The 119,266-nt window shown below is 35.0% G+C and overlaps 7 protein-coding genes across 8 annotated transcripts; 1 reads left to right on the top strand and 6 right to left on the bottom strand.

Moving 5' to 3' along the window:
- Window positions 1-1,102: 1,102 nt before the first annotated feature.
- On the bottom strand, window positions 1,103-6,748 carry LOC135153623 (collagen triple helix repeat-containing protein 1-like). The gene is made up of 4 exons (XM_064097244.1): window positions 6,176-6,748; window positions 4,686-4,835; window positions 3,922-4,126; window positions 1,103-3,319 (listed from the first exon to the last, which is right to left on the bottom strand). The coding sequence occupies exons 1-4, from the start codon at window positions 6,275-6,277 to the stop codon at window positions 3,168-3,170; spliced, it is 609 nt and encodes a 202-aa protein (XP_063953314.1). The 5' UTR covers window positions 6,278-6,748; the 3' UTR covers window positions 1,103-3,167.
- Window positions 6,749-10,444: 3,696 nt separating this feature from the next.
- Window positions 10,445-15,308, bottom strand: LOC129256262 (collagen triple helix repeat-containing protein 1-like). The gene is made up of 4 exons (XM_054894511.2): window positions 14,928-15,308; window positions 14,362-14,511; window positions 13,032-13,236; window positions 10,445-12,163 (listed from the first exon to the last, which is right to left on the bottom strand). The coding sequence occupies exons 1-4, from the start codon at window positions 15,012-15,014 to the stop codon at window positions 12,012-12,014; spliced, it is 594 nt and encodes a 197-aa protein (XP_054750486.1). The 5' UTR covers window positions 15,015-15,308; the 3' UTR covers window positions 10,445-12,011.
- A 2,504-nt stretch (window positions 15,309-17,812) lies between these two features.
- Window positions 17,813-21,027, bottom strand: LOC129257105 (collagen triple helix repeat-containing protein 1-like). The gene is made up of 4 exons (XM_054895359.2): window positions 20,770-21,027; window positions 20,260-20,415; window positions 19,335-19,542; window positions 17,813-18,801 (listed from the first exon to the last, which is right to left on the bottom strand). The coding sequence occupies exons 1-4, from the start codon at window positions 20,950-20,952 to the stop codon at window positions 18,653-18,655; spliced, it is 696 nt and encodes a 231-aa protein (XP_054751334.2). The 5' UTR covers window positions 20,953-21,027; the 3' UTR covers window positions 17,813-18,652.
- A 179-nt stretch (window positions 21,028-21,206) lies between these two features.
- LOC129257104 (collagen triple helix repeat-containing protein 1-like) lies at window positions 21,207-25,832 on the bottom strand. The gene is made up of 4 exons (XM_054895358.2): window positions 25,637-25,832; window positions 24,569-24,724; window positions 23,239-23,446; window positions 21,207-22,790 (listed from the first exon to the last, which is right to left on the bottom strand). The coding sequence occupies exons 1-4, from the start codon at window positions 25,709-25,711 to the stop codon at window positions 22,642-22,644; spliced, it is 588 nt and encodes a 195-aa protein (XP_054751333.1). The 5' UTR covers window positions 25,712-25,832; the 3' UTR covers window positions 21,207-22,641.
- Window positions 25,833-40,181: 14,349 nt separating this feature from the next.
- Window positions 40,182-67,933, top strand: LOC129255534 (uncharacterized). 2 transcript variants are annotated; one of them, XM_064097242.1, is made up of 18 exons: window positions 40,188-40,317; window positions 44,723-44,880; window positions 47,096-47,207; window positions 47,590-47,695; window positions 48,951-49,108; window positions 49,438-49,537; window positions 50,059-50,070; window positions 51,359-51,531; window positions 52,230-52,600; window positions 53,070-53,323; window positions 56,197-56,411; window positions 58,047-58,170; window positions 59,803-60,185; window positions 60,383-60,623; window positions 61,263-61,447; window positions 62,150-62,352; window positions 65,478-65,577; window positions 66,032-67,933. In XM_064097242.1, the coding sequence occupies exons 2-18, from the start codon at window positions 44,744-44,746 to the stop codon at window positions 66,182-66,184; spliced, it is 3,027 nt and encodes a 1,008-aa protein (XP_063953312.1). In that variant the 5' UTR covers window positions 40,188-40,317; window positions 44,723-44,743; the 3' UTR covers window positions 66,185-67,933. The 2 variants fall into 2 exon arrangements, with proteins under 2 accessions (XP_063953313.1, XP_063953312.1); XM_064097243.1 differs by lacking the exon at window positions 50,059-50,070 and having other exon boundaries at window positions 40,182-40,317.
- Window positions 67,934-68,210: 277 nt separating this feature from the next.
- Window positions 68,211-87,507, bottom strand: LOC129255535 (ralA-binding protein 1-like). Its single transcript, XM_054893883.2, has 12 exons — window positions 87,495-87,507; window positions 82,896-83,099; window positions 82,151-82,269; window positions 80,805-80,935; window positions 80,166-80,225; window positions 78,283-78,364; window positions 77,548-77,604; window positions 76,087-76,255; window positions 75,419-75,628; window positions 74,673-74,893; window positions 74,046-74,108; window positions 68,211-73,666 (listed from the first exon to the last, which is right to left on the bottom strand). Exons 1-12 carry the CDS (start codon window positions 87,505-87,507, stop codon window positions 73,268-73,270), a joined length of 1,728 nt encoding a protein of 575 aa, XP_054749858.2. The 3' UTR covers window positions 68,211-73,267.
- Window positions 87,508-93,313: 5,806 nt separating this feature from the next.
- LOC129257107 (ralA-binding protein 1-like) lies at window positions 93,314-108,395 on the bottom strand. Its single transcript, XM_054895361.2, has 4 exons — window positions 108,189-108,395; window positions 98,691-98,823; window positions 97,668-97,975; window positions 93,314-95,107 (listed from the first exon to the last, which is right to left on the bottom strand). The coding sequence occupies exons 1-4, from the start codon at window positions 108,223-108,225 to the stop codon at window positions 94,974-94,976; spliced, it is 612 nt and encodes a 203-aa protein (XP_054751336.1). The 5' UTR covers window positions 108,226-108,395; the 3' UTR covers window positions 93,314-94,973.
- Window positions 108,396-119,266: the final 10,871 nt, after the last annotated feature.

Below are 119,266 nucleotides of genomic sequence, written 5' to 3'. Positions count from 1 at the left end.
GATATGACATTTAAAAGTTTTTCATTATCCCGGTGAAATAGTTATAGGCTTGTCTTTATGAATATTCAATGACCAAATTGATGATGTAACATCCCCACTTGTTCTTTTGTATTTTATTATATGAAATTAGGTTTATTCATTTTTTTCCTTCAAAATTTTAAATATTGGATCGAAAATTGATCAAGTGCATTAGATATTCATTGCTGCAACTTATTTCATTATAAGGGAGACATTTCATTCACATATGTATGAAATAATGAAACAATTTCATGTGATAACATAAGAAAAGGGAAGGTGGGGATGTATGTGACATCATCCGCCTACCTAATGAGTATTCATGACGATGTGCATATCACTGTTTTCACAAAATATTGCTTAATTTTAACATTCAATAACTTCGCTATTTTCTATGCGATTTTGATGAATTTTTCAGTATTTTGCTCTGTGATTTTTACGCTATTTATTCATATATAAATATTTTCAACCCGGACCATACCTTTAAAGAGCTTATATAGTGACTAGCACTTCCAAGTGCTGATTTTCTAGTAAAAATTTGAATCACTATAATTCAGCACTCCAATGTGCAGTCACTTTACTTATAGAGTGTATGTTTTTATTGTCATTTAACATATTCCATATCATATACAGAGATAAAACGTCAAACATAGTATATTACCTTGTAAAAAAATGTATCCTAATTCTCGATACAGAACATACGGCCTATAAGGATTTTTTTGTTTTGTACGGAAGCAGAATTAAACACCAGAATAATTTTGGTAAAATTTTAAACAACTTGTTGTGATTATAAAGGAAAATGTTATCTTTGTGCAAAATTCGTGAAGATTAAAAGAACCTGTGCCTCTAATTCCATGAACATTAACAGAATAGCAACGTTATTCCCTCAATTCGGTGAAATAAGGCGAAGAGTCTTTCAAAATTCATTGAATTTGAACAAGGATGGATCTCAACGCGCGTCAGAAAAAGAAACAAAACAAAACATTTAATTTTCTGTGAATGAAACTCACCGCTCCTTAAGCATTAACATGAACGACCCCAAGAAGGAGATAGGACAGCCAAAAAAAAGACAAGAATATTTTCATCCTTACGATTAATCCCATTTTATTCCATTTAATATTCCAAAATGAACACTGATATTTCATGAAATAGCTCACGATGATCAAGATTATTAAAATATTAGGGATGAAATAAATAAAAAACGAGTATGAATTATATTTTGAAAGAAACACTCATTCCCATCCTTAAAGAAGTGTGAGAAGATGAAAGCATTCCAACATGAGGAGCAAATGTTTTTTCTAGTAAGTTCAAGCAATTGCTAACTGCCTGCTAGCATTTGCTTGATGATTAAGCTATATTGCTTAAAATCGTATGCATAAAGCGAACTTTTTGCTTGTGCGTTTAAGCATTTGCTTGGAGTTTTTTACAAGCTCCGTGTTTGCTTGATCAGGGCTTTTGCGTTTTATAATCATGTTTATGCAACTGAGATAGAACCTAAAGATGTACACATGTACATGCATTCTTCCATAGTTAGTGCAAACATAATGCCAACTATATAAATGTATTTATTATAAAATAAAAACAAGTTAAAGGAAATGTTTGACACCACATCTAAGGAAAAGATGTTACATAAGAGATGCAGTATTTTGCACTACCACACCTTTGCACTCGAGTCCCACCTTTGTTCTGTGAGTCGTGTTTGCACCAGTGTGACGTTGTTATTGTCCAAACCCCTATAGCAACTGCTTTCCTAGTGCAAGAAAAGGGTTTAAGCACAAGCAAAGGGTTATGCATACGAAATAAAGCAATCGCTTAGGCATGATCCTTTGCTTGGCTAGCAATTACTTGTGCTTGAATCAATTGCCACTTTTTATGCATCTGACCCTTTGCTTGGGTTCTTGTTCTTTTCTGAGTGTTTATTTGTCGTCATGCATACATTTTCCGGTTTACAATTGAAGTTTGTATATGATTTTCACAGTAGATCAAAATGATATTCCTTTTCCCACCCTGTATGCATAAGACCATATTTTCTAGTGTCTCTCCCCTCTCTTCCCCAACCCTTCCCCTCTTTCTCCCCCTCTCTTTTTCCTCCCACCCGACCCCCTCGCTCTCTTTCTCTCTCTGTCCCCATTTATTTTGGTCGTTTATACTTTGCAACTACATGTATTAGAATCTTTACATTTAACATGTTAAACCCTGAGTTCAGGCATAAACATCGGTTTTATACGTTATGAACTTACATAAACGGATTATTTCACGCCTTAACAATAACATGAATAATGAAAACAATTTTGTTTATTCTTTAATGAAATGAAGTGATTGAACAAAATCTGTATACTACCAATAACAGACACGCAGACGTAACGAAATACCTAGAAAGAATTACGAACGAGTGAATTACCAACAACGATATATTTACTATAACGATGAAAAGAATGATTGAAACACAATCAATGTAATCTAAAATCTTTTCAGAATAACAAAATAATTTCCTAGAAGTTTTGAAATAAAAGAAATCTAATAATCTGATAATATCAGAATGAGTCATAACTCAACATGTAATTATGAAAAAAAAACACCAACAATGTCAACCTCGGATTTAACCAGAAAATCACCAAACAATTTGTCCGCATCTGAAGTAGATATCAAAACTATTATCTGAATGACAAATTAACAATTTTGTTTGAAAATTAACAATTTGACCATATCATTCATCTGCTTTTTATTTTCGAACCTATTTCCTCAGGTTAATTGTCAAAAATAGTAAGTTTTTCTGTGGATTCAACATTCCAAACACATGAGATGCATCAATATGGGTTCGTACCCCAATCATAGCTATTGTGCTTCGACATATCGAGAAACGAATCATGTTTCCGAATAGCAAAATCAGAAAATTAGAAACAAAAAGTTGTCTTGTTGTCATCAGTCTTGGTAGGTGGAGGTCAGCGATAATGCCAGTTGTTAAATAAAAAAAATATTTTGGGAGCACACGATGTGAATAATCTTTCCAGATTTTATATCCTACAATGGGCTGAAAAGAAACTTGTTGGGAACACACGATCTAATCTAATATGACTTTTGGTAAATTAAAACGCAGCAGTAATGTTGCTCCTCCATTTCTGCGAGTTCATTGTCAAACTTTATTAATCAAGCTAGTATCCATACGATGATTTAGGGACCTCCTTGATGATGATTCGTGATGCGCTGTTCCATCCTGAGTAAGCATCGTAGTTCCCATATCCCGGGCAGTCTCCTACCAAAAATTTCACATTGACAGATCCAGCTCCGACCGTGTGGCAGTATCCTAAGTTTATAAAGACAAAATCGTTACCATAATATATGTCATTATGATATAATCGTCTTTTTCTTGCAATTTGTTGTTGTTGTAAATTCCAAGGGCCTACTTGAAACACATCAGATACGACACTCACATGTCTTCTCCATAATTAATACCATCACCCATAAACAAATATTGTCAGGATTGCATTCACCTATTCAGGGTCGAGTGAGGAAAGTGTAGATTAATATTATGGTGAACGAAATAAGTTTTGCGAAAGGATTCCAATCCTTGACCATGTGACTGACCGTCAGAAGAATATCTTTAATACTATAAATCTATTTATGCTTATCTTCGGTGCCATAATGAGCAAACAAAACAAAAATGGTTGCAGAATATTAGGTACCGTGATTTTTTTTCATAAATAGGCGCGAGGGAGCGAAAATCTAGTTTTGTGACAGGATTCAACATAATATCCAGAAAGAAATCTCATATTTCATCCTTTGCCCTTTTTCATTTTCCTTTCTTTTTTTTTTTCAAATAGTTTTCTCTCGGTCATGAAAGTTTTTCGGGGCGGGACAATGACCCTAAGACAACATCTGTATGCCTCTTACTGACTTTACTCTTACCTGAAATGCTTCGATGTCTGTGAAGATTCATGTTGTTCGTGTTTGTTTGGAAGACCACACCATCAATAGGTGTAGGTGAACATTCATTATCATTGAAAGTAAAATACCATCTTTTACAGCATCCACTACATCCATAAAGACGAAGGTTGCCTCCATAGTAGACCCAGAGAGCAGAGTCACTGTGTCTCTTCGTAAAAGTACAGGTCTGTTAGTGATACCACACCGAAATCAAGAAAGAAAATAATTGTATTTTATCACTTGTCTTTATATGTTTAAATAACCGTATTGGGTATCTTTGAAATATGGCATAATTTTTTTAATTTAGATTGCATAAAATTGTACCTGCATTACTTGAGCGTTATATCGGTAATCTTGTTTTTTTGAGGTGAAAACAAAACATAAATATATAATAACATAACAACAACATCAACAATGATAAAAATAATAATAATCATTATAGTATTATAGGTAGTGATAATATTAATAATAAAAATATTATAGTATCAATAATACATGTATAATGATAATACTAATAATGATAACAATAATAAAATAATGATACTAATCATAATAATAATATTAATAATAATACTAATACTAATAATGATAATAATAATGATAATAATAATACAATGCTGATACTACTGTTTCTACTACCACTACTACCACTACCACCACCATCACCATCACCACCCCTGACTACTACTACTTCTTTAACTTTCCACCTTCAAAATTACCAAGAGCACTCTAACAATTCTACTCACGTAAATAGTGTCATAGTCATTTCCGTTAGCCGAGTACCAGGCACACTGTTTCCAGTTGTTATGTTCTAGGAGTTCTCCATCGCCTGGACTACCTGCAGGTCCTGATGGTCCTGGAGGCCCAGGTGGTCCCGGTGGTCCTTGAGAACATGTCTGGAATACAAATTATAGAGACATCTACTAATATATGGAAAGGTTATGAGCCCACTACTCCCTTTAAAGCTAAATCAGAAATCCTAGCAATATTATTTTTGTTATGAAAAAAGGAAAATACCACTTTTATCTTATACCCATGACCTGTTAAAAAACCTCTTTATTTAGTGACATGAGCATGTACTTTTATAACCTTTTCTTTATTTCTTTTATTAATTGTTGACCCTTCCTCGTTTTTATTTCATATAATAAGCCTGTTCACGGTTGTAAATTGCGCACGAGCAGAAAAAAGGTCATTTGAGATAAACCATGAAGGTGGCTTTCAAATTCACTGACATAGGCATTTGTGATTTGATGATTATTCATGTATTCCTTTCAAAATATTCATTTTATCACATCCAAGCTGAAGAGTAATAAATAGAGCCTTCATAATCACTGGTATTTGACAGTAGCCTAAACAGTAGTCAAATGTGCCAAAGGCAGACAATAAAACAGATTTCCAAACTTTATCCCTGATGAACTATTCTAGTCACCTGGTCTATACAATGCCTTTTGTTCTTAGAATTTGAATACTCTACCGGTAAAGCTTACGCAACATCTACATTTGAAAAATCACAAAGGTCATTTGAGAAAAAGTTGATCATGAGCTAACCGTGAACTGGCTTATTGTTTGCTGTTACCTAATTAAAATTCTTGTGTCAGTATTTACGATGATGATTTTAATGTTTTAATTATCTTATGATTCTTTAATTGTATACACGACCAATTCAGCCGATGAGCTACGACTCATGTTATAATAAACCTTGAATTGTTTTAAATTGAATTATTAGGAGACGAGGAAGGATAGTTTTGATCCCAATATGTTTCTTCAATATGGAATCAACAAAAAATGTTTAACCTTTATACAAAAATAATCTGGATTCGAAGAGGAACGAGTTGTTACAAAATGTTCTAAGTCATAAATTACACGTCTCTTGATCATACGATTTCTTTGAAAACCTATTTAGCTGGTTTTAGCCATCCTTTGCCTACATTCTTACAAGTACAGAAACTTTCTAGAGTTTACATTATTCTGAAATAGGAAGCCAAAAGTGTAGGGCCTATTACGGCAAAATAATCTGACAACCGTTCGAATGCATACTTTAGCCTCTTTTGTCAAATAATTCAGTTTTTGTTTACAGTGAATGTTAGAGTTGAGCAATGAAATGAGATCAAATCAAACGTATTTCGTAGTTTATATTCATATTGTCACTTCAGAATATTTTGGAGCAACAATCGTGTCTGTGATTCTTGAATGATGTGGAATCAGAATCTATACCCTATTACGTCTATAACCTTACCGCTCCCCAGCCGTTCACAGCCATGAAGCCATACGACACTATCATCAAGAAGAACATCATTGAAGATCCAGGCGATTTCTCTAGATAATTACATGGTTCCATTGTGTTTTGCAAACTTTTCTCCTGTACAGTATATCTCAATGAGTTTTATCCACATAAGCTCAAACCCAGGAATTCCGTATTTTCGTTACTAATTTTCCATTCTTCACACGAATAGATATCTACTCACACTATACTCTTGTCTATGAATTCACTATACAGAAGGCTCTATATTATTGTGCAGATATACAAATCAATAAACTTAGCCGTAGATTTCTTAACGATGAAGGATGTATACTGTCATAACATACATGAACGCACCAATTTGGCAAGGATGATCGATGCAATACTTTGTTTACGTTTTTTCGTCATCAAGTAAAGACAGCGTTAATCTGTCGACACCATCAACAGAAACCTTTATAACCACAAGAGTTACCTTTACTTCCAAATATATGTTAGGGGGTATGATTTTTTCAATAATAGAAACGATCGCGCAGTAATAAAGTTTACCATACATTTACTTATTCCTAGATTAAGGCTCCCCGGGGGCGGCACCACACTATAAAAACAATCGATTCAAAGTAACGTAGATAATACATCATGCTTATAAAAGGACCATTTAATGTAATTTTTGTCAAAATTAGAATCAGAATTATGTTAAAATTACTGAAACGATTATAATATTCTTGGTGAAGTTGACAGATTCTATTAAGTTGCCCTCTGTTAAGGTATCTATTAATATTAGAGCAGTTTTTTTTATAGGAGGAAAGGTTACCTAAAGATAATTATATTCAATTCAATACGGGCGCCTCTTTGACTATTAAAGTTTTAAAAAGGAGGGAAAATAGAAGAATAGGGTGGGGGTAAGAGGTATATAAAAAGGTGTTGGTCATTCAACGCTATTTTCACCTTGGTAATCAATTATTAAGAAAACAGGTGACGTCAAATCTAGGTCATCTTTTCCAAAATCAAAATATTTCGATGCCATCCCTGTTCATATTTCACTTGACAACACAATGTGTGAAAAAACCCATGCTGGTATGCATATAATCATCATACATATCTCATTTTAATAACAATAAATGTTTTTAAAAATCCGGATATTTCATAAAGGTTAATAAATATTTATAGAATACAATTAAGGTAATTAATGAACCCACTGCTGAAGACCATCAACACGATAACCATATTCAGAGTATAAGGACATATGAATGATGAATTATTGACAGGAGCATAGTCATGGAAATTTCATTCTTGTGTTCTCACAAACTGTTGCAAGGAAAACGGATGATTGGGAATAATCAACACTTTCGTCATTCCTTATACTTTTAAAACACAACAATAGGCACATGCATAATGTTTGAATGAATTTCATTTGTATTGACATAATAACCACAAGAGTATCTCCTAATTCTGCAATATTGGTTGATCTGATATCCAAAGATCGTGGTGTGGTTTCCAACGTCACCCGGCAACTATTATGGTGGCAGCGGTGGGATGATGCTATCCCTCCAAAATAGATCATGTCACATACATGGTTTCTTAAACTAGGTGATCGTCTAGATCACGGTGTAAGTACATAAATCCCTGGTAAGTGACATAACAATACCGGCAACACTGCTTCTATCAGGCTAGTATCCATATGGTGATTTAAGGACCTCCTTGATGATGATTCGTAATGCGCTGTTTCTTCCTCTGATCCTGTATAAGCATCGTAGTTCCCATATCCCGGACAATCACCAACACTGAATTTCACATTTACTGATCCAGCTCCTACTGTGTGACAATATCCTATTAAAGAAAAAAGTATATCTATGAGTTAGACAGTTACACAAGAAATGTTTTTTCCCCAAAATACAGAGTTTATTCACACTTCCAAGATCTGCTTGCTATTTGCAAAAACTGATGTAATGATCATTTTGTTTTTGTAAATAACAATACCTTCTGTTTTACTCATCATGGTTCTTCGAGTATAAGAAGTTCCACATCCCGAATTTTGGCTTGAATATCATTACTTTCGAAGAACAAATGATACCGTGGTGGAAAGAAAAACAATCGATGTCATAATCAATAGGTCCCAGGGATTATAAAAATTGTATATCAGTGGATATTGGATGCAACATGTAGTATTCAAATGCTATCTGTTTTAATAATTTCTATTTTATCTTTTTTGTAATTTGCTCTAATTTGTGTGAAATATTTTAGGTATAATTTATAACGTAGTGATTTTATATTTGTAAAGCGTATAGGGTGTTTTCAATCATTAATATGCGCTATATGAATTTCAGTATTATTATAATTTTCTTTGAAAAAATGTATGAACATGATGAGACCATAATCAAGTAGAAATTTGCGACACATGTGAAGGCATTGACCATTGTGATTATATTTACCTGAAATACTGCTGTGCCTGTGCAGATTCATGTAGTAAGTATTGGCTTGGTAGACAAACACCATCAATAGGTGTGGGTGAACATTCATTATCATTGAAAGTAAGATACCATCTTTTACAGCATCCACTACATCCATAAAGACGAAGGTTGCCTCCATAGTAGACCCAGAGAGCAGAGTCACTGTGTCTCTTTGTAAAAGTACAGGTCTGTAAGTTTAAATGAAATGTGGAAAATCAAAATAAAATATTTGCCATCAAGGTGGATGGGGGTCACTTATTTAGAGAATGGAGAGATATATCACAATGTATAAATCCATACAATAAACGTGGTAAAAGGTGTCAAAAGGCATTGATTAGCTTTTATGCTACAGTCACTCCAATGAAGCCGACTTCAAACTGACCGATGATCTACTTTGGTATACTTTTGTCAATCTGATTTTATCACAATCAACTCAAATATTCCTTAATATTTTCTAACTACTGAATCACAGAATGATTTTTTTATTTGGTATGTAGATTTGTTACAACAGCATTAATCTATTAGTCATCATTATCATCATCATCATCGTCGTCGTCGCCATCTTTGTTATAGTCGTTATCACAATTAACACTTTAAAGGTCAAGTCCACCCCAGAAGAATGTTGATTTGAATAAATAGATAAAATCAAACTAGCACAACATTGAAAATTTCATCAAAATCGGATGTAAAATAAGAAAGTTATAACATTTTAAAGTTCCGATTATTTTTCACAAAACAGTGATATACACAACTGAGTGACATGCAAATGAGATGGTCGATGATGTCCCTCACTCACTATTTATTTTGTTTTTTATTGTTTGAATTATACAATATTTCATTTTTTACAAATTTGACAATAAGGACCAACTTGACTGAACCATATAGTATTAAACAATGCTAATTCCACATGTTCAGGGAGGAATTAATCGTTGTTTCACTTGGCAATGAGGAGAAAATTAGATAATATTTCATATTTCATGTAATAAAATACAAAAGAAATAGTGAGTGGATGACGTCATCAGTCTCCTCATTTGCATACAGACCAGGATGTGCATATAACTGTTTTGTGAAATTAAGCGAAACTTTAAAATGTCATAACTTTCTTATTTTACACCCGATTTTGATGAAATTTTCAGTGTTATGTTTGTTTGATTTTTCTCTTTTTATTCAAATCAACTTTTTGTTGGAGTGGACTTACATAGATTGTTGCGTAATCATTGCCATTAGCCGAGTACCAGGCGCACTGTTTCCAGTTGTTATATTCTAGGAGTTCCCCATCGCCTGGACTACCTGCAGGTCCTGATGGTCCTGGAGGCCCAGGGGGTCCCGGTGGTCCCTGAGAATAAGACTGTGACGAAAAGTTGATAAGTGTGATTTGTAATCAAACATTTAAGTGAATAATAGTCATGAAATTGGGCGACAAAGCATTACTGAAACTCTGGCCATAATACAGCCTTTATCAATAATGTATCAATGATAATTTTTACCTTGCTTGAGTTTGTCTTTATGTTGCACATGATTTAACAATTTTCAATTCACTCATTATGTTGACAGGAATTTCCGAACATTTTTTTGAATTGTTTAAATTATAGAACATCATGTTTTTATCCGTCGAAGAAGCAAAGAACTTGTGTATCTGAATAAAAGGATATATGTAAGTCTCTCAACATCCATTAAGCATGTTAAGGATGGACTATCAACGAGCGAATTAAGAAAATAATAAAAAAATAACATACAATTTTCTGTGAATGAAACTCACCGCTCCCCAAGCATCAACACGAACAATCCCAAGTAGGAGATAGGGCAGCCAAACAAAAGACAAGAATATCATTTTCCTTACGATTAATCCCATCTTAATCCATTTAATATTCCAAAATGAACACTGACGTTTTCACGAAATAGCTCTCGGTGATCACGATTAATAAATACGAGGATTGAAATATTAGTCAACCAAACCAAAACAATCTGAATTTGATATTTTTATGGAAACGTCACTCATCCCCGTCCTTGAAGATGTGTCAGGAGATGAAAAAGTACCAAAATCTTTTTCTGGGAGAGTCCAAGCATTATCGATTTATTCAATGGTTAGCTTATTACCATCCTTGCGTGGGGTACATCCAAAAAGTTGAGAAATAAACAATATTGATCAAACCTTTTTTTCAAGTTCTAAAATCGTACACACACACAAAAGAAGACCGCTGTAAAATAACTCACTTGGCATGCATTCAACCCCTTTTCATTGCCTTAATATCTGTTTATGTTTTTTCTTCTCTGTGTGCTCATTTACTTTCATACATACATTTTTCAGGAATAGAATTTGAGTTTGTCTATGATTTTCCCAGTAGATCGACTGTAATTCCCTTTTTTTACCCTTCATGCACAAAAGCTTATTTTCCAATGTCTCTTCCATTCTCTTCCCTCACCCATCCCACTTCTTCCCCTCTCTCTTTTCCCGCCTTCCACCCCCTCTTGCTCTCTCTCCCTCTGTCCCCATTTATTTATGAAAACCTTGTTTGTTCTTCAATTCTATAAAGTGATTCATAAAATAAGAATAATTAAACAAAATCGGTATACTACTAATAGTCAACACACAGGCGTAACGAGATAACAGAAAAGAGGTAAGAACTAGTTAATAACCAACAAAAACTAACGATTTATTTGCTATTACGATGAAAAGATTGAAAACTAATCAATGTAATCTAAAATCTATTCGGGAAAACAATTTCCTAGAAGTTTGAAATAAATCTGACAATCTGATAATATCAGAATGAGTCATAACTCAGCATGTAATTCTGAAAAACGTCAATCATATCAACGTTGGATTAACCAGAAAATCACCAATCAATATGTCCACATCTGAAGTAGATATCATTGACGTTAATTGAATATCGCTTTAAAACAATGCCAAATTTACAATTCTGTTTGTAAATTGAAAATTTGACTAAATATGTTGAAATTTCTTTATTCATCCGTTCTACGAACGCGTACTGCCAAAACAGTGGCAGCGGTGGGATGATCAGGAACTTTGATATTTCCTACCTTTGTAGTAAGTTTTCCTGCGGATTCATTATGCTACGGACATTGATAAACGATTCGTGATTTCGAAATGCATTAATCCGGAATTAAGAAACAAAATTGTCATCGGTCATGATATCTAGTGATTCGCGGATCAGCGATATTGTCAGTTTTTATATAATAAAAACCTTCCGGATTTAATATGTAGAATAAGTTGAGAAGTAGCATGTTGGAGCACAAACAATCTTTCCACATTTTACATCCTAGAACAGGCTGAAAAGAAACCATGAATGGGAACATGATCTGACTTTCGGTAGTTGTAACACTGTTGGTCCATTTCTGCGAGTTCATTGTCAAGTTTATTGATCAAGCTAGTATCCATATGATGATTTAGGGACCTCCTTGATGATGATTCGTGATGCGCTGTTCCACCCTGTGTAAGCATCATAGTTCCCATATCCCGGGCAGTCTCCTACCAAAAATTTCACATTGACTGATCCAGCTCCGACCGTGTGGCAGTATCCTAAGTTTGGAGTGAAATTGTTAAATAAATGGATGTCTTACAGTAAAATCATTATGTTGCATTTGTAAATGAAATGAAAACAACAACATATTAGTTGACATTTCTTGGGATATGTTATTCAATATGATCTTAACATTGGTCTACAAATATGTTCAAAATTGTATGAATTAACAATGATAAAAACCAGCGAAATAAGTAGTCGTAACATTGAAGTACCTTTTTTCAATCGTATATAATTTGAACAATAAATGAACTTAAATGAGGGTAAGAAAACAAAAGTAAGTAATTTTTGTAATTATTGATTATTAGCTTGATTCTTTCGTGTTGGCAGTACAGTATATGTCTGTGGGTATTTTTAATATGTATTAGAATATTGAAAAAATGTATTTGTTTATCAAAAAGGTAATTATGGTAACTGGTAATTATGACTATGAAAATAATAGATAAAAGTGGAAATGCTATGTAGAAATATGAAAATTTATATTTAATGGAAATGTAGATTACAAACTGGCAATGTTTCAGTGACGTTTCCTTAAAAAAGTATAAAGATAATGCATCGCATGGACTTATAGTCAACCTATCAAGAGATCGTGTAATTCAACAACTCTCAATATTAATGATGTACGCCCCTTTTCTCTTTAAAATAAGAGTAATCAATAAATCAATTATCACTCTGTTTACAATTATGGTCCCAATAATTTTTTTTCTCTAAAAAAAAGGGACATTGAAAATTGTGTCTTGTGCTTACTCAATCACATTTCATTTTCAATTCAACTCACTTTAAAAATCATTTTATCAACAAAAGATATTGGATACTTTAGTCTACGAACTTATTAGTCATGTTGGGGTTAGTAATAATGGTTTTTACCTGAAATGCTTCTGTGCCTGTGCAGATTCATGTAGTCAGTATTGGTTTGGTATACCACACCATCAATAGGTGTAGGTGAACATTCATTATCATTGAAAGTAAAATACCATCTTTTACAGCATCCACTACATCCATAAAGACGAATGTTTCCACCATAGTAGACCCAGAGAGCAGAGTCACTCTGTCTCTTCGTGAAAGTACAAGTCTGTAAGTTTGAATGACGTGATGAAATGAAATGTTATGGAACGACAGGATTTTATCAGATAATAGATAGTCAGATATGCCAGGAAACTAACTCTACAGAGACTAAACAAAGCATTGATGACGAGATAATTTGGGACAAAAAATATGTGAACGGTCAAAGAATCCTGGGAGACTAGAACCCAGACCTCTTTCACTACACAGGGCCCTGGAAACGATATTTTTACTGGGGGTGCTGATGTTGATTTGACAAGCCAAAAAAAGGTTGGTTTTCACCAATTACAATTATGGTTATTTCAGTCTCAATAAATTTGACACCCTCCCCCCCCCCCAAAATAGCCTTTTACTTCAAAATATAGGTCATTTTGCTTGTAAACATTTCTGCACCCTCAAAGAAAAAGCACCCCGCTACCCATGCAGGGCCACGCCACTACTTATGGTCTTTTGTGTTTTTGTCCTATCACCTTGTTTTTGGAAGGTTGGCTCCTCATCGTCATGTTGTGCCAACGAAGTCAACTTGGTGAGATCGGAGTTTTTGTTTTTCTCGTCTCGACCAAGTCGACTTGACGAGATCTTTGATCTTTTCTCATACTACTTCCTTTTTAACTCATTGTCTCTACTTTTTATCCTGATTATATCGGCATCTATGGTATGTCTACTTTTAAGCTCCCTGACTCTTGACATACAATAATCCGTCTCATTTTGGTCTCCTGAAAGTAGAAAGTTTTTATTTTTCTACATACAAACAACGAAAATACAGAGAAGAAAGGTTATACTACTGGACTGTGGAAAGGCGATTATTATTTTTTATTTCAATACGAATCTAAAAGTAATTCTTCATCGTTTAGTTGCGTTTGTTTATAATCGAAGTCTTTCAAGTTCGTTGTCTATTGTCTTAAAAATAGTGGGAGGAATATGCCATGATTATGAGGAAATTACATGATGATGATGATGATGGTGGTGGTGGTGGTGATGATGCAAATCTCCATAGTTAGCAGTAAGGCAGCTCATTTATGATATACAATGATGCTGCAATATTCAATTTGTTAAAAAACTGTTTGAAAACAAATATTCAGTTTTCATTATATGTAATTGATAGACTTAATCATGAAAGACTAGCTATACTCACATAGATAGTGTCATAGTCATTGCCATTAGCGGAGTACCAGGCACACTGTTTCCAGTTGTTATATTCCAGGAGTTCCCCATCGCCAGGACTACCTGCAGGTCCAGATGGTCCTGGAGGCCCAGGTGGTCCCGGTGGTCCCTGAGAACAAGACTGTCAAAAATATAAGCACAGAAAAAAACATTAATTCCGGTGATTTGTCGAGGGATGCGTAAGGATGATATCTGACGTCTTGTTTTTTATTCATTGATTTTTGTCATACCCGGTTATTCTTAATCAGAATGATGATTTATTTAGAAAACCATGTACTTCGAAGGTGGGGTTATTTTCTTCTTTTTTGGGGTAAAATAATGCAAGTTGTCACTTCAACGACAGCCGATTGCTATTTCCCTTTTTTGTGAAAGGATATTAAAGAAAAAAAAATTATTCAATGAAAACTGAATTAGATTTCATTATTTTTACAGAGAAGTTTTTAATGTCCTTTTTTTTATAGAGAGGATATTAATGTTCATTTTTAGAGAGTAAATCTTATTGTCATCTAGTCAATCAAAAATATCATTGAAACTCACAGCTCCCCAACCATCAGCTTTCCTCGTCAAATGGAGAATGAAAATGAATGAAGAAAAGGTGATCAATATCCTTCCATTTGATGCCATTGTGTTTATTCTATGAATAATAATCCAATTAAGATGAAGATATCCATAAAGTGTTTGATCATGAAGATGAAACAGAACGAAAATAATTCACAAAGTCGGACTCTCAATGTCAAACCCCTGACATCTGAAATGAGGATGGGCTTTGAATAACTTCCATCGCTAAGGAGGCTGGATGACCGTTTAGGAACACCTTCCTGCTCCTTCTTGTTTGAGACTCAAAACTTTCTTTATATGCTACAGTCACATCAATGAAACCGACTCCAAACCGATTGATATTATTTCGTTCTTTCGAATGGTACATCATCGGGTGATTTTGAGCCAGATCCTTGGTGTGTCTCTGTAGCATTATTGATTATCGCCGTGGGGTGGCTCGTCTTTACTGTAGGAAGATGAATGAATATCTATACGCCCATTCTCCAAATCGAAGAATAGAAACATCTCGAGCAAACACCCATGTTGTGTATTAACTTTAACCTTACCCCTCCCCCTCTGACATATTTGATTGTGTTTATGCTGTGTCTCCTTGTTATCTTACCATTCCCTACATTTTCACGCATCCCTCCTCTCTCTCTCTCTCTCTCTCCCTCTCCTCTCTCTCCTCTCTCCCTCCCTCTCCTCCTATTCCTTTATCTCTTGTGTTCTACCTTCCCTATGGTTGCAACTCCTTTTTCCTGCTTATCAATTTCACTGTCACTACTCAATGTGCAAAACAACTACTAAGAAATAAAAATATACATTTTAATATTGCCTTACAGAAACATGGTTGCTTTATGTATTCTTAAAAACACGTTTTATTATTTTAGACTATGCTATGTTATTCTTGATGCATTATTTATTTGTACTTAAGAGATGTGAAAATAAATTACTCGAGTATGAAGTTGAATCATGGATTTATGAGTCACATTATTGTTTATTTTTTGTATTCGTTTTGCGCTTTTGCCCTTTACAGATTTGTTGGGCAAATCATATAAAAATAACCATATTGATTGCATTTGATGTTTTTATTACTTTTTTTTATCGAAAAAAAAACACAAACAATGGAATAATGCAGCATAAATGCTGTGAGAATTTTCAGATACGACAAAGTTGGACAATTTATTCATTTTTATTCATTGATCTTTTTCAACTAACTTTTTTGTTTTTATTGTATACATTTTACCCCTTAATTATTTCCTTTCATATATTTATTTTGATTTACAAAGTAAACTTGCCTTACGAAGTACACTCTTAAAAATGTTAGGCAACATATTGTCCACGCAATTATTGGTTAAAACTTTATCCAATTTTGGGTAGTTTTAAACCAATAATGTGTGCTTTGGGTGTAAACTACACAGTATTAGTTGAAAACTACTTGGATACATTCTTTAACCAATTGTTGCGTGGACAGTATGTTGCCAAAGATTTAAAGAGTGTACATATTACTTATCTCCATATTTACAAATGTTGCTGTTATTTTTAATGTTTGAAATATATAATGAATTGTTAGTATACAATGTCATGACCAATATTTAACCATTTCGTTGCGACTCATGTTAGAATTGAATCGAATTGAATACAAAAGATCAAAATTTAAACATAAAAACTGTTTTAAAAGACTCATTGTTAGTGAGAATTGGAAGGAGGACGTAAGTTGTCAACCGATTATCCTTAATGTGTGCCGTACAGACATCTTTTCATGCAATATGTTTCATACTACAAAGAATCTGATTTTAATTAATTTGTCAATTATTCCGGTAGTACCTTAGAATCCGGGCACATATTAAACGTTAACATTGTAATATATAATTTTCTTAATGAAAAAGTTTTTTTTCTCCAAAATTGAGAATTGCAAGGAGGGATTCAGAACCGCTACACCACAACGACGCTTCCACAATAAAAACATTTCAGTCCTAAATTTGATTTTCGAAACACCCATCTTCATGCATCAGAAACTTGCGTTTTGAACTTTATTTTGAATATTTCTCAGGGGTTAAAAATTCACTATTCTGTATAGGAGTGACACCTCTCAAAAATTGTATTTTCTTCCTCTCCGTACCAGCTTTCCTTTTGTACCAACACACACCTGGTACACCCATCCCTATACCTTCACAGGAACTCCCCCTCGAAGCCAGATAGAAGAAAGCGTTTTGCCCCAATCGATTTCTATTATTCAGTTATTGTAATATTGATTGGTTTATTCGAGAGGAAGGGTATGATTACCAACAGGAGATGTCAAAAGGAATTGATTATTAATACGAGTGTTGAAGGAAATGTGATGCATTTGTGCCTGTATTAATATTAATTTGTTTGTATGTGATTTTTCGTAAAATACAGACGTGTTTCATGAAATTAGAACAATTATATCCTGGTAAAATCACTTTACAATCTTATATTCGTATAAACCTTTTTTTTTCATCAAGGCTTTATAGAAGAATTAGTTTAGTATTAAAGATCTTTGGAAGCCTGATTAAATCGTATATTATGGTCGTCTTCTATCGTTATTCGTTTTTTTTAACTCTCCTGTCATTTTCATTCTCGATTATTTTCCCATGCACTATCCCACCCTCCCCTAATACTCTTTATCTATCTATCTCTCTCTCTTTCACTCCCCCTCTCTCTCTATCTTCTAATCTCTGTTTCTCTCTCTATCTGTCTTTCACCGTTTTTTTTTTGGGGGGGGGCCTCTCTGTCTCTTCCATCCTATTTCTTAATTTCTCTTACTCTGACTCTCCAAAAATTAACTTTCTCTTTTCTCTGATTCCTACTTGTAACAGTTCTACCAGGTAAGGAATGTACATACAATTTACAAATATATATTTCAGTTTTCAGTTTTATAAAATATATAATTACCTTTGTACAAAAGCATTCATTATCTACTGAAACTACTAAGACTTTCATGCATTTTCCATTTTTCAGAATATCGTTACAATCAACTTTACAGAGCAGCTATAGTATTTCAATCATTGAAGATAATGATTCAAATATAAGTAATAACATTGAAAGCACTGGACTTAAAATTTTCCTAACATTAAATAAGTAGGGGATAAGGTTGTCCCTATCGAGAATTAAAATTGATAGTTATGATAACATTATTAATTAAAACTATATATGCCTAGGAATTGAAAACCAGTGATATATAGTGGAGTGTCGTGGCCCAGTGGATTAGTCTCTAGACTTTGAAACAGAGGGTCTTGGGTTCAAATCCCAGCCATGGCGTAGTTTCCTTCAGCAAGGAATTCATCCACATTGTGCAGCACTCGACCCAGGTGAGGTAAATGGGTACCGGCACAAAAAGCTGTGTGCACCTGAATAGGTAGCCTAACTTAGCCGGGGTAATAATAAAAGCAGGGCCCGCTGGGAGAACAGTTTTCGGAACTGAAGTGGCTACCCTGGGTAAATATACCGTTATTATTATTATTATTTATTTATTATTGTTATCATCATTATTTGTATCATTATAATTGAAAATTAATAAAAATTATCAGAAATTAAACTTGATCTGAATTTTGTGATCTCTCGCTTACTCGCAAATATCTCCAAATAGTGGACCTGTCAAAAAGTAATTCCCTCTCAAAATAATTGCTTCATTATTTCCAGCTCAAAATGGTTAAGAGAGAAAATTATCATTATTGTCGTAAAGTTCATCCAGGTTGTTGTATTTAGGAATATGGAGAAGCTGGTAATTCCTCAATGATTATCCTTGAAACAGCATTCCATCCTGTGTAACAGTCGAAGTATCCATACCCACTGCAAGCACCAACATTGAGACCGACCGTTACTGAACCTGCTGCTATGTTTTCACAGATTCCTAAGAGGAAGAAGAAGAGAGCAACATTATCACCCATTCTATGGGCATTTTGTAACTATGATCATAATAATCCTTACTTGAACTGAGATACTGAATACAGAAACTGATTACAATAAACTCTAACCATTATAAATAATCGCTATAAACGATGCCATTATCGTAATTGTCATCCACTTGGGATTAAATATGACCGAGGCGCCTGACTTGACATTTAAAGTCCGGGGTTCGATCCCCGGCCACGGCACATATTCCCGTGAGCAATGCATTTAATCGACAGTGCTCCTTTATTCTGCATTCAAATAAATGCTACATGCACTCTTGGTAAATAGGTGTGAGCATAATTAACAAAAATAGATAAAATTGTTGTTGACTCTTTTTTGTTGATTATCGCAGATCATCGGTCATTCATCGCCTGTCTATTGCAATGCAGAGGTGGATATTTACGAAGCCTTTTTTTCGAGAAATTCATGAAATTAGAAGAACATTTCCTATACAACATTCAGAATAACTAGACTTTTCAAAAATCCTCCTACCCGATATCGTACGATGTCGATGAAGATCAGCACCGCTGTAATGAGCCATGTAAACGGTCCCGTCAATGACTTGAGGTGAACTACATTCAGCTCCGTTAAACGTCAAATACCACCGACAACAGCATCCATGACATCCGTAGAGTCTCGTCGTTCCGCTGAACGCAGCGTATAGAGCAGAGGTGGCCGAATTCTTGGTGAAACCACATGTCTTTAGAAAGAACATATCAAAATAATATATGAAGTGAAATAAAATACTGTTTCTCTGTTCTATTTGCGTTTGACATTAATGAAAGTGAATTAGAACCTAATATTTCCCCGTATATCATACTCAGGGTCGACGCCAAGATATTTTGATAGGGGACAGAGGGTGCAAGGAGACAACGCGACGTCTTTTTTTCTTAATCGAATGGTAGGCGTATCATAGAGTTAGATGACTCAATCTCCCCATACCCCAGTGGCACCCCTCCTCCTCTTCCCTCCTCCTCCGTCTTCTTCTTCTTTTCCCTTTCCATTTTTTTTGGGGGGTGGTTAAGTACGATTTGCCCCAAATTATGTTGACAGGGGCAACCGGTTTTTAGCCCCCTTCGCGTTTTGATTACATCTTTCTCAGGGTCCTTCACAGATAGGCCTAATATGTTTAAGATGCAAACATAAACCCACCATGACCCTTGAAATTTATACCAATATTAAAAACATTATAATGATATAATGGAAAGTCAATGTAGAAACTAATTGTGCCTGGTATGTTGAAATAAGGATGCCTATATACTATAGCGTAGGCCTTTTTTCAACATACAGGTCTGCGTCGCTTTTCCATATAGTACAATCGCCTATTGAGAGACCACCAGCCCATTACATTACTACAGTCAAGTAATTCTGCAAATAAGATAATTGTCTTCCAATACCGGTATATCTGATTACTTACATAGATGGTTCCACTATCACTTCCACTTGCTGAAGTGAATGTGCACTGTCTCCAGTTCCGGTTAGCATTCATGACGTCATACCAGTTATCATTTGTTCCTGATCCCTGCGATCCTTCATCTCCTTCTGGTCCTGGGAGACCCACAGGTCCAACGCACTGTTTGAAGAGAAAGAGCGGTGAACATGAACGAAGAAATGAGATGAACGAGTATGATGGAAAGTCAAGCTTGGACAAAAGCCACAAATTTCAGGTTGACTTAATGGGAAGTAGTGTCTGACATTAATGTTCTCTCTTTTTTCCATCTCCTTTTTGTTCCTTTCTTATTTTTCTTTCCATTTTTTTTTCATTTTCGTACACTAAACACATAAGACTTAATCATTACGATGTGCAGATGAAAAGAGAAACAGGCACAGATAAAATGAGATGGGAAGAGAGAAAGTAAAAGTCAGTACAATGCTGAACATACATAAATTATAATAAATGGATAAATGTAGTATTTGAAATATTTACCTGTTCAGCTGATTTGTCGAACAGGACGAAGAAGAGTATTCCAAGTATACACCACGAAACTGTTGTCGCCATTTTGAAGAAGCATAGATCATATGTGAAAATATCAAAACCACAAACCCAACTCAACGTATCTTCAAATTCAAATGATTGATTTCTTTCCTTGCGCTTTCGATTTATTTGCATTTCGATTTAACTATTGATGCTTTATTCTGACATCTCTTTAAAAAGTATTAATCGATTAGACCTACGGGAGTTACAGTCGGGTTTGACTAGGAAGACCAAATCGCGCAAATGGTAAGTTTTCATGATTTTCCATTTTGTAAGAGTTCAGTAATATATTATTACATTACTGTGAGGCTTATTCGCAATGTATAATATAGCTACATGTATAGTGACAAGACCATGAAAAAGTAGAAATACGGAAACGTTAGCAAAGGTCATATTTTGAAGGATAACTTTATTTGGCAGAATATGACAATTAACAATATTTACATATATGTTTCAATATAAACAACAAAATAGTCCCTCCGTTCAGTTAATTTATCTTTAACATTTGTTATCAAATGGCATTGAACTGTCTGTATTATTTTGAATATGTACTGTTACTTCGATTATTTTTGTTTATTTTGTTGAACGGAAATAAATAAATCTAAATCTAAACATAACCATGATGACAAGTCCTTAACGTAATACTATGATAACGATGTATATTACTGCTGTCTTGACTTTTTTTTTCCAGAAGGTCATTAATGTACTTTTTATGCAATGGTTAACCTTTTTGTATTGTACAAATTATTGTTTTGTACGTGTCGAAATTACGATTTAAAAAAATGAAGTGTTAAATCAACATTTGAAAGGTTGAAGGAGTGACAATCTTTTCTAAATGTTATATCCATACTTGCAGAAAGCTGAATCCAACATTTTAAATGTTGGGTCGAACCATTCAAAGTGGTAAATGCAACATGTAGAAAATGTTTCATTCCGGTAACCTGTCGAATGATGATTTAACATTTCCTTTTTTAACACTAAACTGAATTCAACGAAAAAAAATTAATGCAATTACAAGGATTTTTATAACTTCGTTGTAATTTTGTCAAAAGTTACCTTCACTGGAGGAGCTCATAAAAACACAAATTTCAGAAAGGACGTTTTTATGTTCCGCAGATATCCTTTCATACTTCAAGAACTAATTGAAGAGTTTAGATTCAAATAGTGCTTAATGATAAAATTTTTCGCATACCAGATATTGTAAAGGCGTTAGGGAGAATCATATATTGCTGCACTTTTAATTTCTCTCAAAATCTAGATTAAACCATGATTAATAACATGTAAAAAGGTGGAGAATACTGTACGATCACTTTTTTACATTTTTTTTCATTTGTATATACTTGTTTTATTTTTATGCTTTTAGAGCCCCTTTTAATACCAGCTTTTGCTGAAAGGGCACCCTATTGAAATATTCTTCAAATATTTTTTTTTTTTATAGAAAACACTTTTAGGGATGGATCTGGATCTCGTATATACCTTGGTTGTTTTATTTTTGTTTTTGTTTTTTGGTGGTGGTTATTACTCTGTACTGAAAATCATTATAAGAAAGTTTCAAATTAACCAATAAAAAATGTCAGCAGGGAATCAAATCAATTCCGTGTATATTTCATTCCTAAAAGTGTTTTTAATAAACTTGGAGTCGACTAAATGATAAGGCAAAGTAACTCGAAAAAAGAGTCACATTGACTCGTAACAAAGCCATAAGACGTCATTCCTATCCAAATTCACATCGCAGAAAAAAAAATGCGTGTTCTCGGACCGATAGATGTTTTGTTTGAAAAAAAAAATTGACATGTCAGAGTATAATTTATAATCACTAGCTGTTTAACTGTAAGGAGAGGCAGGTAATTCTTCAATGATGATCCTGGATATTGCATTCCAGCCAGTGTAACAGTCGTGGTACCCATATCCACTGCATGCTCCCACCACCAGGGCGACCGTTACGCTACCGGCTGCGATGTTCGTACATATTCCTGTGGGGGGGGGGGGGGGAGGAAAGAAAAATTAACATTTTGTATCTTGCCCCTTAAATTAGCTGTCCATCTTTCTCACAAAGGAAAGTTTCACATAGAGATATTTTTCCTAAATCACTCTTTGTAAACGATTGATATAAAACTTGAACCGTGCTCTTTAGTATTTAATTAAACTTTAATAATATACTAGATAAATTCATATAACAAAAAGTAATGCCATACGTTGCTTTACAATCCTTCGCTGTCTGCGCTAAAACAACATAATATTTAAAGGCAATATACTTCCAACAATCTGACCTAATTAGAAATACAATGAAATCGAAATCACCAAATGTGATTACTGGAGACACTCTACAAATCTTTCACGCATAGGATATGTTGCATCCACTTGCTTGATTACAACGCAGCTTGCGTCCTGACGCAATGATCATATCACCCCATATCTCACCTGCTATTGTACGATGTCGGTGAAGATCGGCACCACTGTAATGTGCCATATAGACGGTTCCGTCAATGACTTGGGGTGAATTACATTCAGCGCCATTGAACGTCAAGTACCATCGACAACAGCAACCATGGCAACCATGAAGTCGTGTTGTACCACTGAAAGCCGCATACAAGGATGACGTTGAAGATTGCTTAGTAAATGAACACGTCTAAGAAAGGGCACAACAAGAAGAATTCTGTTCAAATATGCTAACTACATTATATTGATATAAAATGTGTTTTAAGAGTTATTTCAAATGATTAAAAAAATAGGAGTAGATTCAATTAAGATAAAAAGGCAAAAGATAGAATGTGATTTTTCCCCAAACATGATGATAAAAACAATATTGAATTAGTCATAACAGGAAACAGTCAATATTCCTGGAGATACTTGTAGTACATGTTGTTTCAAGGAAAGACACATTTGTTTACAATTTCGCATTTTACAATCGTTATCATGTTGCAGGGAGGTATCCTCACAATATGCATCTACACTTAACACTCATGGACCTGGGAAGCGAGGTGCTTGGGGGTGTTGCGTGTATTATTATCCATGGTCAGCACCCCCTAAATAATAGTAGGTGTTAACAAATTGAAAAATGAAACCGAAATGACTTAAGGCCTATTTTGTAGTGAAACCCTTTTTTCTTTGTTTATCAAAAATTTCGGGACCAAAATAACCCGAATCTCGTAGTGAACTTCTTATTTTTGTTTTTTGCTTGTCAAATTGACATCAGCATCTCTAGTAAAAAAAAATTATTTCCAGGGCCTTGTTAACACTTCTGTTCATGTGTAAGCGTTGGGTAATCTCTTATGCTTTAAAATATAAATTTATTTATTTTTACCATACCATGCATACGCAAAACACACGCCTTTTTCTAACGTTCCTCATTTCCATTAATAAGATTTTTTTTCAAAGTTAAAACTAGTTCATTAAAAAAATCTCGGGTGCTAAATCAGTACTTTATTTAATGCAGTCACCATCTGAGCTCTAAAACGGGCCAAAAATGAACTCATCATTCAGCACACGAAATCTTATGTCAGTACTTTGATTATAAATATGCGAAATAAAGTTGGGTCAAAAAGAAAATTTCAACTGTAAGATTTGCTTTTTAGCACCTTTAAAGAGTGCGGACAAAGCACCTCGGGTTTTAAAGTATTTTTTAAAGCAAACTGTTATCGTCTAAATACGACACTTTTTGAGTATGATGAAAATTGACATTTGTGAAATTCTTCATTTTAAAATGCTTAAGGAAAATCAAATTTTATGAATTATCCATCGGTGCACTTACGTAGACGGTACCACTGTCCCGACCATCTGCCCAATTGAATGTACACTGTCTCCAGTTTCTAGTAGATTCCATTACATCATACCAATTATCGTTTGTCCCTGATCCCTGGTTGCCCTCGGAGCCAGGAGGACCTGGTGGTCCTTCTGGACCAACACACTGTATTGAGGGGGAAAAGAGGAAATGTATAGGATTAGGAGGAGAAGGATCGGGGAGGATGAAACATAGGGGATCAAACTGATGTTGAACAGTAAACAAAGAAGCTAATATAAACAATTCGGGACCAAAATCTTCAGTCCTCTGAACTACGTTGGCCCAATCTCGCCTTTGTATACAAATTGGGTCATGTGAAAAATGCCAAAAATTAATGAATGAACCTCCAACAAAGACAATTATTCCTGCCTAAAAACGACCCTGTGTGTATGGGCACCTCTCATGCAAGGCCTCGTGAAATGCCTCATATGCCAATTACCGTACATATAACAAGGCAACTCACCCCCTGCTTACATTCTAATGAATATGATTCCAGGGTAGATATGAATTTTCCCTAGAATAAATTTTTTTCTGAAGCTGTTTGAGGAGAATTCCCCAGTGTACGTGTCTTTCAAAAGATCACTTTACTTAAAAGGAAAATAATTTGAAGACAATTTAGAAATCAACCAAAGGGATTTGTACTCTGAGAGGAATAATTGGTCCCTAGTCTTGAATATGTCCTCATCATGCTCATTATTCAAATTTGTTTGCAGCAGCATAATGATTGTCTGATTCCAGTATCTTAGATTACCCAAACAAATTCTATAACCCCTGCACATTGCATAAGTCTCACACGTAAAAAAACCTTAATTCGTAAAAGATAACTCTCAATAAATAAAAATCTGCTAGCTTGCAAAATTGGTGCTGGCAGTTTTCTTGTGAAAACTAAATCGTGCAAGACTAAGACTCGTAATAGTCATCACGGACTCGCTGAAGAATAGCCAGTAGGCTGAATTGGGTATGCCGTGATCAAATGAAATGAAATGAAACAGAGAATACTGATAATGATCCACGAAAAATGAAGAGTATGAAGATTACCTGTTGATATGATCTATCAAACAGAAGAGCTAACCAAAGTAAACAAACGAAACGATGCCATCTTATCCCCGCCATCTTGGATAAACAGAAGTCTTCAGTATTGATTAGTTTTCTATTATTCGATCATAAAAGAAACCACTTTCCCCGAGACCACTAAACGAGTTCCATCCTTCGAGGGCTGGATATACAAAGTACTATCTATATCGCACTAATCAATAATGAAAGGGTTTGTTTTCCAGCCTTTCCCATGCCTATAATAAGTATATGCCTCTTCCATTTTTGCTCTATGATTAGAATGTTAGTATTTCTTCATTATCATATCATGTCGTAATTAAAACACCGTTAATGGGGTCTGATGAACGATGAAATGAAATACCTTTTATCTCGTCGATGTGTAACATAAAGATAATCAAGCACATCACTCTCCCTTTCTCATCCCCTTTTAAAGATATTTTTTCTTTTCATTATTATAACCATGGGCGTCGCAGGATGTTTTGACAGGGAGCAAGATGAACTAAAAGTAAAGTCATTTTTCTATGTTTTCCCTATTTCCCCCTATATTTCTCACTACTTGAAAACTAAGATAATGGTCGCCCATGCATGTCTCTTGAAAAGCGCAGCACCGTATAATGGCTTTACTTTCTCCATTATCCATATTAATTCGTATTTGCTTTGTTTTGTTGATGTAATTCCATTTCTAATCTTGATCTTCACAATAATGATGCTAATTAAATGAAGAAATTGGTATAATAAGAGCGCGAAGCGCGAGCTGAGGTTGTCGAAAATTTTGCATATTCAAACTTGAAAAAGAGATATTGTAAGCGCTTCTATAATCTAAAAACAGGATGCGTATCTAAAAAAGTAACAGATTTACTGTACATGTTGAACAGTGCTTACTGCCTAACACGCTCTCTCTGGGGTCAGTATATATCAAAAATTTCTCCCCGCGCTTTGCACTCGCAATAATTGTTTGAGATGGTACGTATCTCGTTCTTTATTAAAATCGTGTCCAGTTTTTAACGTCGGAATACATTTTTGGGGGGCTCGTGATTCGCTCTCGCACATTAGACGACCGACCTGTTAAAGATGACAAGTGCTTTAAAATGCACTTTTTTGGTCTCATACGCAGCGGGGCGAGGGGCAGCCTTGGGGGAAACTTATACCCGCTCTCATTATCTGGTTGGTGATAATGAATCCACACACATATTATATATGAGTCACTACAAGCACTCCGAAACAGGTCCCTTCTCAGGTAAGTGTATTGAAATAATTAAAATGCCAGCTCGCGCTTCGCGCTTGCATCAATCTTTTAGTTAGATACTCATCCTGATAATGATTACAAAAAGTGCTATAGAATGTCAAGTTATTCAGGTCGGAATGTCAAAAATTTCCAGCTCGCGCTTCGCGCTCGTATTATTTGGTGGGAATACTCTCCACATATATGAGTCACTACAAATATTCCTAAGCGGGTCCTTTTTTAAAGTCAGTGTATCAAAATTTCAGCTCGTGCACGCATGAATTGTTAACTTAGATTAACTTAGATACCTATCGATGATTACATAAACTTGCTCAGATTATTAAATTTACCACGTCTAAAAACGTCAAATATAATAATAATAATAATATATACTGATTAATATAGCGCAGAAACTATGTGCATATATTCTACTGCGCTGCATTTAAGAGCTAGTGAAATGCTTGAGAACAGATTTAGAAAAGGAGGTGAAGAAATGTATGGGAATTATTTGAACAGATGGGTTTTTAGTTTAAGTTTGAACGTTTCTACTGATGAACATGATCTTATTACATACGGAAAACCATTCCATAATTTTGGGGCTGCACAGGCAAAAGCACGATCTCCCAAATTTATCTTTGTATTATGAGTGGGGATGTGAAGGAGCAAATTATCATGAGAACTATACAGGTTGTGAGAGTGTCTGTGAACTTTTCTTTGTAAAAGCTAAATATAACTGGGGGCTTGGCCACTTAGTACCTTGTATACGATTGACAAAATCTTGAAAGATATTCGTTGGCGAACTGGAAGCCAGTGCAGATCTTTTAAGACAGGGGAGATCCTTGAAAATACACAGATTGACTACAAATCAGCCGTGCACATGCGTTCTGTACTCTCTGAAGACGCTCGATTTGAGACAAGGGAAGCCCATACAGCAAACTGTTACGATAATCTACCTTACTAATAATGCATGCATGGACAATTGTTTTCATGCTTTCATCGTCAAAGTATTTTCGTATACGTCTGAGGTTGTATATCATTATGAAATGAAGATTTACACACATTGGTAACGTGCTTCCATATTCAATTGCGAGTCAAAAAATACTCCAAGATTTCTTACATTAGAATTTGGTTCTATGACTGAACTGCCAACTGTTATCCCCTCAAAATATAGCTTATTCAGTTGTTTAGATGTACCGATAACTAGCAATTCTGTTTTACTGTCATTTAGCATAAGTTTGTTATGCACATGGGCGGAAATCCCAGGGGGGACAGGGGGGGACGTGTCCCCCCTACTCAAAATAGTAGGGGGGACACAATATCAAATGTCCCCCCTACTATTTGTGGTATTTTATGATTGTAAGAAATACATCATTCAAAATCGAAATAAAACATGTATTTTAGGACGAGATGACCTTACTTTTGGGATGATAACCTTTCTTTTTTTTTCTTTTTTTTTTTTTGCTTGTCAAAATTATTTTCGTCGAGATGACCTTAAATTTTAGGTGATAACTTTTTTTTTTTTTTTTCTTGTCAAATTTTCCAGCCCCATGTCCCCCCTACCTTTTTGGAGAGATTTCCGCCCCTGGTTATGCAGCATCCATTCACGTATGTAATCAACACAATTTTCTAGAAGAGAGATGCTCTGGTGCTTAGCAAGCAAGTCTGGTGTAAAAGACAAATAGACTTGTGTGTCATCTGCGTAGCAGTGACAAGATACTTTAGGAAATATACTATGTATATTTGTAATGGATTGACTTGTGTATAAAGTGAACAGTAGAGGGCCGAGACGGGACCCTTGCGGGACTCCGAAAGGTACTGAGAAATTTTCAGAAACAGTTTCATCAATTTGGATCCGCTGACATCTGTCAGTTAAATATGATTCTATCCAGTCAAGTACTATACCCTTAATACCAAAGTATTTGTTTAATGTATGCAATAGGTTAGTATGTTCAATGGTATCAAATGCGCTACTAAGATCTAATAAAAGTAATAAGGTGACTTAAGGTGACTCATCCATAGCCATGAGAATATCACTCTTAATTCTTAACAGTGTCGTTTCAGTACTGTGATACTGTCTGTAGGCTGACTGATTAATTGGAAGAATAGAGTTGCGGTCAAGGTGATTCATTATTTGCGTATATGCAGCACCTTCCACAAGCTTTGATACATACTTCAGATTACTTACAGACCGAAGATTACAGAATTTTGTTTCCAAAAATATTTTAAAAATTGAGCTCGAGCTCCGCGCTCGGATCATTCACTTACCTTTTATGATATATAACATCTTGTTTTTAATAATAAAGTTAGGATGTACTTAATACTTTATTCTTTAATTATGTTCTACCACCTAAAAATTAATTGCTGCACAAATCAGCTTTTATTGGCCGGAAAATGTGGATAAAAATAATTCTCCTCCCCCAACCCCATTAGCAAAAGTTGGATCTACCCCTGATAGACATGGGCCTACTTTTCACGCACCAAAAAATGCTGAGACGTGGGTGCCTATTTACAACATAAGAACCCCAGGGTGTGGGAACGGGTCGGGAGTTCTCAGTCGCACACCCCTGTCCGACTATAAGTTCTTAGATGTTTAATCAGATTGCCAAATTTTTGAGGAAGGAAATTTCCATCATTAATTTTGGACTGATGATATAATGTCATCAGTCCAAAATGATGAAATGATGGACATATCCCTGTAGAAGGTCTATGACCGAAAATTTGGAAGATTATGTCTTCCCGCGGCGTTTTTCTTAAGTCTTGTTTTATTTCTACATTATGACGCCGACGCAGAACTCTTTGATTATATATATAAATATATATATATATATATATATATATATATATATATCAAAGAGCTCTGCGTCAGCGTCATAATGTAGAAATAAAAGGAGACTGTATAAACATATATGTATATATATATATATATATATATATATATATTACTATTAACTGTTAATTCTTCTCCTTTGTCTGGCAGCCTGGCAACCAGTCAAGAAATGACTATTAGCCCCTGCTTTTTTTTTTTTAGCTTTTCAGCTTTGAAAGAAGTAATAGCTTCTTTTCATTTCAGTAAATTCCTTTCCTTTCTCCATATAATATATATGCTATTTTAATTACTCTACAGTGCGTATAAAAAAGTTTACACTTAGGAAAAATCTTGTGAAATTATATATTTGTAATATCCTGAAGATTATTCCACATTTTAACATTGGTACAGATCCCTTTAAGCAAATGACGATATAACTTTCGAAAAACATTTCCGCTTGAGTGAGCACCACTTACTTTTGAAAAGTTAGTGAAAATAATTTGCGCAGAGCTTTGAAATAGTTATGCGAATAAAAGTAAACCTTAATCATGAAGAACACATCGAATTTAGCTAGTAAACTTGATTTAAAGATATCTCGCACCTTTTTAAACTTGTTTCCTTGCCCAAAACACTTCGAAGAGTGACTTGGAGCGGGCTCATTGTAAAAAGGAGGGTCCTCGGAACGGGCTTCGGAACTACAATTGTTTGTGAAAACGGGGGTCCTTGGAACGGGTCGCCTGCGTGCGAGTGCGTATGCATCCCTATGGAACGTACTTGCAGCTAGCCCGGCGGCACGACTGACGGGCGCACTAGCGCAGAGGCGATGGTCGGACAGCGAGCTGCGGCCGCTTTTCACCAAAATTGCGACCGGAACGGCGTAACGGAAAATATGCGAAGCCCTGGAGCGGATTTTTTTCTTCTTTTTTCTCGAGAAGAAGAAAGTGCTATGCTCTGGAGCGGCTTTCTTTGATCTTTTTTCTCAATAAGACAAAAATGCTATGCCTCGGAACGGAAATTTGAGTGTAAAAATGGACTGCTGGCTAGCGACCGACGGGTTTCCATTCTCAGTCGCTCTCTGATTGGTCAGTTAAGACTGTGTGTTCCGTGTGTGTATGTGTGATGCGAAGCGTGCTGTACATGTGTTCACTAGAAGTGTGGGCATAGAATAGATACCCAGTCGTTTTCTTGATTTTAACCTTACAATTAATAATGCATGTGAAGGATAGAAGTTTCTTACAGCTCTTAATTAACTGACTCTCTTTCCAAGCTTAAAATTATAATTATAATTGCTAAATTCCAATTATTTGATTTGTTTGTTTTAGAAAATTCTCCCATTATTAAAGAGTCTTCACTTGTGTTTCATTACATTATAGAATGTCCACTGTAATGAAAATGGAAACATGCCGGTCATTGGACAGTGTATTATAAAAATGGAAACATGCTAGTCAATTGACCAGTATAATATGAAAATGGAAACATGCCGGTCAATTGACCATATATTTCAGTGTATAATGAAAATGGAAACATGCCGGTCAATTGACCATGCATATGTTTCACTGTATAATGAAAATGGAAACATGCCGGTCAATTGACCATATGTTTCACTGTATAATGAAAATGGAAACATGCCGGTCGATTGACCATATATTTCAGTGTATAATGAAAATGGAAACATGCCGGTCAATTGACCATATGTTTCACTGTATAATGAAAATGGAAACATGCCGGTCAATTGACCATATGTTTCACTGTATAATGAAAATGGAAACATGCCGGTCAATTGACCATACGTTTCACTGTATAATGAAAATGGAAACATGCCAGTCAATTGACCGGTTTATATGAAAATGGAAACATGCTGGTCAATTGACCATATGTTTCACTGTATAATGAAAATGGAAACATGCCGGTCAATTGACCATGCATGTGTTTCACTGTATAATGAAAACGGAAACATGCCGGTCAATTGACCAGTATATGAAAATGGAAACATGCCGGTCAATTATATTTCAGTGTATAATGAAAATGGAAACATATGCCTGTCAACAAGTTTCATTGCAAAATGTCAGTGATTTGAATGGACGTTTGGGTTGCCTGTAAAGCATATTAATAGTTGGAAGTTTTTTTATATTGAAAATGAAAGAATGAAGTTCATTTGTCTGTTAAATTGCGATTTTCAATTTGCACATTTCTTCACATGATATGCAATCTTAATGAATAATAAATACATGCATCATGATCTAGCTGATGAAGAACGTTCTTGTCACTTTCTGTTTTTCAAAGAATATGAAATTGTGAAACGGAAATAAATAAATCAAATCAAATTAAAAAGTAAAAAAAAAATCCCCATGCGTCTGATCTTCATTTATTACATACGTCTTTAGTAGATAGACAATGAGAGAAAGAACAAAAGAGAGAGAGGAAATGAACAGAATTGACCGGCATGTTTCCAGTTTCATTATACACTGAAACATAGTCAATTGACCGGCATGTTTCCATTTTCATTATCCACTGAAACATATGGTAAACTGACTGGCATGTTTCCATTTTCATATATACCGGTCAATCGACCGGCATATTTCCACTTTTATTATACACTGAAACATACGGTAAACTGACCGGCATGTTTCCATTTCATTATACACTGGTCAATTGACCGGCATGTTTCCAGTTTTATTATACAGTGAAATATATGGTAAACTGACCGGCATGTTTCCATTTTCATATATATATCAGTCAATTGACCGGCATGTTTCCGTTTTCATTATATACACTGAACTATACGGTCAATTGACCGGCATGTTTCCATTTTCATTATACACTGAAATATATGGTCAATTGACCGGCATGTTTCCATTTTCATATACTGGTCAATTGACCGGCATGTTTCCATTTTCATTACTCTGAAACATATAGTCAATTGAATGGCAGGTTTCCATGTACAGTGGATATTGTTTTGTATAATACTCTCTTTAATTGATGTATAATGGGAGAATTAATAGACTGAGGAAAAAATAAAAGACCCTTTTCAAAACCTTGGAATGTAGCAATTATCATAGAGAGTCAGTTAATTAAGAGCTTTAAGAAACTTCTCTCCTTCACATGCACACACAGCAACAAAATAAACCCATCCCTGATTGTTGTTATTAATTGTAAGGTTAAAATCAAGAAAACGACTGGGTATTTACTCTATACCCACAAATCCAGTGAACACATGTGTACAGCACGCTTCGCATCATATCACACATACACATACGGAACACACAGACACCGCACTGTCTTAACTGACCAATCAGAGAACGGCCGAGAATGGAAACCCGTCGGTCGCTAGCCAGCAGTAAAAATGGGGGTCCCCTCCGCGGCACATACCCACTATGCATTATATACTGGAATCAGGGACAACTCGGACCACGGGACAACTCGGACCGCGGGCCGAGTTGTCCCACCCATTACGATATTTTTTTTAAACAAATCTGCGTCTATTTTTCCGTCATTTCGAAATTTCTTGTAAAGATTTTCTAGAGATATGGTCTGATGGTAATGTTCTTCACTTTTTATCACTTTTTTTTCGCTGAAATAAAAAAAAAAGTGTAATTTTAGGCGTTTTTCGACAGCTCGCGATTCCCATAGGCGCGCGTGTATTAACTGTGTCGGTGCTCGGCTCGGCCCCGCTCAACAACTGACTTGATTTTGTGATCATTTCTCCTCAAGTTACCACTTTTATCGCAGAAGATGGACTTTCTTGTATTCCATTAACTCCATTTCCTCATCACAAGGATAAAATTTGGTGCATTTGCACGATTTTGTTAAAGTTTTTCACCTTTTCTCTCTGGTCGCAAGAAGCGAACAACCGATGAACGGTCCGCTGCTCTTCATCGCAATTCTACGTAGCTCGGCCGCCTAAACTGGCGGGGTGGGATTCAGCCCGAATCCCCAATGGAAGTGGGCGTGCACAGTCAAAGAGCTGAGCTTGACTGAGTGAGAGAGTGAACTAGAGATAGTAGAGCTTGAAGCTTGGCAGTGTCGCATAGGCTCTGCCTTTTTTTTTGTAAATATTTATATATATATTTTTATTTTTTTATTTTCCCTGGTGTAGAGCTTTAAGATTGTAATAATTTAATATGTGTTGGCATGCCGGGCTGAGGGTAGCCATCAATAATAAATGTTTATTTGGGGGCTTAATTTTTAACTTCGAATTGATTATTTTTAGGCCTATTTCTTTTTTTTTCATTTTATTCTATTTTTTTATATTGAGTGTCCCTGGTGTAGAGAGCTGAGTTTTAAGTTGCAATAATCAATATGCTTCAATTTCTTTGATTTTGAGTGTGACTGTGGTGTGGATGTTTGAGTCGCACAAAAATACTGTTACGTTGGTGGGGGCTCGGGGCGATTTCACTCCTGCCCTCGAAATGTGAAAAAATATTCGCAGTGTAGATGTGTTGGCATGCCGGGCTGAGGGTAGCCATCAATAATAAATGTTTATTTGGGGGCTTAATTCTTAACTTCGAATTGATTATTTTTAGGCCTATTTTTTTTATTTTCATTTTTTTTTTATATATTGAGTTTCCCTGGTGTAGAGAGCTGATTTTTAAGTTGGAATAATCAATATGCTTCAATTTCTTTTACTTTGAGTGCGACTGTGGTGTGGATGTTTGAGTCTCTCAAAAAATACTTATACCGTGGATGGGGGCTCGGAGCTTCTTCACTCCTGCCCCCGAAATGTGAAAATGTTCTAGGTGTATCTGTGTGGGCATGCCAATTTCATTTTTATTTTTTATATTGAGTTTCCCTGGTGTAGAGAGCCGAGTTTTGGAGATGGTGAGAGGGGCGAGGATGTGAGGGATGGCGATGATGAGGGGTGGGCCTTGATGATGAGAGGGACGAGGAGGTGAGAGATGGTGATGATGAGAGGGATGATAATTTTTGATGACTCTTAATGAGAGGGGGGGTGATGAGAGGGATGAAGGTAATGAAAGAGATGGAGATGAGGATGATGAAACGGACGAGGATGTGAGGGATGGCGATGATGAGAGATGGGCCTTGATGATGAGAGGGACGAGGAGGTGAGGGATGGCAATGATAAGAGGGATGGGGATGATGACTCTTGATGAGAGGGATGGGGATGATGAGAGGGGTGCATGGAGATGGTGAGAGGGGCAAGGGTGTGAGGGATGGGGATGATTATGGGAGGAAATCCCAGGGGGGACGTGTCCCCCTACCAAAAATAGAAGGGGGACACAATATCAAATGTCCACCCTACTATTTTTCTTCTTGTATGATGGAGAACAAAATAATACATCATTCACAATCGAAATATTACATGTATTTAGGACTAAATTAATGACCTTATATTTTTGAAAACCCCCTTTTTTTTGTCAATTATTTTTGGGTTATAAAATGACCCTATATTTTCGGCGATAACCTTTTTTTCCAGCCCCAGGTCCCCCCTGGGGACAGATTTCCGCCCATGGGGATGATGATAGGGACGAGGATGATGGGGAGGGAAGTTGAAAAGCCGGCAGAGATAGATTTAAGAAGAAAATTCCGTCCGACGAATGCAGTCATGAAGATTCCGTCCCACACGATAACCCCAAAATATGGCTTGATTTTTGTTCTAAATCATGTTATGTGATGAAAATCATACTAGGCCCTACAAGTATTTTGGTTATATTGAAAGAAAATAGGGGTAATATTTTTTCCAATTATCAATAAATTAAATTCTTCATTCAATAAAAATGACGAATTTATGATTTTGAATTTCATTTCTTTTATATAGCATGTGGTTTTTCTTTTTTATTAAATTTATTTTACTTTATTTTTCATCACTGTATCACCTGGATAGCAGAGTGAAACTATAGGCGCCGCTTTTCCGACGGCAGCGTCAACATCAAATCTTAACCGAATAAGTTTCTGAAATGACAGCATAACTTAGAAAGTATTTGGACATAGTTCATGAAACTTGGACATAAGATTAATCAAGTATCACTGAACATCCTGCAGCGAGTTTCAGGTCACATGATCAAGGTCAAAGGTCATTCAATGTCAATGAACTTTGGCCATGTGGGGGTATTTGTTGAATAACTAATTTTGAATAACTATTTTATAGTAGTTTTCAAAGTCAGCACTGCTCCCGGGCACTGCTGCTATAATGAATCGTGTAATGCAGGTGTCAGGTGAGACTGCCAGTGACGTTCCACTTGTTGTATGTACAGGGCTCTCTACTTAACTCAGTTTTTTTTATTAAAGAGACCACTCTTTCTTGAGAAGACAGAAATAATAAATAAATCATTTAAAGGGATGCTCCGGGATGAAAATATTTATATATAAATAGATATAGTAACATTCACATATATCAAAGTGCTTATTTCATAAAAATCTGACATCAAATAGCGGAGTTATTGAGTTTAACGTTTAAAAAATTAATCAATCTAATTTCATATAATAAAAGTGAGGATGTGACATCATAAGCTTGCTTATTGAATATCCATGAAGACACGCCAGACCTGTTTCACCAGAATTATGCAAATCATTATTTAAAATGCAGCGATAATTTTGTTATTCCTTATCCGATTTTGATCAAATTTTTAATGTTTTCTTTGTTCAAATCATATCATTTTCAGCCTGGAGTACCCCATTATCACTGATATATAACTTATTAAATAATATTACCACAATTTGTTCAAGTTGATCAAATTATCTAGTAAATACAATAATTTTATTGTTACAGAAGCTTGTCTTAAGAGTCATTGAGAAGGTGATCATATAGCTAATGCTTGTGTCAACAATTTATCAACTACGTGACCTGCAACTTGCATAATTTATGTAAATATATACCAAAAGTCAAAAATGTTCTAACTGGTACACCTTAAATGATTACATCCATAATCATGATACCAGGAACTAGAAAATGTAGATTGGAAAAAAACACTAGGGCAACTTAGTGTTAGATACAAAGTTCAGTTTTCTAGAATGGGTGATATTCTATTAAAGAAAAACAAAAACAACATCACTCCAAAGGAACTGCAAATATAATTTGATAAAAACAAAACCCACTTCATAGTTTCTATTTGCAATATTGTATTGACCACCCTTCTCCTGTTTTTAAAACCCAGACAAGCATGATTTGTTGTTACCCCCGGCCTGGGCCCTCCATTTACCTGTCATTTCTTTGTATTTTCCCTCTTTTTCTTTGTTTTTTCTATTGATCGATGTATCAGTGTTTAGTATTGTTGGCTTTTTTTATACCAGTAATAGAATATAAATTTAATTGAAGAGTGATGAACATAATGAGAGAGGGAGACAATGATTAGATAAGAATGGAGATAAAATATGATTTGAAAATATTACAATTTACAGAATATAACATATACATGAATATTTCTATTTATTCAAAGTTCACAATTCATTATTATTCAGGCTTACATTTTAAATTTAAACAAGTTAATTAAGATTAGTGATGCATTTTGGAACAATACTAACTTAAATACATTTTACTTTGAATAAGCAATAATTGGTAAAAATACAAAACACAAAACTTCTTACTCCATTCTTTCCTCCTGTAAAAAATTACAAACTAAATGAAATGGACATTAGTTCCAGTGGCGAATCAGGAGGGGGGGTTGCACATTCGGCCCCTCCCCCTTGAGAGGTACTCAAAAAGCAACTGAGAACCTTTTTTTTTTCTTTGCTTGTCAAATTTTTCCTGGGGGAAACAAATTACTATGATTTGGCAGTGAAGACCTTTTGTCAAAAAATTCCTATACAAAATGCCCCCCCCCCCCCTGGCCCTGTAGGGAAATGTTGGATCCGCCCCTGATTATATTTCAAATGGGAATAACACTGAGTGGCCCTAAAACTTGATTGAAAAAAATGTTCACAACTGTATAGGGCAAGGCTTCAGTCTCCAAGCTCACGACTGTGCAGGTACGTCCACTTCCATTGGCAATTCCAGCTGAATTCCACCCCGGCAGCCTGACATCCACCCTTAAGACCAAGAAATGAAATTAAAGAAAGTAAATCAGGGAAAAACGAGGAATGGAAAGGGGCACAATAAATTACATCATTTTGTTTTAAATCCTGTAAAAATAAAAATTAATTTAATTCAAAATTAAGCCCCCAAATACAACATTTTTTATTGATGGCTACCCTCAGCCCGGCATGCCCACACAGCTACACCCCGAATATTTATTTTTTCACATTTCGGGGGCAGGAGTGAAATCGCCCGAGCCCCATGCACCCACGTAAAAGTTTTTTTTTTGCGACTCAAACATCCACACCACAGTCACACTCAAAGTCAAAGAAATTGAAGCATATTAATTATTGCAACTTAAAACTCAGCTCTCTACACCAGGGAAACTCAATCTTAAAAAAAAATGTTAAAAAAAGGCCTAAAAATAATCAATTTGAAGTTAAAAATTAAGCCCCCAAATAAAACATTTATTATTGATGGCTACCCTCAGCCCGGCATGCCCACACATCTACACTGCAAATATTTTTTCACATTTCGAGGGCAGGAGTGAAATCGCCCCGAGTCCCCACCAACGTAACAGTATTTTTTGTGCGACTCAAACATCCACACCACAGTCACACTCAAAGTCAAATAAATTGAAGCATATTGATTATTGCAACTTAAAACTCTGCTCTCTACACCAGGGAAACTCAATCTAAAAAAAAAATGTTAAAAAAAAGGCCTAAAAATAATCAATTTGAAGTTAAAAATTAAGCCCCCAAATAAAACATTTATTATTGATCGCTACCCTCAGCCCGGCATGCCCACACATCTACACTGCAAATATTTTTTCACATTTCGAGGGCAGGAGTGAAATCGCCCCGAGCTCCCACCAACGTAACAGTATTTTTTGTGCGACTCAAACATCCACACCACAGTCACACTCAAAGTCAAATAAATTGAAGCATATTGATTATTGCAACTTAAAACTCAGCTCGATCTCTACACCAGGGAAACTCAATCTAAAAAAAAAATGTAAAAAAAAAGGCCTAAAAATAATCAATTTGAAGTTAAAAATTAAGCCCCCAAATAAAACATTTATTATTGATCGCTACCCTCAGCCCGGCAGCGAATATTTTATCCCATAGCGTTTCCATGTACAGAAAAAATATTCGCAGCCCGGCATGCCCACACATCTACACTGCAAATATTTTTTCACATTTCGGGGGCAGGAGTGAATCGCCCCGAGCCCCCACCCACGTAAAAGTATTTTTTGCGCGACTCAAACATCCACACCACAGTCACACTCAGTCAAAGAAATTGAAGTATATTAAATTATTACAATCTTAAAGCTCTACACCAGGGAAAATAAAAAAATAAAAATATATATATAAATATTTACAAAAAAAAAGGCAGAGCCTATGCGACACTGCCAAGCTTCAAGCTCTACTATCTCTAGTTCACTCTCTCACTCAGTCAAGCTCAGCTCTTTGACTGTGCACGCCCACTTCCATTGGGGATTCGGGCTGAATCCCACCCCGCCAGTTTAGGCGGCCGAGCTACGTAGAATTGCGATGAAGAGCAGCGGACCGTTCATCGGTTGTTCGCTTCTTGCGACCAGAGAGAAAAGGTGAAAAACTTTAACAAAATCGTGCAAATGCACCAAATTTTATCCTTGTGATGAGGAAATGGAGTTAATGGAATACAAGAAAGTCCATCTTCTGCGATAAAAGTGGTAACTTGAGGAGAAATGATCACAAAATCAAGTCAGTTGTTGAGCGGGGCCGAGCCGAGCACCGACACAGTTAATACACGCGCGCCTATGGGAATCGCGAGCTGTCGAAAAACGCCTAAAATTACACTTTTTTTTTTATTTCAGCGAAAAAAAAGTGATAAAAAGTGAAGAACATTACCATCAGACCATATCTCTAGAAAATCTTTACAAGAAATTTCGAAATGACGGAAAAATAGACGCAGATTTGTTTAAAAAAAATATCGTAATGGGTGGGACAACTCGGCCCGCGGTCCGAGTTGTCCCGTGGTCCGAGTTGACCCGACCCCATATACTGAGTGCCCCCCCCCCCCCGCCGCCCCCGGGCCCTCACGTTGAGATCTACGATCTTATCCGAAACATGCGCTCTAGATAACCGACTGAGCTTTTTTTTTCTTTTTCCTTTTCTTTCTTTTTCTCTCATAGAGGTGGATAAAATATCCATCTCCTTGTTTTCTCTTTGTTTCTTTTTTCTCCTCTTTTCTTTTCTCTTCTCTCCACTGCTCTTATCTCCTTTTCTTTCCTTTCCTTTTCTTTTGCTTTCTTATTTTCCTATCTTTAGCTAGTAGTTTTTAGTTACAGTCGTTTTTAATGCATGAGCTAAGCAAAAGGCTTAACAAAATAATAATTTCAAGACTTTTAGGAACAAACAGTAGAATTTATATCTTTTAAAATATTCTATCGGAAATTATAAATATAAGATTAAGAATGATGGTTTTTGGTAAAAGAAAAATGTTTTCCTGCACTAAAAGAAGCTGTGCAAACAGACTAAGTTTCCATAGAGATTGTGCAATCGATCGACGCTATCGCTAGATATCGCAAGGAAGGAATGCTGCAAACTTTTTAGGATGAAACTCTTAATGACTGCAGTTATGGAATATAAATGAATATAAGATTTAAAATTGATTCGGTGTATAAAGTAAGTATGCAAATTATTCTTTATTGATTGATAAGTTTGTTTGATGACTGCTGTTTGCGATTTTTAAAAGCGATAAAGCCGTTGCAGTTTTGTCACAGTCCCGTATGCTCATTTTGGTGTGGTATTGCAGTGAGTGTATCCTATTGCCGGACACCTTTATTTCAGTGCTTTAAAAATGACAACTAGAGGAAATACAATCAAGAAAAATTCGCACTTGCTATTCCAAATATTATGAAAATTATGAATATGGTAGAATTATTTTATATTTACCAACCATTTTCTTTGCATCGCACTTGCCGCATACCCCTCGACGAAAAACAGTTATTTTCGTGCGTGACAAATTACATCATGATTCCGGACGCGCGCCGGACGGGTAAAGATATTCTTGATTATAATGATGTAACTGTAAGAACAAATTTGTGTGATTTTTTGGCATAATTGTACTTGATGCCCCCAGGGGACATCAACGTTTTTACCTTTTGGTACTCCTTGATTTCCCGATGATTCTTCGTTACCAAAATGTAAACATTTCTTTTCTCTCACTATAAAAAAAAATAGAAAGTAGTTCCGGTTTGCGCTAGCGCACCCCATATGAGATGCGAGTACAAATGCGCAAACAGGTGCATCTAGATGAGCGCGCATCCTTGCCTCCTCATCTATCCTCTTATATTACTTGCACTTGATGCCCCCAAAATTGATGAAAGCAGTGATCCGGCAAGTAATCCTAGAAGTGTTGACGAAATTAACCTTGATGATAGCTAGAGAATAAACTCTCTATTATTACTTGTACTTGATGCCCCCAAATTTTCCAGTTATTCAGCACGTTTATTCAGAAGTTTACATTCTACTAACCCCACTTTCCCCTCTTTTTCTATTTTCTAGCCGCGCAAGCCTTCATAACATCGTCGAAACGAATTAACCTTGTTGGCTAAATTAACCTTGATAGCTAGAGAATAATCTCTCTATTATTACTTGTACTTAATGCCCCCAAAAATTTCAACAAAATTAACCTTGTAGCCAAAATTAACCTTGTTGGCAAAATTAACCTTGATAGCTAATGTAACCTTGAGAGCTATATAGCTCGTCTCTCTTATATTACTTGCACTTGATGCCCCCAAAAATTTCAACAAAATTAACCTTGTAGCCAAAACTAACCTTGTTGGCAAAATTAACCTTGATAGCTAATGTAACCTTGAGAGCTAAAGCTCGTCTCTCTTATATTACTTGTACTTGATGCCCCCCAAAAATTTCAACAAAATTAACCTTGTAGCCAAAATTAACCTTGTTGGCAAAATTAACCTTGATAGCTAATGTAACCTTGAGAGCTATAGCTCGTCTCTCTTATATTACTTGCACTTGATGCCCCCAAAAATTTCAACAAAATTAACCTTGTAGCCAAAATTAACCATGTTGGCAAAATTAACCTTGATAGCTAATGTAACCTTGAGAGCTAAAGCTCGTCTCTCTTATATTACTTGCACTTGATGCCCCCCAAAATTTCAACAAAATTAACCTTGTAGCCAAAATTAACCTTGTTGGCAAAATTAACCTTGATAGCTAATGTAACCTTGAGAGCTATAGCTCGTCTCTCTTATATTACTTGCACTTGATGCCCCCAAAAATTTCAACAAAATTAACCTTGTAGCCAAAATTAACCTTGTTGGCAAAATTAACCTTGATAGCTAATGTAACCTTGAGAGCTAAAGCTCGTCTCTCTTATATTACTTGTACTTGATGCCCCCCAAAATTTCAACAAAATTAACCTTGTAGCCAAAATTAACCTTGTTGGCAAAATTAACCTTGATAGCTAATGTAACCTTGAGAGCTAAAGCTCGTCTCTCTTATATTACTTGTACTTGATGCCCCCAAAAATTTCAACAAAATTAACCTTGTAGCCAAAATTAACCTTGTTGGCAAAATTAACCTTGATAGCTAATGTAACCTTGAGAGCTAAAGCTCGTCTCTCTTATATTACTTGCACTTGATGCCCCCAATTACTTTATTTGTTGCGCGATCAACCGAACCACGCGCGGATGGATATCAACTCGCCGATGATAAACAGGGTCGGGTCGAGGATCCACGAATCAAGGTAAAAAGTTGATGTCCCCTGGGGGCATCAAGTACAATTATGCCGATTTTTTCTTCTTATATCATATCATGAGTAAATTCTAAGTTTTTGTTTGCTGTTCTTATATTGATTCTGAGCAGATGTTGGTAATAAATTCGTGTTTGATAACTTATTTTATTTTTTCTTGTTAGCTGCATGTTTCATGGAACTTTCCAATATTATGCTCGTTCGTATCGTGACGCTCATCAAGTTCTATCGATGCGCTGCCGATCGTCTACGGCTCTATACTCACGGTAAACCTCGCGCACGGGTACCTTGAGAACTAGCCGTCGACGATCACCCACAATACACCACACCTCATCATTCGATCAAAGGAGCGGACGAGATTGAAATTCGGCAGATCAGACCCATATTTCCGTTAGAAAATATATCAATTGTTAATGCAAAACTATGTTATTTGATATTTTAAGCATTTTCTGTCATTTTAGAGATAAATAATTTAAAAGTTGGATTTTTTTCGCCTTGTTTTTGCAATCCTGTTCTATGTATTGCTCTGTGAAATTGAATTGCGGAAGTCTTACCGTACGAAATTGTTTTCGAACGCAGTAATATGCGCGTCCGGAATCATAATAGTGTCCGGTAATACAATACGTGACTATACTTCCAGTTACCTCAAGACTCAAGTGATGTTTGTGCTAGCCTTGAGGACTCCATGATGATTTTTTTTTATATTTTGACATATACTTCTTCATCATGGAGCCTTGAACTGCCTGCCATATATGTATAAGAGACTCACCAAAACAAAGATAAACAAAAAGATCTAAAAAAGTAAAAGATCCAGTTTTAAGATAATTAAAAGTCACGTAATAATGGTGGTGATTTATTTTTACACCTTCATACGCCTAATGCATATAGGTTTCCAAAATTGGTTAGTGAAAAGGTGAAAAATTGAAGGTTTCTTACCAGACCGATCTCGTGTAGATCCCTCGATCTGTTTGTCAACAAAGCAAATACAATATAGGTCTGACCCTTGAACCGCTTCGTTATGACGTAGGCAGCTACAATTAGCGATTTTACAAAATGCCGTTTTGAAAAACAATTTATAGATAAAAATCATTATTTAACAAATACTAAAATTTAATACGTGATTATAAATAATTATTTTAATAATAATTATTTATAATCACATACTAAATTTTAGTATACGTGATTATAAGTAATTATTATGACTATATTATTACGACTACTAGTATCTACTCTCCAAGGTATTGGGTATTTATTTTTCTGACTAAATAAACCGATGCCATTGGGAATTACACACACTTGAGATTTTGACGGAATAAAGCAATATTTTGGTATGTATCCAACTTTTCCTTCCTAAATCTTTTAGATATATATTAGATAATCCTTGATAAACCTCCTTTTTTTTTCAATTTTAGTGGAGGGGTCATATGGAAGTCTTGCCGAATAACACATTACATAAAAATTGACATCAAGCTTTACAAATTCCTTCTTTAGAAAAATAACCGAGATGTGGAAGTTCACTTGAAGCCAACTCAAAATCAAATAGGGCATGCAAAATGTTGATTAGCTTTTTAATTAAAACCTAAGGAAGTGTCACTACAAAGTCTTGCCGTATGGATCGTCTGTTCAGCGAGCGCACCTGGTTAGTGCAGCTATCCGAAAGTTTCCTGTGGCATGCAGTGGAGAGTACCATTTGGCTGAGCAGTGCTCTGCTTGCATCGCGCCGCACAGCTTGCGAATCGCGATGTAGGGGGGTCAAAAAAACGTATCTCACTTTTTCCCAAGGGAAAAAATAGACTATGCGTGACGTCAGCAAGGAAAATGAACAATTTCATGGCAAACGTTTTTTGTAGTAAAACTATTCTTTTTCTCCTTGTGTACACTCTCAATAAAACAATCTTAAGTAAGGGATATAATATTGTCTATTTTAATGTCAGTAACAAATAAAAAAATATCAAGGTCAATGAAAAGTTGGATGTAGATCTAGATCTAACTATACCATTACCAAATATGGCTTTATTCCATGAAATCATCAAGTGTGTGCAATTCCCTATGACATCAGTTTGTTAAGTCAGTAAAATAGATCTATATCTAACTTATTTAGAGATTAAGTTAGGCTAGATGCCAAGATCGACTTTTGTTTTCTTGGTCATACCAATAGCCGGTAGCATAGGCCTACTGCAACAGAAGAATCTGCGGCATACATCCGCACTACACACATCAATTGCATTTACAATGCACTCCTGTTCTCATTCCATCTTAGTCTACCACTCTAATTTATTTTTTTCTGTTGTTTTGTATTTACTCATACAGAAATGATCTGGATAATCAAAGATGCCTATCACAAAGATTCCTATAATTCACAAATTTGGCATCATTTCCCAGAGTCAAAGAGATGAACTGCAAGAACGATTGCTACAACAGAGTGTCTACCAAGTCTCTAAAACTTCTCATATTCCACAGACAACAAGGTAAATTGAAGCAAAAACATTGGGTCTGGAAAAGCATAAATTTACAGTTCAGATTGTTTTCTTTGTGAATTTTTATACGAAGGATCCCAATATTTTAAAAAGTTGGGGATAGTCATTTGGTCAAATACGTGTACATAGGGTCAGTGAACTTAGCCAATCTTTGGGGAAACGGCATCAAAATCCTAATCAAGGTTAAGTTTTTGAAATGTCATCATAACTCTAACAATATATGGATCTAGTTCATGAAACTTGTTTAATTCTGTAGTCAGCCTTGACAAGTTTGGGCTAATTCTGTTGTTCAATTCATGAAAAACAGTAACATTATCATTATTCCATTCATTTCTTAGGGACCTACATGTAAGAAATACAAGATTTGCTTTTATTTTAGGTTCCACTAGTTTTGTGCTGATCGTCTTGCATGTGTTTCAGGTTACATTATAACAGTCAATGAACTTTCACCATGTTAGGGTGTTTGTTGAAATAACATCATAACTTTTATGGATCTATTTCATAAAACTTGAACAAAGAGTTATCAGGGGACTGTTTCATGAACGTTGTCAGCACAAATAAATTGTCTTTCTCTGACAGTTACCATAGTAACAGTCAGTGGCCAGTGCTTCTCAGCCAATCAAATGCAAGGATAGAGACAGTGATTTTCCGTTTTAAAAAATGGTAATTTCCGTTTCTCAAAATCTGTAATTTAGTTTCAACTTGATCTAAAAATGGATATTCCGTTTTGTCACTGAAAGTGTACACTGCAAAAACCTGAATTCTGTTTTGCAAAGGGGAATTCCATGAATTTTAACATTAAAAAGTATAAGAACCAAACGGAATTTCCGTTTTATTGTCTCGCCTGCATAGCAGAGCGAGACTAGAGGCGCCGCTTTTCCGACAGCGGCGGCGTCGTCAACATTGAAACATTGACCAAGGTTAAGTTTTTGAAATGTCATCATAACTTAGAAAGTATATGAACCTAGTTCATGAAACTTAGACATAAGGGTAATCAAGTATTACTAAACATCCTGTCTGACTTTCAGGTCACATAATCAAGGTCAAAGGTCATTTAGGGTCAATGAACTTAGACCATGTTGGGGTAATCAATATCGAAATCTTAACCAAGGTTAAGTTTTTGAAATGTTGTCATAACTTCGAAAGTATATAGATCTAGTTCATGAAACTTGGACATAAGAGCAACCATGTATCATTGAATATCATGTGCGAGTTTCAGGTCACATGACCAAGGTCAAAGGTCACTTATGGTCAATGAACTTTGGCCGTGTTGGGGGTATTGGTTAAATTACCATCCTAACTTGGAAATTTTATGGATCTAGTTCATGAAACTTGGACATAAGAGCAACCATGTATCTCTAAATATCATGTGTGAGTTTCAGGTCACATGACCAAGGTCAAAGGTCACTTAGGGTCAACAAACTTTGGCCATGTTGGGGTTATTTGAGGAATTGTCATCATAAATTTAAAAGTCTATGGATCTTGTTCATGAAACTTGGACATAAGAGCAGCAGTTTATCCCTGAATACCCTGTATGCATTTCAGGAACATGGCCAAGATCAAAGGTCATTTAAAGGTCAGTGAACTCTGGCCGTGTTGGGAGTATGTGTTGAATTGGCATCATAACGAAGGAAGTTTATGGATCTAGCTCATGAAACATCGACATAAGGATAATCAAGTATGAATGATTGTTTTGCACATGTCTTAGGTCACATGATCATGGTCAAAGGTCATTTTGGGTCATTGGGCATAATATTTTATTATCATATTAGTGTTTCTTCTGTGAATTAGCTATTTTCAAAAGAAGCACTGCTGCTATATTGCATTGCGTAATGCAGGCAAGACTACCAGAGGCGTTTCACTTGTTTACCGGTAAAACAGAAAATCACTGTCCCTACAAGGATTTCACTAAAATAGTCAGCACTGACAATTTAGTCAGTGTTGACAACTTTCATGAAACACCCACCAGGTGTCATTGACTGTCTTGCACGAGTCTTAGGTCACATAGGTTCAATGAACCTAGTACATGTATTTTATTATCATATGAACATTGTTTTTGTGAATAATAAATAATTATTTATCATATTTGTTTCAAGTCAGCACTTCTAGTACATGTGTAATGCAGGCGTGACTGCCAGTGGCTTTCTACTTGTTTAATATTTATTATTGATTTTTTTCTTTTATTTTGATGTTATTTTTTGTCTAGAAATCCATTAGAGCTTACAGAATCATTCATCCAACAGTTTAATAACACATCAAACCTTGAAGAAAAAGACAAAAATGAAGACATTGCTCTTAAATTACTCACAAGAATAAAGGTAATGTATATTTTTCAGATATCATATTTGGGGCTGGTTTTGTTTATTTTGTTTTTCACTTGTAATATATTAAACTTTATTTTAGTACAGGTGATATGATTTGAATTTGAAAATTGCTGTCATGGATAGATCACTTTTTTCATATGTTGTCCAATTCAATTATCCAAATTATTTATTACATTTATATGAGACAGCAAAAAAGTGGTGACTGTATATGTACTTTACTCATATTGTCAAAGTGACTATTATTCTTTTACTACTGTAATGATTTTACTTACCACATCCACATGTGTAAATAGACTTTCTGGCTGATTTTCAGGTGTTATATTATATAGTAAAAGTGATATTGAAATCAGCATGTGTTTGTCTTGTGTGCTATCAGAGAAGAGCCGGTCTGAAAGATGGTGGAAGAGGAAGTCATGTTGACATCCCAAGGGCATGGTCAGAGCTGTCCATGTTGGCACAGTGCAGAGGGAAGGTGCAGGAGGGTAAGTTTTTTTCCCCTTTTTACCCTCTTTTCTCCTATTTTTTTTCACCATTTTCCTTTAAAAAAAAAAACATTTCAATAATGTCTGTTGTGATGGAACAATGAAAAAAGTTACCTTCTTTTAGCCTTTTTGTCTCACCTGCATAGCAGAGACTAGTATAGGCGCCGCTTTTCCGAAGGCGGCGGCGTCAACATCTTAACCAAAGGTTAAGTTTTTGAAATGACAGCATAACTCAGAAAGTGTATGAACCTAGTTCATGAAACTTGCCCATAAGGTCAATCAAGTATTAATAAACATCCTGCGTGAGTTTCAGGTTACATGACCAAGGTCAAAGGTCATTTAGGGTCAATCAACTTAGACCATGTTGGGGGAATCAACATCAAAATCTTAAGCTAAGATTTAAGTTTTTGAAATGTCATCATAACTTCGAAAATATATGGACCTAGTTCATGAAACTTGGACATCCTGTGCGAGTTTCAGGTCACATGATCAAGGTCAATGAACTTTGGTCAAGTTGGGGGTATTTGTTGAATTACCATCATAACTTTGATTGTTTATTGGTCTAATTCATGAAACTTGGACATAAGAGTAATCAAGTATCACTGAACATCCTGTGCAAATTTCAGGTCACATGACCGAGGTCAAAGGTCAATGAACTTTGGTCATGTTGGGGGTATCTGTTGAATTACCATCATAACTTTGAAGTTTATGGATCTGATTCATGAAACTTGGACATAAGTGTAATCAAGTATCACTGAACATCCTGTGCGAGTTTCATGTCACATTACCAAGGTCAAAGGTCAATGGACTTTAGCCATTTTGGAGGTAATTATTAGATTGCTGTCATAACTTTCAAAGTCTATAGATATAGTTTATAAAATGTGGATATAGGGGTAATCAAGTATCACTGACAAGTCTTAGGTTGCATGATCAAGGTCAAATGTCATTTATTGTCAATGAACCTAGTTTGTATCTTATATGAATGGTGTTATTTGTGAATAATTATTCTATAGTGGTTTTCAAAGTCAGCACTGCTGCTATATTGAATCGCGTGATGCAGGTGAGACTGCCAGAGGCGCTCCACTTGTTACAATTTTATCTTATGAAATTTGATGTCAATAAGGTACAAGAAAATATACATGTTATATGGGATAGATGAGCTGAATTTTATTTATTTTGAGAAAGTATTTGTCAAAACTATACCTGTCCTGCACAATAAATATTGAATTATAATGAATTATATTTTTTATTATAGAATGCCTCGATGCACTGATTGTTTCTTTGAGACAAGCAGAGTTTTCTGTAGACCATATACCAAGCCTTTTCTACCTAGCTGAGACCACTTTGTACTGGCTGAGAACAGATGCCATGGATCAGCCATTCCTTAGGATAGGAGAAATCAAACTGCTCAAGGTATGCTTAAATGGTTACATATTAAAATGCAACTGGAAATCAGTCAATCTGTATAGATTTAGGGGTCTATCATTCATACTTAAATTGTTTGCATCGTATTTCCTGTCAAAAAATGTGATATGTAGAATTCATGAGCATGGATGTATGCTGGCAAGTTCTGGATTGGTATATTCACGTAGACCCTGCTACAAGAACATTTATTTTTACAGAATCAAAGCAAGGATTGATAAAAATACATCCTGGTTGATTTATAAATGAATAAAAAATAACTCTTTTATTCAGTGGTTATATTTTGACAATATTTTAAATTTTATCAATCTTTATTATAGATGGGTCAGGCAGTGTTCTTGAGATTGTTTTATCATCATATGGCAGGCCATCTGCAGGGAAGATCAGAGTTTAAGTCTAGACTGCTCACATACTTATCAGGTAAAAATAAATTTCCCCAATTTTATTTGTTAGGTTGTAATTAGCTCTTTGATGATGGTTGTGGAATGACTTAAACCTCATAAAATGATGTACATTTTTCATTTTATGTTGAAAAAAATGCAACAAATAAAGAAGAAAATGTGTATAACATGTGCTTGATATATTCTGGTTGTAAGAATTGGGATTTGATTTTAATACATATCTTTTGCGTGGTAATTTTGTTTTGGTTATTTCATTATTCAATACTTATTTTCATGTCCGGATTATGAGAGCGTAAGTACATGGATTGGATTATGTACTCGGTAAGACCGTTATCAAACCAGTTAAAGGTATAATTCTTTCTGGGAATACCTTTGAAGATATTATTCGTCTAGTGTCTATTTTGAACTTTTCAATATATGTAATCATTGTTAAACAGATTGACTCTGATGTGTAGGTACCATACTTTCATTCTTAAATGAGTTTAATAATATTGTATGACTTTATCTGTTACACTTCTTCTAATCCATGGATAATCCCAGCTATCACACAGGGTAAGTTATTTGGAGAATTACATCAAAAAGATAAAGCTTGTGTGTATTAAAAAGACAAGCCCCCCCCCCCTCCCTGAGTTATGTTTGTGTGAAGCATTGCTAAACAAAAATAAATAAATAATAATAACAAAAATAATAATGATAATTGGCATTTATAAATGTACTTCAAACACATTTATGAAAGGGCACTGATTGGGTTCTACATTGTTACACCAGATTTTGTTGAAATCAATTACTTTTGTGTAATATTTTATATAATTACAAAATAGAAGAAAAATATCAAAATACAGTGAAACCTGTCTATGGTGACAACCCAAAGGAAACACAAATTGTGTCCTTTATAGACAGGGGGCTGCGGTACATCGCTAACACAGGTTTGACTATAGTTACTTTTCTGATGTATAAATCAGGTTTCAAACTCATGTTGACCATGGGGGTGGTTCTAAACTTAGAAGAAAGGATCATACATGGTTAAGATGAATTGCTATGCAAGTATATTTTGTCATATGCGATCTTGAAGTGTCCAATATTGACAAGGAATTACCATACAAAGAAACACCCAAATCAAATTGGTATAATCAGCTACTGGTACATGTGTGTGTCAGAAAATCTGCTGATAGAAACATATATACTGCTGTGCAGCTTTGCTGGTGTTATCCAATTGCTATAAAATAAGCTCAACTCAACATTTTTCAACTGGTATTTCTGTACAATTGTCTATTTTAGAATACTAACAGACATAATCTAGTGAATTCATGCTGTATCTACATCATCTAACAATTTGACTTATCTTATTTGTAAGTGTGATTAACACAAATGTTTGTATTGTTGCTAAATAGTGTAGCTTTTTTCTTGTTGGGCAATAGTGATTATAACCATTAGTCATAATCTCATTTTTGGATTTCTTCTTTTTATGTAATTTGAATTGAAAATGTACAGGAGTAAAAGTAAACAAAACAAATCATGTAAGAATATTCCTATATGTCTATACTTGATATAATACAGAGCATATTTTGTATTACTGATCATTGCTGAACTGTATATGTATTGAAAACAAATCTATCAAAAATGACCTTTTTATATAAATGTAGGTTGTAAAGGACCTATAATTCTTGAATGTGACCACAATTGTCTAAACAAGGAGTATTTAATTTGAGCATCTTCCTATCATGAGGTCACTCAGCCACTTTTTGCTAATAACCAGCTGCTTTACTGCCGAGCCACTTCATTTTATTTTGTCATTTTGATTTATCATATCACACATGTCATTTTCTTTCATATGAATCAGGGTTTGCAGAGAATGAAGAGGCCTATAGTCCCTACCCAGGCGCACATCTTTGTTTGAGACTAATAGCATCAATTGGCAAAATGATTGTAGGTGAGGTAATGATGGATGAACTCAAGAAACATCCTGAAGAACTCAGGAGAGATCTTTCTGATGTCCAAGAACACCCAAAGGATGTAAGTGGAATTCTCAAGTTGATGTCTAATCCTCGAAGAACATGCCTCACTATAAAATTGATGTGGATCTGTATGTGTCAATCATTGGGAAGATTGACACCCAAGTTGTAAGAACAAGTTCATAACATCATGTCTTGTACAAACTATTAAATGGTCTACCACATTTATAGCTAGGCAACAGAAATGTCTCATTTGCAGAAAATTTCTGTCACTTCATATCCCATTGACTTTGTACAAAAATATTGCTGAGCTTGGACAAACCATGTGTAAAGGAGTATTAGGAATTTAAACTAATTTAGTATCGAAAGAAAATAATTAATCTTCCATTCCAGATATTAAGAGATTAAGAGTAATTCCTCAAAAAGCTGTGTGCACCTGAATAGGTATCCTAGCTTAGCCGGATAATAATAATAGCAGGGCCCGCTGGGAGAATAGTTTTTGGAACTGAAATGGCTATCCTGGGTAAATATACCAATATTAATATTTTTATTATTATTATTATTATTATTATTATTATGAATCAATCAAGTTGTCTTTGTGGATAGGAGAAAATTAACCTGAAAATATAAAAGACCATGATGGTAAACTTAGGAATCTTTTCTTGCTGGCAAAGCTTTTACATACATAAATGCATCTCTAGAGTAGAAAAACCTCTGCAAAATGTATTCAAATATTCATACACTGATTGTGTCTTTCAGGATCTTCCAGAAACAGAAGTAAAAAAGGCCTATGCCCCATCCAGCCCACCCAACTCCATCACCCACCCTGATGTCCCTAGGAGCACCCCAGTGAGACACTCTCAAAAGAATCCACCCCTACCCCAACCAATCAGCCAACCAAACACACGTCCAAACACCAATCACCGATCCAGACCCAACACCCAGCCTACTCCAGCCCCACAACAAGCCCCCCATAGGCCAGATACCTACACTAGTAGTATCCATGACCTAAGCCCAAGTCTCTGGCATGCGTTAGATGTGTGGCGGTGTACAGTTCATCTCAGCTCAGGGTTTCCTGAAGCGGTCAAAGCTTTGTCATTATGTGGGACTACACTAGGCTCAGAGCATTGGTAAGCTGGATTCAACATGTAAATAAAGTTTTCAGTTTAAATATGACAAGTAATGGATTGTCTGAGGATGAAACATATTTTTTTCCTCTTTTTATTCATTGTACAATCAGGAACTTGGTACCTTACTTTACTGCTATGAATATCATTTATATCATGTAATAAGAGTGTATTCCTAACTTAAATTCCATAAAATGCAATCAAGTGGGCCTATATATATGTACGTTGAAGCCATATTCAAGAGACATGGAATGGTACTCTCACCTGAAATTCTACACTTGATCTCGATGAGATTTATGAGTTGCACTATAATTCACTTACATCTTTGAATTGTACCTAACATATATATTGAGTCATACTTTTACATTGATGTGTATTGAATTCAAATGCATGCCTAAGTGGAAATCCTTGTCATGTGGTAACTACTGTCATAAACACTTTCCCTTTTTTGTCACTTTTTCCGTCTAATCAGGGTGGATGCAGTGTGTGCCCTCTTCATCATCTCAGAAGCTGCCAAAGGCAACATGAAAGTGATGAAAACCCTTCAAAACCTAGCCAAAGGAATGGTCTCTGGAGCCTCTGCTCCTAGAGATCCTACACCACATAGGACACCAGGTAGCAGAGCCAGCCAGACAGAACGTTTTGATGATCTTGGGGACGACATCGACCTGGGTGGTTTAGGTGATTCAGAAGGATCAGAAGACGGCAGTAATATCAGCTCAAAAGGTAGAAATGTTCCATTTGTGATGGTCATGTGAGAATAAAAAAGTTAAGAATGTTCATTTAAGTGTGCCTAGGTCATCTTCCAAGGAGGTGTATAAGCCCCCCCCCCTTCCCCATGATTGGTAGGTGGAAAGGTTCAAAGTGATTTTAATTGCTCAACTTCATATTTTCACATTTCTGCTGTTATCAAGATGGAAGCGTTATGTTTAAAAGGATTAGATGATGGTTTATATGACTAATGTACTTTAAAAAAATACTTCAAAATATTAGTGAAGTCAAAGAAAGTTATTTAACTATGATCTCAACAAAATTTAGTCACATTTCAGATTTATTCTGAGTTTGTGTTTTATCTTTGGTCAACAAGCTAAAGGTGATTTACAATGATACCTATTGCAAGGGAAATGCAGTATGGTTTAGTGCTGATGAAAATTACAATGCATTATACAGTGCGTATCAAAAAAAAGTTTACACTTTGAAAAAGCCCTGGGAATTAAAAAATATACAACATGTGGGTATTTTTTTCACATATAATCTTGGGTTTGGGTCTCATCTATCCAATGAAAGTAAAAGTTTTGACAGAATGTCACACTTGAGTGAGCACTGTTCATTTTTGTAAAGCTCGCAGAAATCTGTTTGCGCAGAAATGCTCGGTTTCACGCTGTGTTAAGGGGAAAGGGCGAAATCAAACTTACCCTGCGAAACATTTCTCATACATTACCCTTGCACTTTTAGTCAATAGAAATAAAACGGATACATTCAAGCATTTTGTAACAATTTTGCCACCCAAATTGAAATTTCAACACTTAGTAAGCACAACCTTTACCTTTTTTGTGCCAGCTGGATCTCAGGACATAACTGAATCTGAACAGAAGTTTATATCAGACATCTCCAACATTTTTTTACTAAGTTTTTGTCTCGCCTGATTAGCAGAGCGAGACTATAGGCGCCGCTTTTCCGACGACGGTGGCGGCGGCGGCAGCGTCAACATCAAATCTTAACCTAAGGTTAAGTTTTTGAAATGACATCATAACTTAGAAAGTATATGGACTTAGTTCATGAAACTTGGACATAAGGTTAATCAAGTATTACTGAACATCCTGCTTGAGTTTCAGGTCACATGACCAAGGTCAAAGGTCATTTAGGGTCAATGAACTTTGACCATGTTGGGAGAATTATTTTCAAAATCTTAACCGAAGGTTAAGTTTTTGAAATGACATCATAACTAAAAAAGTATATGGACCTAGTTCATGTAACTTAGGCATAAGGTTAATCAAGTATTAGTGAACATCCTGCTTGAGTTTCAGGTCACTTGACCAAGGTCAATGGTCATTTAGGGTCAATGAACTTTGGTTAAGTTGGGGGTATTTGTTGAATTACTATCATAACTTTGAAAATTTATGGATCTAGTTCATGAAACTTGGACATAAGGTTAATCAAGTATTAGCAAACATCATGTGCGAGTTTCAGGTCACATGGCCATTGTCAATGGTCATTTAAGGTCAATGAACTTTGGCCGTGTTGGGGGTATTTGTTAAATTACCATCCTAACTCTGAAAGTTTACGGATTTAGTTCATAAAACTTGGACATAAGAGTAATCAAGTATCACTGAACATCCTGTACGAGTTTCAGGTCACATGACCATGGTCAAAGGTCATTAAAGGTCAATGAACTTTGACCGTGTTGGGGGTATTTGTTAAATTACCATCCTAACTCTGAAAGTTTATGGATCTAGTTCATAAAACTTGGGATATAAGAGTAATCAAGTATCACTGAACATCCCCTGTGAGTTTCAGGTCACAAAACCAAGGTCAAAGGTCAGTTAAGGTAAATAAACTTAGGCCATGTTGGGGTAATTGTTGAATTGCCATCATAACTTTGAAAGTTTATAGATAGAGTGAATGAAATGTGGACATGGATGTAGTTGACAAGTCTTAAGTCACCGTTCAAATGTCATTTATGGTCAATGAACATGGTATTATGTCATTATATGAATGGAGTTTTTGTGAATGATTATTTTATAGTAGTTTTCAAAGTTAGCACTGCTGCTTTATTAAATCGCGTAATGCAGGCGAGACTGCCAGAGGCGTTCCACTTGTTATCATTTAAAGTAGGTTTACATTTTATTTTTCATTTAATACTTGTTTCTCCACTCTTTTCCCAAGCTTGACAATGATTAACAAAATGAAAATCAAGCCTAAGCCACTTCATGTAAATCACAGCTCAGTGTAAAGCAAATATCATCACGATGGCCTCGGTGTGTAGGGGAGTGTGGTAGGGCGCAATGCACTCTTCGAAGTGTTTTGGGCAAGGAAACAAGTTAAAAAAGGTAAAAGATATCTTCAAATCAATTTTACTAGCTAAATTCCACGTGTTCTTCATGATTAAGGTCTACTTTTATTTTGCTTAAAGGGATCTTTACCAATGTTAAAGAGTGGAAAAATCTTCAGGATATTACAAATATAAAATTTTACAGGATTTTTGCTAAGTGTAAACTTTTTTTTGATACGCACTGTAGAATAGCCTACCGAACTGATGACATCACAAAATACTTTTTTTGCATTTCAGTGTTTTTTTATACCATATTTAGTTAGAGCATGATGAAAAAACCCCACTACCAAGATTTGGTGAGAATTGGTCATTGGGGGCCCCATATGGTATAAAAAAGGCTGACACGTCACACTTCGGTACTCTATATTCACGTTCCATTTTATTCTGCTCAATTCATCAATACATGGAAAATCAAGCCTGAAGAGCCGACAATGAATAGGCTATTCTAAAAGATACATATATGTGTTATGTGAGACAGAAAAAAAAAACTGCCTTTGCTGAACTAATAATTAATCCTGGTTTAAATTATCATTCCATTTTTCTATAGGGAGTTTTAGTGACAATCAATCAGTTGAGATCAGACTGACAGAGATGCTGGACTCAAAGATGGAGCTACGCAGCGACTCCAAGTCAAAGAAATTCAGTCTAGATTCAGACATGTCTTTAGGAATGAAGCAACCTAGTAATCTTAGCAGCAACTCACTTCTTAAGTCAACAAGTCTTAGGAATACCTCAGTGGCTGTTAACATTGATAGTCCACAGGTACAAAATGAAAATATCATCTGTTGATGATATATTTTGCCATATTTTTAAAATTTATTTATTATTTATTTATGTATTCATTTATTTATTTATTTTTATTTATTATTTATTTTATTTTATTTTTTTGTTGGGGGGGTGGTAGAAGCAATGTGAACATCACTTAACACACAGCTTGGGAAATGATCATTAGACCATACCGTATAGGAGCTTATACCTCGGTCACATTTGCTCTACGGCAGCCGTACGGCGAGTCGAAAACAGCCGTTTTAACATTTTTTTGTACCAGCTTCATATAGATGTTTTGAATAAAATTGAATAAAACGGCTGTAGGAAAGTGGTTTAATAATTATTTCTCAAACTGTTTATAATAGTATATCGATAGAAAAGCTGTAGCTCAATTCAAAGCATTGATTTATTTTCACAGCAGTTTTGTCCTGCAATTCAGAATACAATTAATGCTTATGATTGAAATGAATATGAGAATGATTTAAGGGCATTCCACACTAGCTAAAATGAAATCTATGTCATATTCACCAAACTTTGCACAGAGGTACTTCAGCACCTAAATATTCCAAATATGCAAAAAAAATAACATGGTTTCATGTGCTTGAGTTTTTGCTATCGATCTTTGAAGTTCACCCAATTCAAAGTTTTCGAGAAATTCGCATTAAATAGGTTTGGAATTTTTTGACCTCATGTGATTACTACGTTGAATTTAAACCTCTATTTCTCCGCCAAAATCCAAGTAAATTTCATCAAATTTCACAATATAACTCTGAATTGTGTACTTAAGATGGATAATCCATTCATATTGCGAGTTGATTGCCCTTTTAAGGCTAGCAGCACCTTCAATTCTTTAGAATGTTCCGAAAAGTTCCCAAAAGCCTATCTAAAAAATTTGAAATTTCTGCAACAAATTTGTGAAGTACAATAAATGCTGCATTTTTTCAAGGCCCATGTCATTTTCACCAAAATTTGCAAAGTTGTAGAGGAAGGTGTACTTAAGGGATATAAACATTAAAAAATATAGGTTCATTTGCTTGTTTTTAAACTATCAGCACTTTTGTTGGAGGAAATGAGCTTTTTAAAACACCAAAATAGTGCCAAATGCTTTATATCTATGTGAGGAAATATTTCAAACTGCTGTACCGTTTATTCAAACTCGAGGTCATATTCGTCATACTTTGCAGTAATGCAAATTAAAGTATTCTGAAATTGTAGAGGTATTTAAAAGATGGTTCCATGGATCATTTTCAGCTAATTAGCTTCATAAAATAAAACGTCTGATATGCCGTTAGAATGCAGATCAAGGGAAAAATCCACTGATACCTAAAGCTAATTAATCACCTATTCATCCATTGTGACGTCAAAGTGCATAGCGTATAAATATGCCCAGATCATGATGCGCATAAACTTAACTGGAACGTCCTTAAATGTCCATTTTTTTATGCACATACTAAGTTAAATGATAGAGAAATATAGAGTTATGTAAGTTTAATGATGAAATAATACATTTAATGTTGTTAGATCCTCTTGGAACAACTTAATTATTCAAAATAGAGTGTGCATTCACTGGACATTGATAGAAATAGCTTTTGAAGCAATAAGATACTTTTTTTCCAATTTCCCATGTAGGACAAGAGAGCAGCCTCTTTGAGTGATAGAAGCACAGCCCTGAAAGGATCTGGGAGTAGTATAGTGAGTGTCCCTGATATCAGCAGCAGAGAAAGCCAATTGGATTCTGCTGGAGCCCTTCTAGGTAATAAACTATGAGTAGAAGTAGTATGAGTACTATTACTAGTAGTAATAGTAGTAGTAGAATTGTTTCTCTCTGAGAGATCATGGAGAGATTTAAAACTTTTAAAGTTTGTGATTGAGCAGGCCCCGTTTTTTTTGTCTCGCCTGCATAGCAGAGTGAGACTATAGGCGCCGCTTTTCCGACGGTGGCGGCGTCAACATCAAATCTTAACCTAAGGTTAAGTTTTTGAAATGATATCATAACTTAGAAAGTATATGGACCTAGTTCATGAAACTTGGACATGAAGTTAATCAAGTATTAGTGAACATCCTGCCTGAGTTTCAGGTCACATGACCAAGGTCAAAGGTCATTTAGGGTCAATGAACTTTGACCATGTTGGGAGAATTATTTTCAAAATCTTAACCAAAGGTTAAGTTTTTGAAATGACATCATAACTTAGAAAGTATATAGACCTAGTTTATGAAACTAGGGCATAAGGTTAATCAGTATTAGTGAACATCCTGTTCGAGTTTCAGGTCTCATGACCAAGGTCAAAGGTCATTTACAGTCAATGAACTTTGGTCAAGTTGGGGGTATTTGTTGAATTACTATCATAACTTTGAAAATTTATGGATCTAGTTCATGAGACTTGGACATAAGATTAATCAAGTATTAGTGAACATCCTGCCTGAGTTTCAGGTCACATGACCAAGGTCAAAGGTCATTTAGGGTCAATGAACTTTGGCTGTGTTGGGGGTATTGGTTAAATTACCATCCTAACTCTGAAAGTTTATGGATCTAGTTCATAAAAATTGGACATAAGAGTAATCAAGTATCACTGAACATCCTGTACGAGTTTCAGGTCACATGACCATGGTCAAAGGTCATTTAAGGTCAATGAACTTTGGTCGTGTTGGGGGTATTTGTTGAATTACCATCCTAACTCTGAAAGTTTATGGATCTATTTCATAAAACTTGGGATATAAGAGTAATCAAGTATCACTGAACATCCCCTGTGAGTTTCAGGTCACAAAACCAAGGTCAAAGGTCAGTTAAGGTCAATAAACTTAGGCCATGTAGGCGTAATTGTTGAATTGCCATCATAACTTTGAAAGTTTATGGATAGAGTGAATGAAATGTGGGCATGGGTGTAGTTGACAAGTCTTAAGTCACCGTTCAAATGTCATCTATGGTCAATGAACGTGGTATTATGTCATATGAATGGTGTTTTTGTGAATGATTATTTTATAGTAGTTTTCAAAGTTAGCACTGCTGCTATATTAAATAGCATAATGCAGGCGAGACTGCCAGAGGCGTTCCACTTGTTTTGTTTGTCATTTACAAGGGACTGTCAGATACATGCATTTAGCTACATCTTCGCACATCGTACAGTATTCTTATAGTTAGCCATCAGGGCTATATTACTTCTTAATATTATGGCATTGAAGGAGTGACATGTTTTTTTTTTATGTTGAATTCACAATTTATCCTGTTGTCATCCATGTATCTATCGTAGACTAATCTATCGCTTGGCGATATATTTGATACCAACCCTGTTTAATTGGTAATGGTGGTAATGATGGCCATTGTAGTGGTGACAAAAGCTGGGGTAGTATTTAAGACGATCTTTGTACTTCTTATATTCATTTATAGGAAACCATGCTTACTCCCAGTCCCCTGTCATGGAGGAAGATGAGGATGTAGACAGCGATCTCATGCCTGGTGATGAGAGCGAGGTGGAGATACGACGGGTGGATGTCACCAAACCATTCGATGGAACCACCTCACCAGTCTTGCAGAATTATGTCTCTGGAGGCTTGAGGATGAGGAGAGAGGTTAGCTTTGATATTGACATCATTGGGGAGGAGTCTGTGGATGCTGAGAAGACTATACATGGTCAGAAAAAGGGACTGCACCAGCAACAAATGAAGAGTGAGAAGTTCCCTGGGATTGGAGCTAGCAAGGTATCCAAGCAAACAGGAGAGAAATACCAGGGAAAGGTGACACCACTTACAAGAAGGCTCCAGGCTAATATGGTATGTAGAGTTGATGGTAGCACATTTACTAATGAATTATCTAATCCCATACGTTTTTTTGAGGGATACTACATTTAAAGTGTTTGTACCATCAAAATTTGTCTTATAAACCTTGAAAGTAGAGAGAGAGAGAGAGAGTAGTGGAATGTTTTAAATTAGAATTTATGAGTCTAGTGATTGTTTTCGGGTTTTTTCAGATATCTGACCTTGATGGCATCAATGGCTGGCCCTGGGAGGTGGCCTTTGCCTACACTGACCTCATGAGTCATTTATGTCTCCATGGCAACACATCAAACATTCAGAAAAGAGCATTGGTTGGAGACCGTAAGCCTGACTATAGGAGTGCCCCTACTGTGACATCTCAGAAACTCAATGGACTAGAGAGCGCAGGTCTGCTAGACATGGCTGAGTATGAGAATCCACCTGAGGATGATTTGGGTGAGCACCTTTTCAATTATTAATTTTGGGGGCTGAACTTTTAGCTCTGCCAAAACCAGGACAATCATCCAGTATTTTTGTCAAGTGCTTGAGGTATTTTTTAAAAGTTAAGTGTCAAGGGCCATGTCGCAAATATAATGTTATAATACAAAATGTATGCTTGAGTGACCATTTTTTTTTCCTGTACAAACAAAGAAGAACAGGTACAGTAGTTTTCTTGCTTGTATCGGTTCCTTGCTAAATCTTCGTTTTTCCCTATTTTTATTTTACTTTTGGGTTGGGGTGATACTCTAGAAAATTATACTCAAATCTTTTTTTTTTTAACAAGACCGTCTTTTGATTGTTTGATCAAATGAACTTTCATAGGAACTTAAAAATTCTAATCACCTTTTTATAAACAAAGTGCTCATTTCATTAAAAAATTGAAATTCTTTTCAACAGTTATTTTCCAATTTTCTATATTCCAATTCATGTGAACCTGGAATCTTTGAAACACCACACCAAATTTCACCAAAATAAAACTGCCTCAAAATAGTCATTATTTACAAAGTTGTTCTGGTTCTTGATGAAAACTGATAAGTGCTGCTATGTATTGATTTGACATATTATTTATGTCATTCCTTCCATACATGCATGTAGGTCTTACTGAAGACTGGTCATGGAGAGTGCGCTATGCGGCAATCCTAGCACTGGTCAAACTTAGCCGCTGTCTGGAAGGTGATACCAATAGAGAAGGGTTGCGCACCACAGCCTGGAACTTCCTGATGATAAGACACAGTAAAGAGAGGGATGACAGGGTCATGGAAGCTTTCAGAGTTGGCCAGGTATGAATCAAAGTGAAAATGATTTGGGAACTTTCTAAAATTCCATTACATAATTTGGAGTGATTTTTTAAAATTTATTTAAGTTGATGAAATCTGTGCATCTGATTGGCTATGAAGAAATTTGGAAAAAAAAATCACAAAATTATATTTTCCATGAGGGTCTTGTCACTGATGTCCACAAGAATTTTAAGTTCTGATAATAGTTTTCAGTAACATTCACTGACAGGACGCTCTTTTGTGTTAGTTATGGATCTCGGTTTCAAAACAGAAGCACTGAGGTCATGATATATCTCTATTCAGACTTATATTGTAAAACTTAAGTTTCATGTCAAGCTTATTCACTAAAGTTGAGTAGCAAGTATCCTAGTATATGCTACTAGGATACTTTTTTTCATGCTTCATGTATTTCATTTAGGAATCGGCTGTAGTTTGTTGCTTTATCGTTATGAGAATCCTTTTAAAGCTAAGTTAGAAAATTTCATTAGTCTAATAATTTCAACAAGAAATTTTCTTGCCACAGAAATCACTAATTCATACATAACAAAATTCCCCATCCCCACCTAATGTAAAGTCATGAAAATATTTGTATGCAAGACATATGGAATACAAGTATAGGCTAGCAGATATTACAAATAGTTGAAGGACCATCCAAATGATATTGTTCTCTTAAAATCATTCAATATTATATTGAATTAACATTAGGTTGATGCCCACCTTGAGAAAGAAATGCAGAAATGTCCCAGTAAACACAGCCTGAATGGTCGCCTAGCTGCTGGCCTAGCCTCCACCTACCTACCACCCCTGGCTCCTGTAGTTCAACAACCCAAGAAACCACAACTGAAGAAAGTAGAGCTGCCCAAACCAATGGAACCAATCAGGAAAGGACCAAATAGGCTCTCACTCAGGTAATACATATTGATGGAATTCTGCTTTATACAAACAGAAGTAAATTACATTTTAACCAAATTAAAGTATACAAATAGTTATATACTATATATCGTCGCCTGAGAAGCATAGTGACGTTAACTGATTTCACGTGCGCAAAAACGATTTCGAGAAAATCGCATTTTAAGTTTGTGGACAATGTTTGAAGATGGATTTCGCAATGTTATCGTTAATTATTTCCTTTAATTTTTCGCACAAGAAAACTTAAATATGTCTTTAAACTCATATCAAGGAATTACGAGAAAATATAAGTAATTCCAGATAATACAGTCGATTGAAAAGTTAGCGCCCTTATGCCTCTTAAATCGTTGTGGATCGGTGGGCGCGCGTGGGGGCGTTAACTACTTAGCGCCCTTATGCTTCTCGGATTTTTGTGGATCGGTGGGTGTGCGTGGGGGCGTAAAGCTACTTAGCGCCCTTATACTTTTTATTGATTATTCACTTCACGAGAAATTAAAGGGCGGAAACCCGTACAGCGCATGCGCATTTTTAATTGAGTAGAGTAAACCACATGATTATGATTGTTTCCTTCTCCCTTTTTATTTTTTTTTAACCTTTTCACAGGTCATTTGTATTTGTCTGTTTTTTACTAATCTTGATCTCTTTCTTTTTACCTTCCTTTCTCTCTGAATTTCTTGTTTTTATTCTTCATTTTATTTCTAACATGTTTGTCTTTTTTTCCTCATTAGTGGTAAACTTTTTTCTCCTTGTTTTCTTCTCTTCATTTTGTGGCTTTGTCATATTCCCATTTATATTATTTTCCTCTCAACTTTTTTTTGCTTTCTTTTTCATTCTCTAATTTATAACCTTATTTTCTATTTGTATTCTTGTTATTACTCTGTTTCATTTTCTTCATCTTTTTTTCGCTCTCTTTCATACTTAATATTGACTCTTTAACAAGTCAGTTTCTTTCTCTTCTCACATTCCTTTTGATATAACGTTCTTTTCTTTTCTTGATTTCAATATTGTTTCTTACGTTCCCCCCCTCTTTCTGAAACATTTCTTCAAAATAATCTGAAATACGTATATAAAGCATTACCTCTTTCTGTTGAGCACTATAACTATTCTCAATAAAGCAAACTTTCAGTACAGGCTATCCAATAATAAGGCTACCTGTAAACTCTAGCGTCATGTATACATAAATGTAATACAAATGACAAAGGGCACCAATCAACTATTGTATATAAAATGTCTTATTTATTCCTGAAACACAAATTGTCCAAAATTTTCTTGCAATTTGATCAAAATCTTATTCTTAATCCTACTATGCTTTCTTGTTCTCATACATATCAATTTTACAATGATATTCATTGTTTTAATATCAAGTTTATGTATAAAATATGATTATATTTTATTCTTGTGAATTTTGCCTTACAAGTCGCGGTCAGGGGTGAAAGCCTGGAGGCTATAGTAATTTAATTTTATTAATTTTATTATGAAAACAAATCATAAATGAATAGAAGTGAGTATTTTCTTGTTATAAAAGTTATATTTGGCCTTTTTAAAATGTGTAAATTGTGTTGGCTGTTGCATGGACTCACCACAGACGGTTGGGTGCAGAGAGCTTAGTTAGGCCTTAAACTTTAAGGCCTAATTGTATTTGGCAATGGATTAATATAACTTTAGGGCCCGAATTCACAAAGGTCGACTAAATTTAACCCCGGTATAAATTTAGTCGACCTTTGTGAATTCGGGCCAATAAGTTTAAACAATGATGTCTCTATACTAGACATACCAGATAATTTTGTTATACTAAATATACTAGACATACTAGATAATTTTGTTCTATCGTCTCTTTGACTTTATCATGAATACAGACCAAGTTAGATCAATCTAGATCCTAACTTAGATCTTGACATATTCTTGCACATCCAACATCGTAGGATTGGCTAGATCTGTTCAAATAATTGTCGAATGCATTAACTACCACAAATTCTTACAGGGTATTTCTTGATCAATTATGATCATAGAAAAATCAACAATACGTACCAATTTATAGTTTTTTTGTTTGTGTTTTATGTGTGTGTGCATTGATATTTCGGGCTTGCAGAAAATATTAAGGGCATTCCACAAGTAAAATAAAATTTATGTCATTTTCACCAAATTTTGCACAGTTTATTTGGCATTTGTATCAATGTGAGGAAATATTCCAAACCACTCCACCATTTATTTAAATATGAGGTCATATTTGTCATGCTATACAGCACTTAAGGTCAGAGAAAAGTATTCAGAAATTGTATTGAAAAACATTGGTCTGTGGATTATTTTCAGCTAATTAGCTAGATCGGGTCTGCAGTTAGATTGCAAAACATGTGAAAATCAGCTGATACCTATAGCTGATCACTAGTAATCGCATGTTCATCCATTATGACGTCAGTGTGAATAGCGTGGTATTGTTTGTGACGTCAGTGCGCGTAGCGTAAAATATTGCGCAGATCGTAATGCGCACAAACATAATACGAGTTAACGTCAGTATGCTTCTCAGGAATTGTGCGAAAAAAAGTTAACGTCAATATGTTTCTGATAGATATCTTGATATATATTGGAATTTGTGATTTCTCGATTAGACCAAACGAAAGAGAAAGAAAAACTCTAAAAGATGATATGTAAAACAAAAAATCGACCCGGGGACGAAATTTTTGAGTTAACGTCACTATGCTTCTCAGGCGACTATATGATGGTGCTTTTAGTGCCAAATAGTGAAAGATGAGTAGAAGAGCCAGTGGATATATGCATGTACTCCCCAACTGCAATATATCGAGGTGACTAATTGCACCTGTTAAAGATTTACTCCTTAATTGTGTCTCTGTATTTTTGAATGTGTTTTGTTTCTTCATGACATTACTTTCAGCATGCAAAATTGATGTGTATGTCAAACCATGTCATTTGAAGATGTGACCTATTAGCATTAAAAAAAAAAGAAATATGTTGTGAGGGATAGAAAATCATATTAGACTCGCCCTTGCCTCATTGAATAGATCAGTCACTCTTTATACACGTTATGAAAAAATTCATTATATCCTTTGCACTCTTGACTATTTGTTTCTTTTCATGATGATATTTTCATTTCAATTTGTTTCTACAGACAAGAGCTTCAGGTGGCCACAGCACTGCAGGACCAACAACCACAAGTAGGGCTCTATTCTAGGACCAACATGGACCTAAAAAGGATTGTTGAAGATCAGGTATGCTTTTCATTCATTCATTCACCATTTCCTTTAGAAGGAATACAAAACTTGAAAAGTTTTGTCTTGTAATGTCATGAATACTGATAATTGCAGGATTTATGCAGTAATGGTATCTGTCAGGCATTGATGCTTGTGGTGCTCTACAAATATGAAGAACATAAATGTTTAAATAAACATCAGTGACATTTTAGAAAAACTAATTTTTAATGCAAATGTTATAAAGCTGTCTTAATGGGAATGTGAGCTTTTAATTAAAATCTGTTTTGTTTGTATTATGTAGAAATATGGAGTAGCATTTTCAAATGTATGCATTTATATTCAGTTTCTCTTTGAAAAAACAACATTTTTTTTTAGAAAGGCTGTATTAGATTTTGATGAAGTAAATTTTATATGGTATGACTATGAGATACTTGTGTTGTTTACATACCTAATTTTATTTTCTTCATTTTAGTGGAGGAAGGAGTTACAAGAGCATTTAGAAGATGAAGAGAAGGAGAAGAGGGAATATTTGGAAGAGCAACAAGCAAATTTGGAAATAAGGGAGAGAGAAGTGGCTGAAATCAGGTCAAGCAAGTTTCTTAGCCCTACAACACCACCATTGTAGCTATAGAAGAGGATTTTGCAAATGCCTTCCATAGTACCATGTATTATATTTGGTTTAAAATGACAGCATGTTCCTTGGTTTTAAAGCATCACTATTGTAATGATGAGAGCCTGATTATATTTTTTGTTTAAATCGTGATAATGATCATAATCAAAGGATTGGCTTAATAATAACGCTATGAGGTTTTTATTGGCTTGAGTTTACAATGTATGCTCATTAATTTGTGTATTGTACGTGGTCAGTCAAAGCAGTTTTTCAGATAAGTTTATGCCAAGCATGTGCTTATTTACTTCTCCCAAGTCAAATTCAACTAAAGTCAAACTTACTCTAGTTGTCCCAATTGATTGACTTGGGCAGACTTACCAAACTTTTTGAAACAGCTTGTACTGGATGAGAGTTAATTCAGCTCTAAACAATTTCGGGATTTTATTTCATTTTTTTCAAGACCTAATGGTAAAGCTTTATTTCTTCAGGAATAGGAAAGATGTGTACCAGATAAAAAACATGTTAAAATGCAAATTCTAAATACAGGGAAAGTATATTCTTTTTCGAGTTGAATTATTTTATCATTTCTCTGCACTCCCCCCCCCCCCCCAGGTTGAACAATGCAGGAAATTAATGACATTATAATTTGACAAGGATCCATTTCATCACCTTATAAAAAAAAATAGTGCACATTACTTACTCAGGCAATAGTAAATGTTGAATTTCTCTAACTTTGAAACAGTCCAAAATAAGATTGGCTTCACTCAGTGTATTTCAGACTGTTCCTAAATTAAGGCACATAATTCCTACTACTGCCTGTGGTCATGTGCATCATTTTTATTTCAATCTATAACATCAGTAACCATGTGAAATTTACAAGATGAAAATTGTGATGATTCATCCAATTCTTGCCTATTGCAATACCACCATCTTTGTTTCGTGTAAAAAAAACAGTTTCAAGGATGTAGACCATAGCAAATATTATATGCAAGTCATATGTTGATGCTTTAATGTTATTTTGGATGTATCAGTGTACATCAGGCACATACGAAAAAGATACTTTAAAGAGGAAGTTCACCCTGACAATTAGTTGGTTTAATAAATGCAGAAAAGTTAGAGAAAAACGTTTGCTAATATTTGATAAAAATCCAATCAAAGAATAATGGAATTATGAATGTGTTAACCTTATATTTTGTGACAACAATTTTGAGCAGCTCCTCGCCTCCTCCATATGCCATTTGATACAAACTTATTTTTAAAATATCATTTAAAGAAAAGGGAAAGTAGTTTTATTTGTGCAGTGAATACATCATCAGATATTTCATTTTCACACCTATTAGAAAAATATTTTGATTCATCATGTTTTATTGAAATAACAAATTATATTAGCTGCTCACATATCAAATCACAAATTGAAATATTAAACATCCATCCCTCTCTTATGGATTTTAATATGTTCAATATTTTCCCATAATTTTCTGCATTTATTAAAACCAAAGAGAGGGCCATGTCAAGCACTTTGGTCCGCATGCAATTATAAAAATATAAGAGACTATGTGGGCAAATTGACAAATCGAGCTATATATTTTCTTACCATTGACTGTGAGTGATGAGGACTTTTACTGATTCCATTTTCAAAATGTTATATTCTGGAATTCCGTCCAAAGACAACCACCTTGATTTTGATTAATTGATATTCATATATAACATTTCTATTATGTATATATTTATTGTACAAATTAAATAAAGATTAACTTAATCCTATAGTTGTATGGTTGTGTGTTTACAAGTTGATCGTTGAGATATTTAACTACAATTATTGTTAAATATCAATACATGACCAAACACTTGCCTCTCAGCAAAATGATTCCTGCAGCTTTATTTCTTCAAAACAGCTGTATCTGTTGAAATTGAATACAATAAACATAGCATCCCAATGCTAATTGATAGCAAAAAGTCCGAACTCGAAAACAAACCACTACAATGCCCACATAACATGACCACAGATGAAAATGGGATGGTTTGTTAATTTCATTGAATATTTATTTCCTTTTTTTTTCAGTAAACATATACATATCATTGTATTTACACTACAACATTATAGATAAAAGTAAGTACACGAATGAAACCAAGACTGTTCAACAATCTAAATTATACACGTATGACATCAGATTTGTAGGGGAGGGGGTTAACTTTCTTTGCATATAACAAGAATGTCACAATTAGTCTTATTCAGGTATAGAGCAATATTATGTTGCGGTTTTCAACAATAAACCATTACTAAGTTTATCAGTCTTCTTCCTGATTACAAACTTGGTAAATTCACAAAAGGCCTTTGTATCAGACTGGTACATTATCCAGTTTTGTCTCTAGTGCAGGTAACTTGCTGGTTTGTGAACGGGAATATTTAAACATTAAGTGACGGCAAATATCAATTCCAATTATACTGTCTGCTCAAATTATAAAGAGCTATAAATTGATACCATGGTCAAATTAAAAATCTTGGACTACATGTATCTCTCCCACAAAAATATTTTCTCATCTATATCTGACTGAGTTAAGGGTGATAGACTGAAACATATTCTCTGCATTCATTGTGAATGAATCAATAACTGCATTATTTTATGTTTATTGGTGAGATAATGCCTTGGTGGGAAGCATAATTTTTCTACATTTAGAAGTACTTAAGATGACACGAAATCTAGAGTCCTGCTCTAGCAACATGATGAGATGGTATCTATTTTCATAATGAAGTTCAACTTCGAAGTATTACAATAAAAAGGGGGAAATATTGGAGTCTATTAAAAATCACTCTCCCTTTGACAAAGCAAATTCATCTAACTTCGTATTGGAAAAGTATATTGAATTATGTGGGAAGAAGATACGGTAATAGACAAAACATGTCACCAAGTATTCTGATGCACTATGTTCCACTAGATATATGATGAATATTGTGAATATTAATAAGAACAAATTACGAACATTTGAAATGAAATCAATTATGATAAAATTCCGAATAGGTAAATGCACAACAGATAAGGAGCTAATATTACATTATAACAGTACAGCCTCTACACATTTAGATTGACTTGAATACAAATTATTACAATATGTGCTAACACACAAGTAGTAGTATGTAGTATACTACATAAAGTCCCGGATCAATAAGGTTTCATGTCTCAATTTCTTTTAAGGAAACCCCTATTTTGTTAAAATGACCAGATTATTAATCAAGTGATGCCTTAACCATAACCCAGCTTTCCATCTAATTAAAAAAAAAAATGCAAGGCTATTTTAAAGGTATGCCTATCCTAGTGGATACAGCAATAAAACAGTCATCTTTCTTTTACCAATCACTTGAACACATCACGATCTTTGAGTTATTAGAATTTGTTGCCCAAGGAGCGATTAAGTTCCTTCAAATGACCACACAGGTCAAATTCTGGTAATGCTTTACAAGTGTGTTCATATACATGACATGGCAAGCAAAAGAGGAAATCTCTGACCTAATCAGAACCTATCGGCAGGGGGGGGGGGTTACAGTAACTAGATAAAACAAGGGCTCATAAATTGCTTTATGTTCAATACAAAACGTAATTTTAAGAGGGCAGAAACTATATGTATTCTACTGCACATTTTAGGACTTCTAAAATGCTTTTTATTAATGAAATAAATGTTTTTGAGTTTTGATTTAAAATTATTTACGGATTGTGCTTTCCTAACTTCCAGGGGTGAGCTATTCCAGCTATTTTGCATGAAAAGTAAAGAAAAATAACTTTCTTTTGCAGAAATCTTCATTTCTGGGGTCTGTAAAGTGACTTTTAGCATGATTGAGACAAGTTTGTATGCAACGGCAAGGATTCTAAATTTTCTGTTTTCCTCACCCTGTAAAACAGTAATTTCTAGCAATATTCTTTTTGCAATGGAATTTTATGGCCATTAAGTGATAGTTAATTTACACTTTACTACTTCCCACTGACAACTTATTTTTTTTATTACCCTCGGATTTGAACATAAACCATTCATTCCAGTATGAAATTAGTTAAAGCAATATAACATGATTTGAGAGTAACAAACAAGTAAAGCACTGAAAAATTAATCAGATCAGAAGAAAAATAACGAAGTTCTGGCATTTTAAATTGTTTACTACTTTTTAAAACAGTTGTATGCATGTCACATGATATGCAATGAGTAGGCTTATGATGTCATCACCTCACCTTTTTCTCTTTTATTACATCATATTATAATTATTAATTTTTCCACTCTCACTACGTAAAAGCAAGACAGACTACTGATATAATGTCTTGGATCATCATTGCTGCAACTTACACATATTTCACTACAGTGATAAAACATGATTTTTAACATTTAATTTAAAAAATGAAACAGAAAGTGAGTATGTGACATCATCAGCTTACTCATTGCATATTCATGACAATATGCAGACAATTGTTCCACCAAAATAATTCAAAACATTGAAATTAAATAACTTAGTCATTCTTCGGTCAATCTTTTTTTTAAATTGAAGTTTATTATTTTGCTTGTTTGTACTTTATCTATCTTCTTTATTTATCCTTTTTTTTTTGGGGGGGGGGGCTGAAATACCCCTTCAATTGCTGATGTTTGCTTGCATGACTGAATAAAAACTGAAAGGTTAGGTTTGTTATTTTGGCCATGATTGCATAAAGCTTGCATACATTCAAGAATCAACTGATCACTATTTCGTGCAGTTTCTATACCATATGACACATGGGTGAAACAACACAAACACAGCTCACTTGTCTTATGATGAAGGATTTAGTTAGAATTTACTTATAAATGTATATAAGTCTAATGTAAGGATAAGGATAATATGATTAGTAATTAGTATAAAGCTAGTAATTAGGTTTTAAGGTTTTGCAGAGATGCAAACATTAGTGGGAGCTTTATATATGCAGAATCCTTTTAATACATGAAATATGGTTTTCATACACAAAAAGAGTATGCAAAATATAAGCCCTGCAAAGACATATGTCTCACTAATGAGGAACACTGGGATTCTAGTACAATGATTGAATATTTAAAAAAAAAGTGGGTTCTTATCAATTCATACATAAAAAATAAAAAATTTCATCCAGCTTGATCCGTTGGTTAAGGTTGGTACAAACGAAAATCTTAAATATACTGCTGGGTTTATGTAACGACAGATTTTTGTAATCCCTTTCCACTGATCAGTTGCATTTCCAATATGTTTTTTATTTGTTATTCAATATTTAGTTGTTCCTGATGTTTTAATAAATCAAGACATAGAAAATTAATGCAAAAGATTTGGATTGTCCTTAAAATAAGATTTTATGATTTTGCAGATGTGCAGACTTTTATAAATCAAGCATCCTTACATACTATATAATGTTCAACACTGAAAGAAAGAGAGAGAGATAAGAAAAGAAGCCCTCCAAGGATTCGGGCACTACATATAGGTATGTTATTTAGCAGCCCTTGAGAATATTGGTTGAAATTATACAACAAAAAAAAATCCTTTCATAATTCTTATGAGCTTCTTTGATCAATATATTTCCTAATCATTTAATGAAGTCTCTTCTTTCACCATGCCACACCAATAAAGACTCAACTGCACAGAACTCAGTGTCAACCTAACCATTAAAGGGGGCCTCCAATGAACCTCATTTTAATTGTTTACTGTGCATTGTTGCCATGGTAAAGATGTCATAATCACTATTACAAGTTTCATTTGTTCTGATATGGATTCAGGGAAATCTTTTAATAGATTCTAACCTTTTAGGTTTAGATGAACAGTTGTTAAGAAACAGAAGGTGAGGTATAGTTCAGGGCTATGACAATGAAAAAAAAGAGGCAATATGCAGGCAAATATGTTGATAGTATTCAACTGCCTTATTAGGGAATACTGTGCATTCATGACAACATCAACTACATAACAAACAAAGGTTTAAGTTGAGCACATAATTTGATTGTGTTACACAAAGAGGAATAGTGATCAGTATACGTATTCTCCTTCTTTATGTTAAACCATAATCATTATACAGCACAAAATGCAGTGGACACTTTTGGTTTCGTTTCTATAAAAGAGATCGACAGAACGTACCTATGATATATGGATCAGGATGTAACATTATCATTCCAATTCTCATTGAATGGAGTCAGAAACAATACATTCAAGACAAATTACTACAGGAATATATGGCAAGAATACACTGGTGGGGTAATAAATGATAACTAGACCAACAGGAATAACAAAAATATTAGCTGGACTGTTTTAATGCTGATCGTAACGGTCCCAAATAGGTAAAACAAAACATAATTCATCAATCATTACCTTAGTATACCGAAGGGAGGAAAGAATTATAATTATGAACTGTATGTAACATCCTGTAGATTCTATCAGATCCAGATAGTAACAATTCATAATTAGGGTGCATACATGTTACCTTATTATAACCTTGCAAGCAGGGATGGCGGCACAGGAGGGGTGTACCCCCCTCCGGACCTCTATTTTCAAGTAGTGAAGAAGAAGAAAAAAAGAAGGAAAGGGAAGAAACAGGATTATTAAAAAGATAATCTGGGGCCCGTTTCATAATAAAGCTGCTCGAAAGATACAAATGACTTTACGCACGACTGGTGATCCTTTCTTGTTCTAAATGATATTAGTGCCAGGTTCCAGTCGTGCGTAAAGTTGTGCGTAACTTTACGAACAGCTTTATGAAACATCTTTGAGGAAGTCTTCAATACCAAAATTTTTCAACGGGGGGGGGGGGGGGGGGAGGGTGAAATAAAACTTAGGTCGTCTTGCTCTTCATTTGAAATGCCATTGCTCTTGCAATGTGCAATGCTGAAATGCTTATACAGCAAACAACTACTTACTTTTAACCTACATTCAAATACACCTTTATTACTCCTTACCTACAATTGAATTCACCATGATATGGGTACTTACCACAGGAAAGACATAAAATATTGGCTTTGAGGATTACAAGTTCAAACATCCAGGACTTTCCTATTCATTAGAGATTTGCTTAAGCTATATCGAGTGGAGAGAAAACATAAGAAGTCAATCCAATTTCATTTCAAGTATCATCAGTCTCACAGAGCAGTTTCCTCTAGATGTCTCTCTTGAGTGTTCTCCTTCTCTGTGGGGACACCAGACGATGCGCTCCCTGTACCTTTCTCTATCTTCTCTTCTACTCCTGAACTATTATTGGAATTCATATTTTCATTCTTGTCGTCTACGCCCTTACTTTCAGATATGTCCTTCTCAGTTGATGATTCATTGATAGGTTCAGCAACTATTGCAACTTTCTTGGGTTTACCAGAGGGATCTTTCGGTCCAGATTTTTGTTTGGCTAAAGAGTCTTTGATCCCAGCTTGGGCAAGTGCCTCCAGCATCTGTGGCATCTGTTCCTGTAATTTGATCTGGACACGAAGCTCGGCGCAGGCCTCACGTTCGTTGTGGATGTTGTGACTCAACTGCATGTTTTTCCGCTGTTGAAAAAAAAATGGCAAAAATTAAGCTTTAAAAAAAAAGGTAGCTGTATTTCAATTGATAAAAGTTAATAAAAACTTAATAATCATTAACATTTTAAATCTTAATGCAATCCCAAATTTTCTATTTCTAAACATTTCTATTCCAGCATATCTTTAGAAATTTATTCTCCACAGATAAATACTGAATTAAAAGCATTTGTTAATAAACTAGCAAAAACCAATTAAATTACAAGGATCGTTTCAGATAAGCAATGCCTACGTTCGTCACTATTTGGAATAAATCGTGTTTATTCCTGACTCGAAATTTCATGTTGATATATACTACTCTTGATGTGTATGTTAAAGATAGAATGGATATTCTTGGAATCCTACTTACTCTCAATTCCTCATTTTCTCTAATAAGTCCTTCTAAAATCTTCTGTAGCTCATCTTCATCCTCCTGTTAGAGATTGTCAAGGTATATATATGGAACTTCAGAAAATAGTACTGTTAATCGATATAAGTACTTACTATATCTCTCTCCCTCTCTCTGTGAAAATGATTCATTTTCTTAATCATGGCAACACTCCCTGGTTTTCATTCCTTTTTTTTGCTTTATTCCCCTGCAGATTGCAGAACCAGAACCGATGTGTATTTACATCATAGAGGAGTTGAGACTGGACACACGACACATTTCAGGTCTTGGCATTAATGTAATGCATGTAAAGACAGCCCAGATTAAATTCATCCTGAGTGGTGTTTCACAAAGATTTAAGTGTGACTTAAAGTTGCACTTAAATTCCTAATTGCATTGGTCAAATCATGCTCAGAGGATGCACACTACTGCATATTAATCAATGACATTGCACATTACATATGTGCATAGCCATATCTTAAAATCTTTGTGAAACACCCCCTCCACCCCCCTGTTATATTGTGAGTTTGCCTCCATTCCCTCATTGCCTTCCACACAGGCTGGTAAAAATGAAGAAGTGACTCCTTGTTGATATCTTTGAAAGGATACACTTTCACTGCTGCTCTCTGATGCCACTGAGCTATCAATGCTATCGACTGAAGCACCTCTCCTCCTAGCTGTTTGCTTAGCTTCAATGATGGCAGACTGCAAGTTGGCTATCTCCTGTCGTTCTGCCTCAATGCGCTTCTGAAGTTCGTTGCGGATGTTCATCAGCTCATCATGCTCTGCGACCACCTCCGCTTGTGACAAGAGAAGAAGCTTCATCATTTCTAGTGAATGAGGAAACAGAAGAGACAGTATAGGTATTGACACTCTGCATACATGAAATAGATATCTCAATGAAAAGTCTACATTAAAAATTTGCACCAATATTATGTTAGAAACTATACTCCATGAGATTTATAAACCACCCCGTATCCTTTTTCTCTCATTGCTCATAGTAATTTGCTCAGTCTACGACATCATCAATTTAAAAAAAAGATTTTGCAGCATTATACCTCACCTAGTATATAAACGAATTCGCATTTAACAAAGACACCTTAAAAGTATAGTATTCATTTGAAAGTAACTGAAAATTTCAGATTTATTTTTGTAAGATTACAAACTCCATACAAAGTAATAGCATCTAATGACAACAATTTCATTTTTCACTACCATCAACTGATCAATAGATGTTGGCCTATGTAGCAATTTTTACTAAGTGCAAAGGACAAAACTGGACATATAAAATGAAGAAAACTTATCAAAACCATCCTCATCTGAACAGAAGTAAAATAACCCACACAAGTAATTACCTAAATCTGGTTCAGGTTCTTTCTCTTCTTCTTCATCTTCATCTTCTTCAATCTCAACTCTTGATTCTTCTTTGCATTCCTCCTTTTCCTCCTCTTTGACTGGTGGTTCCTCTTCTGTTTTCTCTTCAGTACTATCAACCTCATCACCACCAGTAACAGGTTCATTTGGCTTGTCCTCTGGTGCCTGGGCATCAACTGGCTTTTCAACTTCTACTCATTTAAAAGAAAATAAATAAACTAGAAAATAATCTTCTGCTATTTCGATTTTGTAGATACATCACATTCAGGATCTCAGTTTTAAACAGATTTAACAGATAGGATAACACATGTAATATTTCATTATAATTTTCATTCCTCAGTGTAGTCAAAAGAATTTCAATAAAGAAAATGTGTTCATGTTGGTTTAGGCAAAAAAAATGCAGAAGTCTGGTACTTGACAGCAGACGGGAAACAATACCTTAACAAATGAGAGTAATGCTCATATGCATGAAACGACTGCTGAAAGGGTAAATTTATAACTTTCATTACGGGGGAGAGTTGTATTAAAACCCTATGCTCTAACCTTGTGTAAATAAAGAAACACTGAAACACCACAGTTCACAAGAGTATATGGATAGACTCACTGCCATAAATACTGTTTCTAATCATCAAAGCACAAACATACATACCAACAGGTTTCTCTTTGACATCATCTTTGAGTGTTGTTGGTGACAGAGACATTGTCTTTACAGGAGAACGTTCCTTAGATGAAGCTGATGATGTCTTGGTATCCTTGCTTTCTAGCTCCTTTTCTTTGGCTGCTAGTCTAGTTTCAGACACTCTCCTACTGACTCGTAACTAAAATATAGAATTTAGAATGTACAATAATTCATCATGTTACAGATTACTACATAATGGCTGCAGTGCTGGAATACCTTGACTACCAAAATTGTGGAACTTGATGGTAATGCTGCTTGTGACAACAAGATGTCTAGGATTTCCCTTCACCTTATGTGAGCAACTTGAGTCTGTACTAAGTAAAAGACATGATGCAATTGTTGTTTGGTTAAGGTGTTCTCCAGGGAGTTCTCCTTCAAGAGAGACGTGTTCCAGGAGAGAATGTTTGTCTCAGAATCCCATTCAAGTTAATTTTCCTTACGAGGAATTGTCCTGTTACAACTGACATCACATAAAGCGGTTCACCATGCAGTAAATCTATAATAAGGACAGTTGCTTTTATAAGAGATATGGTGCAGGAAAGGGAGAGATTAAATGATAAATTCAAAAAGTAAAAAGATACTATGGCTTTAACAATCACTATCACATTATGATCCAATAAAGCTCAATAGGATAAAAGCTATATTTTTTTCAAATCAACCCCCAATTCAGGTAGAGTGTAAACAAATTTCTTGCAGAACCCCACTCTACATCTCCCAGTGGAGTTTGATGGATATTGACAATCACACAGCTGCAAGGCCGTAACACCCCAACAACAGAATAATGAATGGATACCCGATGAAAAAAATATGCCTACATGGAAATAATCATGCTAATACTTTTAGTGTAATATTTTGCAAGTCATTGCACATCAGTCCCAGTCTAAATCTGGGTATTACGAAATGTTCACTAAATATAACCAACTGGTCATCTTGGCGAGTTTTGTTTCATCACAGCTTCAATGAAGAGCAGGGGCTCTGTATTCCGAAAGCAGGCATGAACAGATGGAAACCAAATATTAAAGGGAAAGTCTAGTTATACGAAAGGGGAAAGCCAATCTTGTGAACTTTCAAATTCTTTTATCGTTATTGAATAAAATATTTCATCAAAATAGTCACTGCGATGGACTGCTCTTAGGATACTATTTTATTCCCATAATGACAACATAAGAAAGCAGCTGGGGAAATCCAGCAAAAATTTTCAGTAGTCCCATTCATGCATCTCTGTGTGCAGTGCACATTACCCTTAATGAAATAAAATTAATTTCTTATTGTTTTATAATTTCAAACTTTTACAACACACTCCACTTCTAACTGTGCAGAATAATCAAGAATTTCTATTCCCTTTGAACAAGTTTCCTCTAAAATTCTGATTCTGTCTTTATCTGTAAACATGAATATGTTGAAACCAAATCACAAGCACTGTATTCCTACCTTTCTCTTGAGCTGTGTGACTACTCTCTGTACCTCCCATAGATTATCTTCCGTACTCTGAAAGATAAAGAGTTTGAAAAATGACACTTTACCCATAAATGTTGCCAGAGATCTGTGTTAATATCATGTATCTCACTTTCCATCTAAAAATCTAATTTGATCATTCATTCTAGGGCCTTGTAAAAGCATGCATGAAAATCAATAGCAAAGGATAGAATTGTCATATTATCTGTCTCCAAAAGTTATTGGCTTGCAATATCATTTGCAGACATGCCAATCTCCCGTTAGAGATTCAAGGCTGTAGTAACAATACCCAGTCAATACACTGAAGTTAGATGCTCCATACACATGAATGAATACCAAGCATGGACTGATTTCAATCTTACAGATCAGATTCCATGTACGACTAATCCATGTTGAGTAATCCTCCTATTTCTGTCTACTAACATGATTTCAACTTGGATTACTAATAATGGCATCTACCTGATTCTGTTGGTTAAAATGCACTGTACTCTTTTTTATGCAGCTCAAGCATTCAAAGATAAATACATTCAAATGGATTTTTTTTACAATACATACAATTTGACCTCTAGCATTTTTTGGACAATGCTCCAAATTAAGATGAAAATTAAACTATCCCTATTTCTTAATAATGTTCATTGAAAGGAAGTTAGGATGTCTGTATAATATTAGAAAATTTATATTTATGAATTCAGATTGAATCTATCACCATACCTTATGAGCCGACCCTCGATTTAGCTCCTCATGCATTTTGGCAAGAATTAATTCATGTCGTAAAAGTTCCTCCTCAAGCTCCCTATCAAAGAAGCGAGAAGAGAAAATATTCACAGAAATTAAGAACACTTTAACATAACAAAACATACTGTTGCATATCAATGTTTAATACTTACTCTTACAATAAAGAGTGAAAAGAGCTTAGTGTCAATATGCATACTTTATCAAGTCAATCATTGGATGATGAAAGTAAAGAGGAAACAACAGAAAATGGTTAGAGATATACCAGGCTTAATTTTTAGGAGTACAAAAGGATAACACAAACAATAATGACAAGCATCATATAGTATTTAATGCTTCAACTAATTGGTCATGTCCAGATAACAAATATTGTGTATGACCTTCATCAGGAGCATCGTCTGTCTGAGAAATAAAGTGATGTCAAGTGTACCATACACAACTGTGAATTTAAGTCTGACTTTGCTCACACTGAACTGCTTTTGAACACCCTCAAGATTTCTGTAAGTCTGTCCCTCGCTAGCATGATATCTGTGATATCAAAATCTGTGTACCCTTTGCCATGAAACTTGTACTGCTAATAATAGAAAATGTGACCTTCTAAATGTACATTAACCTATGAGCAACCAACTTAATGTCACGAGGAGGGGTACCAGGATTTCAAGCTTTTTAAGAAAACAAAGTTCCCTCATTCCCTGATTTACTATGGACAACAATTCACTGACATTAGTCACAATTCACTGACATTAGTCACAATTAACAGTTGAGTGCAGCACAATTTGGATAAAATAATTTTCCCTGATTTCCCTGATGGGCTGGGAATCCTGGGTACTATACATTTTCAAATTATGGACTGATACACTCTTCATTTTTAACCAACTCAATCTTTCACATCTTAAAAATCTTCACTATGAGTCAAAGTGTACAAAAATTTTATGTTTAAAACATATTAATCTACCAACAAGCAGACAATGGTAAAGAAGACATCCATATGATATAAACCAGCTCATTATAAAAACATTTTATCATGATAGGATATGATGTTCAATTTAAAGAGTGTTAGTACCATGTACATTGACAAAGATTTATAACACACCTACCCATCTCTAGCACAATTTCATAGTTCATAAATACTAATAACAGAGACATGGGTCGTATAACAACTTGTTAATTCACGAGTTGGAAAAACCATGTGACCATATGCTTCTAAACCAACAATAAGTCACCAAGCAAGGTTCTTCGTAATTATCCTCAAAAAATGAAAAAATAAAATTCAGGAAATAAGCAGTCAGCCAGTTGAAGACTATGAGTTAAAAGCTTTTTGGTTTTGAACATAATAGATAGGGCCGAAGGAGGGAAATTAATTTATTGACTATAATTGATTTAGTGTTCTAGCGGTTTCCACTGTGTAACTAAGTGTCCAAATTTAATTTCACAATTGCCAAGGGGTTGACAACGAGAGGTACATGTAGACTAGGAGGTATCAGTAAATCAAATAGAAATAATATTTGCTCAAGATACTTGCAAGCGTGGCACTAAATATCAATCATAGATTATCATATCTCACAAAAGTGATGTACACGTGCATGAAGACTGTGCTCGACAAATTATTCAGTTACATGTACATAACTACTATCCGCTATGTAACATGATGAAATCATTATTCTGCATCTAAAGATAAACAAGTACACTTCACTTCGAGCAAAAAGGTAATCATTTCTGTTTTGAAGAATCCATACAATGTACAAGCTGGAGCTGACCTCTGTCTTGCGGGAGAAAGCCAATAAACAAGCAATAATTATCTCTTAGTTTCATTGTTTTTACTTCCCCAATCCTATACAATGAATGACATAATAGTTACTTACGCTGTGGTATCTGGAATTTCAAATGTAGTCCCTGGTATCCATTCAAGAGGTTTAGGGCACCTGGATAGGATTGAAATAACATCAAATATTAAACCTGCATCAAATCGTTTTCCATCTTAATCACAATATCATGGAATTTGAGCATTTTTACTTATCAAATCTACCTAATTCATGCTTTCAATACTCTATGAAATTTGTGAAAGGTAAGTCTTGCATCTTGAACAAAGGCCAAATCATTTTCAAATTGTACACATCAACTAACTGATATGATCGTAGCGATGATTCGGAATCAATCAAGCATTCTATCAAAAGAGAAATCTTATCATTTATTTCATTGGACCTGAATGGCTATTCAAAATGTCAACAAATGTATTTCAAGTGTCTCTTTGTAGTTACAGTAGATCTATTGTGAATTATTTCCAAATCCCATCCAAATAGGCTGCACAGTGAGGCATTATACTAATCATTTCGTTTTAACTTTCTTGGAAACCAAAGCTCACAAACTTCTTGTAATATTTTGGAATTTTGATTTTAATGTTTTTTTGGCTGCCGAGCTAAACAATGCCAAAACTGCATCAGAGACTGAACCCATAACCCTCAGTATGTCAGGCAATAAAACAAATTGAATGGTGTACATACCTCTTGAGTTTGACATCACTGAAAAACTCCTTCCAATACGTGAATAGCAGGTTCATAGTACGGTGGCTTATCCTCAAGGTAGGACACATGACGATGGATAGGTTCTGTATTGTCATCTTGGTATCCTCTTTCTATCAAATTGGCAACAAACATGGAACAATGATTAACTTAAAGAGGATAAGTACCATGCTGTGAAATAAAAGGAATGATCCTTAACAAAAGCTACTCCTGAAGCACATAAAAGACTAAGAATACATAAAAAAAAACATTTTATCATGTCTTCAACCAGCACAATTTCATTATTTTACCTCACAAGAAATCTATCCTTAATTATAGCTATAGCTACAGGCATTTATAATCATATAATATATCAAACTGCTTGGCTGAAACAAAATGCACAGCTTTATAATGATCATAATAATGATAATAATAATGATAATGATAATGATAATAATAAGTCAATATAGAAAATTTATTCCCAATTATAAACAAGGCAAATGCTGTTAGATACCCTAATATGTCTTCCTGTACGATTATAAATAGAAATGTTTAAAAGGTAATGTTGAAACAGCTTAAACAATTAAAATAAAAGAATTTAATACATTTTCTCCACCAAAAAGCACACATCAGAATTCATGACAAACACTCCTGAACAATCTTTTCGGTTCATGGAAAAATTTCCATGGGCTGGGGGCGATTTAGCCCCCAAAATGTAGAGCCCTGGAAACTAAAAAAAAGGAGTCCTGGGGAGCGTTTCATCAAGATTTTTGTCCGACAAGTTGTCAGATCTGACATCTTTCCTTGATTTTGATTGGCTGTGAGGCACTGTTACTATGGTAACTGTCGGATAAAACAGGACTTGTCGGATAAAACGTCCGACAAGTCCTTTCATGAAACGCTCCCCTGGAAATCCCCATTGTTTGCAATGTTAAAGCTTATTAAATGTTGCAGATTTAGGAAGTAAATTGTGAAAAGTAGCCCCTGAAGAAAAATATAAATATATTTGCCTGTTTGAGTTATAGTTTCACGCCCCATGTATGCCTTTTAATCAAGACAATAATAATAATAATTTTATTAGGAAAATAATGAACTGAAAGAAAGCTGCACCATTAATCTGTGCTCAGTGGCCAGCGATGCTTTGAACTTAACAGATTACCAAAGAATATAATGATGTTAACATTTTCATTCTGCTTTCAAGTCACAGCATCACTAGTGAACAAGCACATATATATGCAGAGTGTATCATCTTGACAAAATGTCATAGAAAGTGTAAATAGGTTTGAGGCTATAGATCAAAAGATGATTGGGGCAATGATTTTAAATTTTAGAATGACTCTCTTTCTTACCCTTTCTAATATATGAGCCAAGTGGACTATTGTCCATGAAAGAAGGGTGTAGTTACATTTGGGTAACTGGGCTAGGAGCTTCTTGAATGCCCCTATTCTCTCTTGTGCTGCGGTTAGACCTGGATAATGAATTTGGGTAAATAAAGGTAAACTAGTAAACAGAAAAGACCTGGGTTCTGTAACACAAAGATTTGAAGTTGATAGTAAACAAAATGTTCACAACTGATTGCATCGGGCACATTCAGTTGTGAAATGTATCAGTTTTTACACTTTGTGTTTATGGAACCCTGGGCCTTGTTTCAGCTACTAACTACCATCATAAACTGGCGAAATCATTGTATCTTACTGGCTAAACGTAAAACTGTCTGATAAATTTTTATCATTAAAAAAGTCATTTTTTCTTTCTTTATTTACATAAATTCATCTTGAATATCAAGCACTTGCTTTAAAGGTGAAATGTAATATTGGGGATGTTTAGCAAAAGTGAATCTCACTATGACTTTGGCCTACAAGCAGGAATCTGGCTCTGCATTTATTCTCTACATATATTTCTACTTTCTCTACTCATTTCTACAAAGACACAATGATGGGGGAACAGGATAGTCAATTACAGAATCCTAAATAAAGCAAAGCCTAAAAAAGTATGGAGACTGTTCATATTAAAGCTCGCTCTCAAACAGATAATGATATTCATCTTCTCAATTTACATAATCTGTTCCCTCCCAATCATGTCTTGCCAACGTACCTGCAGAATGTTCAAATACTGGGGTAAATCTTGAAGTCAAGATTGTGTCCGGCAGTTCTCTGAGATACAATTTAAAGAGACTAGTGACAACGGTGGGATCATGGTCCCTCAGGTTCACTTTCTCGTCATTGTTGTACTGGGCCTTCAAAGCCTCCACCTTTGATTTCACACCAGAAAGACGGTAGATCCCGGCTGTTGCTAACCCTGTGCAAATAACAAATAAAAAGAAAAAATAGATCTGACATGATTCCATACCGTAAGTAACGGTGTATTAACCGCACCTTTTTCTCGGCGGGACAGAATCAAAAGTCGGGGGTGCGGTTTATACACGGTGACAGGTCTGAGCCAAGCCAATCTCAGCCCGATACCACTACCAGTTTTCAACTCGCGTCGGGTGGCCGAGCGTAGCCGCTTGGGGCAATCCCGTTTAGAGGGGTATGAGCCGCGGGTATAAAAGGGAAGCAACTATGACTACCGGTATCTGCCGTAAATGTCCCTCAAAGTTATATCACGGTAACAAACGCACCTACCTTCATGAAACTGACTTTTTTTAATGGTGTGACTCTGTCTTTGTTGTCATTTTTTAGTCATCGCGGCAAAGTTCAGACGCCAATCGATCGCACAGCGCGGTGCAGCTAGCCGAATAAGACATGCATGTGTAATGTTTATCGCAACGTCAACGTAAGCTGGCGCTTTACCTTTCCGTGGAAGTTATTTTGTTTGACAAATTATTGGTATTATTTGACAATTAATTTCTTTCATTTGCCTTTCCTTCATTTCTCTCTATCATCCATCATCTCAAAATCAATCTTTAATCCCCATCTTCACTCCTTCCGACTTTTTATTTTTAATTATTATTCACTTTATTCCCGCCCAGAGCTCCCATTGAAAATACGGTATACCGGTACTAGCATTTTTTTTCCTATTTTGCTGTCTGTAAGACACCGCCACACACGTACTGAGAACTACCGGTAGTGGTTCAAAGCAGACAAGAAAAACACCTGAACAAAATCGCAAATTTCTCGTATCTTGAACCTTCCCGTATTCCCTTGTCTAAAATTCATGTCAAGACATTGAATGCTAGACAGAATTCTGAAAGCAAAAGTGGGGCTGTGATGCAGGAAATATGATATGAACGATCTTCTCGTATGGGTGAGCCCCCATGTTGATGCTGGTATCGGTACTTGCAATGAACACCGGTACCATATGTGTGTGTGTGAGGTGACTCGGAGTGTGGAACTGGCCAATAATATCGGCAACTTGCAGATAAGTGACGAAGCGCTGATTTCCCATCATTTTTTACCAGTAATTCTTCGATATTTTTTGGTTCTTGACTCTTTCTTAAATACGCATATTAGAGATAGAAAGTAAGTTTGATTAAATTTTTTTTTTAATGATTTTTTTTTTTTTTAATGATTTTTTTTTTTTTTTTTTTTTCCATCCGAAAATGGGGGGTGCGGTTAATACACGGGTGCGGTTAATACACCGTTACTTACGGTATATATTTGCTAGTTCCTAGGGTTATAAGGTTTCAAAATTCTTTGTGGATAGAAACTTACATGTAAAACATAATGAATCACTTCATTTTCTTCCATTCAAAGAATTACTTTTTCAAAAATAATTCATTTGATATTTATGACAAATATTAAAGCTCATGCAAAGTGCTGGAAGTAAAAAGAATTATCAACCGGAAAATGATTAAAAGTAAATATGAAGATCTGTATGCGATAAGCTGACTTTTCATTCATAATTTCTGGGGATTTTAAGAAATTTGTGCAATAGAAAGGCCGTTGTGTTGCTTCTGACTAGCTATAAATAAGTAATTCTATAACAAATTCTTGAAATGACTTGGGCATTTAAATAAAATCATCAAAGATTACAATAATGGTATTGCTACAGTCAGCAAACAATACTAAATCTCCAATCTTGCTATTTCATGTCTTCATGAAATCCAAAGATGTAAGAGATATCCTCCATTGATTCCTTCCTTGAGTCTAGATGGCTTATCTTCTAAACTAAAGCCTTGTATTTATGTTCATGGCTGCTTTATGATGAAACTCAGACGGATAGAGGAAAGAGGTTTACTTCCAATTCGTCTAATGCCAGTTCATCCAATTGCCAACTCGTCTACTATCATTTTGTCTACCATCAGTTTGTCCACTCACCACATAAGTCTACTTTCATTTAGTCTAATGCCATTCCATCTAATATCTAGTTGGTCCAATAGCCATTTAGTCCATATACCATTTGGTCTAATTGGACTAAGTGTGAATTGTGCACAATGAATGAGAATGAAATTGATATTAGACCAACTGGTTATGAGACGAAATGGTTATAGACGAAATGGTGATTAGACGAAGTGATGATTGGACCAAATGGTTATTGGACTAAATGGTTGTTAGACGAAATGTTGATGGACGGGATGGCATTAGATCGAATGAAAGTAGACCATGTGGTCAGTGGACCGGTTGGCAGTAGACAAACTGGCAATTTACCTAGGAAAGACTCCCTTAAAGGACAAGTCCACCCCAACAAAAATTTGATTTGAATAAAAGGAGAAAAATCCCACAAGGAAAACACCGAAAATTTCATCAAAATCGGATGTAAAATAAAAAAGTTATAACATTTTAAAGTTTCGCTCAATTTCACAAAACAATTATATGCACATCCTGGTTGGTATGCAAATTGGCACACTGATGACATCACCCACTCACTACTTCTTTTGTATTTTATTATATGAAATATGAAAAGTTCTAATTTTCTCCTCATTGTCATGTGAAACAAAATTTGATTCCTCCCTGAACATGTGGAATTACCATTATTGTATCAGTTTATGGTTATCAAGTTGGTCCTTATTGTCAAATCTGTAAATATGGAAATATTGTATAATTCAAACAATAAAAAACAAAAGAAATAGTGAGTGAAGGACATCATCGACTCTCTCATTTGCATATTGCTGAGTTGGGCATTTAAAGGGGAAGTTCACCCTGAAGAAAACTTGGTTGTAAAAATAGCAGAAAAAATAGTCAAAAACATTGGTGAAGGTTTGAGGAAAATCCGTTAAAGAGTAAGAAAGTTATTAGAGTTCAAAGTTTGGATTTGTGACGTCATAAACGAGCAGCTGCCCCATGTGTTATGTAATATAAAATGCATGAATTTCAAATTTTATATGGTTCCTGATGACTTAATTTTGTTTTCTATTCATGATCGGGTGTGGAATGATTTGTCTATTGATATACAACAGGTACAGTGAAAACCATTTTCAATTTTCTGAGAAAATGACATTTCATTGATTTTTTACCATTCGCTATGTAGGAATGCTGCTCGCATATGACGTCACAAATCAAATAATTGAAATTCTAATAACTTTTTAATTATTTGAATTTTTCTCAAAACTTCGGCAATATTTTTTATTATTTTTTCTGCTATTTTTACAATAAACTTTTTGTCAGGGTGAACTTCCCCTTTAACTGTTTTGTGAAAAATAAGCGAAATAAAAAATGTCATAACTTTCTTAAATTACATCCGATTTCGATGAAATTTGCAGCGTTATGTTAGTTTGATTTTTCTCTATTGATTCAAATCATCAATTTTCTTGGGTGGACTTGACCTTTGAATAGATGAAGACAAACTTACAAGTATAATATACATGATTTGTGTGACAAAAATAAGAGCTCCCGCACAGATATTTATATAATATTGACTGGCCTTGAGGGGAACATCAAATATGTCGCCCGCAACAGAATCATATTGGCCTGAGTCTTTAGACGAGGCCAATATGGTTCTTTTAAGGGTGATATATTTGATGTTTCCCGAAAGAAGAGCCAGTCAATATTATTATTATTACCTGAGGCTGTACAATGTGTAATTCAAGCTACTATTTGGAACAATTTATATGCCTGATTGCTCATCACTATTTCTGATTTCAGGTTATTCACGACTTTAGCGAAGTAACCCTTAATAAGCAATTGTGACGTAATTGTTACATTGCAGTCGTGCATCATGCATGGCGCACATACACTCAACGCGTAGAAATCTTGCGCTTGGGTTACGTTTGTGTATGCACTGGCCGCGCCGCGCATTATCAACAATGTGTTTGTTCATTAACTGGTTCCAGCCAGATTTCTCAAATACTGAAACTAGCGATCAAAATCGGCTCCTACAGTGCAAGCACACTAGCAGAAATATGGCCAATATTGCCCTCTGTTTTTGTACAGGATTCCTATGGGCAAAGAGGAGGGCAACATGGCAAATGTTCACCACGTCGGTCTCGGATTGAAAGTAGCGAGCGAAATATGACTTTTATTGATCTGCTAAAATACCTTGCATAGGTACTAATGTTCTTTGTTTCATGCCAAAATATTACTTCTTTCTGTCTACATAATTTGTGCATTCAAACAACTTGACCTGAGTTCCTGACTAACAGTAATTTGCATAATTTTCTTGGAGATTTGAAGTGTTTCACATGTACATTCAGTTTTCACTATTCCAACAATTCAGTTTGATTCCTTATTTTGATTTTCCTGAAAAATATCATATGATTTTAATAAACCTTTTTTCTCATGTACATACACAATAATTACTAGACATCCTTTATACCATGGACCTCCATGTTTATACTATCAAGTAGCTCTTTTGCAAAGTGTGAAGAAAATCAAGATCAATGAAATAACATCATAAACAAAAATAAATAAATATTGCGCATATAACATTGTATATTGATACTTCAATCCAGATTATAACTTAAAGATTCAATGACTCATGAAATGGAAAGTATTTTTGTTTTTGTGACAAACTTCCTTATTTTCATCTTTGATATATCTCAATAATGAATCATATTTCACCAGTCTAGCAAGTAAACGGAAGCTTATGAAGGCCTATGTAGCTTGAATTACAAGAGAGAGGCCAAAGTGGACAGCTTTGAGATGCTGTGATCAAAAAGTCAGTTTGCATCTTAATTCTTATTTCCTACATTACATGGCCTTCAAATAATTAGCTTGCAGACAAGTTAGTCAACACCTAATTTTAATTGATAAAAAGGGGTACAATCGTTACAGTATATAAAATGAATGACAAATATTTATATGTTTCAGCACACTGAAACATTGAATATTCAAACTAGGGAAGAATAAACAAACAAAATGTAAATAACTCCCAATTACTTAACACATAAAAAAAAAAACTTAATAAATACTAAAAAATATAAATGAAAGATATTAAAACTATTTAATGATTAAAAGAATAAAATACAGAATGAATAAAAAGTAAATGAAACAAACATTAAAATGATGATGAAAAAATATCAAAGATCAATTCAAGAAGATGAAAATATGAAAGTAATAGAACTTTGAGTTTATTCATATTGAAACACAACATTCTTCTTTAGGATGTGTTTGGTAATGAAACATGTGACAGCTTTTTATGCCCTGATGTGCCCATTTGATATACTGAACAATGACTAACAATGATGGCCTCATTAAAACTTAATGCACATTGTGTAGGTCGGACTATATGTAAGCCATAAAATACATGTAGTAAACAAAAAAAATAGCCTTGCTAATTATGCTATATGATTGGCATGGTAAAAAGAGCCTTCATGTAAAGGGCATGCAGGCCTATACATAAACAATACTACATGTACACATCAGTACAATGCATTGGTTGAGTTATAGATGTTAGGGTTATTAATTGGTTGGAAACTAATTGAAAGTTAACTTGTAATGGGGTATATGGAACATAAAGTTACGGTGAAATAACATTGTCTTCAATGGGATGAATGTTACAAACATGAAATTACATGCCATATATCAATAATGAACACTATTGTAAAAAAAAATGAAATAAACTAAAACTAAGCATCATAATCAAGGAATTCTGATTTACGATCATTTTTTCTGATGTTTCTCAAATTATGTTTGTAATTGTACATGTAGTTTGTATCAGTATAAACAGGGTGTAATTTGAAATAGCCCTGTACTATTTTTCTCCCATGTCATGTCATGATATTGCACACACAAACTGCCTGTTTTCTTCTCATGAAATCTGCAAGGAATGGAAATATTGCAAATAATTATTCATTGCCTCGGGGGGGGGGGGGGGGAATATACCTCTATGTCCAATATCTACTGCCACCCTCAACAATAGATGGCAGCAGCTGACAAGTGTGTATAATTGCTAAGGAAGTTGTTAATAATATCATAAAGAACCTCCAGCATTTCTTCTAGGAGAATGAAGAAATTACCTCGCCTCAAATTATGACTGCCACCACTCTCTCAAATGAACAGGTGTCTCGAGGAAAATCAAATTATCATCAAATTGATTTGTATAATTTTGGCTATCACTGAATTACATGTAGTGAAGTTTCTTGAAATGTACATGACCACATTTTAAAAATTCTTCATGTTCAGTATCAGATTTCAAAACCCTAGTGGAAAATAAATGAGGGATGGCACACTGTCAGTTGCATTGATTAGGAAAACAGAAAATGGTGTAACTGTATGCACATTTGTCAAATTATTGCAATCAAACTACAGTTCAGGATCCCCCCCCCCCCATTTTCAGGGAACATTAAATGAAGAAGTGAAGTACTGCAGTAACCTGCAATTTCTATTCTAGAAATATTTCAGTGTGTCTTCCTAAATCTAAATTGCCGTAAAATTAGTCTTATTATTACTTCTGCTGTAGAATGAATGTTTGGTCGTGCTTTGTAGTATCACTTGGAGTTGGAGACTTCCACAAAAATAATATTACAAACATCCAAAATTTGACCTTGATTTCATTTTGAGTAATGAATGACCTCAATTAAACATGTGTAACTTATAGGAAACACCGAATCGCAGCCTCATATCATATGGTGATGAGTCAGAAATAAAAAGTACAGCTTCATATCTGGAAAAAAGCCACAAATCTGAGTTTAATTAAACAAGAAATACAGCAAAGATAAATGAGAATGGAGATATACATGTACAGGAAAAGAGAGAGAGAGAGGGGGGGTGAAGGAAAAGGATATGGTTGAAGAGGTCAAGCAAAAAACAGGAGAAAATAAAAGGGCAAGAAAGGAAAGAGGGGAACAGAGTAAGAGAGAGACTTAAAGATTGAATACCAAAAACTGAGTGACACAACTCTGGTGTGTATTTGACTTTTGAGTCAACAAAGTTGTCTGACTGATTTGAATTGTCATGTCCCAGTTAAGGCTATATTTGGATTTCCCCTTTAAAGTCTACAAGCATTTTGGGATTAACAGGAAATCTTGAAAATTTCAAAGGAACAGACGATTGGGGCATCCATCATCTCCACCCTCCTGAAACTTATACAGTTTACTAAATCTTTTTTTCCAAAAGACACTCTGAAAATTAGGTATTAGTACATCTTAAAAAAATAATCAATGATGTAGAATACACCTGTTATGCATTAGAATCATGACCTCATTTGTGTTTTGTTCCTTAGCTAGAAAAGGGAAATTGTCTTCTCTCTTCTGTTTACGGTTTATTTTCAATTCGTCTAATGCCAGTTCATCCAATTGCCAACTCGTCTACTATCATTTTGTCTACCATCAGTTCGTCCACTCACCACATAAGTCTACTTTCATTTAGTCTAATGCCATTCCATCTAATATCTAGTTGGTCCAATAGCCATTTAGTCCATATACCATTTGGTCTAATTGAACTAAGTATAAATTGTGCAAAATGAATGAAAATGAAATGGATATTAGGAGACAAAATGGTGATTAGACGAAGTGATGATTGGACCAAATGGTTGTTAAATGAAATGTTGGACGGAATGGCAGTAGAATAAATGAATGTAGTTGGCAATAGACGAATTGGAAATTACCGTTTGTCACCATATCTTTATACTTGTATATTTATGTCTGTCACCCTCCCCCCCCCCCCCCTCTTTCTCCCTTTTCCGTCTACCACTCTCTTTCCCCCGCCCACTCTGTAATAACTATTGATATTGTTTTCATCAAAGCTTAAAGGGATGACAAAGTATCACAAAAATATTGTATTAATGATAGAATTATCATACTAAATCCAGTATTTTCAGTATTAAAACATTAGTAATGCGCGCAGTCGTTGGCCCTTTTGAACGATGAGTTAACACTTCAGTTTTCAGAATTTTTTTTGTTCTTTTCACTCCCCCCCATCATTAACATGATCTTCCTCCTCTTCATTCACTCTTTGTTCCTGTTCATAATGTGTTGATTGCCAATTTACTGACTAGATTTTTCCTCTTGTCAGACATGGTAATTATTTTCATTCTTAAAGCTGTCAATATTTTCATCTTCCTTCACACTTACATCGCTATTCAAGAGACAGTAAAAACAGAACTTTGCTTAAACTAGGCTTTGGTCGGAATGGACAGAATACCGGAATCCGTCCAATGTGCACGGGTTCCAGTATTGTTTTTTCCATTCCGGTATTCCGATAAAACAATGTAATACATAACAAATTATAGAGTATGTTTTATTAAGTCTTACCAATCATAACCTAGGTTTCTTTGTTACATTTCAGGTGACCATCGAGAAAAATCTGAGAAAACGGGAAAAAACCTGCCGATGTTTATGTGGCCATCTTGTTCTCTTTGTTAGTAGCTAAGGTACAAGATGCATATAGAGGGCAGCAGACTCTACATGCGTCTCGTAGCTTTGCTTTTAACAAAGAGAACAAGATGGCCACGTAAACATTGGCAAGTTTTTTCCTGTCTTTTCATAATATTTTTCTTGTTTGTTTTAAATGAATGTTTGTTTAAAAATGAAATGAATTCATGAACGGGGAAGTACAAAGAAGTCACAGATTATACATTATTGATTTCATATAATGAAATCAATATTGTATAATCCGTGACTTCTTTGTACTTCCCCGCTCGTGAATTCATTTATCAGGATACCGGACCAGCACAACACCGGCAGACTCCGAAACAAAAAAATTCAGACAGTCTTGGACATCTTCACCTCAAGACCATTGTGTGTGCCAAATTTCATGAGAATTGGTTAAAAAACTGAGGAAGTAGTTTGATGCGCAAGATTTTCACCTTATTTTTGCCATAATATGCTATTACCATGGCAACACAATTTCCGACTCATACGAAAAATGTGTCTTGCACATCTTTACCCAAAACCAACATGTGTGAGAACTGGTTTAAACTGAGGAAGTAGTTCAAACTGAGGAAGTAGTTCATGTGCAAGATTTGCAACGGACCGACCAACCATACAGATTCCTATATACACTGTACATGTACATGTACCCCCTTCAAACTTTGTTTGTCGGGGTATAGAAATGCGGTTTTATGACATTTGCTCCTGCGACAATTACTCCTACTGTAAATGCACACACATAGGCCCGAATTCACAAAGGTGGTTTTGAAAACCTACTGTTGAGTCCATGTCTTATGCAGATTTCCTGTATAAATTATGCTTATTTTACCGCGTATATTAAAGAATGTCCAATGCTGATGCGCGCTTTTGTCACAGTGCGCAAAATTGACGCTTGTTGCCGTGGTTATCCACGCTAGTTTATTCATGAGTCCACTCTTCAAACAGTGGACTCATTAATAAAATAGCGTATCTAACCATGGTAACAGGCGTCAATTTGGCGCACTGTGACAAAAGCGCGCATTAGCATTGGAATTTTTAATACACGCGCTAAATTAAGCGTAATTTATACAGGGAATCTGCATAAACCATGGATTCAACCGTGGGTTTTCAAAACCACTTTGTTAATTCGGGCCATTAAGTCAACATAAACCCAAGCTTTGAATCCAACCTGAACCTGAATCCCAATCATAATCTGATTCTGAACCAAAAACTTATCACAATTCTAATCCTACCCTTATATCTATAAATTAGTGGAGAAACAATTGTCAGGAGAACAATTGTCTCATTATCAAAAATGCAACAAGTATCCTTGATTTGATATCTTTAAACATCTTTTGTCATTCAATAAAAACATGTACAGTAGTTCAATGACCATTTCAATATGCCCTTTTAACTATGTACATGTACATCGTAATTGACTGATGGCGAGAAACGATATTTGATTTGTGTGACACATCTGTGTGCAGATAACCGATGAAACTGATAATACAGTCCATGATATGAACTTCTGAAATACAATTAACCTTGCTGGCCCTGGGATCTGAATTTAATCCCTAAAATCAGCCCTGCCTACTTTTTGAGGTTACCAGCTGGTTGTTATTCTACTTTCTATACTATCACAAATAAACACTGTAGTTTGGTGACACAAATTTTCAATCCATAAATATAACTGTTAATCAAGCACTCAATGTATTTACGCACAGCGGCACCGGCAGTGTGCATTGATACATTGCCAATAGCATATGCAAGCCGTTACTTTACAGGTTACATGTTAATAATTAATGTATTTTATTAATCACTCTAATGTTAGCATTTCTCCTTTTTTGATTAGTGGTTTCATTTTATACTCTCTTTATGTTTGTAACTATTTGTTCTGCTTATTTACATATTTATAACAGATACATGCAGTGTACCTAAAATATATTGCCAATTCAAGAATTTACAAATCCATTAAAAAAACACCAGGTTCATAAATACCATCCCATCCCAGTCATACAAAAGAAAGAAGGAATCAAATAATCCAATCAATATTCATGATATTTCATCTTACAGGCAGTATATTTATTCATTTAGTCATTTACGTTCGACAACATGCCTGTTCATGGTCAATCCATGCTTACCGGTATTTTTATTTTATAATACTTTGATCAAACCGACTAATTTTAATATTCTGCAATCACCCAAATACTTCCTGATGAAACTTGTTTTGATATTCTTTACCTTTTGTGCATTATTCCAAATTAGACGCTATGATAATGGAAACTTTTGAATTTGAAATTTGAAAGCTGATATTGATTTTGAACAAAAAAAAACGATACCATGAATAATGTAAACAACTATTTTTTCCTTCCCCCTTTCTGTTGATTGCCTATATAATTTATCTAACTCCTCTCTCTCTTTTCTTATTCTATTCTCCCCTTTAGCTCCATTAATTATTTTCATCTCTTTTTCTTCTCCTGCAAGCATGAGAAGAACTGTATCCTCTTCCTCTCTAAAAGCTATACCTTTCACTCCTTTTCCACTCTATCCTCCATATTCTTCTCGCGCCTTCCATTATTCTTAATATTTTTGCCCTTCTTCTCCACACTTGTCTGTCCCAATTCTCCTTCATTCTTTATCTTGTGATTTTTTAGTGCGAAATATTGTAATTCATGTATTTATCACTCTTTATGATGGTATGTCTTTTTTTAACTTGTAGATTGATTATAATGCAGCCTACAGCTACAATGATCATTCTAATAAACCATAATTACTTGTACTACTAAGTCAATATTCGGCAGTTACAAAAGTGCATAAGTTGGTAAAAAAATTCAATTTAACTAAGAAATATAGTGCCTTAATATTTATGTTTAAAAAAAAGGAAAAAGAAAACTAGCATGAAGTCACACTATCCTGGTATCTTCTAAAATAAACCAAGGTTTAACAGTAGGTATTTTGTTCTTATGAGTAATATTGCATTAAAGGTGAATTGCTATTTTCAGATATGACACACTTCAGAGACATTGATGGGTGTAACCATATGGCACATTTGTTAGAAGGGGGAAATCTTAAGTGTTAAATATTTCTTGTAAAAGGAAAGATGACACCAGGTTCTTGAATATTGTTGTAATGAACTTGAGGTGAGGAAAGGGTGTCACAATTCATAAAATCCTATGATCTTAGTTATGGAAAATGTATGTGACAGGACGGTAGAAAACAATTGACTTTAAGTGTACATCATACAACATTGGAGGGGCGAATGCTGAATGTAGGCTAATCATTCTAATTACAGAATTCTTTTGATGATATCATGGTAAATGTAAACTGTGATTATTCTTACTGAATTGGCTTCTGTTAGCAAAAGTAATCAGATTAATCTGCTAAACTCCCCCCCCCCCCCAAAAAAAAAAATATGTTCATTAATATTCACCGAATCCTGGAATATCATTGAAAATCCAAATATTTACCTTTTGGCTCAAATATATTATCCTTGAAATAAGAGCATGCTAGTTGAAAAAGAAATTCTCACCATTTTCCTCCACATAATCGATACATTCTCTGACGATCTTTGGTAAATCAACATTATCATACAGCTTAGATCTGGCAACAGCAGCTTCCAAAGGTACCCCAAATATTGGCTCTGAGAGGGTAAAAATAACAAAGACAAAAAAAAGAACAATAAAAATGAATGAAGTTAAAACTAGGTAAATGGAAGTCGGATTACATTTGAAACAAAACTATAATAAATTCAATAAATAATGATACAAAAGTCTACAAATCAAATTTGTCTATTTGTAGCAAATGTTAAAGAGTATAAAGTAGCTTAAAACAATTGATGATTGTTTTAAAAAGGGAAACACGAAAGGGAATATTATGAGATCAAGGAGTTTGGCTTCCAAATTACTCAACCCAAATACAATTATATTCAAGGAAATCTAGATTTGTGCTAGTCTGTCATGGGTCTCAATAAAGAATAGCCCCAAACAGTACTCTGAAATGAATTAACATTTCCTCATTATTCTACCGCAGTGCATCTGAAGTCAAATTTCCTTTCCTCAGTCTGTCAATCTAAGCATGCATCTAGATTAGAGCTACATGCATATCTCTTAAGGCCAATTGATATTTCATATTCATATTGTGACCATACATGAAAGAAATATCCCTCCACATAACCCATAGTGACCATAGTTCATGAATGTACTATACAGGCACTACTAAATATATCAAACAAATTCATCTAAGCCGTCTGTTCTCTGAATGCTTGCTTGCAATCATTAATGCTTTTTAGCAATCAAGTAAAAAAAAAAAAATCAACAACACCATCTACTGCAATAACTGTAGGAAGTCAAGTGTTCCAACAGTAATACAATAAATGGATATTCCCTTTCAAAAAGATAAGTGCATGCCTATCATGACCAACATTATTTTCAGCTGAAATAAAAGCAGCTAGATAAGTAAACAGAGTTAATTAAGGAATATTGTGTAACTTGGCAGTATAACAACACTTATAATGAAAATAACTATTACAACATATTTCCTTCAGTTTGAATCATAGGCTTAGATATAACATGAATAATGATATACCGGTACATGTATATTGAGAAGCATAGAAGGCTGAGATTTAGACAAGCCATTTTCTAATCCCTCATGTCACACCCGTGCAGTACCCAAAATTAACCCGAAGCCTTCTGAAACCAGGCAGTTCCTGTACAAAGCCTATTAGGGAACTATCAAATTCAGTGGGCAATAGGTTAATAACCATGTAAATATATTATTAATCATGATTTGAGGATATATGTACAAATAAAATAAATAAAGTAATATAACTGAAATTCAGTTTTTAAATGCCTTTAAGAGAGCCATACTTATGAATGATTGTCTGAAATTAATTATGTTAAAATTTCATGCCTGAAGCCTTACAAGTTACTGCAGGTCAAAGGCATTCAACTTTTTGCTACAGAGCCAAAAAATTATAAAATTCATATTCATTTTGAAATAATCATTACATCAAGCCATTATTTAGAATAATTTCCAGCAATAAACCATAACATCGGAAATTGATGAGGATTAATCATGACCGCTAAACATTTAACTGTCCATCAAGTTCATACGATTTTAGACTACAGTTTCTAATCCTCTTGTTTTGTCAGACTGTCTTCTTAACCCCCACGATATTTTCTCAGCCAACGTCAAGAAATTTAACGCAATTCACACTCCATGTATGCAGGCCTTATGCTGGAATTATAGCACTGCTCACGAATATTGATGATTTTACCACACAACATGCATTTAACATAAACTTTGACTTTCCGCTAAGTTGCTTGTGATTGGCTAATGTCTGGTTTCAGAGTAGAGCTCTCTATATAATATAAACCGACTATAAAAAAAAACAGGAATGGGTAGCTGGGGAAAACGAGGTGGGAAGAAGGGTCATGTAGTCTGTAACACAAATCAAACAAGTAGAAGACATACACAGAAAAGGAGCAAGAACCACAATTCTCAAGGAAATAAAACAAATTTCCAATCCATATTTAGTGACGATGGACAGCAGCTGTTAGAAACCTGCATAATGAGATATGTATTGCTCATTTCCAAATAATAATCAAATTTCCTTAATGCATTCGACCAAACAGAATACAATTATTTCCCAACAGAATGAAGACAATATACTTTATATGTTCTGGGTTATCAGGTCAAGAAGTGATTGGTAATTACCATAACTACTCCGAACCCATGGGCTCCCAGACCAGGGTTGTGATTAACAAAAAAAATAACATTACTGATTCCTTTAAAATGTGTTTCTTGTGTGTTTTGAAAGGTTTTTATTGCACAATCCTTGCCTAGACTAAGAATAATCTAAACTTTATATACTAATTCAAGCAATTTCCATCTCACTCCTAGTGCTTCATGATCTTTAAAAAAGAGTTGTAAAATGTTCAGTTTGTAACAGTTATATGATAATCTAGGTTGTTAAATATTTTTTTTTTATTATGAACATTAACATTCAACAATGATTCTAAAAGATGTAGTTGAACAATTTATAACAATTTAGTTTTGGTAAACAATACACTGAGTTTTATATTACCTGCCTTAATCAAACTTTGTACTGACAATGAATTTTATTCTTAGAAAAAAAAAATTAAAAGGGAATGAGATCTATATCTTGACCGATTCACTGCCACTGAGATTGAAATACATACCTGGTTTAACATATGGAACATCAATGGTGTGAGCTTTTTTTTTTATCTTCTCTCTCTCCTTGCTTTTATTCCTCTTCTTTTCCTCACTGCTTGCTTTAACCTTCTTCTCTTCATTGCTTGCCTTAATCTTCTTCTCTTCTCCACTACCCTTCGACTTCTTATCCTCCTTTGCCCTTTCCTTGCTTGGTCTTCGCTCTTCCGTTATCTTTCCATCTTTTTCATCGCCCTTCATTTTGTCCTTTGGTTTGGCTTTTGCAGAAGGAGCAAAGCGATTTCTGAACAGGCTGCCTCTCTTCTTTCCTTTCCCTCTGAAAATGAGGAAAGATTGTAGGTGCTCAAATATTTTATCAAGAAATATCCTTACGAAAAGCTTTCCAAAGCATTAGACAGCACAGCTTCTCTTTTTATTTTTGGTTTTGGTTTCGCCTTTCTAACAAAGTAATAAATGATAACTAAACTACTTTCAAAACTGGTGGGTGAAGGGATGAATTTCCTGAAGAACAAAAAGACAAAACCTGTTCAAGATTGTCAGTCATAAATTAAATCCCTGATCAGATCAAAAGATTGTTTTATTTTACTAGTTCATCATAAGCAAGGACTGATAAATGCAGCGTCTGCTTACAGTACTTCAGGAAAGCATTTACCTACATGGTATCTTAAAACCATAGTTGCAATAATCACAAACAAAGTCATTACAAACATTTGGTTTTACACACCCATATATCACAAAATTATGAATCATTGAATCATGAGCATAAATGTGTCATGAAAAGAATGTAGAACTTTCAAATACAGGTATAATTTCCTGTCACTTTAATTAAATTTCAGTGTTCAGCTTGTTTAATTTTTTTTTATATATTAAAATAAACAAATAATGATGGGTTAGTATTGAACAATACAAAGGAAAAATCACATGATCATGTAAAAATAAGTTTTGAAATAATTTCATAATTTTTTTATGAGACAAGTGACAAATGAGTACGCTATTGGAGTATGAAGCTTTCTTTGATTTGGATGTTTTACCTTTCATCATCTTCTTCTGAGAAGCTTTCAGCAGCTTCAAATGTCTTGTAGCCCTTCTCTTTCTTCTTTTTATCAGCATCCTTCTTCTCTTTCTTGAGCTTGAAAGGGTCTTTCTCTCCAAAAGAGTCAGAATCTGAAATTAAAACCAAAAGAAATATTAAACATTATTTTATGCATCTATAAGTAAATGTAACTTAATTTAAAATAAAATTTAGATAAATCAATCAATCGAGAAGCTACAAATTGATCTTTAAAAGCAATAAATTTCATGAAGATTAGGTTTTATCCACAAAATTACCAGTAGGTACTAGTACATAGGATTGACAAAACAATAACATTGGTATCTGTATGTCAATAAAATCTATGCTTAAAACTTACATACCAATTTTGAACTATTTAATAAAAAATTTACAAAACAGTACAATAAATTCTTGCTTGTTAAGTTTTGTTCTTCACATCAACATCTAAATTTTATCTCTCTAGAATGAATGAAATTATCAAGAACTATACACAGTGTAAATGACATTGTTATGTTCAACTTTTAAGATGCAATAGATACAGAGTAACAGCCCTATTATAGTAATTAACGCTAATCATTTGATGCACACCTTTTCCTCACTTTTCAGTTATAATGAACAAAGCAGAATATTATCAATTGCAGGAAATGACCGCTGTAATCTTGAGTCTACAACAACCGCGACTTAATCATGCGATATTGTACAATACATACTGTACTCAAAATGATACAGTTTCCAAGTATTACAATTTAAATGTTATTGAAAGCGAGCAAGGGTCAACAAATCATCATTATCTAGAAGCACATTTCAAGGGCATATTAGGATAGTCCCCAATATACCATGCATACTTTTGCCCCAATCAAAAGATTTGTTTTTAGACAAATTATTATATCTATATTCACTAGTTAGTTTTACTTATTTCCTTTTATCAATTACTTGTACTGTGTTTACACTAACTTGTTATGATGATCATTGTGCAACCAAAAATTTGACTCCTATTTAGCAGTGTTTCAAGAAAACTTTGAGCCATCCTCACCCCCTGTTATTCACATTCTAAGTACACGATATTTACTATACCCCATTTTCACATTTTCAAGTATACTTTACTCAATGAATATCAAACAGAAAATTCCAAACTAGGCCCAGGAAAAAACTCAAACATTTTTCAGTTTCGAGCTACAAGTAAGTACGTACGCTAAAAAAAATATTTAAAAAAAATTTATGCTGGTGAAAAAGGATGAAGATAAAAGAAGATTTTCATGCAAAATTTGGAACAATTATGATCGTATCACATAACGATAAACCTGGGCTGGATGTACAGTCTGTACACACTGTATACTCAGGGGCGGATCCAGCTTTCGCCAATAGGGAGGCCGAAAAATATTTTTATCAACATTTTTCTCGATTGGCCGCTATAATCTGTTTATTTTTTTTGGGGGGGAGGGGGGTTTCAGGGGGTAGTCCGAACTAAAGACTGAAGTTTTTAAGGTCAAGTCCACCCCAGGAAAATGCTGACTTGAATAAATAGAAAAAAATCAAACTAGCATAGTGCTGAAAATTTCATCAAAATCGGATGTAAAATAAGAAAGTTATGACATTTTAAAGTTTCGTTTTTTTTCCACAAAACAGTGATATGCACAACTAGGTGAGTCAGTCGAAGATGTCCATCACTCACTATTTCTTTTGTTTTTTATTGTTTGAATTATACAATACTTCATTTTTTGTAGATTTGACAATAAGGAGCAACATGACTGAAACATAGTATTAAACAATGATAATGCCACATGTTCAGGGAGGAATTACTCGTTGTATCACTTGCCAATGAGAAGAAAATCAGAATATTTCATATTTGACATAATAAAATACAAAAGAAATAGTGAGTGGATGATGTCATAGTTTCCTCATTTGCATACCAGCCAGGATGTGCATATAACTGTTTTGTGAAATTAAGCGAAAATTTAAAATGTCATAACTTTCTTATTTTACATCCGATTTTGATGAAATTTTCAGTGTTATGCTTGTTGGATTTTTCTCTTTTTATTCAAATCAACTCTATGTTGGGGTGGACTTGTCCTTTAATTTAGTTTTTATTGTTATAAACAAGATATCTCATGTGGTCTTAATATATAATGCGAGCGTGAAGCGCGAGCTCAAATTCTTTGATATCTTAAGTCCTTAGACCTGAAGATTCTGAGCAGTTTTTGTACTCATGAACAAAGATATCCAACTAAACAATGCGAGCGGAAAGCGCGAGCCAAAATTTTATTATAGTAACGTGAAAAGGGACTCAATTGTTTTTAGTGATAAATGAAGAGATACAAGTATCACCAATTAAATAATGATAGTGCGAAGCGCAAGCTCAAATTTTTTGATATTCCGACCTGAAAACTGAACAGTCTTTTTAAGCGCGTTTTTATTTAAATAAAGAACAAGCTGTGTGTCTAAAACAATTAAATGCAAGCGCGAAGCACGAGCTTAATTTTTTGATATACTGACATGATAAAGGAGCATTTTGACAAATTTTGGTAAGAATATCCAAAGAGGATAGGTATCTCACAAATCAAACAATGCGAGCGCGAAGCGCGAGCTGAAAATTTTGATGTAACAATTTATGTAAATCAAACAAAATAATGAAAGCTTGATATGCGAGCTGAAATATTGTGTGCAAATTGATTTCAGAAATAGATATATTAAGTGCCATTTAATCCTCTTGAATGGGATTCATTACACAGGCAATGCTAGCGCGAAGCGCGAGCGAAATTTTTTATATAAAGTCTATTTTCCAATTCTTCCCCTCACCTTTTTCTTGTTTCCTTTCGGGGTCGGGCCGGCTGTTGCCATGGACCTACTAGCCATGCTGTTACCAGGCTGTAAATTACACATCATGGGTAATTGGGTATAATACCCCTTTCTTACTTTTCTTTTCTGTTTTTCATAGTTTCTATCAAGTTAAAGAGTACACTTTTTTCTGCAGGTTGTCAAAAAATAGGGGGGCCGGGGCCAGCTCGGCCCCCTCCTGAATCCGCACCTGACACTAATGACACTTGTCTTGTATGTGATTACACCATGAACCCCTAACCCATTCACTAAAAAAACTAATCTTTCATGTATAACGGAAACAAAAATTGCCAAAAATAATTATCACCCCAAAACCTGATTAAGAAGTAAGATTACCATCCTACATGTAATCTTGCAACAGCATGGCTTCTGTCACAAGATTGTCACTTCTCTCAAGAAGTCATGATTGTACCTTTCCATTTTCTGATACTCAGGGTGCGTTTATCCGCCACTTTTTTACCCTATAATCATGATTCCAATCATGATTCAAATCACGATTCTGCAGAATCACGATTGCGTTTAGTCGAAATTGAATATAATCATGATTAGAATCACAAACATGAACTACGAAAAAAAGGGCGTTTGGAAAGACGTTTCTGCAGAATCACGTACGAAAATGTTCGGATAAACGATATCGTGATTTGAATCATGATTATATGACGTCATTGTGTCGAGCTATTTCCGGTTCTTGCCAAGGCGCGCGCCCCACGTTGTCACATCACATGTACGTCGCCGACCTCCAATTAAGTGTCCAACGTTGACCTATACTTCCTGGGTCAAACTGCGCACTGTGATGCGCACTGGATCGGTCCGAATCCGAGGAGAAACAGCGTTGGAACGAAGGTCGTCTAAACCCTGATTCTGTAGTAATTGTGATTCATGTTTGTGATTTGAATCATGATTCCAATCATGATTCAAATCACGATTCTGGCTTGAGGTCGGATAAACGCAGCCTCAGTAAGGCAGACTGACAAGATAAACAGCCGTGTTCACATGAGGCGTTGCTGCATCAGCCCGAGTTTGCTCAATCTCAAGATTTTAGCCTATCAGCCCTCTTCGCGATTAATCTTGAGATTCAAGAAACCCCATCTTTACCAGTGCAAGAAGATCAATTAGTGCTTAAGCGAGGCATCAATGCATTTAGGTGTGACGCCTTGAATAAATAATCCAGAGTGCGTCTGCACCTGCAAATTAGTGAGATAATTTGTAAATAGCGCGCTATTTTTAAGTTGACTTGGGATTGCAATCTCGAGATTGAGTGAACTATCCTGATGATTGCGTCTCCATTACAAATAATCTCGAGATTGTTCAGATCTGAATAATTTGCCAAATCAGAAATAGCGCGCTAATTTGACATCTCGGGCTGGTGCACACGGCCCTGTGGAAGAGTTTTTAACATAATTTTTTGAACACCTCAAAATTCATAACCGGACAAATTCAATGAATATTCATTGTTTTTCAATTACAAGATAGCAACAAAATATACATTTTGGGGCAAACAACAAATTGCTCCTTTCGTACACTTTTACCCCAGTAAAGAAAACAGAAAAAAGTAACATAAAATAAGCAAGAATTTTACAGGTAGCCCCCCCATGATTTCCAACTATGGGTACAATTTACATTGACTACCTTTTGTGGGGAGTGTATTCACACATGCTAGCTACAGGTCATGTACAAAGTTTATGACTGTGACCTCAACCAATAGTGAACACACTACCTGTAAACCTAACCTTAGAAAGGGCCCCTAAAACTTCAAAGATTAAAGTTTACACAGTTTCTCTCTCAGAACTATGTCTTGTTTGGCTTAGATCAAGTTTACATATCACAAGATGGTTGTAGGATGGGGATAATTATCAAGTATTAATTTACTTGAGGAACAAGTCTCGAGGTGAAGTAGGGCAGGGGTACAAGAACAGGACATCACAAGCAGGTCAGAGGGAACAACAGAGTAATTCAGATATTTTGGTAATGGGTTCTACCTTGGTCTAAACTCCCCCGGGGGGCCACTTACATTGACGAGTGGATACCATGCGCGACCAGAAAAACACGTAAAAAGGATGTCTTTTTCAAGATAGGGCACGTTACCTACGTAACGTGATAAGGGTGTCAAAAACACAAAAATAATGCAAAAAGGGTATCTATTTCTCTAGGAAAGCTACGTGTTTAGGGTCAAATTTTCGGGGATGATAAAACAAAGTTAAAATGTTTTATAAAGAATGTCCAAACACTACGTGTTTAGAGTCCGATTAGCGCAAGGTGTGGAAGCTGGGGCCGTACTAAACCAAATGGTGTGTAAACTAAAGGTAAAACCGACGGCCGATGGAACAAACAATAAAATATCGCTGTACTTGTTTAGGGGTTCATTTCAGGGAATACTTGCCAAGAGTATTGTTTTGTTTCCAATACTTGTTAAGGGTAGAGTTTCAGACGCCAATACTTGTTAAGGGGTGCATTTTCAGAATATGGAAAATACGTGTTTAGGGTGCTTTTCGAGACCACATGGTCGCGCATGGTATCCACTCGTCAATGGAAGTGGCCCCCCCGGGTAAACTCCACATCATCTAACGCCACTATCCCTACATTCACACTAGTATCCAAAAGGAGGCCAGGTGGGTGTTTCATAAAGCTGTAAGTTAAAGAGCGTCTTTAAGAAAAACTGGTGAACCTGACTTATGCGCTAAATAATCACCAATAAACATTTAATGGTGAATATCATTTATCACAAGAAAGGATCACAAGTCGTTCTCAAAGTCACTCTGAAGTCTGAACTTACAAACAGCTTTATGAAACGGCCCCCAGGAATTATATATACATGTAGGCTGTGCACAGCATGTGCATTGGAGAAATTCCCCACCAGTCTGATACCCCTTTCATAAACCCAATAAAACCCAATTATGCGGCTAATAGCAGCATAATTTGGTCGTAAAATCAGAGGAGGACAAGAGTTATCCGCATTATTCTGATGCTGCTATTATCCGCATAATAGCGGCATCGGGACTAGATTTTGAGTTTATGAACGTATTTCCAAATAATGCGGATAATTGCCATGGTGCGGTCACAAGGTCATCCTTTTCCAACACAACCGCATCGGAGGGGGCGTGTCCAGTTGTCATGACGATTATTCGCCTTTTTCAGGACGGGCGCTCGTAAAAATAATTTTCGGAGTTTATGAACGCAATTTTTATTGAATTATCCGCATAACTCTTAGGCGGCTAATTAGAGGATATGTTTTATTGGGTTTATGAAAGGGGTATTATAATCAGAAGGGTAGGAATTGACAAAATGGGACTGAACCAATTTGGATTGGATCAGATCAAAGAGAAATTAGACCAATTAAAATTTGACTTTGACAAAGTGTCAATTCCCCTTGGTAACACCAATGCTAGTAAAAAAAACCTTTGAAGGACATTTTCTTGTTTGTCAAATACAAAACAATTACAAGAAAAAAGGAAGCCATTATCAGTATTCAACAGTTGAACTATAAATTTGCTTAGCATTAATACGTGAGCTGTAGTTTGTATCAAGAGTGACATGTTATGAGTCAATAAACTTATTACAATTTCAGGCAAATGATTTGTAAATTAATATCAATATTCACCTTGGGAAGGTTCCACTTTTTTTTGCAAGAAACAACCTAATAATAATTAATCTACATGTATTATTATTTCCACTCTCCAAAAAGTCAATCACTATAGAAAGAATCATCCATCACACTATTTGGATCATCACCATTTCATTATATCATAATTATTTATTTTTGATAATGTTTCATTGACACGTTTGTCTCATTTTTCTGTTTTTTTTTTCTATTAACAACAAACTCAACATCATAGTGTAGATATCTAAGGTTCCCTTTAAAAAACATGGCTACTAAGAATCTCCAAAGTGACTGCAAGATTTTTATTTAAAAGATTAACACTCTTGATGCATGATATCATTTGAGCACAAACATGATATATGATTTGAGCTCAAATGTTATTCTTGCAATGGGAAAGCTAGCCAGAGGGTTGATAGTTATAGCAACAATGAGATGTAATGTTTACAAGCGATTTCAAGTAAAATTGTGTTACCACGGATATCAAGGAAATCAAAATCATTTAAAGATCTAATTAACCAATTAAAAATCTAAATATTTGTTAATCACCTCAGCAAATATCACACTACAATAAATGTGAATTGTACATAGACTACTGGACTGTATGTGAATATAATCATGGACCTAGGCTACTACATGATATAATACACATATCCAATAATTTTTTAAATGTATATTGGGATAGCTCTGTACACATCATCATGATTCTGCCAAATGGTGCCAAAAGTTGCTGGTACATGTACGTGTTTATATCTGGTTCTCCAAGGGTCTTATTCTGTTTTGTTTAATGATCCAACACTTTGGCAAGCTGCTGGTTGCAGGATATGAATTATTGGCTCTTCTGAATTATTTGTATAAATGAAATAAATAAAAATAATTTCCTTGTTGGCACCATTTTTGGCTGTTGCATCGGTGTACTTAGTGCAATTATCATTATTTATTATATATTTTCAGTGTGTATTTTAACTCGGTGGCCCCTTTTTACAAGCTATGCTTTCTCCGGGGTCACCAAACCATCATTCTGGGTTTTTTTGCTATATATTCTGTTTGTACTTGTATATGATTATCAATATTGGCATGTATTTGTGCAATTGTTTGTACCTGATGATGGTTGAATAAATAAATTGAATTGAAAATTCGAGAAAACAATGAATCCATTTTAATGTCTTCACATGATGCGTATTAATTGGTTTCAATTGATATCATTGAATAAGATACCAAAACATGAGGTTTTGAGTTTATTACAGCTTATTGCCCAGGCAAGACATGTGAAAACTAAAGTTGAGAACAAACAGCTAGAACTTGCCAATGATATTGGGTCAGATTTTCAGATGCATAAAAAGTAGCAACAGCTTTCAAGAAATTGCTTCAAGCAAAAGCAATTGCTATATGAGCAACAAGCCTTACTAGCAATCACTTTATTACATATGCATAACAATTTGCTTGAGCTTTAAACCCTTTCCTTGCCTTCAGAAAGCAATTGGTAGCAATTTGAACAATGGCAACATTATAGAACAAAGGCGGAACTAGCATGCAAAGGGTTTCCTGATATGGCAGTACTCTCATGTAACATTTTTTTCCTTGGATGTGATGTCAAACTATTTCTCTAACTTATTTCTAATTAATAAATTTATATAGTTGTTATTTGGTTTGAAGTTACGATGAAGAAAACATGTATATACATGCATAGGCTAGCTACTGTACACCTTGGAATTCTCCTAAATGTATACATAAACATGATTATATTACGTGAACGTTAATCAAGTAAACGCTCAAGCTGCTCCAACTGAGCTTGAAAACAACCCAAGCAAATGCTTAGATGCACATAAAGAATTGCTTTATGCATATGCTTTTTAGCAACTGAGTATAATCATCGAGGAAATGCTAGCAGGCAGTTAGCAGACACTTGAGCTTAATAGCAAAAGCATTTGCCTGCAAGAAATAACTCATTTTATGAATACAGAATCAGGCAAAGCAAAAGCCTAACAAAGCAATTGCTACTTTTTACGCATCGGACCAATCGCATCAAGGATATGCGAGGACCAATGACGGGATTAAGAAAATAAACAGATTGACAAGGCCCCCCCCCCAAAAAAAAAAAAAAAAAAAAACAATTGAGCTTCCAGGGGGCAGGCCAATGGCCAAGTGAATACCATTTCTTTTCTTTAAAATTATGCTACATGTATCATTGAATCCTTATTTCATTTGACGGATGATATCAATGGTCCAAACTCATAAAGGTGGTTTTGAAATACATCAGTTGAACCCATGGTTTATGCAGATTGCCTAAATAAATGACGCTATTTACTGTGTGTATTAAAGCATGTCCAAAACTATATTTTATTCACGAGTCCACTGTTTCGAACAGTCAACAATATCATATCAACATCAATATCACAGTGCTGTTGGCTGCATCCATCCTGATTGATTCTGTCAATATATTGTTATGCATGAGCGACCACAAACAATAAAATAAATCTACTCCTTTGAGTTTTAATATCGCCAATACATATTTTTAACTTGATTTTGATTTTATAAGCTAAACTAATTTTCAATTAAATATTGCTGTAACGCTGGTATTGAATTACAACATTATCTCTTTCATTGCGCTATATTCTGAACTATTCAATAAAAACACAACATCAGGTGTTTCTTTTAATTTCCTAATACAAACCAAACTTTTGAATTCAATTTTTAAAATCATTCAATCACAACCAAATTCCTATGGTGACTTACATACATGAATTTAGTTTGTGTATCAAAAAGCCATTTTATTTTGTCAATAATATACCAAAATATATGTCAAGAAAAACACATTTCATACTAAGGTATTATTTATTTTCATCTATTTCATAGATTATTCATTTTTATAGTCATATATACCTGATGCACACAGATGCCATGACACAAAAGTCAAAACAATAAATATACAACATGTGAAGATACATGTAGTTAACAAAATAAAAAATATCAAAACATCTTCAAATCTTTTAACTTTTTCACCTCAGACAGATTATCTTGAATTTTCTTATTTTTAAATAAACTTACCCTTCTTTTTCAAAGTCTTCTTTGTCTTAGGAGCCATTGGGAATTGAATACTGATAACTCAACAGGATGAAAATTCTTCTTGTAAAAAAAAAATCCTTTTATCAGAGCAAATAAAAAAAAAATTTGACTTGAGATGAAGAGTTAAACAAACTTTTTCCTCACTCGTCTCTTCTACATCCCCTCTCACAGACTGAATAACTGACTTGTGAGAGTAGTTTTGAGATATCAAGCACCCAGATATTCAATAGCCAATGGTAGTCTAGGCTTACAGACCATAAATGAACAAGTAAGTGGCAAAAAAACCCTAAACACTCTTTATTTGGTACGAAGCCAGAAAGTAAATTTTGAATGCCTTACACTGGTGAAGGCAACTGCCAAGTTACATGTACATGTACATATCACACATTTCTATGTTTTAGTTGTTTATTCAATTAAAAAAAAGATATTTTACCTTCTGTCTTCCTTGTAATACTGGTACTGGGTTATTCTATGTAAAGAGACTTCATAATTTCTAGATATTCTGGCAAACACAAAAATTCAAGATTAAAAAAAATATATGCCTGTATGGTGCTTTTATTGAGGAGTAACAGGCTAAAATGTTATGCATTGACTGCCATCAATTAAATATCATCAGATCAGCAGATCTGATGCAATTCTGATGGACATATATCTCTAGCACAAGGTGACCAAAAGGGCAAAATGATGTTTCCTTATCTGAGATCATCATGAAAGATCAATTCACAGAAAAAATTATTGCTTTTATCTACAAAGTTTACATCCTCAGCAATTTGAAATGTATAAAAAAGGTCTGCAACTAACAACTAACAAACCACCAGCAAATTTGCTAGCTTGTAATAGGAAGAGGTTGTTAGCAACCTTCAGATTCTCTACTTCTGCAGTGTTTGAGTCATATATGTGAACTGACTAAATAATTTGGGAAACCCACAATATAAAAATGATCAATACTAATCGATACTATATGTGTTGATATTATCGCTGAATACGAATTTCACTCATCAAATATCAAGATCTAAGCAGCATCGTTTCCTGTGCGCACAAGCTGCATTTGCTTTCATGTAGCTATACTATTACTGCATTGGCCATGTTGATTTATATGGTTCATCTAGTTGGTTCTCATTAGTTTGCTGTGCAAACCCTTCACTCAGGGAAAGTGGTCTGAATATGCAGCTTAAATTCCCTGGCGATAACTTGTGTAATGACATAGAAGAAGCATTTTTTCTTGGATTTATTAATAAATTTCGTATAAATTAGAATAAACAATTTTCTAGTCAAAATTTTGTGTAGAACCTTGTATGGTGAACCTCATGTAACTCTCAGATGGAACAAAAAAAATCAAAATCAGTCAACAAATAAATAAGTATTTTTTGTGAGTTTAAAAAAAATACATAAATTAGCATATTTAATGAGTTTCAAAATTCTGTGTTGAAATTTTGTATCCCCACCTAGAGTTATCATATAAACAAACAAAATTGAAATTGATCAACAAATGAATGAGAAAAAAGCTTTTTTTGTGATTTATGCATAAACTAGCATAAATAATTTTCTAGTCAATATTTCAAAATTCTGTGTAAAAATTTGGTGAACCTCATGCAGCTATACCAGATGGAAGAAAAAAAATCAAAATTGGTCAACAAATAAAGAAGAAGAGGCATTTTCTGTGACTTATGAATAAATTTTGTATAAATTAGCATAAATAATTTTCTACTCAAAATTTTGAAATTCTGTGTAGAAGTGTGATGAACCTCATGAAGTTCTACTAGATGGAAGAATAAAAATCAAAATCAGTCAACAATTAAACAAGAAATAACATTTTATGTGAATTTTGAAAAATATGCATGAATTAATTTTGCATAAATGAGCATAAAAATTTTTCTAGTCAAAATTTCAAAATTCTGTGTAAAAGTTAGGTGAACCTCATGAAGCTCTACCAGATGGAAGCAAAAAAAATCAAAATCGGTCAACAAATAAAGAAGAAGCATTTTTTGTAAATTTTGAAAAATGCATATGAATTAGCATATTCAATGAGTTTCAAAATTCTGTGTAGAAGTTTTCGATCCCCCACCTAGTGCTATCATAAAAAGCAAACAGAATTGAAATCGGACTTGAAATGACGAAGAAGAAGCATTTTGAAATTGTGGACGGATGACGGATGCCACGCCACGGCATATTATAAGCTCATCTGGCCCTTCGGGGCCGGATGAGCTGAAATTAAGCAAACAAAAACTTGAGAATGCATAAAAAGATGGGAAATGATAGAGTACTGTCTAGATCGAGTATCTTGGTTTTTGTCTTGTAATCAGTCTCAGAAAATTCTGTTTCAGGCAAGACAAAAAAGTGAAAGATTCTGTGAGGACTACATAAAACCGAAAGATATATTCCTTTTTTCAAGTGAGTATCCATGTACATTCATTTGTCAAAAATCTAAACAATCAACAGTAAAGTGTCTTTGCTTTCATGTTTCATCATGTGCTGTTAATTATTTGAGCAGTAAGTGAAACAGGTTTGTCCTGCATTTGTACAAAGAGTACCAACACATCCGCATATTTTTCTCATTTTAGGTTAATGTTGTACTTTACTGTACGTAAACAGCCCACACATTTTTAAGGGTACCTGATATGTGCACAATGTATGTCATGCACAATAGCAACTCTAGCGCTCACAAACTAAAAAATCAGGTCAAGTTGGCAAAATATTCAGAGAAATCTATTTGAATGTAATAGGTCATAACATTCCAAGAGAAGGTTTACTGACGGTTGGTCTAATATCACTTGGTCTAATCTTCTGATAGGCTAACAACATTCAGGCTAAACCCACTTAGTCCAATTATCATTTGGTCTAATGACCACTTGGTCTAATAGCCAATTAGTCTAATGACCATTTGGTCTAATAGCCAATTGGTCTAATGACCACTTGGTCTAATAGCCATTTGATCTAATGCCCAGTTGGGCTAATCGTCACTTGGTCTAATTTTCATTTGGTCTAATTGCCATTTCGTCTAATGTATTCTATTGTCACTTGGTCTAATTGCATTTGGTCTACATGTAATACTAGTTTGTCTAATTGTCGGTTAGTCTAATAATAGTTGGTCTAATATCAGTTTGTCTAATCGTCCCTTGGTCTATTATTCATTTGGTCTATATTGCAGTTGGTCTAATCTCCATTTTGGCTTATTCCACTTGGTCTAATTTCTAATTTGTCTAATTTCCATTTGGGATAATGGTTTGTTGGGCTATTCCCATTTGACCATCATACATTTTCTTTTATTTTGTTGCTTCATGAAATGTGGTGTGTTATGCCTTTCAATTTATCAGTAAATGAGTAGGCCTATGTATCAGGGGCAGACTGGCCATCTGGCAACATGGGAAATGCCCCTTCATCAGACTTTGACGATTGTTGGTGGTTGTGGGTGGGTAGGCCTATTTGTTGAAATGGGGTCAGTTGGTCACGAAAATATAGAGAGAGGACATAAAGCTGCTCAGAGGCATTTAGAAAAATAAAATCATTTAAAGAGTGAAACATGCTTTCAAGGTTGCTCTCTCTCTCTCTCTCTCTCTCTCTCCTCGCTCACATACATAGGCAGCTGACACCAGGTCCATCAGGCGCAGATCCAGGGGGTGGAGGGGCCTTAATTGTCCCCGCCCCCCGCAACAACAAAAAAAGGAAAAAGGGAGAGAAAGAAGGGGAAGAAAAAAAAAGAAAGCAGAAATGGAGAAAGGGAAGAGAGAAAAAAGAAAGGGTGACAAAAGGAAGGAGAAAGAGAGAAAGGGAGAGGGGGAAGAGAAGAAAGGGGAAAAGAGCCTAAAGAGGGAGTAGAAAACAGAAAAATTGAGGGAAAGGAAAAGATAGAAAAGGGTGAAAAGAAACATACGACATCAAAAACTTATCTTGCTACCACATACAAAACTGCAATTTCTTTCAAATATTTTGTTGGGGACAACATTCATAATCTTGGGGATTGCGCGGCCGTTGCCCTCCCCCCCCCCACCCCAACCCCGATCCATTATAAGGAGGAGGAGGTGAAGAATAAAACGAAAAAAAAAGATTGAGAAGATAAGATGAATGACTAACAAAATGTTCAAAACAAAATTACATAATCTAATGGCTTTGTAACTTTTGGAAACCCCCAAACAGCATAACTATTTGCTTTTTCTGTCAAGTTCAAGTATCGTCCGTAATGGCGCTAACAATGATTATAAAAGTGGCATAAACATGTTTACAAGATACGTATCCAGTATCCACACAATCAATTACATCATATTTTCGTTCTTTTCTTCATTATAATGTTATTCTGATGAAACCCCCACCATTCGACCATTATAAGCTACAAGGTCCCCAACTTACTGTTCACCCAATACTTAGAATCTGTAAATGTACATGCAGTAATGTAATTATGAGTATGATATAATTTTCAGTATCATACACATAATTGATATACTAGTAGGCCTAATTATAAGAATTATATTTGATTAGAATGATTCATTCGATGAGCGACTATCTCATCATCGGTAGTCCTTCACAACGAGGTTTTGCGCCCGCCACCAGCCCTACCCCGGACCTATACCCCTCCGGATCCTGGAAACAATTATATTAACTGATGTATGGTGTATTTATTTATTCATGACCATATTTGTTAATTCAAATCAAATAAATCATAATGAATGATTTTATATTAGACTAAATGGACACAAGACCAAGTGTGGAGACCAAACGATCAGACCATATCAATTTATAGACAAAATGAAAATTAGACCAATTGACGATTAGCCCAACTGGTCAATAGACCATTTGGCTATTAGACCAAGTGGTCATTAGACCAATTAGATATTAGACCAAGTCAAATTAGACCAAGTGGTGTTAGACCAACTAGAAATTAGACTAAATGTTTTAGCCCAAAGTTCTGCTCATTAGACGAACTGGATATTAGACCAAGTGGGGATTAGATGAATTGGATAGTAGACCAAGTGAGATTTAGCCCAACTGCTCATCAGTCCAAATGGGAATTAGACAAATTAGATATTAGGCTAACTGGTTGTAGACGAAATGGGTTTAGGCTATGTAAAGTTGGACGAACTGATAAGTACACTATAAAGTGGTATTAGACCATCCACTCATAATTCACCAAGAGAAAAACCTTAATTCATCTTAAAAATCAAACAAACCTCATGACGGAAGGTGTCAGCAGTCCCCCCACCCACACTAACCCCCACCAGTATTGGGTTTTTTTTTAATATTTTTTTAAACATAAAAATTATTAAAATAAATCATACATAATCAATGAACATAATACAGAATGTCAAATTGATTTTTTTCCATTCAAATACTTTCATTGATCTAGAACAAAACAATTATTAGTAATAGATAAAATCAAACATTAAAAAAATAAAACCTTCATGTTTTTCTTCTTCCATGAAAGACATTTATTAATTTTAATTTTCCAAAACCAACCATTCTTGATAAGAAATCAAAAGAAGAAGATACTTCAAAACCACATCAAGTCGATCCCTGTAATACCCCTTTTCCCTCCCTTCCCCCACACTGCCACCACCCATCCCCAAAACACATTCTGACACATGCCACATAGTCACATTCACAAGCACCATTTGGTGTTGGCTCAAAATTAATGCATTCCTTCTGAGAGCTGAGCTCATCCCACTTCTGCAAATATGCACATTTCCCTCTTCATTGCTCATTTCTTTTCATTTTCCCTAAAATTATCAATCATTTTTAAATAATGTAATTTCCAATGACAGAATAATTACCTTTAATCTTGCAGAAAAACAATATATTTCAACATAACATTACTGTATTGTACATGTATGAATTTATTATTAGGGTTGCCGACGCTAAAAGTCTGATGATTCAACGCATATGTACGATGTAGAGAAAATAAAGCTTGAGGGCACTACACAAAATACTGATATGAACCACATTGCTTATTTGCCTTCATGTCAACAAGGATATTGGAAACAAGTCTAGGGGAAGATCCATCACTACCCTGCTATACAGACCCTTTTATATGCAGCCAACAATGACTAGTGTACAAGTACTGAAGGCCCTCTCACTCAATGTATGTGCCAGTCCTTTTGTAAAGACCCACTTATTGATCAAAGTTTCAATCAGGGCCTGCAGGCCATCATGTCCAAAGGGTTTGTTATTTATGTGTGCCATCATATCTCCTTGGTGGCATCATCTTGGTGGCATTGTCAATGGGACGATTTGGTTATCTCAACATTCAAATACTGTAGTCATAACTTTCTTTATCATTCATTCCATTTTCATCAAATTATCATTGATAGGTCTGTTTCTTAGATATTTCTGGTGTATAAACACTTTAACTTACTTGAAGGATTTCATTCACCTTAAACAGTAATAATTCAACAATACATATAACAGAAATGACAAAGATTTCCATACTTAAGACCAGAGGCATCCATCTCTGTTTTTATACTTCGACTACATCTGACTATTCACTCAACTGACTGCCTCCAATGTAAGAGGATTTATAAACTAAAATGAAAGATTTTTAATGAAAAAAAAACAAGAACAAGTGGAGCACCTCTGGCAGTCTCGCCTGCATTACACAATAGCAGCAATGCTGACTTTGAAAACGACTACAGGAATTAATCACCAAGTACTTGAGTTTTAATTATAACTTTGGGCCATTCCGTGCTTTTAGGAACTGGCCACCAAATCGAATTTGTACCTTTCACCATGATATGTAAAGAAACTTTGCTTCGGCGATTTTAAACAGAATTGATGCGAAAGGCTTTGTTTACAATGCGAAGCTCCTCATACAACTGGTTACCTCTTTGCTCATGCAATATTTATTGGGCTTAGATTGCCATGGGTGGACAAGTTTTTAGATGACATCGACGATTCCGCGGACTTATAAAACAATTATATCCATCTACCCCGCATTTCCCTGCCCTTCAAGACCACTCTGCGACTTTCACAATGTTGAAAAAAAAAAATTACAAAATCAATTCACTAAATAAATCACAAACAAGATATATATGGGGATGAATCACTTTAATAAACTCCATATCTACTGGTGAAAATGGGAACCAGCATAGCTGGTTCCCATTTTCACGAGTAGATAAAGACAGTTTACTAGTGAAATTTATTTCGTCAGAATCATCACTGATGAAATATATCTCACTGGCAATCTCTCTTTATATCTACTCTTCAAAATGGGAACCACCTAAGAAAATTCTCCTGAATTATACATACTGGTTCCCATTTTCATGAGTAGATAAAGACAGTTTATTAGTGAGATTTTATCAGAGAATCATCACTGATTAAAAACATCTCTTTATCTGTATTTATTATCTACTCTTCGAAATGGGAACCAGTTATAAAATTCTCCTGAATTACATTGCTAGATAAATTTATTTCGTCAAAATCATCACTGACAAAATAAATCTCAATAGTATTTTGTCTTAAAATGGGAACCAGCTATGGAAAATCCTCCTGAATTGCGCTGGTTTCCATTTTCACAAGTAGATAAAGACAGTTTACTAGAGAATATTATCTTGTCAGAATCATCACTGACGAAATAAATCTCATTAGTAATCTGTCTTTATCTACTCACTAAAATGGGAACCAGCGTGTACAACTCTATGGGGAGTTTTCCACACTAGTTCCCATTTTAGCGAGTAGATTAAACTAGTTTACTCTACTTGCTGAAATGGGAACCAGCGTGTACAACTCTATGGGGAGTTTTCCACACTAGTTCCCATTTTAGCAAGTATATTAAACTAGTTTACTCTACTCGCTGAAATGGGAACCAGCATGTACAACTCTATGGGGAGTTTTCCACGCTGGTTCCCATTTTAGCGAGTAGAGAAAAGACAGCGACAAAATCAATCTTTCTGATCCAAGCTCTTTGAAGGATTAGATTTATTTAGAATCAGCGCGCAAGCTGCGGTGAAGAAGTGAGCAAGCTCGAAAAGGTAGGTCGGTTATGTCTTGTCGTGAAAAGTGTCCGGTAGAAATTAGTAGCTGGTTCCCAATTTCACAATAATGCCTAGATAGCTGGCAGCCGTCTGTTTCAAGGAGTTTTTTTACATTTTCATTTAATTTTTTCTCCTCGTACACAGGCGGCTTGCGATCGTGCAGCCACCATTAGGGGAATAACAAAGCAAATCCCCCTGATGGGGCTCATCGATTTTTGTCTTTATTTCATAGAAATATATAAAAAGAACTGGACCAAAATAAAGATCATTATTCCATTTTGGCCTGAAATGCACCAAAACAGGAAAAAATAAACTAACGAAAAAAACAGTGATTTACTTCGGCTTTCACACAACTCCCACTTTCCTGGTTTATGATCCGAACTTCATACAACATATGGCCATTGAGTCCCTGTACAGATCGAAATTGAAACTTCGGTCTCTGTAATTGGTGAGTGGAGCCAACGGAGTTCAGAACAACTAATATAACAGAGACCGAAGCTTTTGGTCTAAATAATGCCTCGACCAAAAGCTTCGGTCTCTGTTATATTGGTTGTTCCGCTGAACTCCGTCGGCTCCACTCACCAAATACAGAGACCGAAGTTCTAGCTCGATCTGTACAGGGACTCAATGGCCATATGCTTATGTATTGTAGTAATTGGGCCATGTACTTGTAGTAGCCTATATGTATTAGTATGTGTATTGATTTATGTTCATGTATATTAAGTCTGTGTGTATGTGAGGAGCGCTCTTGATTGGAAGCAGCCCTGATATGTGCTCCCACATTGCCTGCTACATGTGTGCGTGCATCGCACAGCACACACACAAGTTGGTGCCTGGTCGGGATCAGAGAGATTGGACATCATAGAGAGAAGACCCCCAGACGCCAACGAGTGTAGACGCACGCAACCCAGAAACTTCCCACCCGGTGCCATGGTCAACCTATAGAAGCATCCTCGCTGTTATTGCAAGTCTTACGTTATCTCAGTGCTGATATCTACCGTGTGGCATCGTTAGTGCAAGTGTCAGGTGAGTATTAATAAGTGTTGTCACTGTTTTGTACTGTCGGTAACCCATTCGTGAGTCGTAACCATTCATTGTCAGTGTCGTCTTGTCATAAGTTTAACCACTCGACCATCGTATACGTCTGTCTCGTCTATCATAACTAACACACAAAGTTCACCCAACATCACATCCTTTATTTTTTACTTCAGTATTAAGTTCGGATCATAAAGCAAGAAAGTGGGAGTTGGACGACAGCCGAAGTAAGTCACTGTTTTTTCCACTTTTAAGTTTAGTTTTGGTGCATTTCAGGCTAAAATGGAATAATAATCTTTATTTTGGTCCAGTTCTTTTAATATATTTTTATGAAATAGACAAAAATCGATGAGCCCCGTCGACGTCGGTGAGATTTTGCATAGTTAACCCCCAATGGCGGCTGCACGATCACAAGCTGTCTGTGTACGAGGAGAAAAATAAAATGAAAATGTAAAAAAACTCCTCGAAACAGACGGCTGCCAGCTGTCTAAATAATGCCTAACTTTTTCATCCTTCATCATGTTCATAATCATATACACTGCACTGCTACCATCCTGCCTGTGGAGAATCTACAGGTAGGACTATGGTATGCCAATGCTGTATTGAGCACACACTTTAAAATATCATTAAAATATCACTTTTGTGACCAAAATTATTAATTTCCATACAGTTGCAATTCAATTTTCATTAGTAACTTAGAATAAGTTTTGTATTGACCAGAGCGCTCAAAAACTTGAATTTTGGGCATATTTTTGTGTACGCCCTAGTAATATGGCAAGAAAATTTTCATTTTTCAAGCTCTATTTTTAATAAAGAAAAAATAATTTAAAGAATCAAATTTACTTAAAGGACAAGTCCACCCCAACAAAAAGTTCATTTGAAAAAAAGGAGAAAAATCCAACAAGGAAAACATTGAAAATTTCATCAAAATCGGATGTAAAATAAGAAAGTTATGACATTTCAAAGTTTCGCTTAATTTCACAAAACAGTTATATATGCACTGGTCGGTATGCAAATTAGCAGACTGATGACGTCACCCACTCACTATTTCTTTTGTATTTCATTATATGAAATATTCTAATTTTCTCCTCCTTGTCAAGTGAAACAAAGTTTTATTTCTCCCTGAACATGTGGAATTATCATTATTTTAACAGTTTATGGTTAAGTTTAGCTGGTCCTTATTGTCAAATCTATAAAAATTGAAATATTGTATTATTCAAACAATAAAAAACAAAAGAAATAGTGAGTGATGGACATCATCGACTCTCACTTGCATATCGCTGACTTGTGCATTTAACTGTTTTGTGAAAAATAAGCGAAACTTAAATATGTCATAACTTTCTTATTTTTGACCTTCAAGAGCCAAGTCAAATAATGAAAAGCTGTAATGGAAACTGACAGTGTAAAAAATCAAGCATTTGTCCAAAAGAAAAAGAGAAAATAAGCCAAACATTGTCAACCTTATTTTGCCACACATAGAGATGTAACTGAGAACAAGGTTATATTATAACCTTGTTCATTGAATGAGTGATCATATATTATAGATCTAGGCCTATTGTGTTGTCACTATTTTAAACTGTTGTGGGGTGTTTCCACTTTCAGACTTATCCGGTTAATGGGGGTATTTTAGTGACAAATACAAGCACTCATACATACATTTACGAATTTTTTACTCAGCTGCTCACAAAGTGCAACGATCTCTGAAATGAGAGAAGACAAATGAGGAGAATTCGACCAAAACAAATTCATAAATCATATCAAAGTCAAGACACAAGAAATGAATTAGTGGGACTGCATGCAGCATAGTTACCTGCACTGTATTCTTCCCTGGCCTGTTGAACAGCAGATGCAGCCTCTGGGAATTCCGCCTGATTAACGTGGCCTTCGTCAAAACTCATGTTAATAACGTATCGTTCGATGACACGAAAATAGAGCAGTATAGAACGAGAAATACAATTTTGCAGGATCAAAACGGACCCCTCCCAATACCTCTCGTTCAGAAACCTTAACCCGGATCGCTGATGTATATATGTTAATTGATCTTCAACCCCCCCCCCCCCCCCCCTG

Source organism: Lytechinus pictus, chromosome 3 (genome assembly GCF_037042905.1).
Source record: "Lytechinus pictus isolate F3 Inbred chromosome 3, Lp3.0, whole genome shotgun sequence".
In the NCBI taxonomy this organism is placed as follows: domain Eukaryota; kingdom Metazoa; phylum Echinodermata; class Echinoidea; order Temnopleuroida; family Toxopneustidae; genus Lytechinus; species Lytechinus pictus.
Note: the sequence above shows the minus strand (reverse complement) of the source record. Positions and strands in the feature narration are given on the sequence as shown.

Excerpts from the sequence above, each read along its gene's own strand:
- LOC135153623 (XM_064097244.1), bottom strand. The coding sequence starts at position 6,277 with ATGGAACCATGTAATTATCTAGAGAAATCGCCTGGATCTTCAATGATG. Across the intron at positions 4,127-4,685 it reads ATGACTATGACACTATTTAC|ACCTGTACTTTTACGAAGAG; the intron begins GTGAGTAGAATT and ends TATCACTAACAG. Across the intron at positions 3,320-3,921 it reads CAGACATCGAAGCATTTCAG|GATACTGCCACACGGTCGGA; the intron begins GTAAGAGTAAAG and ends TTATAAACTTAG.
- LOC129256262 (XM_054894511.2), bottom strand. The coding sequence starts at position 15,014 with ATGGCATCAAATGGAAGGATATTGATCACCTTTTCTTCATTCATTTTC. Across the intron at positions 14,512-14,927 it reads AAGCTGATGGTTGGGGAGCT|TCTTGTTCTCAGGGACCACC; the intron begins GTGAGTTTCAAT and ends TATTTTTGACAG. Across the intron at positions 12,164-13,031 it reads CAGGCACAGAAGCATTTCAG|GATACTGCCACACGGTCGGA; the intron begins GTAAAAACCATT and ends CTCCAAACTTAG.
- LOC129257105 (XM_054895359.2), bottom strand. The coding sequence starts at position 20,952 with ATGCAAATAAATCGAAAGCGCAAGGAAAGAAATCAATCATTTGAATTT. Across the intron at positions 19,543-20,259 it reads GTGATAGTGGAACCATCTAT|ACATGTGGTTTCACCAAGAA; the intron begins GTAAGTAATCAG and ends TTCTTTCTAAAG. Across the intron at positions 18,802-19,334 it reads TCGACATCGTACGATATCGG|GAATCTGTGAAAACATAGCA; the intron begins GTAGGAGGATTT and ends TCTTCCTCTTAG.
- LOC129257104 (XM_054895358.2), bottom strand. The coding sequence starts at position 25,711 with ATGGCGGGGATAAGATGGCATCGTTTCGTTTGTTTACTTTGGTTAGCT. Across the intron at positions 24,725-25,636 it reads TTGATAGATCATATCAACAG|TGTGTTGGTCCAGAAGGACC; the intron begins GTAATCTTCATA and ends CCCTCAATACAG. Across the intron at positions 22,791-23,238 it reads CCGACATCGTACAATAGCAG|GAATATGTACGAACATCGCA; the intron begins GTGAGATATGGG and ends CCCCCCCCACAG.
- LOC129255534 (XM_064097242.1), top strand. The coding sequence starts at position 44,744 with ATGCCTATCACAAAGATTCCTATAATTCACAAATTTGGCATCATTTCC. Across the intron at positions 51,532-52,229 it reads TCCAAGAACACCCAAAGGAT|GATCTTCCAGAAACAGAAGT; the intron begins GTAAGTGGAATT and ends TGTGTCTTTCAG. Across the intron at positions 61,448-62,149 it reads AAGCTTTCAGAGTTGGCCAG|GTTGATGCCCACCTTGAGAA; the intron begins GTATGAATCAAA and ends AATTAACATTAG.
- LOC129255535 (XM_054893883.2), bottom strand. Across the intron at positions 78,365-80,165 it reads GAAATTCCAGATACCACAGC|GGAGCTTGAGGAGGAACTTT; the intron begins GTAAGTAACTAT and ends CTTCTTTGATAG. Across the intron at positions 77,605-78,282 it reads ATCGAGGGTCGGCTCATAAG|AGTACGGAAGATAATCTATG; the intron begins GTATGGTGATAG and ends TTTATCTTTCAG.
- LOC129257107 (XM_054895361.2), bottom strand. The coding sequence starts at position 108,225 with ATGGCTCCTAAGACAAAGAAGACTTTGAAAAAGAAGG. Across the intron at positions 98,824-108,188 it reads GAAGACTTTGAAAAAGAAGG|ATTCTGACTCTTTTGGAGAG; the intron begins GTAAGTTTATTT and ends TTTTAATTTCAG. Across the intron at positions 97,976-98,690 it reads TCAGAAGAAGATGATGAAAG|AGGGAAAGGAAAGAAGAGAG; the intron begins GTAAAACATCCA and ends CCTCATTTTCAG.